At 40.7% G+C, this 114,420-nt stretch overlaps 5 protein-coding genes across 39 annotated transcripts in view; 1 reads left to right on the top strand and 4 right to left on the bottom strand.

Moving 5' to 3' along the window:
* camk2d2 (calcium/calmodulin-dependent protein kinase (CaM kinase) II delta 2) overlaps positions 1-1,142 on the top strand; it is a 38,384-nt gene extending 37,242 nt beyond the window's left edge. For all 13 annotated transcript variants that reach the window (XM_051946168.1, XM_022214813.2, XM_051946166.1 and 10 more), the window contains one exon: positions 1-1,142. This exon is cut by the window's left edge and continues 452 nt beyond it. The gene's annotated coding sequence lies outside the window, so the exon portion shown is untranslated.
* A 4,823-nt stretch (positions 1,143-5,965) lies between these two features.
* On the bottom strand, positions 5,966-83,594 carry ank2a (ankyrin 2a, neuronal). The gene is made up of 46 exons (XM_051945962.1): positions 83,168-83,594; positions 61,816-61,917; positions 54,599-54,697; positions 53,026-53,124; positions 52,833-52,931; positions 52,151-52,336; positions 51,729-51,752; positions 50,505-50,603; positions 49,960-50,058; positions 49,569-49,667; positions 49,050-49,247; positions 48,657-48,755; positions 48,460-48,558; positions 48,212-48,310; positions 47,814-48,011; positions 47,585-47,683; positions 47,272-47,370; positions 46,800-46,997; positions 46,439-46,537; positions 45,888-45,986; positions 45,653-45,751; positions 45,410-45,508; positions 45,205-45,277; positions 43,247-43,373; positions 42,962-43,040; positions 42,763-42,866; positions 40,949-41,173; positions 40,702-40,800; positions 40,057-40,211; positions 39,598-39,809; positions 39,290-39,497; positions 38,755-38,851; positions 38,408-38,636; positions 38,011-38,136; positions 37,756-37,892; positions 30,499-30,506; positions 25,436-25,513; positions 25,086-25,217; positions 24,681-24,821; positions 24,384-24,594; positions 23,941-24,019; positions 11,192-12,925; positions 10,135-10,218; positions 9,770-9,934; positions 9,457-9,630; positions 5,966-8,018 (listed from the first exon to the last, which is right to left on the bottom strand). Exons 1-46 carry the CDS (start codon positions 83,297-83,299, stop codon positions 8,004-8,006), a joined length of 7,215 nt encoding a protein of 2,404 aa, XP_051801922.1. The 5' UTR covers positions 83,300-83,594; the 3' UTR covers positions 5,966-8,003.
* Positions 12,925-23,924, bottom strand: LOC110965686 (uncharacterized). Of its 23 annotated transcripts, none has more exons than XM_051945068.1 (3): positions 21,048-23,924; positions 19,491-20,270; positions 12,925-16,370 (listed from the first exon to the last, which is right to left on the bottom strand). In XM_051945068.1, the coding sequence occupies exons 1-3, from the start codon at positions 23,512-23,514 to the stop codon at positions 15,097-15,099; spliced, it is 4,521 nt and encodes a 1,506-aa protein (XP_051801028.1). In that variant the 5' UTR covers positions 23,515-23,924; the 3' UTR covers positions 12,925-15,096. The 23 variants fall into 23 exon arrangements, with proteins under 23 accessions (XP_051801028.1, XP_051801029.1, XP_051801027.1 ...); XM_051945069.1 differs by having other exon boundaries at positions 12,925-15,590; positions 18,711-20,270; positions 21,048-23,920; XM_051945067.1 differs by having other exon boundaries at positions 12,925-16,190; positions 18,531-20,270; positions 21,048-23,919.
* Positions 83,595-85,915: 2,321 nt separating the features above from the next.
* LOC110959559 (histone PARylation factor 1) lies at positions 85,916-92,241 on the bottom strand. The gene is made up of 8 exons (XM_022206452.2): positions 92,108-92,241; positions 89,688-89,871; positions 88,919-89,105; positions 88,622-88,720; positions 87,986-88,139; positions 86,936-87,023; positions 86,613-86,785; positions 85,916-86,242 (listed from the first exon to the last, which is right to left on the bottom strand). Exons 1-8 carry the CDS (start codon positions 92,225-92,227, stop codon positions 86,108-86,110), a joined length of 1,140 nt encoding a protein of 379 aa, XP_022062144.2. The 5' UTR covers positions 92,228-92,241; the 3' UTR covers positions 85,916-86,107.
* A 3,967-nt stretch (positions 92,242-96,208) lies between these two features.
* On the bottom strand, positions 96,209-113,328 carry pde5aa (phosphodiesterase 5A, cGMP-specific, a). The gene is made up of 20 exons (XM_051945960.1): positions 113,048-113,328; positions 109,478-109,790; positions 108,676-108,759; positions 108,357-108,437; positions 108,089-108,178; positions 106,226-106,378; positions 106,057-106,124; positions 105,812-105,960; positions 104,785-104,960; positions 104,621-104,671; positions 104,039-104,185; positions 101,877-102,005; positions 101,132-101,226; positions 100,367-100,454; positions 98,325-98,425; positions 98,155-98,232; positions 98,010-98,073; positions 97,832-97,906; positions 97,138-97,221; positions 96,209-96,953 (listed from the first exon to the last, which is right to left on the bottom strand). The coding sequence occupies exons 1-20, from the start codon at positions 113,326-113,328 to the stop codon at positions 96,780-96,782; spliced, it is 2,481 nt and encodes an 826-aa protein (XP_051801920.1). The 3' UTR covers positions 96,209-96,779.
* Positions 113,329-114,420: the final 1,092 nt, after the last annotated feature.

The following is a 114,420-nucleotide window of genomic DNA, read 5'->3' as shown; positions in this document are numbered from 1 at the left end:
CATTGTGATTGTTGATTAAAAAAAAGCAAACATTGAAATTGCTATTCTTGCTATCAGAGGACTTAAGAGTTTACGTAAAAATCCAGTTTATGAGCTACAATTTATGTTTGCTATGAGCTAAGTCATACTGTTTAAATTGTCAGATTTCAACCTATAGTACTAATTTAAATGTAAAGAAAAAGCAGAGCAGCTTACACTTTGCATTGAGATATGTTTGCCTTTATATCAGTGAAATAAGAAATAAGAGAATGTAGCATATATGTAATATAAGAAAATCCAAGACTATTGTGTAGTGCATGGTGGGGGGAGGGGGGTGTTATTGTGAGTAAGATCATATGAAGCTATAATATCTTATGTTTAATTTGTCGATCACTGACTTGTTTGTTTGCATTTGTTAATGTTGTGCATCAGTCCTGTCCCAAATGTTTCTGCTGTCCTCCAGTATCATGGAACTGTTGTAAAAACACTGTTACAGTTGACATCCAGCGCAATTATTGAAATCTCATATCTAAGAGGAGGAAAAATAAACTCCTAGTTTGCCGAAGCCCCCGTTACATTTTGTATAAAAATGAGAAGAAAACGAGCTCATTTTTCATAATGTTTGTACTCGTATTGTATGACTGTATGTAGGGTTTCTGTTGTCATTTTATTCTTGTCATACCGGTGTGTTACTTTGCCAGCTGTATGGAGAAGGTGCAGATGATGAAGATGAAGCAAAGGCACTAGAGTGTCTACATTCAGTCAGAACAAGTGTTAACCTGATGGTTGGACTAAGAAGTCTGGAAGCGTCGCAAAAGCAGGGGATCGAAAAAAATGTTGCTGTCAGAGATAGAGTCAGATGAGAGTTGGACTCAAAGAAACGTTGGGATGTCTTCCTCGACGATCAGTGCTTCTGCCGGCCAGTGGTCTCACCGCTGCGGGACAATGACAGTGTCTTCATCATCAACACCGTTCGCTCTTTTCAATTGGTCTGTCTCTTCTTTTTTAAGGGGGAAAATATGATAAACATTTCTTTTGACGAAACGTATGATGTCAATGCAATGCACCACTCCTTATATGGTGTCTACCTGTTGCCAGCATGGCAATGGATGGCTTAACATGTTTAAGAAATAAATAAATCAGCTAAAAGGTGTGATATTGAATGGCTTTTAAGTTGTTTTGTGTCGCTGGTTGTTTTTTTTTTTTTTACCCCCCTCCATGAAGAGATGTTGTGTACGTAAGACTTAAAATACTGGAAACAATTGTGTCATCTTTTTTCTAGTTCATTAGATTCATTCGATACACAGGCAGGATATTCTGGTCCAAAAGGAAGTGCTGTCTTGTAAATGAAACCGACTTCTTGGAAACACCAGTTGGACTCGTGAGTAAACTAGTTGGGTTGTAGTTCAGTAATTTATTGTTCTCTGTTGGACAGATACTTCCTTTATTTAGTTTCTGGTGTATACAAATATATTTAAAGAGTTAAGCACAAGGACTGGTTAGTCATTGATCTCAGTCGATGCTTATATTCCTGTTTAATTTTCTTAAAAAGTGGGGACATCTGGTGGATATCAGTAGAACTTACAGAGTGTCCAATATACTCACCCGTTAGGACAGTTAGAGTAACAACAGATTACATGACAACATCTTTAATATACCACGTAAGTGTCTAAGTAGAATAAATAAAGTTAGATTCTAGTTCTGGTGGTATGAAGGACAAGATTCAATAACCCTTCATGAAGACTTGTTGATCTGTTCCCACCTGACTGGCCAGTGGTCCATATTCTTAAATCAAATACAATAAAATACAATAAGCAACACTCTATACATTGAACAATAAACCTGAGAACAATAATAAACAGTAGCAATATTCCATATTCTTAAGTCATTTAATAGTGCACAGCTCAGCAAACATCATACTGTTCTTCATAGAAATCACAAAAAGCTGCTCTCAATAATCTTTTGTTGTTGTTTCTCTCTCTGGTGTCCATGATGTGCAGGTGAAGGAGAAAATGTCCGTGACACTGACTTTCTTTAAAAGTATTTTATTAAAAGAAAGAGCAGCATCAGTACAGACAGAACCTGCCTGGAAGGAGCCGGCCAATTGAATCCTCCTTGCTGGACAATGACCAGCAATCAGGTTTTATAGGTTTTCAACATATAGGAGGGGTTAAAACAAATGGGTCTTTATTGCCTACCATATGGGGAAAGCAGAGAGCATCCCCAAACAACTCCCCCTTGTCTACAACAGCTGAAGAATCCCTAAATCAGTGTTTTAGACAGAAGAACCCTCATAAAAACACCTCCAGCAGGGCTCTGTAAACAGGAGAACACTTTCCCATGGCATGGGTTGAATACAATGCAGGTTCCATCTGTGGTCAGAGACACCAGAGCAAACACTACATATAACAAGCAACTCATATCAAATACTAGAACAAACAAAACAGATTCTATACTACTAACTTATTAGGTAATACATGTAACAGATCAGATACCACACTTTCACAGTGAGCAGATGTTCTTGTGTTGTAGGTCCATGGCCCAGATGTGGCCATCGAACAGGCCGGGGGTAGTGATGTTACAAGATGTGCCGACTGCTTGACTGGTTCAAGGGGCAGCGAAACGCAATGGATTCCCAGTTCACATTTGTTGGATTTTTGTCTGCTGTATCTTTGCCTGCAATCGGTTTGAGATTCTTTTTCTCCATAGAAGAAGACCAAAAAGAGAAGATTCTCCCCTTTCTGGGAATACTTTGACCTGACTTCTCCTAATAAAGTGGCACATAACAAGTGAAGTTTAATGTGAGTATCTGTGACAACAGTGCACATCGCTTGTTCTAATTTCTTTTTTTTTTCTGGTGTTTCAAAAGTTGAAGTGTCTGTTTGTGTTCCAAGGAGCTGGAGAAATATTGTCCCCCAAAAAAAAACAAAACACCTAAATCCCAGCATTGTGGAAAAAAATTTATTTATTTTTTAATAAAAACAAATAAAATGCTGTCCCTACTTTTGTTTTTCACTGGTACCACAAGCACAGTCACATAACAAAAAGTAGCACAAGCACATTTTATTTCTGTCGCCCTTATTACAATTAAAAGTATTTAAACACTTTACAGAAAACCAGAACCTGACTCCAATCAAACAGTCAAGCTACAAATCTCAAATCTCTCCCCATTTTTTTCCACTTCCCCCCTCTATCTCTGCTATCAGGAAAGACAGACACTATATTAAGTATATTACTTGTTTATTAGCATTATCATTTAAAGGGGACATATTATGCAAACCTCACTTTGTGAAAGTGTTCTTACAGTAGTGTGTGTTGCAGTAGCTCATTATGAGGTTCGAATTTGAAAACTGTCAGTTTCCTCCCTGCCTTGCTACACCACATTTTGTGAAAATGCCTGCTCAAACGTCCGATTTTGATTTGGGTCCGCTTATGACGAAATAAGCGGATTTAACTCCTCCCCCTGACTGCGCCCCGCCCTCCACACTGTCCTACCAGCGTGCGTTGTCCTGGGTGAGGGAGGGGGTTCTGGAGTGGCGGTTCCCTCACAGCGCCACTCTTCTCTCGTTTCCCGGAGCTCGGCTTCTCGGCGCGGGCGCCGGGCAGTCTCATGCGAAGTGACCAGGCTCATGGCACCGGTAGCAGCTGTCTGGAGAGCGGCGGCGACGAGGCGACGTAGGCAGCTCGGTCTCTCGCCCCTCTTCTTCTCTGGGCCCGCTCTCAGCCATCCTGACGTGTGGCTTGAACGCGGAAGTCGTGGGGGGCCGGGACGTGAGCCTCTCTCGGCTTCTCGTAGTGCCTCGGCTGCCGGAGCATCTCCCCAGCTGCCAGAGCATCGCCCCAGCCGCCGGCAGCCAGCCGTCGGGCACCACCAGCCAAGAGTGGGGAGCCGCCCGGCGCCGCTGCTGTGCGGAAAGCAAACACTCAGCGAGGCACTACGAGAAGCCGAGAGAGCGGAACGTGCGCTCTTTTGGGTGTGAACGACTTCCGCGTTCAAGCCGCACGTCAGGATGGCTGAGTGCGGGCCCGGGGAAGAAGAGGAGCGAGAGACTGAGCCGCCTACGTCGCCGCCGCTCTCCAGACGGCTGCTACCGGTGCCATGAGCCTAGTCACTTCGCACGAGACTGCCCGGCGCCCGCACTGAGAAGCCGAGCTCCGGGAAACGAGAGAAGAATGGCGCTGTGAGGGAACCACCACTCCAGAACCCCCTGGCTGGCTGCTGGAGGCTGGGGAGATGCTCTGGCAGCCGGCAGAGCATCTCTCCTGCTAGACTCCTGCCTGTGGCGGCCCACCATTTCGCCGCGGTGGGTTCTTGGTGTGGTGGAGCTGTCGGGGATTACGGGAGCGAACTCTCCGCTGGCCGGCTCTTTTCCTCTTGGGTTTGCTCCCAAGAGGCGGCTCAGTCCCTCGGTGACAGCTTGTTGGAGCTCCCTCAGTTCTTCCTCCATCTGCAGTCGGGCGAGCGCCATCCCACTTCTGACACCAATGTAGCACTGAGCGCGTTCTCTCCCAGAGAGGGGAGGGGGGGTGGACAGATGCGTTCATTTGCATACCTGGAAGCAGGCCCAGAAACAGCTTGTTCTGAGGAGAGCTGGTGAGAATGAATTTTTCGACCGCTGAAACTCCGAACAAAGGATGATTTTGGGGCGAACAAACTTAAATACTATGTTTTTGGGCTTCTGAGACCTATATGATGTGACTGAAAAATAGCATAATATGGGACCTTTAAACACAATTCAAAGCTTCACATAGCAAAGCCAGTGTGTCATTATAGGCACTCTGCCTGTTTTATTGTATTTGTCCACTTGATGGCGCAGTAGAGCAAATGAAGCACCATGAAGCTTCGACCCATGAGTGAACCAATTGGATGGAAAGCCTCAATGCTTCATGAAGCTTCATCTCGCCATCACTACCGAGCGGCGTCTACTCGAGAGGTCTGCTCTTTATTATGTCTATGGTCTCCATGATGACGTTTCAGGAGTTCGTGAGAACGCAGGTACGGACAGTTACTGAGAAACGGTCACAGTCTTCTTACAGCAAAGGTACAAAGCTGCTCGTCTTCTCCTTCTGTGTCAGAAAACGTCGTCAAAGCTTCTTCAAATACAAACGAAATACAATCAAAAGATCAAACTAACGTCATTGATGCATTCATGTTCAGTCGAACAACGAAGTTGCGTTCAGTAGCGTCGGAAATCGGACTATCAGTAATGTAAATTTCAGACGAAAGTTTTTTTTGGGGGGGCACTGCCCCCACGTGCCCCCACTGGACAGGGTGTGAATGTTACAGTATACATGTACATGTTGTTGGTTTTGAAGTTTTATCTCTTGAGTTCTATTCTGCCCACTGAATTATGAGATTCTGCATTTTTTTTGTTTACAGTAAACTTTTTAATTTTTGTAAGATCCCAAAGTACCTATGCAAAGGCACACAGAAAATACGTAAGTAAATTCCTGCATTCCTGATTCATTCTTGTTGCAATATATTACAATGATGTAGAAAAATTAAAGTGCAAAGATCTGGTTTTATAATAAAATACTGATTTATCTAAAAAGAAACCATTCACACTTGAAAGATTAAAATTTATTTCATGTAATGCTCTCTGTTGTTGGTATTTTGTAGTTCAGTGTGCTAAGCGTGACAGCGTTTGTTTCCAAAGTGAGACTATTTGCTAGTGTTGTGGTTGAATGAGCTTATTTTGAGACATGTATGAAGTGTTTTGTTGGTGAGAAACAGTTTTGGGGATGAGATTAACTAACAGGAATCTGCTGCTGAAATGCCTACTGGTGTACCCCTGATGCCCAGCAGGGGGCAGCACAAGGTCTGTTCAGTACAGGAAGGAAAGGCCTCCTTTTCCTCTCTCAAAGGTGAGTTGATTAAAGACTAATGCAAGTGTTTTAAGATACAGTACAGCAGTGATGGTGTTGTAAAACAGCATGCATAATGACAAATCTGCAATTTCAAAACATTCAACCAGATACAACACTGTACATTTGAAGACTTTTATTCTCTATCAGCCATAGATACACTGCAGCCATTTTGTTTTTGTCTTTTTGAATTTTGATACAGTAATACATGCCCTTATAGATATTTATATATGCACTGTATATGTATGTAACTGTCATCATCACAGAAAAGGGATGCTGATTCTTCAAATTAAAAGCATACCTGTCACAGTGAACTTTCACTAAATTTGCATTTTACATTTTTTTTCTAAACCACAAAGTAAACAGTGATAGTGAAATAAATACATTACGTGTTGTAGATACATACAGTAGCGATGCTCAGAGCTGTGGATAATCATATGTTTAAGCTCTCAACCTCCCTCATGTGTCCATGTGCCATTATCTTGTATCTATCACCGATTCCTCCACAACAAGACAACCCCTGTGACTAAGATCTACTGTACCTCTGTACCTGTGCACAAGAAGCATGGAGGCGTCCCCTTCTGACATTCAGGAGTGCAAATGTGAGTTGTGTAAAATAAACATTTCTTTTCTTTGCTGACAGAAACTGGCACACGAACAGTCATTCATTCACCAACAACTCATACTTCTAACACCTGGTTCAAAAGATAAACTGATCAAATTCCACATTGAAGAAAACAGTTAGGAACCACAAATGGAGCTTCAGAAATATGTCTCTAGAACAGCTGTGATGATTTTGTGTCCTGTTGGCAAATTCTGAGGGATTTCTCATTAAAATCAAAGCTTGAGTAAGTTCTATATACTAACATGTAAACTAAACCAAAAATCAAAAATAAACTCTAAAATCAGACATCTTCAAACAACAGAATTTAAAATCACTCAATACTCCCTTCAAACCAACAGTGAATACAGTATCAACACAGGCTCAAACATACAGTACCTACAATCTAACCTCACTCACACAGTCACCATCCGCACAATACGAGTCAAGATCAACGATTTACGAGAAAACGCCCCCCAAAAAAAGAGTTCAACATAATAAGAAAGACTGAAAGAAAGACATAGAGAAAAGGGGAAAGAAAGGCAGAAGGACAATCCATTGAAGAACAAAGCAGTCAAAGCTAGGATCAAACTGACAGATGTTGATTAGTCATGCCTGTTCTACTTCACATGAGTGATTATTAATTCCTAGGCTACAGATGTCAGTAATGTTTAGATTATAGATAATATATCATTTCCAAAGACAGATTACACATAGTCTACACGAAACACAACAGCAGCAGCTAAATTCAGTGTCGATACAGTCTGATTTTTCTGTGTGACATCTTGACCACCTGAATCCAAAAAGCAGAGAGGCTAGTACAGTGAGTGAGAGTGTTTTGTTTTTTTTCCAGAAATGAATATCTGAGAAGCTCTAGTTGTGAGAGGCAGTGCAATGTGAAATATTGTCTTTCAGTCCAAGCACCTACTCAGATAGCAGTACCAGTATTTTGTAAAGTGTTCTTTACTTTTAGGAGGTTTGTGAGTTAGTTGATATGAACAGAGTTCCACTGTTTTCTTTGTTTCTTTGTTGTTGTTGTTGTCGCTCTACCATATGATCAAGACAAAGGTATCAGACATGGAAAGTAAAGTGAATCAGGAAAACAACAGAAGGCTTTCTTTGGTCACAAAAAAATGGCAAAACAACACCAGAACATGAAAAGAAAATCATGAATACATAATAACCAGCCATGGAAGAAAACTCTAAATTGTGAACAAAAAGTCATCTTCCAGGACCTAAATGGGAAGACTGTGGTAGCTTTGAGGTGCCGTGGTGCACACTGGGATTGCATGTGGCTAATGCATAGGATTAGCAGGGACTTTAGCATGTGCAGAGCCAGGGAGTGGGGGGAGAGTGTCACTCATTCTTCTACTCTTCCTCCTCTTCGTCCTCATCACTGTCCCCCTTTTCTTCTTGGTAGTAGCGGTGAAAGAGCTGGTGGAGATGCTGCTGGAGATCACGAGGTTTGGACCATTTACCAGGGTTGTCCACTTGCCCCGGAAGGACCCGTTCGTGCTGCCCAGCTCCCTTTACCACCGTTCGTCTGAGGGTGCGGCCTTTACGCATGTGGGCCCTAAAAGGTGGGATTGAAACAGAGGAAAGCAGTTCAATATCTTAAAAAAAGATCCACCTGTAGCTCTGTGGAAACTAAAAAAAGGATAAAAGGAAGAAACAAATCACACAAGTTCTATCATGCTCCATAAATCTTACGTTCAATTGCGCACCAACTTCATAGCTGACTTTTTAGTTGTAGAAACCAAGAGATGATGTCATAAAACTGGTGCTGCAAAGGCCACAGCATATGATGACCAATATTCACATGCCCTTTACTAAATAGCAAAATGACAGCAATAATTCCAGAAAAATGCATAGCACAACTAGCCAGTTTTTTTTCTTCTCACATTAAAAACTGTAAAGAAGACATTGGATTTGGATAATGTTGTTGCCTAAATAAGTAAATTAAACACTCAAAACTCATTGGTTAATTGTATGTTATACCTTAATGTCTGAATAAGAATACAAACATGTTACAGTACACTAGCAAGAGCAATATTAGTCAACAATAATCAGCATTAGTGAGTTCAATAAACCCAAGGATTATTGTAAAAACAAAAGTACACACAAACACTGGTAGTATTTCTCTCACACACACAACCAAACAGCAGCACTTCAGCACACACAAACCTCCTGACCACAGTTCCATCCTCTCTGACAGTCTCTCTTTCTACCACATGAGGGAGCTCTGTTCTGCTCAAACCACTGAAATAACCGAGTGCCTGGAGGCATGAAGAGGTGAAAATAGCATTCAATTCATTTGGAATGACATAGTTATGTAAACAGAAATCATACATGCGGTAGCTCTCCACATGCATGTGCAATGATTTTCTTCACTAGGATTCCTGCTGCACTATTGTATATTGAGGAATAGTAATGCATTCATATTCTGATGATCTAATATATATATATACACACACACCAACCAGCCACAACATTATACCACTGACAGGTGAAGTGAATAACATCGATCATCTTGTCATAATGCAATGTTCTGCTGGGAATCCTAGAGTCCTGACATTACTGGGGATTTTTGACATGTACCACCCACCTAAACATTGTAGGTCAAGCAACCCCTCCTAATCCCCCATGGCAACCACACTCCTTGATGCCAGTTGCCACCCTCGGCAGGCCAATGCACCCTGACATACTGCAATAACTGCTCAGGTTCCACACTCCCCAGATCCAAATCTTACTGAGCATCTGTGGGATGTGCCAGGATAAGTCTGATCTAGGTAGGCCCCACCCTGCAACCCACAGGACCCCCAGAATTCACTGACACCATTGCATCGCCACAGGACATCCCCAGAGGTCCTGTGTCCATGTCCCACTGGGTCAGAGGAGTTTTAGCAGCAGAAAGATGTGTGCAGTATTAGGCAGGTGGCCATAATGCCATGCCTGATCAGTATATATAAATCTGATGTGAAAAATAATAGTACCAAAGCTTATTAACAAACCTGTTTGAAGTCATCTCTGGCTGAGGGGAGGTCAGAGGCCAGAGTCGGATCACCTCGGTGTGTCATTGTTCTTTCGCCCTCCATCACTGTTGTCCTTTCTACGTGACTGACCTTACAATCATCAGCTGTCTCCTGCCTTGATGATGAGAGACCCTCATTTTCAGCAAATGTTACCTACATCAGAATGAAAAGTTATCAGTTCATTAGACTGTGCTTTAATATCAATATAAATGCCACTGTGTTTGACACTTTGAATTAAAAAGAGAATTTGATGACTATGATAACGAACACACGTAGTATGCAGTGCACTCACCTCTGTGTGGTCACCCTCACTCTTCAGTACAGTCCGCTTCACCACCTTAGAGTAACCGTCTCCTTCTGGCAGAGTGACGGACCCCTGAGAAGCTCCTTCTAATGACATCTCTTCATGCTCCACACCATCCACGGACACACACTTACGAATAACTTTACGGGTGACCTGAGCAATGTAATGAGTTCAAAGACATTTAGATAATTATCTACACATTTCACTGCAAACACTGCAAACTGTTCTGTGGTTGTCGATAACATGAAGAAATGGTAAGAAATTTTGTATTGCTGTGTAATGGCAAATTTGCTTTAAGATTTACTGGCTGCTGTGTAATATGTGCATTGGGCTTGTAAAGAATCTTGCTTCACCTTTTTGACAACCATGTGTCCATTTTCGTCCCTGTACTTTTCTTCTGTCACTGACTGAGTGGGGAGGTCAGGCATTTCATCACCCTGTAAGTGAAATAAGATAAGCAACAATCAGGAATGCAAACTTGAGTCAGGCTGAAGCTCACGAGTTTCATTCTCCACTTAATGGCAAAGCATATTAAAGATAAAACAGACAGTTTAGTTCACAAGAGGAGGGGATCTTTGGGACACACGACACAAACTTGCATTTTCAGGGTTATGTTTGTCAAAAAAAACAAAAAAACAAAGAAGAGCCCACAGCAGCAGAAAATACCTTCAAGAGGTTCAGCCATCTACGCAAATCAAGTGGCAGGTTGATTAATCTTCAAACACACATGTCCGCCCATTCGGATAACACTAACCATTGTTAGACAGTTTTTTTTTTTTAACCTGGTTAAGACCTTTTCTCCATGCTAATTTAAAACCACACTGATCATGCTAAATCAGATACCTGGATGACAACTCTCCTTCGTACTATTCTGGTGGTCACATATTCATCATCTGAACTTTCTGACATTGATCCGAGCTCTGCGGTGATCTCCTGATCGAGCAACACAAATCCACTAAGATTTAATGAATGACAATATGTACAACAACTGCAGCAAAGCAAGCAATAGGCAGAGTGATATGGTGCACTATCCAATATGCTGGATGTTGCATTTTCAGATGTCACATTGGAAAGTACAACATGGCAGTCTGGAACTTCAAAAAACATTTGAAAAAGATACCATGCTTTTAGTTAACTAAATTATAAATGTGCTTATTGGTGATAAAAAACAAAAAAACATTTAGCCTATTTTATTGCTGTGAGTGACACTGCTAGTTACAGGCAGCAAAGTGACATGCTAAGTTAGGATTTGTTAAATCTGAAATCAAAACGAAATGAGGAAGATAAGGGGTTTAAATCCCATTCATGTGGCCACAGGGTTAGCAGTCATTCCTTTCTGAAGCAAATATAAAATTTGGTTAGGCTCAGCTCTGGGGAAACTTGCGAGTTTTTAACCAAATCTCATCTTACCCTTGCCAGAGATTTATCAGTATCATCATATGCTCCAGTTTCACAGACAGGAGGCGGTCGTGAAGATTCACACAAGGTGAATTCTTCATCTGATGCTTCTGAAAAGTGTAGTAATTCTTCACTCTCTTCTTGTACATCATGAAGAGGCTCATGAACGAAAGGAGCATCTTCGTAATCTTCACTTCCAGAAGACAACAGCACTTTTCGATTCACCTTTTCTGGCTGATCATGAGGCTGGCTTTCACTTGACCCAGCCTTTGACTCAGGTTCCTCAAGCTCAGGCTCCGAGAAATCAGACGAAGCTTGTCTGCAGTCAAAGTAAGGCTCTGGGTCAGAATATTCACAGGTGGGGCTGTCTGCACTGCTATGCACTACTTCTGTGTACCCAGGTGGGATACTGTACTCCTCATCAGAGGCTGATGAAGTCATCTCAGTTTTGGGTTTGTCTAAAGTGGACTCTGAGTCAAAACATTCATAGTCTATTGGAGTAAGAGAGTCTTCTGAATACTGTCCACTGGCCCTTGGTCTGTCCTCATCTGAAGACGTCTCCAAGTTGCCTGAGGAGGAGTACGGCATCAGTTCGTCAAAACTGAAATGTCTTGCACATGTAACGGTCTCAGGAGTCAAATCAGAAAGCGACTGAGAAGAAATATCTTCACTTTGAGTGGTTTCAACAGACGCAGCTTTCCATAAATGTGGGAGTTGATCTGGGACATTCTGTGATGATGTTTCTTCTGTCAAACTCTTTAAATCATTAGATGGTGTAGTTGATTCGTGTCCTTCTTGACTTTGAGGAAGGTCCATTGTAGAGTCTTCCTGACCAAGATTAGTTAGATTTTTCTCTGGTACATCAGGCTGACTCATTGCAGCTCCTGAAGGAAGGGGCTCAATAGCATTTCCATCAGTTTTGCTTGACTGGAACATATCGTCATAAATAGTTGGGTCCACTGATGGCTCCATTTCTTCACATAGGTTTTGGGGAGATTCTGGGATTGAAAAGGACTCAGTAGGTGATACAGCACTGTCTTTATGAATATCAATGCTTGATCCTACACTTGTCTCAGAAGTTATATCAGAACTGGCTGTGACCACTTCAAGTTCAACTTGATGGACATGTGCTGGCTGTGTGGCTGCTGCATTTGTTTGGGTATCTTCTGCAAGCTGCACAAATGATGACATGCCGGCTCTTAAAGATTCCCGATTTTCTGTAGGGCATCGATCTTCAAAGGCAGCATCTTCAGATTCAGCACTTTCACCAGTGAATTCTGAGCGCGCTGGATCCAGTGTCTCTGGTCTAAACTTAAGTTTCATATCCTCCAGATCTGACAGAAGCTGGTCAAGCTGAGGGGACCCAGACTCTGATGACATTGGCGTGGACTTTGAGGACATGATGGTGGAAACAGCTGGATTGTCTTGAGCAGTTTGACAGAGTGAGTCTTGGGTCAATGAGCTTGGTGTAGGTAAGATAGAATCTTCACTTTGTTTAGGGAATGAGAGCTGTTTATCTTTTTGTGTTTTACCTATGTCAGAGGAATCTGAAATCGGTAAGTCTAGTTTTTCAGTAGAAAGTGTGTTTAAATCATGTGCCAAAGATGGTGTTTCGGGCAGAAGGACCTGACTCTGTACTAAATCAACATTGTTTTGTTCAGGAGATTGTGAAATATTTGTCTTGGAAGATGCAGTTGATACCTGAAAGAAATGATACAATGGAGTGGGGAAACAAATTACAAATGAATGTCATTTGTGGTTTCTTTGTTGATGAAAGGATGACTCAAATGAAACATGCAACTGACAAAAACAGGTTGTTGTTCAAATTAAAGGAGGAGCATCTCTAATGAAGAAATTCACTTGTAGCCCACATGCATGTAGGACATAATTATTAACATATTAATATCTATGTTAATAACATTAGTTTAGGAGACAACATAATTTACAATTCACAATATGCACTATAGTGGGTCACAAATTCACTTGAGTGATAATCAGGATGTTGTGCAACATGAAGGTTTAAACTCATTTTAAGTAAATGTTGCGGCCTGTCTAAATGTAAAACAAGAAAACATTTCAATTTTCATCAAGAGGCAAGATTCAGCAATTTATAGTATTTGTCTCAGTCAAATAATACTGTTTCCTGTATTTTTGCTCCCTCCCCCACAGGTAGATAATACTGCTATGAGAACAAAAACAATTGTTTGATGTGCAACTTCGCTAACATAATTTAAGGCAGAATATCGGAGGAGGGCAACAGTGGGAAGCAGTATTTTGCTATATTCATGAATTTATACCATCACATTTAATTTACCAGCTGAAGTCAGTTCTAAATTGACCTGATCTCTGTCACTGGGACACAGTCATTGAACATTACAGATGCCAATGGTAGTATGTCTATGTGATCTGTTTTTTTTATGTTTGGTATGTAAGCAGTGGGAGCATGAGCCTTACAAACAGGAGAACAAACATAGCAAACCGTACATGCCTCCAGCTGTGGCAAGTTTAGACTATTACAGTTGTTTAGTGAAGATGTAAATAGTGATATGCAACTTATAGTATATTATAACAATAAAAAAGTATAAAAGCTTCATGTTATTAGGTTTGGATCATAGTACTTCACAGTAGTTCTCTTCACTTGAAGATCAGTTCGTCTACTTGAACGTAAACATGCCACAGCAAGACAGTAAAGCCCCTGTTTGTTATTAGTGGAAGCTTGAGGAATAATTCTACTGAATTCACACCTTTGTACTGCCATATTCATTACTTTTGAAGCCAACACTGCATTCACTGATATGCAATAGCTTTTGCCGTCTTACCGACACCAAGGAACTTTTTCTCTTGTCCTTGCTCATGGATGTTCTTTTCATGTTCTTGGGAAAATGAATCTTTGGTGTGTGAAGTCTTTAATTGGGATTCAGGATTTGTCCATTAATGTTCATACACATGTGGTCTTCATTTCATCGATTCTTTGTTTGGGTTTGTTCATAGAAAGCCTCCTCCAGCGAGACAGCATGATGAAATCCATTTTTTCACACATGGCTTGTGACTCAACTGTACAAAATTGGCAAATGATATATGACTTGACCTGATCTAGTCGAGATTCTTTAGTGTCCAAAAAAAAAAAAAAGCCTTTGTAGCGTTAGTGAATGCTACACCTTCTAATTTATTGTCATTGTCATCTCAGATTTAGCAACTATATATTAAAAAATCCTCATAGATGGAATCTTTTTTGTGTGGCACTCCCAGAGAGTGGTTTACGCAGAGTTAAGTGTCCTATTTGGTTTAAAAACAATCAAATTCTCAAACTGATTGAAGAAGTTGAGAGATAAATGATCTAAACTCACCCAACCAATGGTCGAAGAATGACTGAATACTTATGATCTAAGGGAAATTTATGAAGGACTAATAAAATCAAACACAATTGGAAATCTAGTCTGCTCTCACCAAACAACATAAATATCTAGAATAAGGTAATCAAGGCAAACAGATATGCTTTGTGATTTCTCAATGTTTTTGGGGACAGTGAAAAGTGGCTTCTGAACAGTTGGCTTCTTGTAAGTTGAAATAAAGAAGATTAATCCATCAACTAGATGTAATACTTTAGGTTGAGTTAGGATAGACTCTGACAGTGAAGTATGCTTATGAAATTAAAATCACGAAAGAATTGTCAACCAAGTGTCAGGCATTTGAAATAGTGATATGACACGCAATTACAGGTGAAAAACAACACAGACTGCACATTTGAAAACAGAAACTTGTCTTTGTAGAAAACAAAACAAAACATGAAGAGCTGTGAAAACTATGAGAAGAATTTGAAATGTTGCTTGGACTCTGATCTGTGAAGTAATACGTCAAACTTGTTGATGGTATAATGGACTGATGATGCTGAACCAAATTTCTTGGGTCAACCGAATTTACTGAACAAACTGTATTTCACAACATGAACATTTTCCCCGATAAACAGGATCATACGAATGTGACATTAGTCTGTTAAGAAAGGGTTTAAGTCTGCCCCTGGATGCCACTGGTATAACTGTGTCATGCGAGTTTGCAGAAAATGAATCAGAAGAAAAAAGACTGGGCTGTGTAGAACTGGTCTGAGATACAGGGATTGACACATTTTTGTTGAAAAATGATGTGGCCAGTCTCTCAGGTATACTGGCATGGCTTTCTTCTGCATGTTTAAGAGGTTGGGTAGAGCAGACAAATGAGGATGTTATGTCAAACAATTGTGTGTGATTGGGGGGAATAGGTGAAAAAGACTCTGGAGAATCTCCTCTGTTTTCCTCAAACATTTCTTCAAGACAAAATTCAAAGTCCACAACATCTGACATTGTTGACAGAGGAGATATTGCTCTGTTCTCTGAATAGTTTAAATAGTAATTGCAATGTTGACCTTTCAAATGACCTACTTTCATCAGAGAAGGAGAAGAACGATGATCAACTGAGGCCACAGATTCTGGGGAGGATGCTCTGAAGTCCAACAGCCAGTCATGCAAGAGCGAAAAGTCATAATCAGAAAGTTCCGATTCTGGGGACAACGCTCTGCTACTAAATAACTTATCAAGCTGAAAGTCTGATAAAACTGACTGAGGGGAGTCTGGCCTGGTCTCATCAAACAGAAATTCCAGACACAAATCAGTGCCTTCCCAGTCTGATAAAGTGGACTCCGGTGTAAAAGACCTGGTTCCTGTCACTTCAACATGGCAATCGATAGAGGCAGATCTGAACTGAGGAACAGGAGAGTCAGGAGACAGGGGTCTAAGTTCACTTTGAGACTCGACTGACTCGGGAGACTGAGGTCTTAATTCGCCCACCCATTCGTCTATTGGGGAAAGTCTGCATTCCTCCTCTGATGACATGGCTGAAGGCCACACAGTGCTCCACCGATACACTTTGGTTCCTACGTCCGCATCTGCTTGATGGTTGTACGTCATTCCCCTCACAACATCTGCATATGTAAGAGGTCTGAATGCAGACAACAGTGGAAATGAAGTCCCAGTTCCACCTGCATGTCTGGATTCAACACATGGTGGAAGTGAATCTGGAGAATCTGCTCTGTTTTCATCAAACATTTCTTCAAGACAAAATTCAAAGTCCTCAACATCTGACATTGTTGACAGAGGAGATATTGCTCTGTTCTCTGAATAGTCTAAATAGTAATTACAATGTTGGCCTGACATTTGACCTACTGTCATGAGAGGAGGAAAAGAACATCCCTCATCTGAGGCCACAGAATCTGGGGAGGATGCTCTGAAGTCCAAAAGCCAGTCATGCAAGAGCGAAAAGTCATAATCAGAAAGTTCCGATTCTGGGGACAACGCTCTGCTACTAAATAACTTATCAAGCTCAAAGTCTGATAAAACTGACTGAGGGGAGTCTGGCCTGGCATCATCAAACAGAAATTCCAGACACAATTCAGTGCCTTCCCAGTCTGATAAAGTGGACTCCGGTGTAGAAGACCTGGTTCCTGTCACTTCAACATGGCAATCAATATAGGTAGATCTGAACTGAGGAACAGGAGAGTCAGGAGACAGGGGTCTAAGTTCACTTTGAGACTCGACTGACTCGGGAGACTGAGGTCGTAACTCATCTACCCATTCGTCTATTGGGGAAAGTCTGCATTCCTCCTCAGATGACATGGCTGAAGGCCACACAGTGCTCCACTGATACACTTTGGTTCCAACGTCAGCATCTGCTTGATGGTTGTATGTCACTCCCCTCACAACATCTGCATATGTAAGAGGTCTGAATGCAGACAACAGTGGAAATGAAGTCCCAGTTCCACCTGCATGTCTGAATTCAACACATGGCGGAAGTGAATCTGGAGAATCTGCTCTGTTTTCCTCAAACATTTCTTCAAGACAAAATTCAAAGTCCTCAACATCTGACATTGTTGACAGAGGAGATATTGCTCTGTTCTCTGAATAGTCTATAAAGTAATTACAATGTTGGCCTGACATTTGACCTACTGTCATCAGAGAAGGAGAAGAACGATGATCAACTGAGGCCACAGATTCTGGGGAGGATGCTCTGAAGTCCAAAAGCCAGTCATGCAAGAGCGAAAAGTCATAATCAGAAAGTTCCGATTCTGGGGACAATGCTCTGCTACTAAATAACTTATCCAGCTGAAAGTCTGATAAAACTGACTGGGGGGAGTCTGGCCTGGCATCATCAAACAGAAATTCCAGACACAAATCATTGCCTTCCCAGTCTGATAAAGTGGACACCGGTGTAAAAGACCTGGTTCCTGTCACTTCAACATGGCAATCAATATAGGTAGATCTGAACTGAGGAACAGGAGAGTCAGGAGACAGGGGTCTAAGTTCACTTTGAGACTCGACTGACTCGGGAGACTGAGGTCGTAACTCGTCTACCCATTCGTCTATTGGGGAAAGTCTGCATTCCTCCTCAGATGACATGGCTGAAGGCCACACAGTGCTCCACTGATACACTTTGGTTCCAACGTCAGCATCTGCTTGATGGTTGTATGTCACTCCCCTCACAACATCTGCATATGTAAGAGGTCTGAATGCAGACAACAGTGGAAATGAAGTCCCAGTTCCACCTGCATGTCTGAATTCAACACATGGCGGAAGTGAATCTGGAGAATCTGCTCTGTTTTCCTCAAACATTTCTTCAAGACAAAATTCAAAGTCCTCAACATCTGACATTGTTGACAGAGGAGATATTGCTCTGTTCTCTGAATAGTCTAAATAGTAATTACAATGTTGGCCTGACATTTGACCTACTGTCATCAGAGAAGGAGAAGAACGATGATCAACTGAGGCCACAGATTCTGGGGAGGATGCTCTGAAGTCCAAAAGCCAGTCATGCAAGAGCGAAAAGTCATAATCAGAAAGTTCCGATTCTGGGGACAACGCTCTGCTACTAAATAACTTATCCACCTGAAAGTCTGATAAAACTGACTGAGGGGAGTCTGGCCTGGCATCATCAAACAGAAATTCCAGACACAAATCATTGCCTTCCCAGTCTGATAAAGTGGACTCCGGTGTAGAAGACCTGGGTCCTGTCACTTTAACATGGCAATCAATATAGGTAGATCTGAACTGAGGAACAGGAGAGTCAGGAGACAGGGGTCTAAGTTCACTTTGAGACTCGACTGACTCGGGAGACTGAGGTCGTAACTCGTCCACCCATTCGTCTATTGGGGAAAGTCTGCATTCCTCCTCAGATGACATGGCTGAAGTCCACACAGTGCTCCACTGATACACTTTGGTTCCAACGTCAGCATCTGCTTGATGGTTGTATGTCACTCCCCTCACAACATCTGCATATGTAAGAGGTCTGAATGCAGACAACAGTGGAAATGAAGTCCCAGTTCCACCTGCATGTCTGAATTCAACACATGGCGGAAGTGAATCTGGAGAATCTGCTCTGTTTTCCTCAAACATTTCTTCAAGACAAAATTCAAAGTCCTCAACATCTGACATTGTTGACAGAGGAGATATTGCTCTGTTCTCTGAATAGTCTAAATAGTAATTACAATGTTGGCCTGACATTTGACCTACTGTCATCAGAGAAGGAGAAGAACGATGATCAACTGAGGCCACAGATTCTGGGGAGGATGCTCTGAAGTCCAAAAGCCAGTCATGCAAGAGCGAAAAGTCATAATCAGAAAGTTCCGATTCTGGGGACAATGCTCTGCTACTAAATAACTTATCCAGCTGAAAGTCTGATAAAACTGACTGGGGGGAGTCTGGCCTGGCATCATCAAACAGAAATTCCAGACACAAATCATTGCCTTCCCAGTCTGATAAAGTGGACACCGGTGTAAAAGACCTGGGTCCTGTCACTTCAACATGGCAATCAATATAGGCAGATCTGAACTGAGGAACAGGAGAGTCAGGAGACAGGGGTCTAAGTTCACTTTGAGACTCGACTGACTCGGGAGACTGAGGTCGTAACTCGTCTACCCATTCGTCTATTGGGGAAAGTCTGCATTCCTCCCCAGATGACATGGCTGAAGGCCACACAGTGCTCCACTGATACACTTTGGTTCCAACGTCAGCATCTGCTTGATGGTTGTATGTCACTCCCCTCACAACATCTGCATATGTAAGAGGTCTGAATGCAGACAACAGTGGAAATGAAGTCCCAGTTCCACCTGCATGTCTGAATTCAACACATGGCAGAAGTGAATCTGGAGAATCTGCTCTGCTTTCCTCAAACATTTCTTCAAGACAAAATTCAAAGTCCTCAACATCTGACATTGTTGACAAAGGAGATATTGCTCTGTTCTCTGAATAGTCTAAATAGTAATTACAATGTTGGCCTGACATTTGACCTACTGTCATAAGAGGAGGAAAAGAACATCCCTCATCTGAGGCCACAGAATCTGGGGAGGATGCTCTGAAGTCCAAAAGCCAGTCATGCAAGAGCGAAAAGTCATAATCAGAAAGTTCCGATTCTGGGGACAATGCTCTGCTACTAAATAACTTATCCAGCTGAAAGTCTGATAAAACTGACTGGGGGGAGTCTGGCCTGGCATCATCAAACAGAAATTCCAGACACAAATCATTGCCTTCCCAGTCTGATAAAGTGGACTCCGGTGTAAAAGACCTGGGTCCTGTCACTTCAACATGGCAATCAATATAGGCAGATCTGAACTGAGGAACAGGAGAGTCAGGAGACAGGGGTCTAAGTTCACTTTGAGACTCGACTGACTCGGGAGACTGAGGTCTTAATTCGTCCACCCATTCGTCTATTGGGGAAAAACTGCATTCCTCCTCCGAAGACATGGCTGAAGGCCACACAGCGCTACACTGATATACTGTGTTTCCAACGTCAACATCTGCTTGATGGTTGTACGTCATTCCCCTCACAACATCTGCATATGTAAGAGGTCTGAATGCAGACAACAGTGGAAATGAAGTCCCAGTTCCACCTGCATGTCTGAATTCAACACATGGCGGAAGTGAATCTGGAGAATCTGCTCTGTTTTCCTCAAACATTTCTTCAAGACAAAATTCAAAGTCCTCAACATCTGACATTGTTGACAGAGGAGATATTGCTCTGTTCTCTGAATAGTCTAAATAGTAATTACAATGTTGGCCTGACATTTGACCTACTGTCATCAGAGAAGGAGAAGAACGATGATCAACTGAGGCCACAGATTCTGGGGAGGATGCTCTGAAGTCCAACAGCCAGTCATGCAAGAGCGAAAAGTCATAATCAGAAAGTTCCGATTCTGGGGACAATGCTCTGCTACTAAATAACTTATCCAGCTGAAAGTCTGATAAAACTGACTGGGGGGAGTCTGGCCTGGCATCATCAAACAGAAATTCCAGACACAAATCATTGCCTTCCCAGTCTGATAAAGTGGACACCGGTGTAAAAGACCTGGGTCCTGTCACTTCAACATGGCAACCAATATAGGCAGATCTGAACTGAGGAACAGGAGAGTCAGGAGACAGGGGTCTAAGTTCACTTTGAGACTCGACTGACTCGGGAGACTGAGGTCTTAATTCGTCCACCCATTCGTCTATTGGGGAAAAACTGCATTCCTCCTCCAAAGACATGGCTGAAGGCCACACAGCCCTACACTGATATACTGTGTTTCCAACGTCAACATCTGCTTGATGGTTGTACGTCATTCCCCTCACAACATCTGCATATGTAAGAGGTCTGAATGCAAACAGTGGAAATGAAGTCCCAGTTCCACCTGCATGTCTGAATTCAACACATGGCGGAAGTGAATCTGGAGAATCTGCTCTGTTTTCCTCAAACATTTCTTCAAGACAAAATTCAAAGTCCACAACATCTGACGTTGTTGATAAAGGAGATATTGCTCTGTTCTCTGAATAGTTTAAATAGTAATTGCAATGTTGGCCTGACATTTGACCTACTGTCATGAGAGGAGGAAAAGAACATCCCTCATCTGAGGCCACAGAATCTGGGGAGGATGCTCTGAAGTCCAAAAGCCAGTCATGCAAGAGCGAAAAGTCATAATCAGAAAGTTCCGATTCTGGGGACAACGCTCTGCTACTAAATAACTTATCAAGCTCAAAGTCTGATAAAACTGACTGAGGGGAGTCTGGCCTGGCATCATCAAACAGAAATTCCAGACACAATTCAGTGCCTTCCCAGTCTGATAAAGTGGACTCCGGTGTAAAAGACCAGGTTCCTGTCACTTCAACATGGCAATCAATATAGGCAGATCTGAACTGAGGAACAGGAGAGTCAGGAGACAGGGGTCTAAGTTCACTTTGAGACTCGACTGACTCGGGAGACTGAGGTCTTAATTCGCCCACCCATTCGTCTATTGGGGAAAGGCTGCATTCCTCCTCTGATGACACAGATTTAGTCCACACAACTGCCAAATTAGTTGTTTTGTCAGCTAGCAAAATATTTTCCTGTTTTTTGTTTGCAATGCCCTTAACAACATCAGCATATGTCAGAGGCTTTGCAGCTGACAGCACAGCAGGATTACGTTCTCTGTTTACAGTTTCAAGAAAGGCTGTTGTTGTGTTTGACACGTGATGTAATACATTTGGAAACTCTAAATTGTACTTCTGTCTTTCCACAAAGTTAAATATCATAGGTTTTGGTGTGTGTAATTCTCTGAAGGCCTGAGAAATTTCATGAAGTTTCTTATTTTCTTTGTGATCTGAGTAAGAATTACTCTTCAACGTTTCCCTTCGCCTATGTAAATGCACTGACTTTTCTTTTGAAATGTTTGGTATTTCATTTGTTAACTCATCTTCTTTCTGACCTACCGATGCTGTGTCCTGACAAGATTGTGGTTCCAACTTAGAAAGCCAGTAACCAAGGTAAGATTGGTTTCTTTGTTCTTCTAGTTTTTTAGCTTTAACAGATTTTTCTGTTTGACTTGAACAGCTTGAGACTTCACTGGAGATACTTTTAATGTCTGCAACAGGTTGCAGATAAGAATTTGATCTGACACATTTCTGAGGGAGAGGAGGAATATTATCTGAAGTTCTTGTTTCTTGTGTAATGGGACTATCTGGACCCACTTCCTTACCACAGACTTCAGTGTAAGGAGCTGACCTCAGCAACGGTGAGGGTGAAATTTCTCCTGAATACAACAAGTAATAATCACAATACTGACTCCTGAGTTGTGTGCGGGTTGGTTCAGAGAGTAAGAGTTCAAGAAATGAGAAACTGCACTGAGAAGTTTGAGATTCTGGAGAGAATGGTCGGCAGTCTCTATCTGAAGATTCAAAATCATGAATAGATACTGACTGAGGCGAACACATTCCTCTATCAGAAGAAACATTTTCAAGTAATAACTCAATGTCTGATGTCACAGGTGAGAATGCTCTACACACTTTCTTTTTATGTATACGTTCAGGTAATGGTTGGCTACATTTAGGTACTCTGGAGTCAGGAGACAGTGGCCGATACTTATCCCAAAACTCACAGGACTTAATCACAGGAAAGGCGGAATGTTTAGAATCAACGGGTGGTTCACAGTCACATGTATGAGTTTGATAAGGGCTTAATTTATTTTCAGTGAAGTTAATCATAACTTCTGGTGAACTACATGTATCAGACAATGGAGAGAATGCCTGACTGTCATCTAATACACTGAAAAAGTCTGCAGGTAATACTCTTCTTTCTCTCTGTGGAGAGTCAGGTGACATTGCCCTATAATCACCAAGTGACATTACAGAGTCTGGGGATGATAGTCTTGGTATAGAATCATATAATATACATGCGTCTGCAGTGAAAAGACCACTTTCATTAATAGGTGAAAAAGAGCCACATTGGTCATCGGACACCAAAGAATCAGGGGTCAAAGGACTGTATGGTATAAAAGTGGAAGGTAATGTCAGATCTTGTTCAGGGGCTTGTGGTGTGAGATGGGTAATAGGCAGGAAAAAGCTGGAAGAGGCAGTCTTTGGCTCAGAAATGTAAGATGATTTTGTCTGTATTGTGCCATGGTCACTGTCTGGATTAAGAAAACACAAATTGTCGTGTCTCTCAGTTGAGTCACAAGCTATGTGAGTAGGCCCATATGTTGTCATACTGTGTGGCAAAATGTTCTTTGCTACCTTCGTTGGTTTCACCATGCTGCACTTAGCAGCAGCAACAATGGGCTCTATTGACTGAATATCATCATTATCATCAATGAAGGCCATGCTTTCTGGACACCCATGACCGTAGACTTTGGGTTTAGTGTTTTCTTCTTTGCTTGACTTGAAGGGTTTGAATCTCGTATCCACACCTGAAATGCGTGGAATTTTTTCATGATCATACAGTACTTTGTAGATTTGGGCTGGTATCTCATCAGTAGACTTCTGAGAGAGCCTGCTTTTTTGAGCTACACCTGTGTCATCTTCAGTCATAGCCAGAGTGTGATGGTCGTGCTCTGGTGCCAAGGCTGAGAGGCTGGGATCATAGATTCTTCTGGCAATGGTTTTACCTGCATCTGTATCGCCATGCTGTGGTATACGGCTTAGCTCATCACAAAGCTCACTGAAGTCAGTCTCAGCTTTGTCTGACTCTGACAGACTCAGACTAAAGTCTCTGATATATATAGATGAATGTAACTTTAGAATTTCAGGTGATTCGCCATGGTCATCTTCACAACCAAAATGTTTCAATGATAAGACTCGGCTAGAGTCAGCTTTGACTTGAGTGCCACCTTGGAAAGATCTGATGAAAAGAGCTTCAACACTGCAGCATACTTGCTGGTCTTTCACTTCGGGGTCATAAACCTGTGTTGCTTGCCTTCCCAATGCTGCTTCTTTTGAAGTGCGTAGCGTACTTACTTGCTCATCTAAGTTGTCGTAAATTGCAGGTTCTTGTGTAATTACATCCTCAGAGGTCCATAGGTTAGGGTTTAATTCACTGAAAAACAAAAAGAATAGGTCACATAATGCAATTTTGAAGATGAATGTGATATGTCAGAGCCTGAATAGAACAACAAAAAAGAGCAACATTCACAAACAGTGGACATGGGACAAATATACCCACTGTACGCCACAGTGCACTAGTACTGTCAGGATTTGGCACAATTCTATTTGATAGCCTCAACATGTTGATTGATAACAGACTCCAGACAAACAACTGTTTTTTTAATACCTTTTGATAGCTTTACCTCTATTTGCCTGGTATGTGCTATGAGTGCTAATCAAAGTGCAACAACGTGTCACCATGTTCCATTGTCAATGTGTGTTGCAGAGACAGGAATTATTTGAAGTAAATGATTTACTGTGGGATCTCAAGCTCCTCCAGTAGGTCACCATGCATGCTCTCTGAGGGAGTGTGTCCAATAGGTTCGGCCCATGAAGGAATATCCAGTAGGGAAGCAACAGAGAGGTCTTCTTCAGAAACAGCTGGGGGTGGTCTGCGGTCTGACTCCACTCTCCTCACGATTCTGGGGCTGTCTACATCCTCTTGCACTGAGGATAGGGCTACTGACACTGAAAAAACACACACATGTGATAATTAAGAGTACAAGCAAAACTGTAAATAGAGCGTGGTGTAAAGTGTTTGAAGCTGTTACTACCTTCACTGTGATCCAGTGTCTTCTCTATTTCTGCATAAGTTCTGGATGTTTGCTCTTGAACTGACTTGTTCATCTGGGTTTCAATAAGATGAACAATGTCCATGCGGTTGATCTTAGTTAGTCTCTTAATCAGACAGTCCTCTGTGGATGGATTTAGTAATCATTATTATGAAGTAGAAAAACATTAATTTACCAAAAACAACAAACAAACAAAATAAACATATTGACAAAATTGGAGACAAAACAACATATTCATTCCAGAGACTGTGAGCACTAAAGTAAAAGGTATATTGTTAATCCATCATCCTCAAACAAATTAAGAATGGCTAACAGATTTTTAAGTACTGTACTGACAAATATTACGAAAATGTGAAGTGAAACCGGTGAAACCACAACACCATGTACCTGTGGCATGTTTGCCTTCCCGCTCAACCCAGCGCTGCAGCAAGGCATGGCTCTGCTCTTGAAGAGAATTGGGATTCTCTGTTCTCACTAGCTGAATATCATCCTCACTGAATTCAAGTTCTCTTGCCAGTTCTGGGGTGATGGATAACAAAGCAAGAAATAAAAAACTTAAAAAGTAAACTTGAATGATATATTCAGTGTTTTCCTGCTTTCAGCTATTCCTTAAATCTTGTTAAAAATGCATAAGTTCAAGTTTTAAAAAACTATACACATTGCATCTTGCGAGAATGCACAGAATTTTTGAAATTGTAATTTAAAACAATAAATAACTGCATTATTTGACAACTTACCAGTCCAGCTGAAGCCAAGAAGATCTGCAATGATAGCTAATGTTTCCTCTTTCCTGTCAGCATCATCCTGCCAATCAACTAAAAAATTCCACCATATCCAAACATGAATTTTAGAATCATGACCTCAATCACACATTTAACAATATATCTTGTAAAAGAAAAAAGTACTGTGGGTAGTTGCCATGTGAAGATGCTTAAGTGGAGATGTAAAATGGACTTCAAACTAAATGTGGATCTGTAATGTTGACATGGATGATAACATAAAGGTTGGATTCCAGAGGAGTCGACTTGTTTACAGACACTTACTATTTGGTCATAATTAGCACACCATACTTTTTAATCATTAATGTAAGCCATGTCATTGATGTGCTGATTAAGCAATGTGGAGGTTAATATTAGTATTAGTCAATATTAGTATAGATAACAGAAACAAATTAGTCGAACTCTGCATCAAAATAGTTAAAGCTAATTCTTTAACCAACATGGCCATTCAATCTTGAGATTGCAAATACACAAACACAGATGAAGAAGTAACTGACCAACATGCAAAACACCACAACTTACACACACACAACACACACAAACATGAACAGACAAACATGTGGACAAGACAACAGTGCAAGATAGGACAAGACAATGTATGAAAACATCACAAAATAAGTAATGGTGACATTTTTCTTAACAAGAGGAAAAGGGTCTTGCTGCTGAGGAGCAGAGATTTAAAAAGATCAAAAGCCCATTGTAGGTCTGGCCATACCTGCCGTACACTCTGGAGTTTGGTCATCGATGATTCTCTGCATCTGAGTTGCCACTGTGTCATCCCAAGCAGGCCTGGATTCAAATACATCCTCTGTTGCACAAGACGGATGCACAACTGGCGACAGATTACTATCAAAATCTGAACTATGTGAGACTGGAGTTTCATATGTGAAGATAACAGAATCTGGACTCTTGTGACTAGAGCTGCTTGGTTCATCAGTATCCAAAGAGGACGTAACAGATGTTTCTACAGTCCTGGACAGTTGGATGTCTTCCTTTGTGGAAGAGCTTGGAGAGAACATATGAGCTGGAGGTTTTTGTTGCATCATGTCACCAAGTTTGGACGGAGAAAGGTTGGATTTAATAGTGGGATCACAGCTGTCAGAATAACTCCTGTCTTTAATAGAGGCTTTACTTGTGGTACTAGCCTCAGATTTAGTCCTACGAACCAAAGTTGTGCTTTTATCTGCCTGATCAAGCTCAGATATCTGTGACTGTTTCACATATTTTTCCAATTTGAAATGGCTAGTCTCTTTTATCGTGGTGGCTGATTTGATTGCCAAAGGTATGAGGGATTCCTGATGACTTGCTGGTATGTCAAGCTGTGCAGCTGAAATTGTCATCTCAATGACTGAACACTCGTCTTCTTCATCTTCTTCCACATCATCGTCATCATCATCAGGAGAGGAGTCTGAGAAATCATGGCTCTGCTTCGTGTACGCAGAATGGACAAATGTGGATGTGTCCGACTGAAGGTCAGCTATGGTAGAGTCTAGATAGTCTAGTCCAAGGCTTTTAAGGCTTTCAGCTTCAGCATTAACATTTGTTAGACTCTCCAAAGCACTGGTAGCACCAGGCTGAATCTCTGTGGAGCTGCCAAGATTAGCAAGTATCTTCTCAGGCTCTGCCTTGTCACTTGACCGTTTGATGAGAGTTCTGGGTTTGGGACGAGGGATTTCGTCACTGGCATCCTCTTTTGAATGTGATTTTGGGATCTCTTGAAGAGATACATCTGAATCTGAATCCCTTCTCTGTAAAGCTATAGATCTTGTGTGGGCTTCTTCAGCCTCTTCTGGAATAACTTCATCAACTGGGTGTTCCCCAATATGAAAAAAGGCATATCCATCCACTTCTTCATCAAAGCTCCTCCTTGTCATATCAATAGCTCCACCTCTGGTCATTTCAAAAAGCTTCCCCTCTTGAAACTGAAATGGATCAGGAGATCTCTCATCACCTGGTGTTTGAACAAATGTTTTGTCAGGTGTCTTTCTGTTCTCTGCAGGACTATAATTCAGTAGTTCCTCAACTTTGACCTGTGTGTTGTCACCCTCACATCCTAAAACATACTCTAGTTTGATAGTAGATCCTATAGCCTCAGGTTTACTGACAGAACCTGAACTATCTGACAGTGGTGATTCCACTTCTTTGTCTTCATCTGAATTTTCCTTTTCTTTTGCAGAGCAGGAAAAGTGTGTGTCAGTGACTGGTGAAGGCTCGCCTTTTATGGTGTCTCTATTCTTGTGTATTTCTGCTTCTCTTTCCGTAAACAGTGACATGGACTCCATACCTTCTCGATTAGGCTCCTCTTTCTGAGTTGCAGTTAAACACAATGAATCATCTACAAAACAAGTAGACTGAAGTTGTGATGGATTCTCTGCTGTCTCCTCAACACACAAACTGGCATCTGCTGCCTCATCAAGTCCTTTTGCACTGTCTGTCACATGTTTATCATCATCTTTCTGCAGTGTATCTTGTGAGGAAGACATACCTGGTCCAAATCTCAGATCTGTTTCACCATCATCAAGATCACCAGTCTCTGATAGTGCAGTTGCATCTCTCTTCATTTTGGATTCCTGTTCCATTTCCTCGAATGTTTTGATTTTTGCAGCCATTTTAAACATCTCCTCCTCTGGAGTGAACTGAGTATTGGTGGGTTCATCATCATTATCATCTCTGTCAAGAGAGTCCTCCATTTGGATTATCTCGATATTGCGTTCTTGCTCATCCTGCTCACATTCATCTGTGTAAATTTTTTTGTCATAAGAAAAACATGACTGGAGCTGGGAGGCATAATCCTCATACACAGCTGTCTGGACTGACATCTGAAGTTCTGTGTTTTTTAATTGAGTAGGATTTCCCTCAAGAGAGTCAAATGTTTTGATCTTTGCAGCCATTTTAAACATCTCCTCTTCTGGGGTGAACTGTGTATTAGTGGGTTCATCATCATTATCTCTATCAAGAGACTCTTGCATTTGGATTATCTCAATATTGTGTTCTTGCTCACCTTGCTCACATTCATCTGTGTAAATATTTTTGTCATAAGAAAAACATGACCGAAGCTGGGAAGCATAATCCTCATATGCAACTGTCTTGGCTGACATCTGAAGTTCTGTATTCTTTAATTGAGTAGGACTTCCTTCAAGAGAGTCTGGACAAGGAGATTCTTTGGTAGGGCTTGGATCAATTGAATCAGGAGATTTATTTGAAGATCTATCCTCCAAGAGAGGACTTGCCTCTAGTGAATCTCGATGACACGACTCTTTCACTGGGTCTTCAAACTCACCAGTGTTTAGGTCCTCCAAATCAGATGGCCATTGTGGTGGGCTGTAACTACTTGGGAGTTGCAAATTATCACGTTTTTTGAGGACTGAATGAGAGTAAGCCACATCAACATCTTCATCATCGATTTTACAGTCATCCATTGTTGCACTGACTTTCTCTTCAGCAGAGTCAATATAATGTCTTTCTGCATTTGGTGAGGTATTAGCCTGCAGGTCATTTGGTTCTTGCTCCAACTTGTCCTGTAAATGATCACCTGTCAGTTTTATTTCTTTGCAGCTCTCATGGACCAAATCCTCCTCTGAGGGGCGTTGTATCGACACTGGTCTTTCCTTCAGATGTTGATCCAAGTCACTGCTGAGAAGTGACAACATGCCTGACATGTTCTTCTCAGTTGTAGACTCTTTTTGCTCTTCCTTTCTCTCGACGTGAACTTCTTGGAATGGAATCTCTAACACCTTGCTTGATGTTAGTTCCTTGACTCCAGCTACATCAGTCTGCAGGTCATCATTTGCTTCACCCTCCATCTTGTCCTCTAAATGATCACATGTCAGTTTCTTTTCTTTGCAGCTCTCATGGACAAGATCCTCTTGTGAGAGGCATTGTATTGTCAATGGTCTTTCCTCAAGATGTTGATCCAAGTCACTGCTGAGAAGTGACAGCATCCCTGACATATTCTTCTCAGTTTTAGATTGTTGCTGTTGTATGTTTCTCTCAGTGTGAAACTCTTGTAATGGAGTCTCCAATACTGTGCTTTGTGTTTGGTGTTTTACTTCAAGTTCATCAGTCTGCAAGGGATCATTTCTTTTTTCCTCTACCTTGTCCTCTAATTGATCACTTGTCTGTTTCATTTCTTTGCAGCTCTCATGGACTAGATCCTCCTCTGAGGGGCGTTGTATTGCCACTGGTCTTTCCTTCAGATGTTGATCCAAGTCACTGCTGAGAAGTGACAACATGCCTGACATGTTCTTCTCAGTTGTAGACTCTTTTTGCTCTTCCTTTCTCTCGACACGAACTTCTTGGAATGGAATCTCCAACACCTTGCTTGATGTTAGTTCCTTGACTCCAGCTACATCAGTCTGCAGGTTATCTTTTGCTTCTCCCTCCATTTTGTCCTCTAAATGATCACCTGTCAGTTTCACTTCTTTGCAGCTCTCATGGACTTGATCCTCTTCTGAGGGGCACTGTATTGTCACTGGTCTTTCCTTGAGATACTGATTGAAGTCACTGCTGAGAAGTGACAACATGCCTGACATGTTCTTCTCAGTTGTAGACTCTTTTTGCTCTTCCTTTCTTTCGACATGAACTTCTTGGCATGGAATCTCCAACACCTTGCTTGATGTTAGTTCCTTGACTCCAGCTACATCAGTCTGCAGGTCATCATTTGCTTCTCCCTTCATCTTGTCCTCAAAGTGATCATCTGTCAGTTTCATTTCTTTGCAGCTCTCATGGACTAGATCCTCCTCAGAGGGGCATTGTATTGTCACTGGTCTTTCCTTCAGATGTTGATCCAAGTCACTGCTGAGAAGTGACAACATGCCTGATATGTTCTTCTCAGTTGTAGACGCTTTTTGCGCTTCCTTTCTTTCGACGTGAACTTCTTGGAATGGAATCTCCAACACCTTGCTTGATGTTAGTTCCTTGACTCCAGCTACATCAGTCTGCAGGTTATCTTTTGCTTCTCCCTCCATTTTGTCCTCTAAATGATCACCTGTCAGTTTCACTTCTTTGCAGCTCTCATGGACTTGATCCTCTTCTGAGGGGCACTGTATTGTCACTGGTCTTTCCTTGAGATACTGATTGAAGTCACTGCTGAGAAGTGACAACATGCCTGACATGTTCTTCTCAGTTGTAGATGCTTTTTGCTCTTCCTTTCTTTCGACATGAACTTCTTGGAATGGAATCTCCAACACCTTGCTTGATGTTAGTTCCTTGACTCCAGCTACATCAGTCTGCAGGTCATCATTTGCTTCTCCCTTCATCTTGTCCTCTAAGTGATCATCTGTCAGTTTCTTTTCTTTGCAGCTCTCATGGACTAGATCCTCCTCAGAGGGGCATTGTATTGTCACTGGTCTTTCCTTCAGATGTTGATCCAAGTCACTGCTGAGAAGTGACAACATGCCTGATATGTTCTTCTCAGTTGTAGACTCTTTTTGCTCTTCCTTTCTTTCGACATGAACTTCTTGGAATGGAATCTCCAACACCTTGCTTGGTGTTAGTTCCTTGACTCCAGCTACATCAGTCTGCAGGTCATCATTTGCTTCTCCCTTCATCTTGTCCTCAAAGTGATCATCTGTCAGTTTCTTTTCGTTGCAGCTCTCATGGACTAGATCCTCCTCTGAGGGGCATTGTATTGTCACTGGTCTTTCCTTCAGATGTTGATCCAAGTCACTGCTGAGAAGTGACAACATGCCTGATATGTTCTTCTCAGTTGTAGACGCTTTTTGCGCTTCCTTTCTTTCGACGTGAACTTCTTGGAATGGAATCTCCAACACCTTGCTTGATGTTAGTTCCTTGACTCCAGCTACATCAGTCTCCAGGTTATCTTTTGCTTCTCCCTCCATTTTGTCCTCCAAATGACCATCTGTCAGTTTCATTTCTTTGAAGCTCTCATGGACTAGATCCTCCTCAGAGGGGCATTGTATTGTCACTGGTCTTTCCTTCAGATGTTGATCCAAGTCACTGCTGAGAAGTGACAACATGCCTGACATGTTCTTCTCAGTTGTAGATGCTTTTTGCTCTTCCTTTCTTTCGACGTGAACTTCTTGGAATGGAATCTCCAACACCTTGCTTGATGTTAGTTCCTTGACTCCAGCTACATCAGTCTGCAGGTTATCTTTTGCTTCTCCCTCCATTTTGTCCTCCATATGACCACCTGTCAGTTTCATTTCTTTGTAGCTTTCATCAACTAGATCCTCCTCAGAGGGGCGTTGTATTGTCACTGGTCTTTCCTTCAGATGTTGATCCAAGTCACTGCTGAGAAGTGACAACATGCCTGACATATTCTTCTCTGTTGTCGACTGTCGGTGGTGTTCTTTTCTCTCGATGTGAACTTCTTGGAATGGAGACTCCAACACCAAACTTGGTGTTAGTTCTGTGACTCCAGCTACATCAGTCTGCAGCTCGTCATTTGCTTCTCCCTCCATCTTGTCCTCTAGATGATAACGTGTCTGTTTCATTTCTGTGCAGCTCTCGTGGACATGATCATCTTCTGAGTGGCGTACAATTGTTACTGGTCTTTCCTTGAGATGTTGATCTAAGTCACTGCTGAGAAGTGACAACATCCCTGACATATTCTTCTCGGTTGTAGACTGTTGTTCTTTTCTCTCAATGTGAACTTCTTGGAATGGAGTCTCCAACACCAAACTTGGTGTTAGTTCTGTGACTCCAACTACATCAGTTTGCAGATCTATATTTGCCTTGTCTTTAGTCTGGCTGTCTAATTTATCACTTGTCAGTTGAAACTGTTTGCAGCTCTCATGGGCTAGACCCTCCTCTGGTTGGTATTGTAGTTTCACTGGCTTTTCCTTGAAATATTGATCCAAGTCATCACTGAGGAGTGATAACATGCCTGAAATATTATTTTCAGTTGTAGGCTGTTGTAGATAGGCCTTTTTCTGTATGCAAACATTTTGAAATGGAGTCTCCAACATAGGATTTGGCGCTTGTTCCTTGACTTTAACCACATTAGTCACTGTCTGTCCATGTGTCTCTACATTAATCTCATCCTCTATATTGGCACTTGAGGATTTGCGGATTTTGGTGTGAAGAACTTGCTCGAAGTTTTCCTGGACAGTGTCCTCCTCTGGATGCCCACTTTTCACTGGCCTGTCCTTAAGGTATTTATCCAAGTCACTGCTCAGCAGTGACTGCATACCTGACATCTCCTTTGCTTTGGTAGATGGTTCATATGAAGTCTTCTTCCCTATCCACTCTTCCTTCATTACTTGTTCTTCAGTCACAATTTGTTGGGTTCCTGTAAAGGTACTCACCATTTCTTGACCTACCTTTATGACTTCATTATTTTTTTGTGTTGTTCCATCCATTATTGATTCTTCATTTTCATCCATGACAAATGTGTACATTTCTTCATTGACGTCCTTTGTTAGAATAACTTGTTCAAAGCTTTCCTGAACAATATCTTCTCCTGATCTTTGCCTTTCCACAGGTCTGGCTTGCAGATATTGATCCAAGTCCCTGTTCATCAAAAGCAACATTCCTGACATGTCTTTTTCTGATGTGGATGCCTGACTAGAGGCTTTCTTTGATATATGGAATTCTTGAAGTGGTGATTCCTTGATTTTGCTCTGTGTCACTTCCGTGTCAGTTTGTGAAAGGTGTCGGTTGCTTCCATGATCAATTGTTGTATTTTCCTTACTTGCTTCATGAACATTCTCTTCCAGGGAAAGTACGATATGCTTCCTCTTTCTTTTAGTAGGGGAAGTGAAAATTTCATTGGTCATTTGGTGGGTCACTGTTAATCCTTCAGAAATTCCTCCCTCGTCTGAAATAGAATGAGACACCCCAATATCAACATCAGTGTCTGAGGATTCAGCCATGCCCTCATGCTTTGGACTCTCAGGACTTTCATCTTCTCCGAAATATGTTTTCAAACATGGACTGTGGATGGATGCTCCATTTGCAGCTACTGATGACTGCTTGAACAGCTGATACTCAGGACTTTCCTCCAGCTCTGCCTTTATGTCTGCACTAAAGTCCTCTGAAGGTCTCCGATCAGGGCTGATCTGAGTTTCTTCAGATAAATTCCTACCAATGCTTCTGAGTGGTTCTTCTAACCTCATCCTGCTTAGACCCCTCACAGACAACTGTCCTTCATCTCTCTGAGGGCTAAACATTCCACCATCAACCTGAGTTCTTCTGTTTGGACTTTCTCCAGGAATACCTGATATCTGTTGTGATTCCTCAGAATCCTCTTCCGTTAACCTTTCTGTTTGAGCCTCTAAATCCAGTTTTCCACCCTGTGATTGGAAAATGGTGATATTCTTCATTTCAGTTTTCAACTTTGTCTTCTGCATGGGGTTTTCAGTCCCCTGAGTCTCTTCAGGCCCAACTGATTCAAACAGTTCAACTTTACTTTTTAAACAGTCCTGCCGAATATGGGTCTGAGTTTCGATTTGTAAGCTTGGCTCTTGTATAGCACTTTGTGTAGTGATCTCGATCTCTTTAGAATCTCCTGAAAAAGATATTAATCTTGAAATCGACGAAGGCACAGCTTTGTGTTCAAAAAGTTCCACTCTAGACTTTGGGGGCTCCTGTACAGTCTGGAATGTTTTCATCAGCTCCTTAACAGACACTGCCTGCTTCCTTGACAACTCTGGCATTTCTTTCTGTGGGCTGATATGTCCAGCATCACACTGAACTGTCTCAGCAAATGTTACTGTCTTTGCCACAAGGGTACCATCTGAGTTATTTCTGATTAAGCTTACTGATTGATCTTCTATGTTGTCATGTATGTTGGAATCATTCTGTGAGGAGAAAATCAGGACGCTCTGAGGTTGGCTTTGCAACTTTGGGCCCTGTGTAGGACTTTGTTTAGCTGTCGGTATTTCTTCAGAATCTTTGGGTATTGATGTTGAAATACAAGAAGCTACGGCTTTGTGATCAAAAGGCCCGGCTGTATTTTTTGGGTCGTCCCGTCCAGTTTGGAATGTTTTCATCAGCTCCTTCACAGACATAGTCTCCTTCTCTGTCAACTTTGTCTCCTCTCTGTGTGAGCTAACACTACCATCGTAGCACTGAACTGTATCAGCAAATGTTACTGTCTTTGCAATATAAGCACTGTCTGAAATCAATTGTGATTCTTTAAAGTTATCTCTAATTAAGCTTACTGGTTCATTGTTTTTCTCCGTTTGGTCCAATTTCTTGACATCACTCTCTTGCTGGAAAATTGGGATGCTCTGAGTTTGGATTTGTGATTTTGGCTCCTCCACAGAACTTTCTTCCAATTTCTGTGTCTTTTCAGAATCTATTGATGTCAGTGTTGAAACACAAGGAGAAATCATTGCTTTGTGTTCAAAAAGCCCAGATTTATTTTTTGATGGATCCTGCCCAGTTTGGAATGCTTTCATCAGGTCCTTCACGGACATAGTCTCCTCCAATCTTTCTGTCTGAGATCTGGGAGATTTAGGGGACTTGGGAAGCCTGGGGAGTTCTGGCATGACTTCCTCCGTCTTCTTCATAGTGACAGAAGACTTTGCGTCAGATGTTAGGACTTGAGTATTTTTTTGGATCTCCTCTTCCTGAACTTTGTTCTGTAAAGCTTTAACTCTGTCCTTTATAGTTCCTATAGGTGTCTCAACGACTAAAGGAGAAGCTGGAGGATCCATAACTGGAGTGGGCACAAGGCTACTCTCATTAAGAATAGCATCACCATCTAAAGACTCTACAGAACTCATCCTTTCCAGCTCTCCCTCTGAGCTGCTACATGCAGAACGCTCTCTGTCTCTGAGTTTCTTCCTAATAGGTTTCTTGATATCAGGTGGGCGACGTTTTCCATCACGCTTTAAAATGCCTTGTTCAGATCTATCTTGGACAAGATCTTCTTGAGAAGCAAATGTCACAATAGGTCTCGGTTCCAGGAATTCTTCTATGTCCATGCTTAGCTGTGAGACCAGCCTTGTTGTGCCTCTGACCTCTGTGTATGAGCTACTTAAATTCTTTGTCTCACTGCAAGTCTCCTGTAGGACTTGTTCTTCAGAAGCCTTTGCTTCATAGAGGGAACTTTTTTTTACATCATCTTGCTGGGCATTCTGTCTAGTGTTGTTCACCCCATCTTTTTGAATGTCTCCAACCCTTCCTATCCTGTCTTTGATCTTTTCCACAATGGCTAAAGATTCTTTTTCCTCCAGTCCTCTAGATCCAACTCTTTCATCATACATATCTGTAGTAAAAACTGCAGATATTTTGATGTCTGACATGTCTGACAGGATGTCTGGGCTTGCAAGAGTTGCAGGGTCAAGAGGTTGGTTAGTTCTCAGGGAGAATGTCTCAGTTGATTCAGACTCATCATCTTCAATGAAAAAAGTTTCAGAACCAAAAAGGGTACATAACATAAGGGACAAATGAATTGGGAAAGAGAGACATCAGAAAACTGTCATCAAGACATTGCCATCAAAAATCCATCTTCAGTTCACAGAGTAAGAAGAAGGCTGACTGGACAGAGAATAAGGAAGTCTTGAAAACAAGACCAAAAAGAAGATGACAAAGTAGTCCAAAGAAGTTTGAAAGGTAGTAGAGCAGCATCAGCATAAGCAAAGCCAGGAGGAGTAACAAAACGGGTAGAATGTGGATAAGAACATTATCAATCTAATTTGAACAATGTATTTAGGAATTCACCACATAATATACAAAAGTATCAAATGGAACACAGAAACTTACATATGGAACAAAAGGACAAGAATGAAGGATAACAGACAAACAAAATTTCTCAAGATTGTTGCAGTTAGAAACAGCTACGTTTACCTAAAAACAAAATTTTAGAACACAATAAACTTTGAATAAAAAAATCATAATATGAGCTTTTTAGTAAGAGGAGGTATGAGGTGAGCAATCACTGTTAATAACAGGATAGATGCTACTGATTGTTTAGTTATTATCTTCTTTTAAATTTAACCAGTGTACAGTACAGTCATACTTGAAAATTTACATTATATATTCCAATATTAGACTAGATAATGACTATGAAAATTAGCATTAATGTTGTATTTGAAATGTGTTCATGGCTATCAAATATCATTACAGGTTAAAATTTGTAAATGTTGCTGTTTTGTGACCTTATAGCATAATTAGCTCACATACAAAAATGAAGTAATGACAATCAAAAGAAATGTAAAACTGGTTTATACTGCAAATGAATGAGGGAAAGAATGAATGAAATCAACTATGGAAATGTTGTAAATGAAAATGAAATGTGTACTTGAAGTAAATACTTCAAAAGAAATAGTAGACATCAAAATGATACATAATGAACTATAATAATAATAATACTAAGAAGAAAACATCGGCAGTACATGTAAACCCTTGAAGAAAGAACAAACAACATGATGTTGTTTGTCAATTTTATCTGTTCAGAAAAAATTATGATTTTCAACATGCCACTGGTAAAACTATTAGCGGCGTTTACTTGGGAAAATAATACGTGGTCAAAATGAATACTTCTTATATTGCATTGTCACAAAACATAATTATTTTTAAGTAAACATGAACTTCCAAGCACAAATACCATGGAAATATAAATAATATTCTGTGGGTATCAACAAAAAAAGTATTATTTTGACCTTAATTTAGGACAAGGTAAAAAAGCAGAATGTCATAGCAAATACTGAAAAATTAAAATGCTAAGGAGAAGAGGAAGTCAGTGGAGTCTGGAGTGGGAGCAACAGAGAGTACATCAGCCATAGCATAGCTGCCAGTAACAAATACATCACTACACACAGTGTTAGTAGAGCAAAATAAAATAGCAGGGTTAATCGAAATGGAAGGTAACATGTATCAATCAGTGCATTTCTTAGCGAATACAGTTTGTAGTACTTCTACGCAAATACTTCACAACCTTTATGACCAATCTTGATCAAGTGTTGTGTCTTCAGTTTATACTTTGTTGTATTGTGTACTGCATGAATGTATATCATGCCTTCAATTCATATAGTCTACTTGTTCATATGCTTAAACAATTTAGACTAAGTTCACTTTTTACATTCAGCAATGAGACAGAAATATTGTCAAATAACTTACATTTCTTGTCACTCTTTTCACTCTACAAAAAAAAAAAAGATCAATGAGGCATAGTTAGTTACAACCTGATTATGATGTCATTCTTTCTATGTTGTAGTACACTATGAAGTAAACTTTATTTACCTCATCATCTGCATCTTGGTCTGAATCAGACTCCTAAAGAGAAGAAATAAAAACACAGAGAAAGCAGCAATGCAGTCACCACACACAAAACGATACACTATGATTGCATAAATACAAGCTGAGACAGATTCAGACTGACCTTTGAGTATGTTGGGAGGGTGATGTTAAGGTTGCAGATAGCGTTGTGGTTAAGACTGCGGTATGTGCGAGGTTCCTTTGTGAAGGACAAGCGACCACATGGCTCCTGTGCTGTGTCTCTAATCTGTTCAATATGGAAACAAATCTGTTAACGAACTGCATATATTTGGATTTCTAAATCTTTAAGAGATCTTTGAAGAAGGCGAAAATTTTAGAAAGGTTTATCGATTGTAGATTCATACTTTAATAAACAGGGCCAGTCTGTTCTCTTTGAAGGCAAAGAAACTGAACACATGGTGCTGTCCACTCTTCGTAAGAGGCACCAGGTTTCCAAAGCAGTCTGCAAATATGGGCTTTCCCTCCAGCACCTGTGTGGATATGGCAGTTGTTTTCATGACTCAAACAAACTAGTATGGCCTACTTCCAGTCTCTGAAAACATTATTTTCTGATTTTCCAAGGATATGAATAAGAACTAGTATGCTGTAACCCCGACTCTACCAATTTGACACCCATGTACAACACTTTCTTTCTCTACACTGTAATTACAGACCATTATAGCAATATATCTCATCCCCATTGCATGAACCCTTTCTCACACGTTTCTCTCTTCATATTTATTTCCCATCATCATACTGCACCTCCACATCTCGGCTGCGGGCGACTTCAGTGAAGTTCTCCTGCTGCTCTAATGTTTTGTCCATTTTGTCATCTGTCATGCAGAAACAGCGCAGACGTGCCTCGATGGGGTCCAGTGTCTTAGCAAAAATGACAAACTTAGCCATGTACGGGACACAGATGATTTCTCTGTACAGCTGAGAGCCAAAACTAACAGACTCCTGGATCTGTCTGCAGTCTATCAGCCAAAACCTAAAAATATGAAAGAGATTTTTAGTTAGAAACTGATAGATAACACCAGGAAGAATATGAAACATAAAAGAGGACCATAGTGTTAACCTACACATTTTAAAAGAAATGAAGGATTTACCTTGCTGACACATTTGTGGTGAAAGAAACACATTGGTTAACAAAGGTGAGCGGTGTGGAGCCGGTGATGTCCTCCCATTGGGCTGGAGTGGTTCCACCTGAAACACATACCCACAACTTATTACCCAACCTGTTAAAAAAGTACATTTATTTGTAATAGTATAGTTTTAGAAATAAAAAAAACATGATAGAAATAAGCCAAGAAACACATCTACTAAAAAGAGTGGCATTTCACATTACAGTAGTGAAGTCATTTTATGCATAGAGCAAATTTTAAAAAAAAATCTTGAACAAAGTAAGCATAAATAAGAGGATATAATTGAATTAATAAAGCATATCTCTTTGATTAAAATCATAACAAATGAAAATTTGCACAGGCAGCAAATAAAGTACTTCCGACAATCGTAAATGGCAGCACATTTTTAGCTATTTATTTGGACTACCTGATACTACTTCACATTTGTGGTAGCTGGTCTGAGATGATTACACTTTATTATTATCTGCTGATATGACGATTGATTATTCCCCCCACTTACCTGTAATACTGCAAAGCAAACGTAAAGTGGGGGTCTCTCCACTGAACACTGCACTCGGCCCGTCACTGTTGGAGCTCGTGGGAATGGGGATTGTCATTGTGATTGGTTTGTGGAACTTCCTCCTTCTTGGCTCCAATGTGACGATCGGGCTGAACGTGGCTTTGTTTCCAAGAATCTTTCTCACCATCTCAACATCAATGGGCTGAGCCTGGGACAACACACATCACCATTTTCATAGCCATGATTTGGAATATTGTATTTGCCCACTTTTGCTATTGTTTGCTGGTCAAGGAATATGCTGTATGTACCTGTAGCCCAACTCTAATCTTCTTAGTCAGGGCTCCTTCGGGGAAGACAGCCTGGACCTGGGGCACTAGAGTACTACTGAGGACTCCACCCTCTGGACCAATCAGGTGACTGTCCTGCTTTATCCTGGACACCACAGCAAAATACTGTGGGAAGTCTCTGGTGATGATGCGGCATATTCTTTTCTTCTCAAGCTCCTCAGGTGAGTCAAGTTCTGTGAAGAATAGAGATATAAAGTATATATGCACTGCTTTGCAATATGCCTAAATTTTTTACTTCCAATAACTTGTGCTTCACACTTTCATCAGAGCATTTTAAAATCTAGGAGACGACTCTTTCCTGCTTAACTACCGTACAGTAGCGTGTGCATTTTTGTGTGTTGTCTGTACCAAAATGCAGTGCGAGAAGATGTCAGTTCAAGAGTCATTGTTTGGCATCAGAGTCCAGTTAGGATCCCTTACTTTCATCCATGCCATTTAGTATCTGGTTTAGTTCTTCTTCAGTGAAGTCACAATGGTGTTCCTTCCAGCTCTCTCCTGTTTCGCTCCTCAGGATCACCAGCTCTCTCTCTGTGCCCCTCAGAGCGGCAAAATGTGGGATTTCAACAATCACAGGCCTAAAAGGGGTGAAAAAGTAAAGTCAAACACAAAGTCAGCTTGTGGTTACTGTTTGTCAGAGCTGACTTATAAATGATAACAGATCATAAGACGGATGCATGACCTTAAAAAAAACAATACATAAAAAAATATGATTTGAATTTGAGCATTTCATGCCAAGTCAAACAAGCAGTCATGAAAAGAAATTTGAAAAATATATAAACGAGAAGATCCACATGAGCAGAATCCAACTAGAAACATGACAGGGAGTAAAGTGCTGGAGACTGAAGAAACATGGAGGTAACTTAACATACAGCAACAGAACAGGTGGCTTCAGATTAAGAGTTTTGGCACTTCTATAGCACCAAGGAAGTATCAAAATAACAAGTCACTTAAAAACCATGAACAAGTCAAAAGGTATGCAGTCTAAGGTGGACACAGTGGAAAATATGGGTGGGCCTGTAACCCAGACTCCAGGGTGGCAGGGTGTCCCCCCACTAATAGTCCTACCCGAGGAACTTGGTTCCTGGAGGACCCAGCTGCAGGATGCGACTGACCAGGCTCTCACCCTCATTCAGAGGGGGTGGAGCTGTAGGAAGGTGAAGCTTACTGATCCATACGCAGCACAGAGGGGGAGCGAAGAAGAAAGTATGAACACACCACACAACTGTGTAAACACACTCACACAAGCAAAGACATACACACAAATTCAGACACACAGTTAGGCAGTTACACACACATCCGCACATATACTTACCCCAGGAACTGAGCTCCGGTGGGTCCCACTTCTATGATGCGACCAGCCAGCCCTTCACCCTCCACCATGGGAGGCATGGAAGCCAGACGATGTCTCTTCACCAACCTGCATGTCACCCGGGTGGGAGCAGAACACTTTCTTGGTGGCACAATGATTCGCAGGCCATTGTGACGGCATCCACGCATAGCTCCGCCTCTGGCATCTACCATGAAGCTGACCAGGAAGCTAAAGAAAAGGCCCCAGCAAGGGATTAATTGGTTACTTTATCACATGATGAATGCAATATATCTGACACAGATTTTTAGTTTGTGAATAAACCTTCATGCAGACAAAGCAACTGAAGCAACGAAGGCCAAACAGCAAAGGGCAACTTTTATGACATGAGTAGAGATATCAAAAATTAGTGGGTCTCATTCAACAATAAGTTAATTCTGGTTCATTGTTTTCATTCCTGTTCATATTTATTCCACTTCCACTATTTAAGTTGCAGGACAGGCAAGCAGACAGGAGGACTGTGAGCAAGATTCTCTCTTGATACGACATGTCTTTGGGAAAGTAGGTGCTGAAAGTAATACCCAGATTTTTAAGGACAAGAAACTTGGTTAGAGCGTCTTTAAACAAAACCTAAACCCGAGGTTATGTAAAGTCGTGCATTATGAGACCATGCAGATAATTAAGATGGGAAGGAAAAGTTCATTTAGAGAAAAAGGTAGAGACAAGAATAGAGAAGAGAGAGTAGCCGAAATAAAAAGTATCACCTGCTGTTGTCATGGTCTAGGCATGGAGAGGAACGGCTAGAAGCAGAATACAACACAAACACACACACAGACAACCACAAACACAGCAAAGACAAGAGAGTGCACACAGAAGCCAACAAGAGAATAAACACAAAGAGAAAGAGAGAATAAAGAATGAGAAAAAAGTGAGAAAAATGTGATCGGACAGAAGAACACACAGCAGCAAAGATAAGACAAGGAAGGAGAGTAGAAAACAGACGGAAAGTATTGAAAAGTAATGTAAGAAACAAATGACCTGAATTATAAACAAAAGTACGTGAAAGATGGAATTTTTATTTCAAGACAAAGTAAACATCCTAAGAGCCCTGTTTTGTGGCAGTGCAGTGCGTGAGCAATGTGTCGACTGGAAACTTCCTAACCCTGAAATTTGCTTTGTGCCAAGTGCAGGACACACAGTACACAGGTGTGAAGACAAGTGAAAACGGGTGGAAGGTTCACACACAAGCCAGTGGAAAGCACACTGTTGTTTTTTTGGTGTCTTCAGTTTAGCGTCAATCGGCTGCCACTTTGCTGACTTGATCAACAAACAAACTAAAAAGTCATACTAGATATTCAGCGATGACCAAATAATGTGTTTATATTCAACTCTAGCCGCTTTTTTTGGCATTTTCTGTTGCTGCACGTGTATGAAGAAGAAAAGCCGATGCGCTTGGTGATAGCAACATGATCAATATGCACAAGATGTACAGCTTTGCACACTAAAAAAGGGCCCTGAGAGCCTGAATCCAAATGTCCATCCTCCAAATTGGCACAAAATCCTCATAGACTTCCATACGCACAGTGACATGTTCACTGCCACCATGTCAAGTCTACAGTGCTGGTGCACCATGAGGAGATCAAATGGAAGTCAACTTGCTGATTTAATGAACTGCAGATTTGGACAACCCTTAGAACTGAATGGAAATGTGCCTCTTCAGTCTGCAAAAACCTGTATGAAATCTGTGAAATGTGGACATTTGGATTCACTTTTGCACAAAGAAACAGTGAAAGTTTGTATGTGAGTGTGTGTTTGTATACCCAGAGTGTAGCAGACTGGAGGACAGCATGACATTATCAAGGTGTTCGGCTCCCCAGCTGAGACGGTACGAGTCCTTCTCGTGCTCTCTAGACAGCGCTGACACCTACAGACCACCACACATCAGCAGGTTGGCCACAGAAGTCTAAGGATACCTTCAGTAAAGTTACACTGTACATGCTTTGCCTGCTTTGTCCTCACCTGGTGGCTTGTGAACATGTCTTCAATGAGAACACCGTCTCTCTGATGGAAACTTTGGTGAATGGGAGTGTGCTGGGGTCTGTTGGAAAACCAAGGAGGATTTTCTGAGTTCCTTAGTATATATCTGTCTAATTGTATGTTTGCAACTGCATGATGCCAAGCTGGTCAACACCAGTTGATGGCAGTATATCAGATGTGACATCACCCATACTTGCAGTAACTTCTGAAGTGAAATCTGTAATTAGTTTGTTTGTTAAGTGTAAGTATGTGTGTGTTGTTTGTGACCTGTCCAGGTTGTGGCTCATATAGCTGAAGCTGTCCAGATAGTGTCCTGGCAGAGAGTCATCTCCCAGCTCTCGGAGGTCTTCTGCTCTCAGATACTCTCCTCCATCACCCGTCATAGTGTCCTCACCTGGGAAAGAGTCACAACATTTAAAGGGGAACTTCGGTTTTTTTCAACCTGGGGTCTGTTTTCATATGTCATTTCATACATGTGAGTGATGGAGAAATGAATTTTCGACATGGCTCCAGTATTTAGCCAGGCAGGCAGCTTCGCAGCTCAGCTAGCAGCTCAGCTAGCAGCTCAGCTAGCGAAAAGTATGGGGCAACTGGCCCCCCCGCGTCAAAGTCCACCCTAACGTGCTTTTTTCCCCACACTGACCGTGATAGCTCGCGCCAAAACACCGGTGAGGGAAACAGCTGTTTGCCTCAGGTGAAGAGAGACGAGTGGAACGATTTTGTGTCGGATTACCGAAGTTTTTACATCGAAGTGCATCAACTGGAGTTTCAGGGTCCATTTGTAAAATGTTTAGCCACAACTTTAGCGTTTCCTTCTCCGAATACGGTAGTCTGTGAAAGCTGCGCGAAGTGTAGCGCACCATTCTGTTGTCACAACTCGGAAAAGCACACTGACGATCCATTAGTTTTATCAGGTTTAGAAAAAACTAACTGTTCTGTAATCCGACACAAAATCGCTCCACTCGTCTCTCTTCACCTGAGGCAAACAGCTGTCTCCCCCACCGGTGTTTTGGCGCGAGCTATCGCGCGATTTCGGAACGAGATTTGTTTTCTAGCGTCCCGAGATTTGGATACAGACCACAACAAAGAGCGATCACCAGGTAATGTGGAGGTTTTCGTTCACTTCTCATCTCTTGTATGTTGTGGGACACTCGTTGAGACTATCCGAGCCGGTCAGTGTGGGAAAAAAAGCACGTTAGGGCGGACTTTGACGCGGGGTGGCCAGTTGCCCCATACTTTTCGCTAGCTGAGCTGCGAAGAAAATTCATTTCTCCGTCACTCACATGTATGAAATGACATATGAAAACAGACCCCAGGTTGAAAAAAACCGAAGTTCCCCTTTAAGATAAAAAATGTCAACACTTCTATGAGCAATCCAAACCTCTAGTTGTCAGCTATCGGTACAAATACAGCATCTTTTTTTGCCTGTATTTATTCTAAAAAGTGTCATTATTTTTATGTCAGCTTATCAAACCTACTTCGATTCTCTAGTCTGGTTGAAAAGATTCAGTGGCACTGTGTTTTCTATGTCCACATCATTAAATTAGTGCATCCTTCCATTTGAAATGACAACTTCGTTATCATTACTGTCATGATCTCATCCACAGTCCCACATGCTCCAAAATATTCATGCAGTTTGTTTCTGCCAATTAGTGTCATTAACACACATTCCACTGAATTCTGATTATGACCTAAAAACCATACAGTGCTGAATCAAAGAAGATGCTCACACAACATAAACTACAAGTATATACCACACACCAACAAATAGAACACAGCCATATTAAATCTTTTGAATCCGTATGCAGTTAATATGGGGTTTATGAAGTTGACACTGAATGTGAAAGGCAAAATTCTCATAATTCTGTCTTTTAGTTTTGAAAAAACTCCATGTAATGCTGCACGCCAAGCTGGAGGAGCAGAGCCGACATTTTGCAGTACCTTCCAACTCCACAGTCATCTCAGATAATGGCTCATCTTCCAACCTCAGAGCTATAAAACATAAAGTTTTAAGACCTACTGCTAAAAATTGCATCCCATCCAGTGCAGTTTTTATGACTACAGCACAAAGGAATAGACAGCAAACACTTTTAATCCAAGGCCAATTTAAATTTTTAGGGTCTGACGATTAAAGTAGCCTGATCGTTTACCTTTTTTATCCTGTAAAACAACCAAAATAAGCTGATATATCATTATGTTTGCTTTCTCTGTTTAAAGTAACTCACCTTCTTCATCAGACACATCAAGGATCTCAGTCATAGTCTCTGGAACGTTGAGCTTGTGTTTCTCTGTCACCGTCTGAAGCGACATCCATTCACAGTCATGGGAATAGACAGCCGAAAGAGGGAAAAGTTAAACAGGATTTTCTGTGAAATTTATGACAAAACATCCTGGCTCCAGATCCGGAGTCTAAAAATATCAGCAGCTTACCGTTGTGGTAGTGATGACCTCCTCAGTGACGACTTTCAGTGTGTCCACCACTGAGATGTAACCCAGACGTCTGGCGATGGACAGAGCAGTGTTTCCATTCTAGCAGAGAGAGGGACATCATATTTGTGTGATAGACCAAAAAAAATAAAAAATAAGAAAAATCCAATTTCGTGCTTATGTGTATTCGTAAATTATTTTACATAATGACACTAGAGTAAATGCATGTGCTGTTTTCTTTCTTACCACTGTAGTAGCGTTGGGTTTGGCCCCATGTTGCAGCAAAACATTGATTATGTGTGTATTGCCTTGTTGAGCTGCCTGGTGAAGGGGTGTGTAACCATTCTGTAAAACAAGAAAATGGACAAAATTTGGCTTAGCCATGGTAAAAACTAAAATCGGTGTGACTCTGATTACTTCGATTGTATTGTTTTTTCTATATTTGCGTTTCTTTGTTGCAAATCTAAGATTTGACTGCTACCTTGGTTTTGGCGTTGACGCTGGCACCTTGCTGTAACAAGAAGTTAACCATCTTGACATTTCCATAATGACAGGCCACAATCAGAGGGGTGTATCCGAGCTTAAGAGTAGAGAGGATGAAAAGATAATAAAAAATATTATTTTCACAAGTGTCTGTGTTTGACTTGTTTGCAGTCAAGTTATAAGGAAGTTTAGATTTAAAAAAGTCTTGAAAGAAAGATGATTCATAGAAGTGAGCTCTACCTTGATTTATGACCACAAATGTAACTGATAAACATGTTAAAAACAAAGCTCTTAAATGCATAATGAATGTCTGATGTAGACATTGTTATGCTTCCAAAAAGCCAGCAGGTGGCAGATATACTGAATTTAGAAGTCACTTTTATAATAAGCAGACAAAACTCCAACAGGAAACACAGAGTTAGATACATAATTTACACTTGCAAATTCTTGTTCATTAACTCTTGTGTGCCATGCTGTAAGGATCTCACTACTGGTAACTATTTTTGCCCATTTGTTGATGTGTTTGTCTGTGCATGTATGTGTTCATACTTTAGTCTGCTGGTCCAAGTTGGCATCATGTTTGGCCAGTACTTCTGCTGCACTGACTCTGTCCTCTTGGGCTGTGAGATGTAGAGGAGTCAGCCCGGTCTGTAACACATAAAACACAGTCATCTCACAGTACGCACACAGTTACACACAATAGGTACAGTAAGTGTATTTCATGTGTGGAGAGTTACGTTAGTGTGTATGTATCTACAGTATGTAAGTGACACTGTTTATGCAACTAAATGATTGTTGTAAATGCCTGATTTGCAAGCAATTCACTTACAAAGCAGTACACTGTGTCTGTGCAACTGGTCTAAAGTGTGAACATAAATAACAGATTTAAAATTGTGTGTTTCTGTGTGACCTTGGTGGCAGTGTTGACGTGTGCTCCTTTGCTCAGCAGCAGGCTGGCCATCTCAGCGTGTCCTTCCTGGGCTGCCAGGTGTAGAGGGCTGACCCCCTGCTTGGTCAGAACATTGGTCTCTGCTTCATACTGCAGCAGCGCTAAAGCAATGTTCGTCTGGTTCTTTTTGGCTGCAATGTGCAGTGGAGTGTAGCCATTCTGGACAGAGAAGAAGGTTAGCAGTAAAAGACTCTGTTATTGATCTAAAATCAATGGAAAAGGGCTTCTTCACATCACTCTCGCCTTTTGCTTTGCTATCATTATTGCAACCTAACACCATCAACAAGACAGCATATAGGGCGAATAAGTAGAAGGAAACTGTTTGTCAAGTAATCATAGCAAGCTAAATAAATCATCTCAGAGAGGATTATATAATAACAACAGTGTGAGCGTGTCTTAAGTGTTTTTTTTCCTTTAAAATCCTTTGTCTAACCTTTGCAGTGGCGTGAGGTGATGCTCCTTTGTCCAGCAGCAACAGAGCCACCTCTTGGTTGTCATAATGAGCTGCCACATGTAGAGGAGTTAAGCCATTCTGAAAGGAGAAGGATTTCATTAAGCTGAATTACTGGGGAAAACAAAACATACCTTTAATATTGTGTCTGTTTCGTGCTGTATTTATCTATTCTATCTGAAATTTAAATTAATTATCAGAGACTAAAAGATTCAGTTGACTGCAAATCTCGATGAAATTGCAGTGAAACCTCAAAACGTTTTTTTAAATCTGCATCTATAGATCTTCAGCTCACCTTGCCGGCATCATCAGGAAGAGCTTTGCGTTGAAGGAGAAGTTTTGCTACATCGAGGCTCCCATATTTTGCTGCTACATGTAAGGGAGTGAATCCTTTCTGGAGACGTAAAAGCAGGAAAAAATATATTTTTTGTAACTTTTTTGCATGTTTAGCTGGATTAAAAAAACAACAACTTTGCATCTATCTGCGATACAAACTTCACCATCACTTTCTACCCTCTGCTCACCTTGGTGGCCATCGAATGTGAGGCTCCGGCCTCCAGAAGCACAGCAGCAGTCTCCACTTGGCCCTCTCTGGCTGAAATGTGTAGAGGAGTGTAGCCATTGGTGGTGGCAGCATCCGGATGGGCCATGTGCTGTAGCAGGAGTTGGACAATATCTGTTTTCCCTAAACGGGATGAAATGTGGAGGGGAGTCTGGTCCTCCTGTAGACCAAAGAAAAAAATAATTGTGTAGAAACAGTGGAATTAGAAAAAAGCAAACCTACTGCTGCCACAGCTGAGGTAGGTGACATGAGCCATTAATCTATGTTTGTATGCAATACAGTGAATTTAATATACTTATTTATTGTAAACAGGAGGAAAACAGTGATTAGCGCCGATGACGATGCTGGCAGCTGACTCACCCTGGCCATGGCATCCACCAACGCTCCGTTTCTCAGCAAACAGCGAACCACTTCCATCTGACCTGCCCGTGCTGCCATGTGGAGAGCTGTCTCACCACGCTGACATGCAAAGACAGAATCTTTATTACGACACTGCGCTGAATGAAAACTGCACGCAAGAAGAGCAGCAAGCGTTTGCACAGCGAAACCTGATCGTGAAATATGCATTTCTGGCTATTGATCACCGAGCAGATAAAATTACTACTCACGATGTTGCGGACATCTGGAGAGGCTCCATTCTGCAGCAGAAGTAGAACAATGTTGAGGTGACCCATGAAGGCAGATACATGGATGGGAGTCAGACCAGACTAGAAGAAGGAAGACAGAGAGATTCCGGATGATGAGCAGCAGTGTGTGAACAGTGTGAAAAGGAACCGTGTATTGTATTTACACATGCCGTCCTCACCTCAGTAATTGCCTGGATTGAGGCGCCGTATTTGACAAGGAGTTCCATCACCTTCACTCTGTTCTTCTTACAAGCGATGTGGAGGGGAGTAAAACCATTCTAGTAGACAGAATCAGAAAAATAACAGGTAAGTACTACATTTCTGTATGATCTACACAGCAAGGCAAGATATTTCCTTTTATTTTACAGCTGGCAGTTTATTTTATAGATGGCTTGGGTTCTCTTAAAAGCATTTATATGGAAGCTGAATTACATTTATAAATTGTTTACTGGTAAATCATTAGTTACACGACCACTAGTGTCACTACTCCAGTCTGTAAATGTGTTTTATATTTATGAGTGTGTGGTAATGCCTGTTTTGATGCTTTTTGTAGCCGTTATCTGAATCCCTACCAGTGCTCTCGCATTAGGATTGGCCTTCTTGTCCAGGAGCAGCTTGGTGACTCTGTAGTGGCCACAGTGAGCGGCGACGTGCAGCGCTGTGAGGTAGTCGAGTGTGACATCATCAACAGGCGCCTTGTGTTGCAGCAGCAGTTTCACGCACTCTATGTGGTCTCCCTGGGCTGACATGTGCAGTGGGGACAGTCCGTTCTGTATGGGATGGATAATGGTCAGAAAAAGCAGGGCATTGAAGGAAGCGGTGACACAAATGAGAAATATTGTGGGCTTGCCAAGTGGAATCCTAAGATTTTCTGACTGTTCCCTAGAGTATTTAAATAAAGTCTTCATGTAGTGGTACAGAAAAATTGTAAAATGTGCTTAGAATTGAAAAAGCCTATTGGATGACAGTGGAAAAATGCTCTAGAACCAAAAGGAGAAGTCTGGTTGCCTTCGACTGATGCTCTTAAATGAATGGCTGAGAATCTACAGTGACATCTGAAGTATGCTGACCAAGTATTAAAGTTACACTACCTTGGTTCGGGCTAAGATGGGAGCTCCTCTCTCCAGCAGAATTTCCACTGCTGGGTCATGTCCACTCCTGGCTGCACAATGTAGCGGCGTCAGACCATCCTGAGGGGCAATCACACATGAACAGGAAAAAGAAACATAAACACACACACACACACACACACACACACACACACACACACACACACACACACACACACACACACACACACACACACACACACACACACACACACACACACACACACACACACACACACACACACACACACACATACACATACACACATACACACATATTTTCACAAAATAACAATTGGTTACAACAATCACTACAGATTGGTTGCAAATACTTAATATAATCTGATTTCCATACTTTAAACAACAGTCTCACCCTTGTTTTAGCATCTATCTGACCCCCTCGGTCCAACAACAGGGCCACCATGTTGGTGTTTCCTCTCTTGGAAGCCACGTGAAGAGGTGTTATTCCATTCTGTCAACACAGATAAATTTAGAATTAGAGCTAACTTTCCCACATACACTGTATGAACCACACTGGCAAAAATATGTAAAAGTTGACATGATAGAAGATGCTATAAATGATCTGTATGATTTTCGATCTTCTCTTTTTGTTGAAAGAAAATCGTATGAAGTTGCATCACTAACCAAAAAAAAAGCATTTAAAGAAACTAAAACTAAGGTCATGTACTAGTCTCGGGAAGACAATTTAGCTTAAAATATGCAGGATGAAATGCAACTTTTGAAAGGTTAGCGATAAATGTAGTTAATAAAACAGCTTGTAAGAGAAAGCCATAATGGTAAAAAATAAACATGCTTTTCTACAAGCATCAAATTAAAAACAGCCACACACATCAAGTTTTAACAGAGTCTAAAAAAGACAGTCTCTTGATGTGTTAAGAGGTAGAAATGAGGCTGTACCCTGGCTGTGAAGTCGACAGCAGCTCCTCTGTTCAGCAACAGGGTGGAGACATTCACATTACCATAGTGAGCTGCGATGTGCAGAGGGGTGAACCCACTCTGTTTAAGAAGACAAGGAGAGAGGATGGAAGAACAGTGAGAGGGAAAGGAAACAATGCCACATGTGAGGAAAGAAAGAGAGAAAGAAAGAAAGAGAGAGAAAGAAAGAAAGAAAGGAAGAAAGAAAGAAAGAAAGAAAGAAAGAAAGAAAGAAAGAAAGAAAGCAAGAAAGAAAGCGAGAAAGCAAGAAAGAAAGAGAGAGAAAGCAAGAAAGAGAGAGAAAGAAAGAAAGAAAGAAAAAGAAAAGCTTTCTGTGGTAGATGCAGGACAGAAACCTGACTGTACTGAAGCAGTATTACGATGAGCCAGCATGCTGAAAACAGACACGGTGGTGTAAGAAGAAGCATTAAAAAATGAGCATACTCCAAAATAGCGCATGCAATGCATAATACATGAAAAATCTCTGTAACTCTGCCATGCTTGCTCGGGGAAAAAAGTGAAAAAAATCTTAATAGTATTGTGTTAATTATAAAAGAAAAATGTCAAAATAAAAGACATTAAACACCAGAACTCAAAAACATAGAGCGACTACATGTAGGCTCACAAATACGTGTATCTACTTGGATGGACAAATGGACATTTATATACAGTATAGGTATTATATATAAATATCTAGAGTATATATTTTTAGGTCGGTTTACTCCTTACCTTCCCATTCTGATAGTCATGGTGCAATTTAATTAAGAAACAGAGATAACTTAAAGATTGTGTTTCAGAGAAGAAAAACAATGCTATCAACATGCTCAAAAGTACACATGCTGTATTTTATGCAGAGAAAAGAATGACAAATAAAGATAATCTAAAAATGCTTTCAGTGTTTTACTCAAGTAGATACTACTAATACGTAAAGAATTATTCATCACTTTAAAAACAAATAAAGAAATGTGAACCAATCATCTGTAATCAAATAAACTAACATTCTCCGGGATCTATCGATGTGTTTTACTGTCAGCCATGCAGTGTGTGGTACAGCATAGTCAGTTCCATGCATTCACATTAACGGTATGTCATTGTGACGTGCAGGATTTCAGTATATCCCCATTAACTTAGGGGAAGGTCGGGACAAAAGAGCTGAAAGAGATGGTCAGAAGTGAGTAAAAACAAGGAGGTGATGAGTCTGTATACCTCTGTGGTTCTATTGACCATCATCTGGTTAGGAGGCATAGAGAGAGAAAAGGGGAACAGGGTGGAGGGTTGTTAGGGAAAGGACTAAACACAACATCCATACAAACACACAGGGTAAGTTTATAAGGTCACACTGTTAGAAAACAAAACTCAGTGACAAGGAAGAGCACAACAAAGCACCAGAGGAGACAACTGAGCTGTCATTTTATTTATATTCCTCGGTGGACATGCAAATAATTGTTAAAACGAATAAAACTGTCAGCATGGAAAGTTATCAGCTCATTCAGATACATTCTGCCACCCCTCCTGCTAAGTCTTCATGCTTCCCTCAGTTTCTCCTTCACACTTACATAATTACACCCTCCTCTCTGTTTCTCTTCTCCTCTCCACAATTCTCCCCTTTCCATCAATTCCTGCCTCACCTTGGACTGGACATCAGCGTTGTGGTCGTTCTGGAGCAGGAGAGCAGCACTCTTGGTGTCGTCTTTGCGGGCTGCAATGTGCAGCGCCGGTAAGCGGACTTTACCCTTGGTGTCGTGCTCCAACAGCAGGGAGACAACCGAGTTGTGGCCCTGCTGGAGCGCGATAGCAAGTGGAGTGAAGCCATCCTGGAGGAACAGAGAAAAAAACGGAATCAGCCAAAATCAAAGGAAAGTGAGGAAATTAGTACATAGCATACAGAATATAAGTTGTACAACTGAGCTCATACATACACTGCCGTTCAAAAGTTTGGGGTCATCGAGATAATTTCACGTTTTCCATGAAAATTCATACTTTTATTCATGTGCTAACATAATTGCACAATGAGTTTCTAATCATCAATTAGCCTTTCAACAGCATTAGCTAACACAATGTAGCATTAGAACACAGGAGTGATGGTTGCTGGAAATGTTCCTCTGTACCCCTATGGAGATATTCCATTAAAAATCAGCTGTTTCCAGCTAGAATAGTCATTTAGCACATTAACAAAGACTACACTGCATTTCTGATTAATTAAATGTTATCTTTACTGAAAAAAATGCTTTTCTTTGAAAAAAATAAAGACAGTTGTAAGTGACCCCTAACTTTTGAACAGTACCGTAGATATTAAACACATAAACATACTTCTGTTGCAATGCTTTGGTTCCCTTCATTTTCCAGCAGGTATCGCACCACCTCCAAGTGATTCTCCTGCGCTGCCATGTAGAGCGGAGTGAAGCCATTCTATAGAGACAAAAGCATAAAGTTCACACACACAGAATATAATATATATTCTGTTCTTTTACTTTATTATCCAACACTGTCTGAACATTCTCACCTGTGACTGAGAATTGACATCTGCTCCTCTGTTCACCAACAGTCTGACTACCTCTTTCTGTCCAGCCAGTGAGGCGATATGGAGGGCAGTGTTTCCTTTCTGCAGAGGCAAACCCCCCCAAAAAAAACAGGGTTAAGACCACCAGCTTAGTATGTATCCTGTGTGGGTGTTAACGCCTTAGAAATCACAGCTGGTTGAAAGAGATGCAAGTATAAAAATTGTAATGTTGGACACAGAAACCTTCTTGAAAACCAAATTATGCAAATTAATGTTGTACAAGTGTTTCCATCACAGTTTTCAGGATGTGGAGGTTGTGATTAATACCAAGGAACATATTCATGCCAGTCCAAGGACACGAGCAGCAGGGTGACAGATTCCATGTCGGCTTGTTCGGGGTGACGCATGAGACATTCACAGAGTCGTACAGCGAGCAGCTTCCCAGGCAGCACACTGCACACTCATTCCTTTCTTTCCACTCCACTGAAGGTGGCAGGAATCCCATTTTGATGCAATTATTAACCCACAGGGATCTTTTTAAAAGTCAAAGACTTAAATAAGCAGTTTGTTTTTCTGTAAATCACATAATACATTAAGAAGAAAGCATCCAAGAAATCACATATTATGAAGTGTTTAACCTGAACCAAAAAACCCACCAATAAGACAATGCTTAGCTTCAGAGCCAGAAACTGTAAAAACAGAAAGTGTTTTTTTTTTTTTTTTTTTACTGCTCCAATGATCTGAACTAACCATGGGCAAAAATCTGACCTTACAAATTATGATATTTCATCAAAAATCATTTTATTCTACATGTCTTATTTTAAATTTTACCAAAAATAAATCATTTGTTTCAATCAGATTATGTGAAAACATTCTGCACTCCTCAGGACAACTGTGGAGACATGACTGACTCCGCTGTGACTAACAGTCACATGACAGGAATCCGGGGATTCTTTGGCTTATTTACACAGAGCAGATAGGAGGCAAATATGGAACCAAATAAAAAATATACATTGTAAAATATCTACAGCATGTTGAGGCATCATTTTATCCCAGTAACATCTGTGGGCACTTGTGTAAATAAATTTCAACTTTGATTTTATTTGTTTTCTCCTTATTTATTGAAAAAGAGCATATCTTTTACTTTATTCTAGTAGCCATAATTGTGCTCGACTACCCTAAAGGTGCAGGACTGTATATCCCAGGGAAAAATAAACCCACAGAGAAAAAATGTGATAAGCAAAAAAAAGAAAAAAGAAACAGCTCTAAACTGCACAGACTTCAGAGGGTGAAGATACAAAATTAAACTCCTTTCTTAAGACATTCTCCATCTTACATCACGCTCATGTCCGTCATCACTATTCGGGATCACGTTTCATAGTTGAAGTGATTTACATGAATCTGTACAACTGACACCACTGTACATGTGCACAGCACTCCGTCCCGTCGCCTAACTGCCACTCCACTCTCTACCTCCCCCGTCTCTTCTCCTCCCTCTTCAAACTGTGCTTTATTCATATATGGAAAGTTGATAAAGCATAATCTGAACTATCACAATGCTTGTTTAAATGTGTACCTTTGTGGAAGAGTCAACAGGAGCTCCTCTCTGCAGCAGTTCCTCCACTAAATCCTTGTGTCCCTCCTTAGCTGCCAGGTGTAATGCATTGAGACCATTCTGCAGAGAAAAACATTAACATAAGATTTTAAGATTTCACGAAAGCAACTGCAGGCTGCTCAGAGAGTGACATTTACAAACATTAAGCCTGATCACAGACCTTGGGCAATAAGCATACTAGTGTTACATAATAGACTGTCTATACAGAGAATGGACGCAATGACAGCTGCACAATCCAGTGCTTTGAAACATAATATTCCTGCAATAAATGCATGCTAGCTGTGTGAGTTGTTGAGACCATTACAGAGAATTTACATTGTTGATAGTCCAATTAGCTACTTTCATCCATCCTTTTAACATTTAAGTAATCAATCAATGTTATACATCAAAATGTTGTATCAGTGAGAACACTTTTCAAACTAATATTAGAATTTAAAAACCTGTTTTGGGAGAACAATAGTCAGAAAATCCAACACAAGAACTATCAGTCTGAAATAGAAAAAAAGATTTTCTCTTCAGGCAAGTTTGGTGTGAGCATCACATCAAGGGCCCATCAACCAGAGCAACAGGTCTGTGTAGACTGTAAATGTTTGACAGCACAACTCATCTATTCATGTAACACACACATGCACCTTCTCTGAGACAGCTATATATACAAACACAGAAAAGAATGATTCACCTCATCCTCGCTTTCCTCCATTCTGGGTCGTGACCCTTCGGGAACTTAGAGTATTTGAAATCTTGTCCTTGTTTTAATCCTTTAGATTCTCTGCTTCTTCTTAAAATCTCTCTTTCTATCTATCTCATTACATGCTCTGTCCTCGCTCTGTGTTGTCCTCCTTTAAGTCTTTTCCTCTTTTCTTTCTTTGGCCTTCGTGAACGGTCGAGTTTACAGGTGATGGAGCTCCATCCACACCTCTGCCTCCTGCCTCTAACCAACTTTCCAGGTCTGTCTACTGTCTTCTTCCCTCCTGCTGGCTCAGTCAGGTGGATTACAGTTGAGGAACTGTGCTTTCCAGCTCTGGAGGCTCTCCTGGCACTGATATGCAAGAGAAGCTGCTACGTTGCTTACACCTCGATCACTGGCCCCTTCCTTCCCCAGCGCACGTACAACATGTACATACACACACATATAAAAAGCAGACCTTCTCCCTCCCTCTCTCTTGCCAAATGCCAAACAGCCAAAGGGGTGTCATGTTTCTGCACAGTCACAGAGGGTATGTAGGACACAAACACATATTTAGAAGCTACTGAAAATGTCAACCTTTCCAAAAGAGAAAAAAAAAAGAGGGCATCCCTTAAAGGCCAAAGAGAGTAAGTGAGGGTCTGGTCGAGTGATATATGATATGATTTTAAAAGGTAAAAACGATGCAGCAGTAGAGATACAGCACCTAAAAAAATAGTAAAAAGGCATAGATGTCTTTATGCAAGATATCCCTAACGAGCTCTTAGTGGACGATTAAAGAAAATATAACTTCCCTTTTTGTTGAAAGCGATAATGGCCCTCCAATTAGAAAGCTACTTTACTGTAGCACAAATGGCTCTCAAACAGAGTCTCACTTATGTTTCTTAATCAAATCTGAGCCAGCCAGAAGTAATTTGAAGAGCCATTGCAACGCATTTTATCTTTGCCCCTGTGCACCAGCCCTCTGATCTGCAGTGTGAAAACACAAGAAAAGTAAAATTATAATTACATCTCTTATTCCAGTCATTGTTACATTGCAAACACCCCACATTATAGCTTCAGTTACTTCCATTGTCAAAAGATATCCAGTACTCCAAAACCTCTAATTATTTCAATAATAATTTAAGCCAGCAACAATGTGGATCATAGGGTTTAATACCTGATCAAATTTATTCAAAAAAAGCATATCATTAATGAAGTATGAATTTCAGCACCTTCACATAGCATAATAAAAACATCTAGTCCTACTCCTTTACTGTGGACAAACAGTATATTTTTTCACTGCTTTTAAAGCAAAGTAAAAGTTCAGTAAATCATCAACATTTCTACTTTTATTACCTGACCTTTTTAACTGGGTGTGGCTCCACTGAGCTTGGAGAAATGTTCATCACGTCTGTCAGGTCACATTGCCAAAGCTTCCAATGTCACCACTTCAGTAAATTATAAATCATTACGTAGTCAGTCATGCGGTGACATTTCTACTGCTTTGCCCACAGATAAGAAGAAACAGCATCCAAATGTGGGGCTTAGACGCACTTTGCTGACATTTGTACGAGCACAAAGTTGAGTTGCGGCGTTATGCATCAGCTCTGAAACGGCTCACTGACGCGGCAAAAAATTACGCAATCTTATTAGAGTGTTTCAATCACATTTCAACCATTACGTATTCCAGGAGGGACAAGCGAAACCACCAACAGGCACACATATGCACACACTCTCTCACACAAACTGATCTAAAGCTCCTTTTCCTCTGAGCTGAGCTGTAAGTGAAAGCTTCATTTAGCTAATGGACATTCGGCCCAACACAGTGATCCCCAGCAGTCTGCAGCTCCCTTTGGCAGGAGGGAAACTGCTGAGCTCTGTCCACTGCAGATTAATACTCCTCTGACCACTGACCTTTGTTATTATGATCACACATGGTATTAAATGATCACATTTATTCAGTGTAGTTTCATGGACCCAGGTGTCACAGGGGATGAAAATTGGGAGGAAAGAAAGAGGATATAATGTAAATGCAAGCAGATTAAAGAGTAATATCACTTACGTGGGATTAACATTTGGGGGAGATTAGAGGGTAAGTCTGGCCCTTAATTGTGTGGACATGAAACAAAACAGCTCACGCACACGACACACACACAACTCACTCACACACATATTAAAAACAAGATGGAATGCCGGTATCCCTCCTTCCCTTTGCAACTCTAAAATTCACAAAGATATGCTGCTTAAAAGCTGGGAGATAAACTCAACCTTTAAGAAAATTAATTATTCACTAATTTGCCTCATTCACAAAATCTGTGCAATAGAGGAGCACACTTTGACTGTGGCTTTAGCAGGCTGCAAATATATTCCTTCCTCGCTCTCTTTAACTGACTTGGACAGACTCCTGCCTTTGGCGCCTGACTCTGGCCCTTGCCACGCTGTTGCTGCTTTCTAGGATTCGACTGTTCAGTTATTAATGAGCACACTGCCGACGGCAACGCTCAAAACTCCTGTGTGACGTTGCAGCTTCTCCTGGTGACTCGCACATGCACAGACTGAGTAAAGAAATCACGAATGATGTTAAACCCATTTTGTAACATATATGTCCTCTGGTGTATTTCATTGCATTATGAAAAAGAATTAGAGCACACTGGATATAAGTTAAAAGTTAATCAACTGTTACATCCAGTTAACCAGCCTGCACTTTATACATTCATATGATTTCATGTCGATGCTCCTGTCAGCAGACCACTGACTCTACCGGCTGCGATGCTGACAGTATTATTACAGATAATGGCTCTGGAACTGTGTGGAGTGATTTTCCACTGGCTCTTTTCTTTGACAAAAATTTTGCTGCTAATCATAGTGGCACTATCAGATTTTCATAACGTGATTCATAGCGGCCAAAACAATTCAATATTACAACATTTAGAGAAGAATTGGAAAAAAAAATAATGCAATCAGTCAGTTTCATCATTGACTTTGTTTACGGTGTATGTTACATTATTGTTTATTTTTTGGCAAATGAATTACTGTCAAAATATGAGTGTATAGAGGTCGGGTAGAGATGTTAATAGTTAATCCTTAATCTTGAGTCGGCAAGCAGACAGTATTGCGGGAGTTTAGCTTGTTAAAGTACAATCATGAGAAAGTATCCAGCGATGCTAAATGTCTACTGACCCGAGTTTTCATATTCTGGGGAATAGAGAATCTTTAATTCAACATAACTTTGAACTACTTGTTGATTAACTGTACTAGAGAACCAGATAATAACATGTGATACCAGTAAGTATACTGACTATAACTTGGTTTGTTTTACAGTGTTGGTTAATGGTCTATAGATTAATAAGGCTGCAATCAGTGAAGGAATTTATTAAAACTATGCATCCCTAAGGTGGACCAAGAGTTTGTAACATTAACTGTACTGTATGTTGTTTCTATGTAGTTGCATCAAGCAGACAGGTACTGAAGTTGGATTCTTTAAGATATTATCATGTGTATGTATATTAGTATAATTAACATGATATCACAAATAACCCTCTGAACCTCAAGCAGTTTGTGGGCATTATTTTCTAAAATAATAACAAAGTTCTGATGCCACAAATCATAAATAAATCATTGTACGAACTATGGATATTTCACTACTTATATTTATACTTTGCTTCCATGCTTTTCTATGTGCTCTGTGAAAACACAGCCTAAAGTTCAGCCCGATCCAGCCACAATGCGGAGCATAGAAAGCTCTGTTTTGTTCGGAATCTGGATATAAAATGAGATATGCAAAATAAAATGACTTAATGAAATATCTCAATATTTTCCAATGGAATGGCACATCACATGAGTAATTCAAAAGCTGAAAATTTTGTGAAGATGACATTGCTGGGTTTGGGGTGTAAAGAGTTAAATATCAAGTGCATTGTCACTACTGCTACATTGTGACACCACTGAATCACAGGTACTAACATGGTGTTGATCGAAACGGCTTCTTATTGAACAATCAGGATGAAAATGGCATAAGTCTGGGTTGATGTCAAATATCACTTTCAAGGTGGTCATAACACTGTGTTGTGTCTGCCATATTTACAAAAAATACTTCAGATGAACCTGTGGCAGATTTTTTGGAGCATAACTAGATTCAGTCCATGCTAATACCAGTGTAAGTATGCTAATTCCATGTCACTAAATATGATCACACACCTTCAGGAAAAGACACAGGTCGTGATTAAGAGTATTAGATGACTGGTAATCACGCTGACTTTTACCATCTGTCACAGTCAAACAAACTGTCAAACTAGATGCCTGGAGCTAGAGTAAAAGTGCTGGACTTACAAGAATGTGTGCATGTATGTGTGCAATCTTGAGCCTGCTTTTGAGCATGTGCAGTCAGAGACAGACGTATATGAACACCAGGAGACATGCACACGTTAATATACATTTGTGCAAATATGAATTGACAAAACCACTACAATCAAAAATATTGTGTTTGCAAAATTAGAACCTTCATTTAAATATATTCTGTATGTTTCTTCCAAATAGAAATGAGTTAGAGTTAACTGCTTATGGTCATGTGAGCTGGAAAGTGTTTATTTATTGTTAGCCATTAACAAAATTACACACACACACACACACACACACACACACACACACACACACACACACACACACACACACACACACACACACACACACACACACACACACACACACACACACACACACACACACACACACACACACACACACACACACACTTTTTAAGTGAGGGCATCACTGGAATATATATACAAAAAAAGTCACTCACATTTTTGGTCAGCTGACAAGGTGCTAAGTTTGATCATCTGACTGACGAGAAATACTATGAAGGGCAGGATTCTCCTGTTGCAAGGCAGGAGGTGTGTGTTTGTGCGTGTGTATGTGTATAATCACAGCCTCGTGCACTCAGGCTTCCCTCTTGTTGCGCAAAACAAAACTCACAGTGCCCATGACAACAAACAGTAGAGCCACCGGTGGGCAGATGCCACTTCCTGGCCGCCAACCAATTATAGTCCAGCACATAAATAGCTGCTGTTAATATCCTGGACAATAATAAAAGGCCAACAGTGATGAGACAGTAGAAAATATGATATGCACGTCCCAACACAACACACACATTCATGTACGTCGCCTCGCTCGCCATCCTCCTTTAAGCTACCTTGTGACTGCTGTAAATCACGTTGACATACACGGGGCAGAGGGGTGGACAGAGCTGTGGGGGGAGGATTTCAGCCTCTCCACTCCCTCCTACTCAGTGGAATGTGGGATATGGGGGGTAAGGAACAGCTGTCAATGGGACGTGGACACTTCAAATGCAGCTGGGATTGGAGGGAGGAATGGGTGTGGTGGAAAGCAGGGGAGGGGAGTAACTGTATCTGTGAGGCTGGTTATAATGTTGCGATGGAGGGCTGGCGTGTTCAGGTATGTGCTGATCTGGCTCTGGTGACTGATGCCACCATGACACAGCAGAGCAAAGGTTGGTTTAAGCTGGTTTGTTAGGCTGAACCAGTTAAAAGTTTTGACCTACTGCACGTCATATATGTTGAAAAGAAAATGTGCACGATGAAACATTTAACAGCATATTTCAGAAAACATTTCTAGTGCGCCAATTGCCGTAGTGGTGATGGTTGTGATTAATACTCAGAACTCAAAACAGAAGACAAAAACTACATTTAGCTGACTACAAAACAGAATGATTTTCTGGACTAAATATCTATTCTTTTAGCTTTTAGAAGATCGCAACTAACTGATGACAGAGCAATGAATGAAAGATGAGCATAATATTAACAAAAGGCCCTTACATAACAAGGCTTCACACTAATTCCTTCGATGACTTGTTGACCCCATATTATCCTTAAATATATTTTGGCGCTTATACTGAAAATTTGTGCAAGACTCTGATGAGCTATGATGTTTAAATTACTCACAATGGGCCAACTTTTGAAAGTGAAAATGGGAAATAATTGGTCTGCTTTTTACATGCAGGATACGACTCTTTACTGCATGTTTTCCTGTCACAAACTTGGAGAAAATTTTTAACAATTTAAAGTAATTCCATGAAGTTTTCACTTTTTATTATGTCTGTTCATTACTTCACTGCTAGAACCAGTGATCCTTTGCAATTGGACATGCATTTGGTCACAGTTAAGTGAACATCTGCAGATTTACGTCCTAAATTTGTGGAACATGCTTTGTTATAGCTGGAGATACAACTCCTGATTTTCCCTGTTTCAGTATGAGTGGAAAATTAAATCTCACATTAGTTTTGATGTGTAGCACTTGGTTTTGTCATGATTTCACATCACGATGCTCTAATGTAGCATACATTTGCTGATAGAAAGAAGAAAAAGTATTCTACTTGGCCTATCAATACACAAAGAAACAACTATTAATACAATGCACAACACAACTGCAGCAACAAAACTGCTTTTTGAAACCAGATGTAGTTTGTGTGGAGGCTGGTAAATCATTTCCTTACCTGGTTACAGGTGCTGATGTCTACTCCATTTTTCAGGAATTCCAGGACTTTGTCGATGTTCCCCGCTCTGGCAGCCCGAAGGAAACTGGTGTTGCTGTCGGACTGGAGAGACGAAGACATAAATAAGGACAAGATTAGAAACAAAAACAGAGGCATGCTTTCAATTTTCAGTTTCATTAAGTGTCACATCGATCTTTGAAAATTCTGGTAAGCGTGGGAAATTAATGAAGATAAAAGTATGAGTAAAGGATGATTAATTAAAGTCACGACTGCGTTTATCATAGAATAAGAGTTTTTCTGATTTCTACTTTAATTTTGGTAGTTTTTACTAACTGACCATTAAGTACTCTCCTTTTTGTTAGTCTTTATTTTTAGTATTTACATCTGTTTTTCCCTCAGTTCTATTTATACATACATCTGCATTAAAAATATATCTTAATGAATGTTGACTTTTCTGAATTTAATCATCATACATCAAGGCTGCACAAAGCAGCTGCAACGCACACATAGACATTGACATTGCATTAATCTCCTGGGGACTGACCCTCCCCATTCTTCCAAAATTAAGTCTTTAAACTAGTATTTTATGATCTTTATTATGGGGACTTGCTTTTCGTCCCCAAAAGGGAGACGAGTCCTTACAATTTATGTCCACTGAATTTAGAATTCCACGTCGAATTCCCTCAAAAATGTTGACCTACTTCTGGTTCTCTTTAAGGGATGTAACAGAAGAACAACACTACCCACATGGCCTTTTCCTCCGAGCTGGATTCAATATCAGCTGTAAATATTCCTCAAGACAACCGGACCCCTCTCAGCATTTCACTGTAACATAATTCATCGTAGCCATAAATACCTCTGCAAAGCATTGCGAGTGTAGAGTCAAAATATTACGGAAAATTTGATGAAAAAAATCTATTGAGTAACATAAAATATAGATAATAGATATTCCTTTATGCACTTTAAAAATGTTTCAGCAACAAACCTCCACATTCATTTTTTGAGCGAAACAATGACATTGTGTTTTGCAACTGAAAATAAACTTTACAAACAAATGGTGACAGCAACAACGGAACAAAATTACACAGAAAAGATTGAGGATGATTTAATTTAGTTGGAAAAGTAAATAAAACCAAAATGGCTACAAATATATATTAAAGTTGACTTGAGAAACAAATTGAAAGTATCTAAAAATGTGCAATACAAAACTGTACATTGTAGTTTTCTATTTGTATGTTGTCAAACATGTATACCAAAATGTAACCAATTTCAGACAATAATGTAATTCTGTTGATCTATTAAATGCTGTCCATAATAATGACTTTATTTACACGATTTCCTATTTTTTCAGTACTTAATTATTGGTTTGGTCTGTTACATATCAAAAATGGTGAAAAAAGAACTCAAAAACCTCAAGACATTAGGGTTGCAATGCAATTTTTTTGCTAGAATTATAAATTAAATGGTTAATTCATACTCAAAAAAGTTGTCAAAAAACCTTTTGACGACGGCATTTTGAGAGTAATAGGACGGTCCTTCTTACAGGCATCTGCTATTTGTCCAGGGGTTGGGCAATAATGAAAATGTATACAGATACAACTTGCTTACTTAATTCCATTGTGCTGAGCACCTAAATATCACAGTAGGTGCAAACTACCGGCCGCATTGACTTGAGAGAGCATTGACAAGGTTTTAACCCTTTGTTGAGGATCAGGGCTTTACCATGCCACTGAGCATTAACATGTGAGTTCAGCACAATCAGACCCCTCACAGCGTGTCAGGGACGAGGCCACGTCCCTGTGTGGGGTCAAAGGTCAAACCCTTCACATGAGAGGTCACCACACACACACACACAAACACACCACCAGCAGAGATTAACATGCCTCCCTGAAAACAGACACTTTCATCAGTGCAACAGAAATCAGAAAACAGCAATTAAAACAGCAGAACCACATCTCTCCCTCCAAGTCTTACCAGTAAACCATCCACTGCAGATCCAGAGTCAGCAGCCTGGTAGTAGTCAGTCTGTTGGTTTATATCATTGACACTCCCAGTGGTCTTTAAGGCTTCATCTGATCCACAAGTCTGACATGTCGCTGCATTTCCCATGGTTACAATCCAAGTCAGATTTTAAATTTGAGTAGCTATACTTTAACGTCCTGATCTTTCTTCACATACTTTTAGGACTGATGGAGGATATATAGTCCACCAGATCCTTTCTACCTTCTCACTTTGTGTCCTTTCCTTTTGTCTACTTCCCCGTTATCTGGCTGCATCAGTCAGTCTCACAATGCATTAAATCTGTGCATATCTGTGGTCCAAACTTACGTAACATCATGTCAAACCTCAGTTCCTTCTCTATTACCACTACTATATCACCTCTCTGTTCCCTCTGATCCTTTGCCCAGCCAGAACTCCTCCACCTCGAACCCTGCTGGCTCAGTCTTGGTGTGTTTGCGCTGCATGCAGCCAAGGCCTAGTCCTGCCTACTCTTCTTCAACTGCTCTTCTCTCCATGTAGGATAACAACTGCAGCCATAAACATGTAACCCCCGCCGTCTCTCCCGTCTCAGCTATTTTTACCCATCAGGACCCTCAGCTCTACCAAGTCACCAGCCCCTTGCTGTGGGTGCCCAGGGTGTGGGTGGCTGACAGCTGGGCTTTGGTCAGACTGTAGACCACAAGGCCTGTGATGCTCTCCAGGAACACCAAAGGAGACACGAGTCCAGCCTGAACACAGTAGTCACATCAAATGTAACTAATTACCAACCTCAGATAGAGTTCATCACTCAAACACGGTCATCTTGATTGGAAAATAAAAAAATTTACACCATTATGCCTGCATCCCACTCACATATTCTACATTTCACATCAAAAACGGTAAAGGCGGGCGCCCCTGTAGCTCAACAGATTATATACTATAGTGTCTGACGCTGCGGCCGTGGGTTCGATTCCAGCCCATGGTCGTTTGCTGCAGGTTGTTTCCTTTCTCTTCTCCCCACTTTTGCTACTATCCTATAAACAAAGGCCAAAAAAATAATTTTGAAAAAAATCGTGAAGGCACTTACTGCTGTGTCACTGTCATAAGTACTAATGCAAAAATAGTAAATCATTCGTACTACACAAGCGTGTTGGTGTGTGTGTGTATGATGAGATCACCACTCTACATGGGGGTCTAAAGTTACCTTACTCAGGAGAAATAAGTCACAGATCATCATGTCTACAATCACATGGTGTCACACGGTACACTCAGAAAGGCACTACTGATGCATTCAGGCGTGTCCATCTATGTTTTACAGCCTCTTTAGAGTGTGTTGTCACTTGTCAGCCATGTCTGCACGTTCTGTCCATCTATTTGATGAGCAAACTGCACACAGACAAACTGTATTGATTGGCAACCAGCTGTGATTTCTGTATCTGTACAGGATTTGTGTAGACTGATTGATACTAGATTATACTCTGTTCCAGAAAAAAATCAAAACTCTTCTTAGTGTTCTAAATGTCTCATAAGCATCTGAATTTATGTGTACCAAATGTGTCAACTCTCTTACAGATGGCACTGATGTAAAAATGCAAATAATTGATTGAGTGGTTGTGGTATAAGATCGATAATACACTAGGTTCCATTGAACGTTTTTTTTTTTTAAAACAATCGTCCATTATCTGTTATCTAACATACTTGGAGCATCATGCATGGTCAAACCACTTCCACATCCGTGCAACCCCCACAGCCGGCTCTCACACAATGTCCTAAGTCCAAGGCTTACAATAAATTCTCACAGTAAGCCCACAAGAGACTTAAACCTTTTCAAAAAATAAAGTACAACATGTGACATATGTGTTTTACCTGACGCTTTCGCTCAGCCCTTTCCCGCTGTCGTCTCCTCCTCTCCCTGGCTTTCTGCAGAGCTCTGTAGTCTGGGTGCTGCTCAAGCTCGCGAGCTTTCTTCAGGTGGGCAGCAGCGTGGGCCATGACTGCACCCCTCTACCTCTTGCTGTCTCAAAAAATAGTCGGACTAGTTCTGAAGGCTCACTTTGTTAACCATCTTGTACATAAGTACTTAAACTCTTAAACCTGTGTTATACTGAATTTTAGGAAGTACTTACGCCTCGTGCTGCCTTACCAGTGTGCTACGACAAATAAAAAACAAAAATCAGGCAACTTTTTAGATTATCTCCAAGTGATTGAAACAAAACAAACTCCTCAGTTTAAAAACTGCTGACTATTCCTCTCTTCTTCTTCAGTTTCCTTTTCCTCTGTCTTGTAAAAGTTCCAAAAAAAGCAAGAAAAGCAGCTGGATTTTCACATTCTTACGCGACAACACGAGTCCACACATCCATGTACGATGCCAAGCGAAAATGAATAATTCACATTCATGTGCACGAACATACGATGTGGGGATGTTGACTGAAAAGGGCTGGTGAATGATGAGACCAATGCACTCACTCATCACAGATCCTAACACACACTCAAACACACACAGACACACACACACACGGAAAGACCCCGTCCAGATGCACATAAAAACCTGACTCCATGTGAACAGATGTGGCTACAAAATGCGTATTGTGTGCGTGTGTAGATACGTGCACGTGAGTGTTAATGTGTATGTGAGCTACAGCAACAGGAAAGTGTTTATTGTGTAAGGGGTTTAGGAGGGCTGCATGCCAACAGCCAGCTGACTGCTGCAGCCACAGCTACTTTCCCTATTGCTGTGGAAATGCTTCTCATTCTGAGGGACACGAGGGGAAGACAAATGGGTGAGGTGGTGGTGGTGGTGGTGGTGGGGGGGGTGGGGGTGTGTGTGCAGTGGATTAGAAGAGGAGAGATGCAGAAAATGAGGGAAATGCAGTGGAAATTAAAGCTATTTCTGTGTAAAATTTGCTAATGTTGTACCTCCCTTATATCATTATGAACATATGGACACTAACATAAACAGTGTAAAAGGATTTTCTTGACATATCAAAGACAATCTGAAACACTGACTTTAAAAGGACAAAAAGGCAGATGTTTTATTTAACTTTTCTGTATTAGTGGTAAATGTTGCACCATCATCACACAGCTGGCAACAATGTCGCACAATCAGTTGAGTTTTCAAGAATGAGTTTCTTTTATTTTACATTAACTTCCATCTTCATTCTGACCACTTCTCAGACAAAGTAGCCAAAGGTTAAACTAATTGGAGGTTGCATTGGGATCCTGATTGTCCTCTTGTATGTAATAGTTAACCCCTGATTTGCAGCTTGTAAATTCCTAAATCGGAGTGAGAAGACTTCAGGCAGTGTTGCAGTTTGACTTCATTTCTACTTTACTGCAACCTTAAGAAATAACAGGAAAAGCAGACAATGAAAAGGAAAAGGTTAATTTAATGGAGTAAGACGAAACAAAACGCTGCAAGGATGATGAAAAAAGAGCAAAAATATGGGGGAAAAAAAGGGTGAACTTGGGTACAGACTGTCCTTCGGTGAGCCAGCAGAGAAGACGGGACACACCACTCAGTCGAGAGGGGGACCGGCGAGCTCAGAACAGCAGCTCCCAATCACCTGCAAGTTACAGGCTTCCCCCCTGCATTGGGGAAAGTGGGTCGGTCTGAATCGCGACTGCACTGCACCCTCAGTACTGGTGGCTGATGGAACATAATTTGACAGCTCGTGAGTGTGTGTGAGTGTGTGCAACCACCACCCGTGTGTCAAGGTCTCTCTCTGTCAATGCCGCTAATGTTAGGAGTTTGAAATTTCAGCACCAGGGACAGGGACACTATCTCACACCTCTATTTCTGTTCACACATTCTGCCTGATGTGTTTTCGCAGGCTCAGTCAACAACGACGGCATCAGCAACATTTCTTTCTGCTAGTAATCATGAATGGGACAGATCTGCTGAATCACTCCACGCTGCGATAACCGCCTAAAATGTTTTACCCTGGTGCACCGGCGCTGAGTGCTTCATTTAGTTCCATGACAATCCTGCTGTTGGGGGATTTCTGTTGGGTATTCTGCTTCTCTAGCACTCTCTGCTGGTGATGAAGAGAAAAAGGCAATTTTTCATAATGGATCTCAGATTGAACCCAGAAAATAGAAGAAATAACATGGTGTGAACACTGTGATGATGACCGAAAATGAAGAAAATGGATTGCAAGAAATAGAACAGATTTTTGCATTATCTTTCAATGAAAATGATTATCTACACGTAATGTGGATTTTATAAAGTAATTCTATTTTGGCCTGCACAGTGAATCAGTGGATAGCACTGTCACCTTGCAGCTTAAAGATCCCCGGTTCGCATCCCAGCCTGGGATCTTTCTGCATGGAGTTTGCATGTTCTCCCTGTGCATGTGTGGGTTTTCTCTGGGTTCTCCGGCTTCCTCCCACAGTCCCAAAACATAATGAGGTTAATTGGTGATTCTAAATTGTCTGTAGCTGTGAATGTGAGTGTGATTGTTTGTCTCATTATGTAGCTCTGATAGACTGTTGACCTGTCCAGGGTGTCCCCTGCCTTCACCCTACATCAGCTGAGAAAAGCTCCAGCCTCCCCTGACCTTTATGAGGATTAAGTGGTGCATCGATGATGGATGGATCCTATTTTTGCACATGGAATCAAACCATCGCTCTTTTCGGGATCAAAAAATAAATTTGAGACTGACAGTACAGTGCTGGAAAATGACGGAAAGAGACTCTTCAGTCTCAGCTTTGCAATGATGTAGATCAACTGCTATTTTTATGTGTCCATAGTATCTCTTTCTGTTCCATTCTTTTAGTACTTTACTCACTTTAGTTACTTAACTGAAGAGTGATGAGACAGTGCTAGAAAATGACAGAATCTTGATTCCAGCATTGTAATGACATATACCAATTTTTGCTATTTCTGTGAGTCCATATTATGTTTTTATGTTCCAGAATTTTCATACTCGGCCAAATTTTTGCATTTTATATCTGGCATCCTAAAAAAGGGGGCTATTATTACACACTGCAAACAAATTTAAACCTCTAAAAGTGACAACCACTGTATTTGCTTGATGTCTTGAGTTTCAGATTTACCAGACCAAATCTATAATTATTGATCAGTTGATCCAGAAATAGGGCTCTAACAGTAATAACGCTACAGTTACTTGTGTGCATGAGGTATATCTCAGTGTCCATACATCAGCAAAGGCTGATCAGTGACCTCTATTGATCCCTCATGCAGGATAATGGTGATTAGTAGAATACATTATAAACTAACAGAGAGACTCTGTGTGTGTGTGTGTGTGTGTGTGTGTGTGTGTGTGTGTGTGTGCGTGCGTGCGTGCGTGCGTGCGTGTGTTTCATCCATTTAAGAGTCAGATTACATTGACAGAGGACTCCAAAGGAAGCTGATGTGAGCTCTGGTTTCTATTGGTTTAGTGGATCTTGCACATGGGGAGAGGTTAATGGTCTGCTTTCCATTTTATAGATCCAAAGGCTTTTATTTGGCCCATTAGGATTCCATGATAGACAGATAGGGGAGACACAGAGACCAGCACACGCGTCCGTGCACGTGTTCGTCCAAGTGCTTCAAATTGTGAATGTTTGTGGATGCAAGTACATTTACACATGTACACACGTGGACAAAATTGTTGGTACCCCTCAGTTAAAGAAGGAAAAACCCACAATTCTCACTGAAATCACTTGAAACTCACAAAAGTAACAATAAATAAAAATTTATTGAAAATTAAATAATCAAAATCAGCCATCACTTTTGAATTGTTGATTAACATAATTATTTAAAAAAACAAACTAATGAAATAGGGCTGGACAAAAATGATGGTACCCATAACTTAATATTTTGTTGCACAACCTTTTGAGGCAATCACTGCAATTAAACGATTTCTGTATTTGTCAATGAGCGTTCTGCAGCTGTCAACAGGTATTTTGGCCCACTCCTCATGAGCAAACAGCTCCAGTTGTCTCAGGTTTGATGGGTGTCTTCTCCAAATGGCATGTTTCAGCTCCTTCCACATATGTTCAATGGGATTCAGACCTGGGCTCATAGAAGGCCACTTTAGAATAGTCCAACGCTTTTCTCTCAGCCATTCTTGGGTGTTTTTGGCTGTGTGTTTTGGATCGTTGTCCTGTTGGAAGACCCATGACCTGCGACTGAGACCAAGCTTTCTGACACTAGGCAGCACATTTCTCTCCAGAATGCCTTGATAGTCTTCAGATTTCATCGTACCTTGCACACTTTCAAGACACCCTGTGCCAGATGCAGCAAAGCAGCCCCAAAACATTACTGAGCCTCCTCCATGTTTCACCGTAGGGACAGTGTTCTTTTCTTCGTATGCTTGGTTTTTGAGTCTATGAACATAGAGTTGATGTGCCTTACCAAAAAGCTCCAGTTTGGTCTCATCTGTCCAAAGGACATTCTCCCAGAAGCTTTGTGGCTTGTCAACATGCATTTTTGCAAATTCCAGTCTCGCTTTTTTTATGAGTTTTTTTCAGCAGTGGTGTCCTCCTTGGTCGTCTCCCATGAAGTCCACTTTGGCTCAAACAAAGACGAATGGTGCGATCTGACACTGATGTACCTTGGCCTTGGAGTTCACCTTTAATTTCTTTGGAGGTTGCTCTGGGCTCTTTGGATACAATTCCAACGATCCGTCTCTTCAATTTGTCATCAATTTTCCTCTTGCGGCCACGTCCAGGGAGGTTGGCTACTGTCCCGTGGGTCTTGAACTTCTGAATAATATGAGCCACTGTTGTCACAGGAACTTCAAGCTGTTTAGAGATGGTCTTATAGCCTTTACCTTTAAGATGTTTGTCTATAATTTTTTTTCGGATGTCCTGGGACAATTCTCTCCTTCGCTTTCTGTTGTCCATGTTCAGTGTGGTACACACCTTTTCACCAAACAGCAGGGTGACTACTTGTCTCCCTTTAAATAGGCAGACTGACTGATTATGAATTTGGAAACACCTGTGATGTCAATTAAATGACACACCTGAGTTAATCATGTCACTCTGGTCAAATAGTTTTCAATCTTTTATAGAGGTACCATCATTTTTGTCCAGCCCTATTTCATCAGTTTGTTTTTTAAATAATTATGTTAATCAACAATTCAAAAGTAATGGCTGTTTTTGATTATTTAATTTTCAATACATTTTTATTTATTGTTACTTTTGTGAGTTTCAAGTGATTTCAGTGAGAATTGTGGGTTTTTCCTTCTTTAACTGAGGGGTACCAACAATTTTGTCCACGTGTGTATGTTTGGATATGAAAAAAGGACTGGAGACGACTACATTCATATTACAGATTTTATATGTTCAGGTTTCATTTACTGCTCTTTGTCCTTTGGGGTTGGTTTTCCAACAACATACGGGGTGTAAGTGATATTCTACTGGAAAACAAAAATCTCCAAAGCAATTTAATGCACCAAAATTCAGGGAGTTTTAAAATAGTGCTGCTCCATTATCATTACCCAGCAAAAAACTAACAAAAACATACAATTTTGAGGAGATAAATGTTGCATTTAATGAGCTGTCTTCATGCAAATTACTTGTCTTTGTAAATGTGTTTCTTACATCATATTCACAAGAAACAAAACCCCAAAATAGAGTTCTCTGTTATTTAAAGTACAGATTTTGCAATAAATGATAAAATATATACCTAATTGATTTGCATGTGAGTTCTCTGTTTTTGCAGTTACTTGTTTGTTTGCTTTCAATCTCGCTGTTGGCACCATTGTTTCTGATTGTTTATCTCTTCTAATGGAGCCACAGTGCTGAGTAGTGAACGTCTGCTAGTGTGCCAACTTATAATGCATCGGAAATTTAATGGAGGAAGGATCTTTCTGTTTCAAACAACTCATTCAGACTTCTTGAAGTGTATACATTTTTCATGACAGCAATTTTCAACCTCCTCCTAACTGCTCTTTACTGAGAAATGCTAGTTTTCGTTTGTGCTTACATTTGCTTGGTTTAAGTGGGGCATTACACCGTTATCCATAAACTGTTCTTGTTATCCTGGTAAGTGAGTGACTTTAACAACCTACTGACAGTAATACAGCACATGACGTAATTCTTCTAAACTCTACCAACAACCACTGGGCTCGAGGCAGGCATGGTTATTTTAACGAGGTGACTGGAAGGTCAAAACCTAAGAGACCAAGTTGTTTGCCACACTTTAATAAATTTTCCATGACTATCATCTCAAGTGCATCACTGAATGAGTTCTTCTAAAGAGACAAATACTTTCACACAGAAGATGAAAGAAGCTTCTCTGCTGAAATACAAATTCAATACATTCTTTGCAAAATAAACTTCAGATCTCAATGCTGCAGCTAACCTTTCATGTTGAGAGATGTTGTACTATTACACACATATTGAGGATAGAAAGAGCATAATACCATGAAAGAAATACATACCTCTCTCTAAAACTACAGCTTGTCGTTTATAAATTTATGAATAGGTCAAACATAAATTTCCCCGCTGTGGGATTAATAAAGGTTTAATCTATCTATCTAACAAATGATCCATTGCGGTTGTGAGGATAAGAGATGCTTTATATGTAAATATTCTGGCTCAAGATCAGAACTTAATGCAGAAACATCAGAGTAATCTTGAAACTCAAGTCTTACTTCAGCAAGAAAGATGAGAATGTATTTCCTAAAATCACCAGTACTACATTTTTGATATATTTTTAAACTGTTAGTCAGCCGAGATAAATACCACTTGCAACCCAGACTTCAATTTACTTTATCGAAACAACCATCCATTATCTATCTATATATTGCTTAATCCTCATCAGAGTCACGGGGAGTTGGAGCCTATCCCAGCCAACTTAGGGCAAAGACAGGGGACACCCTGGACAGGTCACCAGTCTGTCACAGGGCTACATATACTGACACAAAATCCCACTCACATTCAACCTACGGACAATTTAGAATTATCAATTACCCTCAGAATATTTCTGGGACTGTGGGAGGAAGCCGGAGTACCCAGAAAGAACCCACGCGTGCTCAACAAAAACATGCAAATTTCATGCAGAAAGAGTCGGGAAGGCTGGGATGCGAATCAGGGCTCTTCTTGCTGCAAAGTGAAAGCGCTAACCTTAAGTGAAACAATGGACTTATAATAAAGGCTACACTGTCAGAAATCTGATTAAATATTTTTGTACAGTCTCGTGCTGCATTTTTTTTTTTTGCTTAGTACAAAAAGAAAACTCAACCAATTCTCATATTCAATGTCTCATCTACAACCGGTTGGTTTGATGGAACATAATTTACTCTGATTTAAGTCTTCTTGGACACGCTTGGGGTGATTTTGTAAAATTGTACTCATAGAAAATGGAGTTTGTTGACATCAATGTGCACAACAAAATGAGCAAGTAAAAGAAGAAGAAACACTGAAAAGGAAGAACCATTCATTCATTATCTTTATCCCTTAGGGTGACTTAGGGTGAAGACAGGGGACACTCTGGACAGGTCACCAGTCTATCACAGGGCTACATATACAGACTAACAATCATACTTGAATTCAGATCTACAGACAATTTAGTCACCAGTCAACTTCAGCATGTTCTTGGATTGTGGGAAGAAGCCGGAATACCCGCAGAAAACCCATGCATGCACAAAGAGAACACGCAAGCCCCAAGCAGAAAGATCCTGGGAAGGTGGGGACACGAACCGGGGATCTTCTAGCTGCAAGGCAAAAGTGCTAACCACCAATCCAATGTGCAGCCCTAAAAAGAAAGATGTGGCTGCAAAAAGAAACGTACTGTCAGTTGTATGAGAGTATATTTAATACAGGACGGAGGATGTTGAGGAAAACAGACACTCACTCTGTAGTGTCTTGCTTTGTTTTTATCTCTGATGCAGATGCACTGCACTACAAAATCACTGCATTTCTTAAATAATAAACAGTATTTGAGTAATGCAGTGAAAATTCCTGTATTTTTTCCACATGGCATTATATATATATATATATATATATATATATATCACAGAAAAGCAAAATATCACAAGTCAGGTCTCCACAATATCATGCAAACCCAGTACAATCTATGCTCAAGACAACACCAACCCCTCACTGAAGCTCGTGTGTACACGTACACACACACTGCTCATTCTGTCCCTTTGCGGTATTGATTCTAAACTGCAGCTGAACCCTGCACCACATGACGGTAACACGAGAAAATCAGCACTGCAGTTTTACTACCTGCCTGATTCATGGTATGTTCCCTGTTGAAAGCTAAAAGAATGGAGATAAACAATAACTTTACAGGGTTTTCACAGGCTATATGACAAGAATGAGGCACGGTATGTGACATTATTGTGAGCTTCATATATCTATCAACAAAGTATCAAAAATAAAATCTTAAAAAACAAATGACTGAGCACTGAAAAAGTTGATATTGCTATGGGTGCTGGTTAATTTACTAGTCTATAAACTAAGTCCGTCCTGTTTGTATCCATATAAGAGACTGAACAAAACACAGAGCAGTGTCAGCAATGCATTGGCTCACAGATATTATTTAAATGTCAAGTCATTTTCAGGCTTCTTTTACTGCTTAAGAAAGGTCAGAGTCATAAAGTACACAACACACACACACACACTCTCCATCCGTCTCTGTTTCTCACATAGCCAAATTACACAGAGTCAAATTTAATAGCAAGTGGACGCAGCGGGCGGTTCAGACTCCAGACCAGACCACACCCAAACACAGTGAGTAATGACACTGAGAGTTTGGGTGGGAGGGGCTGAAACAGAGATGAGAGGGAATAGAAAGATGCACTGTGGATGGGATATATAACCTTGATAGAGTCACTTGATATGCCCCGAGAGGAAGAAAACAGGAGGAGGAGGGAGTCGAGAAGACCACACCGTGTCCCATCTGAAGCACTACCATGTCTACACACCAACATACGGACGCACAGCAATGGAAGCATCTGATCTGTGACTCAGCTGATTTACCAGTAGCATGACGTGCTCCATTTGTCCTTCAGTGTAGCACCCATATTTGCAACCCTTCCCTCATCCAAAGAAAGACAAGCAGCAGCCCTACAAGCAGACAGCAGCACCGCATTCACTGATTGCGAGCAGCTCAGGCTTTTTTTTTGCTCCATTAGGCCACAACCTTCAGCATCTTCTTTCAGGGGAAAGTAGGAGCTCTGGAGAAGAATGTCCAGAAGTGCAGAGTAAGCAGCTGCTCAGGTCCATAAATTCATTATTCACTTTCCCGTAACTGACACCAGTTCATGGGGTGTTATATCTAAAAGCTATCAGTAAAATGCAATCCCTGCAAACAACAACTGACGTCCAGAGCTTCTTTGTGAGATCAGTAAGATACCTACTACCTTAGAAGTGGCTGTCATGCTAATTTACGGTTTTCCCTTTTTCACTCTTTGAATTGCTCCTCAAGTCCCTTAAACACATGATGTCATCTTGCTGTTCCCGTTAATTAGATGAGTGAGGGGCCTTGAGCCCGATGGAAAATAAATACTACACTCAAGTGCAAGTGTCGCCCCACTGCACATGTTACCAATGTTAGGTAATGTCAGTATTCCAGATAAATAATCTGAAGAAGCGTTAGTAGAATACTGAAGCACATTTTGAAGCCTCACAATCTGCTTGATGAGCACACAAGCTGTGATTACAGATCTTTACAAAAGCAAGCACTAAGTTACCCATTGGGACACTAACTGCCTAAATCAGTTGGAATTTAAGTAAGTAAAAGGATATAGGAGTTACAGATTTTTTTCCCCCAAACCGACTTCTGAGAGCATTTTGTCAAAACTGGCTCGACAACAAAATCAGACAGTGTGGAAAAATTATCTAAATGGCAACTTGTGTGTCTTTAAATCCGATTATTCACTCCAGACAGTCAACAGTCCACACACAGAGTCGCTGCCGTAAAAAAAAAAAAAAAAGAGTACACAGATCAACACAGTTTTAGTTTTACCACTCCAGCATTGCTAAAACGCTGGCAGAGTGTGTCTCCGTCGGACGGCCGATCTCATCCAGCGTCAGATGACAAAGGGCATTGAGGCAGAAAGTGATTTTACCTCCAAGTTGAACGTATTATGAATAATGAAGCGTGTGACCTAAAACTCGCTGCGGCACACAGTCATACCAGGAATGCTGAGTGATGCTGTCAGACTGGGACGGTGCAAAAAAAAAAGCAGGCCAACTATTAGTCATACACATATAAGACTGTGTGACAAAAGGGACAAAATAAAAGATAGTCATAGTAGTAGTAGTAGTAATAGTAGGTTAAATAGAAGGCACTTTAGGACAGACATTATGGTGACTTGCAGGATAAATTACGCTCCGATTCACCAAGTGTATGGCTTAGAAGTTGCGTCACAGCATCTTCCTGCACGCAAAAAAAAGCAGCCTGGTGTTTTTTTGTTTTTTTTTTGCTTCCATGCATATGCGCGTGGGGTTGTTTGTCTCCATTCAGTGCCGTGAGCTATGCTCTTCTCAGCAACACAGCAAAAAGGCTTTGATGTGGGCTCCTGTGAGAAAAGCTTCACTTACTCAATTTAAACACGATGAGAGAGTCAGCAGAGAGATGATGGGAGGAGGAATATTAGGACGGAGCTGACAGGAGATAGAGAAAGCGCATTTACATGTAGGTGTTTCAGCGCTGCTTCTGAGAAGTCCATTGATCACTAACCACGCCCTGCTCTCTCTCCCCCTTTCTGTCTCCCTCTAACGGGAAACAGCATTATAAGGCCATAATGAATAATTGAGATCTAAATGCCTCCTACTGCCCCAGTCCAAAAACACCTGCCCTCCATGGAGCAAAGAGTGCATCTTAAGTAATATAATATTTCTGGAGTCTACCTAATATTTCTCAGATTCTGCAGATGTGGGCAGTAAATGCAGTTTCTCATATGAACAACCTTTTTCCTAAATGAGAAAAGCACATTAAAGATGAACTATGATTCATCAAGCCATGCTATCTCTGCCCTTGAAACATCCATCAGGGGAAGATGTGCCAAAGAGACATGGTGTCAGAAAGAACTAGGACATCCCAGCTGGTTATGAGGTACCGTGACGACCAAGAAGGACAGCTCAGGAAATGGAGTGTCAGGATGCTGTTTGTACCCAAATATAGACATTCTGATGCTCCATATGGATTTTGGATCCGGAACAGGAATACCAGTGCTTGTCTCACCACCATATCACCATTACAAAGTACGGAAACTCATACCAAACCCAGCTAACATTATACGAGTGTTGCTTGTACATTGCATCAGCTCGTCAACAACATGGCTCCTCGGTATTTGGAGGGTTGACTGTCAAGCCTAATATGGACACTCTTTGAGGTAAAGTTACCCAAGTGGAAGATGAATCTTTCAATGTCAATCCTTCAGGTTCATCCTTTAATGCTAGTTCAGAACAAGAGTAAGATTATAATACTAATTATAAAATAATTTGTCAGTTATTTAATTAGTCATTGACAAAAAAACATTCCCATAATCGTTCTTTAGAGCCCAGGGAGATGTTCCCAACTTGACTGTTTTTCTTGTCAAAAAGCACAAAACACTCCAAAGAAAAGCCTTCACATTTGAAAACAAGTAAATGAAAGCCATTTTTGAATAATAAAAAAACTGAATGAAACAATTAATTAATTAGTTAGTGGGTGAATGAATTTGTTCTCTGTGTGCCTGCGTGGGTTTTCTACAGCTGCTCCAGCTTCCTCTCAAAGTCTAAAGACATGCATGGTAGGTAAATTAGTAAATCCAAATTAGAGCCCATGGTTGTCTTGTCTCTTTGGTTTAGTCTTATAACAGTTGGTGCTCTGTTCAGGATGTACCCTGCCTCCCGACTAATGCCAGCTGGGATTGGCTCCAGACAACACAATTTTACATCTTACAGATTTGAACAAGAATAACAAAAATAATTGGGAGACTTGTAAATAATAAAGACAATAATTGTAAGAGCTTCAGTAGAAATCAACTGGACTTCTCTTGTAGGTTCTTGAACCTTCTTATCCAAGAGGCTTCTTCAATTCTGAACTGAACTGAACAAGCCTCCTGGATAAGAGGTGAAATGTTTTAAAGAAACGACAAGAGAAGCCCAGTTGATTTCTACTAAAGCACCTACAATTACCATGACCTGGATGACTGAGAATCTACACAAAGACAATAATTAATTGTTCGCAGGGGTAACTGCCTATATTTACATTGATGCGCGTAGTATCATCCTGCAAACCTGTGTTGCAAAACTTATGGTTTTATACAGCTAAAATGCATTCTTATTCGTGTATTACATCATTTTCTCCATGCACTGTAACAGTATGCTAAAGTACAAAAAGTTTCTAGTTTAAGGGTAAAGGAACCTCTGCATCCTGGGCTTTCACCCAGGATACAGAGGTTCATGTCCCCTCTAGGCCCATTAATATTATCAAAATTTTTACTCATTTAGAACAATATTGTGGTTTGGGCGAAAATTGACCATTTAGTTACTTGTCACAGGCTTGGTGACTCTTTGGCAGGAGTGCTACTTGGTTAAGAAAATAACATGGTTTTCATTCAAATCCAACTCTTTCACAGTATGTTTGAAGATTCTTTTCAATTTTCTGGGCAACCAGGATGATGAGTCTAAGTTGGCTGAAAAGGAGTGACAATAAAGTAAGAAATGTCAGAGATACAGTATGTTGATTAGATCACAAAGAAGAAGAAAAATACGATGCACTTAAAATGTGATGGAGAATTGAGGAAAGTTTAGCCATAGGAACATTGTTTTTAGTAGAAAGGGCTGCATCATGCTGATGGTTTCACATGCAGAGAGTGGGGCAGAGTAATGGACAGACATATCTTGCTGAATCATGTCTACACAGAAATGATTCTGAAACCATGCAGCAATTCACAGGAAACAATTATAAATTCTTAATGGTGTTTGGTAACCATCAGCAGATGTATAGAGTGGCTGACTTGTGGTCATTTACAGGTTTCTCTGTAGGCATTTATAACCGGGCACAGGCTCTAATAGCTTTAGTAAATACAGATATCAAACACTATGTGAGTGTGAATGGACCCCAAATGCACCCTCAGAGAGCCCACCTGGTCCGATATTTCTACTGGACTACAAGCATCAGAAGATGGTTGCAGTCATATATGGGTGTGTGTTCATGTAGCCGTTCTGAAGTAATGTAATGAAGGCCACGGCTTCATTATGACTCCCTTCCTGCAGAGTCCCATCTTACCACTCCCAGTGGAGAATGTGCGACAGACAGATCGGCAGGCAGATACAGAAAGGCATAAGGGATGCAGACACGGGGGCGGAAAAGAGAGAGAGAGATGAAAATGTCAAAGGCTGCAGTGTAATCTGACCTCTTGGCACGTCAGGACCTTCGTTTAGGGACCAGTGGGGAAGAGTGTGGGGCAGATGGGGAGAGAAGGAGGGAGGTATTTTTGCTGGGAAATGAGAGATGGGTAGGAATGGGAGCCAAAAAGACAAGGAGAAAACTAGGCTAAAGAGTCGAACCCCCCATGTTATAACACCGAGAGGAAGTGAGGTTCTGGAGGTGGAAAGATGGATGACAAGCTGAAAAGAGAGTATGGTGGTGGAAGTGGGGGGAGAGTGTGTCGCAAGTAGAGCTGCAAAATACAGAGAAGCTGGGATCATAAAGCAAGTTCACTTAAAAAGGAATCTTGCTGCCAAGTACTGAGTAAGAAGCAGGTGAAATTATTTAATATAAGCTGTCTCTGGATGTGTGATGAGAAGTTTCCAAAAGTAGATATCCGTCTTTCGAGGTGAAGAAATTTATTACGTATTCATATACTCTGTGTGCGAAACTTCAAGATGCAAATACTTCCATGATCATGCAACAGAAACTAAATCTAGCACTGAACCGATCTCCGCAAACCCAGCTCTAAGTATCTGCTATTCAATCACAGGACAGACGGCTGGCACAGACGGAGAGTTGACATATTATGACGCAGCCTATGTATTGTTCTGATAGAGGAGAGAGCCGACTGCAGAGAGCAATCATTCAGCAGCAGCCCACAGCAGCGTGCTAATGCCCAGTGACACAGGTTCAGTGCAGTGAGCAGATACATGGAAACATAGCCTCCTGGCCAGGAAGAGGCTATTTTTCTCCAAGACAATCACACGAGAGACAGGCAGTATTTTTAGACCTGCAACTAAGCTCTTAACACACAGTGTCCCTTTGTCGTTTTCTCTTTTTGTCTCACGTACGTAGATCCGTCATTGCAGCGGTGAACTCTGGCTCAGCATTGAGACTTACAGAATATTGTATGCTGCATTGGATTCTTACCCATTAATCTGTGTTTGTATCTGTTTCATCTATCAGAAAGCCTCCACCAGCTTAAAGAGTCAGCCCCAACAAATCACAAAAAACATGTTTTCTCGCTTGACTCACAGCATCTGATGGCGAGGCGTCTCCTCAAACTCAATGCAGTGGAGATGAAGGAACGTTTAAGAATTTAAATTTTTTTAAATGCCATGAAAAAAAAAATCAACAAATATGCTCTGCTAGTTCAGGATGATTCTGTAAGACACTGTAAGCAAAGGTAGGGAAGGTGAAAATCATCCTCTGCAAGGTCTGTGGAATTGCTGAGTAACAAGGTCGCATTTTCTGAAATAACTTTTTTTGTTGAGTTGAAAAAAATAAAATCAAGACTATCTACAGGGCTAGAAAGTGTTACACACTCACAAGAAGACACATTAGAATGGCACTTTTTGTCATAAAGCCTTACAGTTAGTGTCAAATTCTTTCTAGCTAGTCAAAATAATCCACCACAAGTGACTGAAATATGCTGTTCTATATACTCTGGATAAATAATATGAACATGTAATTCAGCCTGGATTGTTTTAAGTAAAGCATTCACTCTAGTCTGGAGCTCTTCCCAGCATCTTAGTTCATTGCTGCGGTTTTAATGCATTTTCCTTTTCACTGCTGCTCGCCAAATCCAATTTCAGCAGCAGCAGAAAAGCAAGAAAACCTTCAATAGAAACCTGCTACCAGCAACTGTCTCCATGTGAACACACTACACTATCTAGCGAGTGGAAAACTCAGAAGATGGAGGAGATCAAAACAGAGGTAAAAGTGAATTGTGATTAAAGGGGTATTTGTCAGTGGGCCAGAAATATAACTTCAGGTGCACATCGTCCATGTCTACCAGATTTGAAACATTACAACTTTATACATGGCTAGTATGTGATGGATTGATGGTCAAAAATACACAATACAAGCAGACAAGTAATTCAGCTTTAAAGCATTAATACCAAATGTCTACTCACACAGGCAGGTGTTGACATTTATTTTGCCTAATGAGACCTGCATCGTAATATAAAGCAAATATTCTCAAAGAGAAACAAATAATCTTTAATTCTCCTGGGTGAACTGTACAATAAAACATATGTTTGAAACTTACATCATTACCAGCACACATCTTCTCAGCTTCAACTGAGTTGGCCTTTAAACGATGGTACAAACGTAAATGTTTAGAATCAGAAAGCTACTTATGGTCATTTTTGCTGTTTTTGTACTTTAGTCCTCCACTCTCTAATTCTACCTGCAGTTTAGTCATCACTAATAATAAGTTCTGATACTGGCCTGGAGGGGAGAGCACAAAAAAGGAAAAAGCTCAGTCAGACCAACCAGTAGGAGTCACTAATGCTGTGACAAGGACATCAGTATTCATGAACCACTGCCAGCTTCAAGACACTGCTGCTGGGGGCTAAAAATGGATCTCTGCAGGGGTAAATAAGTATTCCCCCCGCATCACCCAGGTGCCTCAGAGACATAGTGCGACTTTAGCAAATCTGTACCTTAAACTGTCTTTGTTTAAAAAGGTACAAACTTTGTCCCTTTACGATGGATCAAAAAGAACACATTTACTCTCTGGGACCTTTCATGTGTGAGATTTGCACTTTTGAAAACAAAAGCGAACCTCTTGAGTCAAGTGGTGTACAGGGAAACAGTGTGACCTCTGAAGAGTCAGCAGAGCTTATCTGGATTTAGCTGCCAAAAGAATTTCTCATGGAAAAATATTATAATTCAATATTCAAACAGGATAATTTCAAATAGAAGTATAAGTGTGCTTCCATGTCAAAAACTACTGAAGATTAGCTCAGGGGATCACAACCGAAGAGACACGTTAATCCAAGTTACTTAGGCGAAGTTGTAAGCCTTCACAGTTGACAGAAATTAAGAAATCTCCTCATTATTACTCAGCTCGTCAAGATGAACACAAACAAATGTTGCATTAAAGGTACAGTTCAGACACCAATGACTAATCTTGTTATCATTTGTCTGTCCAAACTACATCACAACATCACCTCTTGTGCACGATCCTGCAAAGACCTGGATGAACAATTTGGATTTTACCACGTTAAAAGAAAGAAAAACTCCTAATTGCATTCGAACATCCAATCACAAATGCCCCACCCTAAAAGTAAAGCCTAAAGTGTGTGTCTTTGTGTCTCTGTATGCATGTGTGTGTGTGAGTGTGTGTGTGTGTATACAGTCCATTACTGAAATCACATTAGCCTCAGAGAGTGCACTGAGACAGGAAACAACCCTCCACCATCTCCTGACTCACTTTCATTGAATACACAAACATTACACATGATCAAATCTGGATGGTAACACTTAGGAGCCATTTTCCTGTTTATACAACGCATTTATGGAAAAAGCAACAACTTGTGGATGTAAATGAGGAGTCAGTTTTTTTATTATTAAGCTCATGTATGAATTTATATGAGCTGGTGTTGCTGTGTGCAGGTGGAAATAAGGTAGACGGACAGACTTAATGGCAAAACAGCCCAACCCACAAGTGCACTTAGAGGCAAACACACACTTTACAGCATTAATGCATCATGCTGGATTAGAATCACAAGCAAGCAGACTTTAAATATGTACACGTGTGTCACTATCTGAGCTAGTTTGACCACCTAAAATTCACAGGAATCCAGGGCTAGATACACTAACTCAAAAATGTCATGTTTTCTATCTTGAAATGCAAATGAAATACACCCATAATATAAGGTAAAAGCTTCAATGGTTCATGTGAAGTTGTAAACATTCCCCACTGAAGCCTGTTCCAGTAATAAGAGGAGTCAGTGCAGACCAGCTGATGTTTATTTTGACGGTCACAACAACTGGCACACTTGGCCTTTTCGGGTACAAACACACTCCACACTCTGTTATCAAAACAGACCCTGCAGAAAAGCATCCCTCTCATTAGCAGCTAATTTGGACGCAGTTTTACGCAAAAAATTTGAAAAAAAATTCTGTCAAATCTGCATTCGCCACTGTGGTGAAGCAACGGCAACGCCTTTGACTAAACAAGCGCACAGCATCAGCAGCGGTGCGGGCTGCTCGCTATACGGCTCACTGGGCCACTTAGCGCGCGGAGCGGACACCCACCTGCCGTATACGGTTCTGGTGCAGCGGCGGCGGAGGTCCACCCTCCGGGGACGTGTTGCTGGAGGAGGCCGTTTTCAAGTCACGGTCGGAGCCGCCGCCCCTGGAGTGATTTTCTTCGGGGCTACTTGACATTCCGTCGCCTGCTGGCCGCTGCCGCTGCTGCTGGAAGAGACGCGGTCAGTGCGGGTCCTTCTCGCCGGTGCAAGGTGGATTTCTGTGCGGGCCTCACAGTCCACGGGGCTCGGCGGGGCCCCGGATCATTGTGCGGCGTCAGAAGCAGCCGGTGACCAAATCTGACAAGAGCAGAAAAAAAAATAACAACGAGCGATTCTTCCAGAGTGTGAAACCAAAACGAGCGCTCCTTCCGCGCAGGGATGCTCCTGGTGTGCTGCTGTGGCCTGCGCGTGTATGTGTATGGACACGTGAACGCGCTTCGGATGCGCTTCCCCGAAACTCTGCAGGATCTGTGCTGCCTTCAAGGACAATTAGAAACCTTTGCCGCGCACCATGATTGTGATGCAAAACTGGACATGGTGGGGGCTCGGAGCAATGGTAAAAATGACGCTATTATCTTAGTTGTATTTCAGAATAATCCAAACAGCGAGCGCATTTTCTACCACTCAGCAGAAAAGTGATTTATGTGGCTATAATAAAACATTTGTATGCACTTAAATGCACCATCAAGCAGTAGTGGGCTCCTGTTTTGCTTACTTTTGTGACCCCACCTCTGTGCTTCTGCAGCTCTCGGAGCTTAGGACATGAAAATCAGTATTAAATAAAAGCTTTAATTTAGCTCACAGACACATATGAAATCACAGCAAACCAGACACACTGGATTTGGCTTGCATATTGTATGTTGTCTGCCTCTTCTTACGCCCCCACCTTGGCCTGGATTTCATCAACAAGGTCCAAATTTAATGGAGGCTGACAGGAAAAAAATCAATAACAATGTCTTGGAGACGTTTGGAAAACAAGCAGGAGAAGAGACCAAATGGAGGAGATGTTAGCAATCATGCTAGACCATGAAAATGTCACTGCTGGGCTGAATCCCATTTGTTCTAAGACAAATATGATCCCACTTATTGTCATGCACATTTTCTTTAAATGGCAGAGAAACATGTTTTTTTTAAAAGAGACAATTAAGCATTTAACTGTAAACAACTTATTTTGCCTTTATGTGTTTATTTAACAAGTGTGTGCATTAAAACATAATAATAATAATAATAATAATAATAATGAAGATAAAGAAGAAGAACTCTATATATATATACCACTATTCTAAACTGGAGTAGAAAGGTGCTTTATAGCACATTAAAGGAAACATTTAAAGAAAGACTACATATTACACAATTGTCTGTCTGTACAGGTGCTTGTTCTGGAAAAGTGAGAATAAAACAGTAAAAATATATTCCCCCCTAATTTCGGGTAGATGTTCCTCTTTTTTAATTGGTTATTTTTTGTTTGTTAAATTTAGATTAGGTACTGCTCATTTCAAAATACATTTTTAAAGGTTTACTGCAGTCAGAAGACCTTTACTATAATCTAAACAACAAAAGTGTAATTTATTAATACATTAAGACGATACAGCTACAGAAATAGATGGATGAAGCCATTTCATAGCCTCACAAACAATAGCAGGTTCAGTTCATCTCGTAACCCAATGTAATGGTTTGACTTTGAAGATATATGGTGTAAGTTTAACCAGTCTGTGAAATGCAGCATGAAAAAGCAGCAACATGAAGCAATCATCTCAGTCTTCCACCACTGGTCCACTAACACAGACATTCAGTCAACATAGACATTAATTTTTATGGTCAGCACAGGAATAGTGGCTGCAAAGACACTTTCATACCATAGGACTTTGCTGGTCATTCACAGAACAAATGTTCTGATCAAGAATTAAGTATCAACCAGGCAAAGCGTGTTAAAGATTGACTTCTTGCTTTTATATAATGTGAATCCTTGCATTACCTACTATGTCCTGCTGTATTACATAATGCAGGGTCCATTATTAAAGAGGGCTGCTTTTCACATGGTGCATTCTCCTAATCAATGTGTTTCAGTGAAGGACAGGTTGATTTATTGATTTTTGTACAAAATATAATCAAACTGCCATCTGTGGCATTTTGTGCTCTGTACTTAATTAGAATCAGGGCAAAGGGAGGCTTAAAGGAAAAGCTCCCCAGATACATCTAGTTTTGGTTTTTTAAGGGTACAATTATGCTTCCAGTATGCTGAAATTCATAAACTGATACTGTAGTTTCCCTTGTTTTTACAAAAAGATCCCAGAAACAAGTTCTAACTCAGGTTCCAAGTCTTAAATAACTGAGTAAAAATATAATAATGAACATCTCCAGAAGTTAACGCTGCAAAGCTAACACGGTTTTTGTAAGCTTTAACCCAATTACTGTAAATGACTAGTGAGATTAATGCACCTATGAGACATGATGACTCAGCTGGTATGACGGGATGTCTGTCCCAGGCCCTCATCATGACACTCATTTTCATATACACAACACTGCCCTCTGTATCCACTGCATGGTATCACACTGAAAACTCTTCACTACTCTAAAAGCCAAAGTTTCAGAGGATTACTCATCAGCCAGCAGCCAAATCGATACCAAAATGCTGCCTTGATGATCTGAATCTAAAAATGAAACCACATCATACACAATGTTGTGCTGCACAATCTAGTAGACGTAAACTGAGGGAATAACTGGGATCAGGTAGGACACAAAAATCAAACAGTTAAAAATATAAAAATGCTTTATTAGACATCTACCTTTTACAAACAAGACATCACTGAACTGGTTCCAATCAGTGACAGCAGCACCAAAACCACCAAAAAACATCAACAGTAACAAACAACAGAAGACAAGGACAAATGGTGGGAAAGCTTATAAGAGTTAGAACTGAAATGTACTTAGAGTCTTTTTTTTTTTAATGTGCAGAGAGCTGGTCCATCTTGTCATGGCTGCGGTTGGACAGGTGGGCCTCCACAATTTCGCCAAACAAATTCCTCTTCAGCAAGTTGTAGGCCATGGGCAGAAGCTGCTTGATAATCTTGTGGAAATACTGTAGGAGACAAAAAACAAAGATATAATCATGTATCTCTTTGAAGTACAACTCTAAAGGTTTTGCAACATTCAGCCCATTGTGTGGCCTAAAGAACTCGTCCCCAGATTTTTTTTTTTGTCATATTGCTACATGAAATAAAGCAGTGGAACATCTTGTTTTGGATTAAAAAAGGGAGTTGTGAGCATTTTCACTGAAGCGCAACTTTACCCTCTAAGCTATTTCTGTTCTTTAAAAAAAACTGGCAAAGTGGCAAAAGTAGTAATTTATGTAACAGAATATTTTTTAAAAAATTTTATCATCTCAAAAATATCAAATTTCAGATAAATAAATGCTGAAGCCCTGTTGTGCACCACTTTAAGAGACTCACATGGGATCCATAACAGAAGAGGTCTATTCCTAGCTCGTAGCCCATGCCATAGTCGCACTCATCATTAGCAAACTGAACAAAAGTGATCATTTCCTGGATTGGTCCAAAGGCTTTTACACGTTCTTCATCATTCCGTGCTTCAACAATGGCTTTACAGATCTTCTTGAGACCAGCTAGACAAGGGGAAAAGAAAAATAATATGCTGTGACACAAGAAAAATGCTTATTTAGGCTCTGCAATTTATATAATTTCACATAATATGAAAAAGTGAGTTCATATCATCAATGAAAAAGAGAAGTGAAAAAACACAGAGTTACACTCACCATCCGTTTCTGGCAGTTCTCTGTATCCTACATCATTCTTGTCTACAGGCACAACAATACCAGCACCGTGGAACGTCTTGGTGACCACCTATGGTGTGAAAAGAGGTTTCTTATTATCAGCCGTTTCTTTATTCAAGTCCTGTGTCTGTACATGCTGTGCTTTGTAAATACAACGGTTTCAAAGGAATTGTGTCGAAGTTGTCAAATGCTGTACTTTAGCATGCCATATTGTATTTAGTTATAAGATTAGTATTTATAAAAAGGGTGGTAAAGGTTGGGTTGACACTGTAGTCACCAGTGCATCACAGAAAGCAACACATTTGTAAAACTAATCCATCCATTTATTTCCTTCCACATAGCAAAGGTTGAGTTGAAGGGGCTGCAGGCTACCAAGCATTTCAGATGTCTCTCTCCACAGCAACATTTTCCAGCTCCTCCACAAGGTGTCCCCAAGTCAGATGAGATATGTTTTCCCCCCAGTGAGTTCTAGGTCTACCCTGGGGCTCCTTCCAATTAGATGGGCTTGAAAAAACTAAACAGGAGGAAACCCAGGAGGCTTCCAATGACTATATTACTGCTGACAATATAATAATCCGTCGGTTTCGTCTCATGCTCCATTTTTCTGTTGCCCATGAACAAGATCCAGAGATATTTAATCTTCTAGCCTCTTCATACTTGGTTGCAAACCGCCCCAGTTTACCCTGAAAATCAGTTTGATGAACAAAACCACATGCTCTGCTAAAATCATAGACGAGATCCCAAAGTTTCCAAACTAGACACCCTCCTCATTCTGGTTGTACTTTGAGATCTTGTCCATGAATACCTCATACCGGATTGGAGACTGCTTAACAAGGAAGACTATAGAAACTTAAATATACAACAAGCACAAGTATAATTTCTGCACTTGTACACAGTAAGACAATAACAGGATTCCTGAGCACAATCATACAAGGTGTAATTTTGCACAGCTCCAAATAGGTGATAATAGTAGTGTTCAATAACCATCTAGATAGTTACACTGTTTACCCTGAATAATACAGACACTATTACCTTCTTGTCTCGTTGCTTCATGCCTTTGGTCTTCTGCTCTAGAGACAAACCCAGAGTCTCTGCTTTGTCTCTCAGCTTTGCCTCCAAGCCTTCCAAAGCCTCTTCTCCTGCTTGCTTACTGCCCCTCTCTTTCCTCTTCCTCAGCAGATAAAGGCTGATGGAGGAGAGATCACACGGATCAAAAGCGGGTAAGAACACTCATAAAAATAAAATTTAAAAAAATACAGAAAAAGTGAGCAAGAAACCAGTCTGAAGACAAAGAAGCACATACACTAGGGCAGATTATCATACAAGGTACGACATTCAGTCACCTTTTATAATCACAGATCTGAGCAAAAAATAAAAAATAAAAAATCAGCTTAGAGGAGTCAACATGCAAATATTTTTTTCTCTTATTAATAGTGATGAAACATCAGTATGCACCTGATTTCTGCAAAGTCTGTTCACTTTTTCCTATGGGGTGACAAATGAAAAATACAATACAGGTATCAGGTCTGCATTTGGCCCCAGTCTACTCAGCTATGTGTAATGTGATCACATGCAACCATCAACAGTTTTTCTTGTTCTGAAGCATTTGTTTTTTCTTTATCACAAGCATACAAAGTGCTATATGGTGAATACGTAGTTAACACTCACTGGACAGCAGCAAACACATTGTCTCCCATCTGTGTTATAGTGTAGCCCTTCTTAGCTTCACTTTCCCCAACAAATGATGGCAGCAAATCTGGAGTATCTCTGGTGGATTTCAGAAAAAAAAAATCCAATTCAATAACATACAAGAGATCCACTCATGCTCATTGCATAGTTAATACTGTTTCCATGCTATCTATCTCCCACTAGCTAGAATGTATTTCCTCACTCTAGTTGGTACAGTAACCGTTAGAAACAGTCACTAGTGGAAGCTACAGGATTGTAACAAAAGCAGTTTTATACCTGTAGTAGCCCATGTGATGCTGGCTGTCCTCGCTCCCCTGAAGTATGGTCTGAAACTCTGGTGGGTCATAAAAATACCTCCAGTGAAGGTGGAAGTTAGGCTGAGGATTCTTGGAGTTTCTGTGAGCTCCTGCCAGAATGTCAAAGGGACCAACCAGCTGCAAACCCAGTATGTCTTTCAGAGCACCTACACAGATTCAGAGAAGTAGCATATTATGGAAAGTAACATGGAAGCATCGGTCAAAATCCCGATTTTGTGATGCATTTTAAAGGTATACATATTGTTTTATTCTACATATGTGTGGAAATACTTCACACAAAGCAGAATATAATATGTACAACCTAAAAATGGTCCTATAGCTTCTCTTTGCGTTGGATTGACTTAAATATCTTCAAGATTATTGTTTGATAAATGAGGTACACAGAATTGTCTGACTTTTAACAGACTAAATGTTAACTGACTGTTATTAGCTGTATTCAGTAGTGGTACTAAAACTGCCATGGACTTAATTATAATCAAACAAAGACACTTGTGTTAAAGTATGGTTTTGAGTGGGTCTCTTCAAATGCAAGGGTTTATTTTTACAAGAAGCCTAGTAAAGGATTTCTGCACCCATTCAGACTTTTAAGTGGCTAACAAGCACTAAACTCAGTGGCTCCAGCCTGTTTCTCTCGGTCTGCAGACAGAAAAATTGATTAAATGTCAGCTGAATCTTCAGTCCTGTCACTGTTATTGTAACAAGATACACTGTTAGTATCAAGAGCATACCACGGGGATTGTCAGGACAAAGCTCCTTGCAGAAATCCCAGAAGTGATACAGATCCTCTGGCATCTGAAAATTGTACAGTTGCAGCATTTCATCACGTTGCTCTGAATCCACTCCTGATGACGGCGCAGCTTTGGATTCATCAGTTCGGGCTTTCTTCAACTCTTCATTGCCTGTGCCCGACTCCTAAAGAGATGAAAAGCAGGAGAGACAACTAAGAGACACACTAAAAGTCCCATAGAGTGAATTCCTTCTGTAGTGTGTTTTGTGGCAGTTATAAACTTAGAGGTAGAGTAAATGCTGTTAACATATGACGACATTAACTTTGGCCAATCCTTAACCTCTCCACAACTAGATAGCCTCCCAGCTTTGCAAGCCTGTACAAGTTAGCTGTTAGCTCATCAAATGAAGACCGAATTATGTTCTGTTGGCTGCAAGAGTGAACACAAAAATCTTCATGCACTCCAAACTGTAAGTGGAGGGACATTAAAAGATGGTGGAAACTGTAAGACTGATTTGAATCTGATAAACAAAGACCAACAAGGTTACTGTGTTTTCCATTTTGCCTATTATACTTCAGTACATCCTGCTCTCTGTGCAGGTCTCTAAACTGTACACATTTTTTTTGTTTCACTTGTCAGACAATGTAATGAGTATGAAATAGTAACAGCCCATTAAGATGACATATTAACCAACTGTCTCTTCATGGTCTGGATCACTGCATTAATAAACCACTGTTCTTTGAACTCCAGCATCGTCTGACAAATTCACCATACATAGTTAAAAACAACGGTCGTGCTGTGAATCCTGTAATATATCCATGTAAAATGATAACTCAGAGAGAAAGTCAGAGGCTAAAGAAAGTCATGGTCTCACACACTCATCCATGCACTTGTGACCTGTGGATTGATTATTTTTTGCTCCATGCTGTTACAGATGCAGAGAGAGTTTTCTTCATGAAAGGAGGTTTGGACACCAAAAGCTCAGATGGATTTAAAGTTAGAGACACTGAAACGGTCTTCTAGCACAGGGTTAAATCAGGGTGTTAAGTCAATGTGCAATTAACTATCTTTGTAGTGCTTTGAGCTGAAAATTTGAAAAACATTTTGGAGACACATTAAATTTTCATTAATTTGCAGTAAAGGAAATTTGAGTGGCCAATGTAATTTGTAGAACAAGCAACAAATACTGCATTTCAATACAACAGCCAAACAATACATGGAATTGTATAGAATTATAATGATCGATAGTTTATCATCCACCAACCTCTCATGTTATTCTAGTATTTACAAGCTAATAACTGTATTTTTGCATAACAAGTCCAGCCATGTTCAGCTCTGTACTGGTCTTGTGCCAAAAAGTGATCATCTGCCAAGAAGTGATGGCAATCTATTGGACCAGATATCATTTTGTCACTGCATTTTTTATATACTTGGGGCATTAATTATTATCGATTTAGTGGTTTTATCCTTCAGAAATAGCTAAATAGGATCTATTTAGCTTATATAATGCAGCATTACACTGATCAACTTGTGAGTTCAGTCCCAAGTTGTGTATGAAATGACCGATTTCATTCCTAAAGTTACATTTCGGAGATAATAGCTTGTAGGATAACTGCAAAAGAAATCCTTTCTTCATTTTAGATCTAAAAAGCATCCAGAAATCATGTTAACTACAGTCTAAAAATTAAAATACTTAGCATAACCTAAACATTGTAAAAATGACTATAGCATTGCTTGTAATGCATCGTAAATGGAAGGCCTAATTACACTATAAAATGTGAAAACAAGTCTCACAGAAGACCCACTTCTGCTATAACCACAGAAATAAAATTATGCGTATTTCATCATTACGACTGCTTGATTCAGACAAAAGCAGCTGTCTATTTACATAAAACAGCTTCATGAAGCACAATCAGTTTTTGGCAGGTGAACACATATTCGCACAGGAGTGTACAGGACCGAGCTCTTAAAGGTATTAGCTAGTATTAGCTGTTAAAAGAACCTGTCGTTTTTTGCCTTTATGGGTAAAAAGCACGAATTCAATAAGGACACCTACTCGTGTCCCTGCAGCAGACTACAGAAAGATAACGCGAGCTCATAAACAGTACCGAGCTACAATACATACTCCGTTATTGTTCACGAATCGGTGTTTCTAACGTTACCAGTGCTAGCAGCGTTAAACATTGGTGTGTACTGTGAGCCTGACTGAACGCAGCGGCACTAATGAGCAGCAGCGGTGCTGCCATGTTGTCGTCTCAGCACCGCTGCTCAGTCACCAACACTCATGTCCATCGCCTTTAACACACGTTGCTCTATCTCCACGATAACCACACACAACACAGCTCATTGCCTGCTGAAACCGTATTTTAAACGGACATTTTCACGACAAGACACAAGTGGACAAAAGTGAGTGGAATTACCTCAACGGATTTGGGTTTTCTTTTTGCGCGCCCTGTCATTTTATTCCTCTTTTCTCTCAGTCGGCGTCTTCTTCTACAGCTCGGCTCATGCAGCAGCAGCATCGCCGCTTTAAATTGCATCAGTGCCCCCAGAGGCCGAGGATGGTAAGTACTGAATTCCAAAAACCAATGTAACAAATGTCTCACTGAGAGCATAATATATATCCAATATCCCTAACCCATACATCCATACAAACTATACGTTTTAATTCAAATATTTCCAGTTCAGTTAAATTTATTTATATTGTGCCAATGCATAACACAATAAAATTCTTCACATGGTAAGGCGATGACATTACAAAAAAAAAAAAACAACAACTAAACCTTAAAAACTTGTTGGTCACAGTGGAAAGAAAAAAACCCTCCCCTTTACAAATAACAAACCTCTAGCAGAGCCTCACCCAGTGAAGGCAGTCATCTGATTTGACCAACTGGAGTGAGGGCAAAGGGGAGCCAGATAATTGAGAGAAATCAAACAGCTGGCCAGGCTGACCAGTAACTGCAGTAACTCAGAAACGTGTAGCCAGAGATACTTGTAGAGAGGACAAAACGCCCACTTCAATCAGGAGAAGACTCAAAGTTAGTGGGAGAGCTAAAAAGTGGACAGGTGTCCATTGTATCATTGGAAATAACTGACAACTGAAAAACCTGCCTCCCATTCTGCTGCAACAAATTGTTGGAAATGCTACTAAGCATAAATAATCCTGTACTTTGACAATAGTTTTTTTTTCATACAATGGTCCAATTAGGTTGTGGGAGCTAATTAGTGCTCAGTTCAGCAAACAGGAACCAGTATTTGTATGGACAAGTGTTTCACCCAGAAAGTAAATAGTTTTTTGACGGCGGGTTGCTGCAGTAGTTGCCGTTTCTGAGTACTTGTTTGTAATTTATTATGAAAAATGTTGGAGCGTAATTGGATGAATGAGGAAAAAAATAAAATGAAGTGCTCAACGGCACGTTTTATGTCGGACTTTGAACGCATCATAAATATCAGGCAGGTGGAGAATTAAAGTGGCGCTACAGCATAAGTAAAAAAAAAAAGAAAAAATGTCAGGATTCGTTAGGATCTCGGCCATAAGAGAGGTTTCAAGGAGAAGTTTAGTAGAGGCACATTAGCCCTGAAGGCTACCCAGCTTACATGCATCCAGAGGAGTGAATGTGCCTGGAGGGCGAGAAAGGATGGAGACCCAATCACATTAGTGATGTCATCATGGATTGTGATGATCCAGAGGTTAGAAAGAACACCTTTCTGCTAATGAGTATCTTCCTACCACTAATCATTTCATGACTCACGACTCACTACTCTGACTGGATAAGGCTCCAAGTGTAAATTGCCTGCTTGCTAAGCTGGCAGCAGTCATGTTGGAGTGCAGTCATAGGAGAAAGCTTGAAGACTTCTGGTGATGTACAATCAGATCAAAGGGAAGGAATACTGTCTAGACTCCACAAGAGCTGTTGGAAGCTGCGTTGCCTGTTATTTGCTTTTGTCAGTTTAACAGTAGGCAAAGTTCCGTTTACATAGTGGATCTGATTTAGGAAGACAACTTCCAAGAGCTGAAAGAAGATTAAGCAAAGGACCAATGCCTTTGGAGGTAATCAATCCATCCATTCTCTATACACCGCTTTATCCTCACTAGGGTCGCGGGGGTACTTGAGCCTATACCAGCTGACTCGGGCGAAGGCAGGGGACACCCTGGACAGGTCACCAGTCTGTCACAGCTTTGGAGGTAAAACATGCAATGATCATTTCCAAAGATTCCACACTTATTCCTAATTTTATTCACCAAACAGTAAGTTTGTTAGGAATATCTGAATGTAGTTTTTGCAGATGATACAATGGAATAGCTAAGTATAAAAAATGACAGATTTTCCAAAGTACAGAATTTCCTTTGTTCACTAATGTTGGAATAAATTATTTTGGATCTGTGGAAATAAAAAGTAGAACAAATTGCAAACATCATTTGAAGGTGACAAACTGTCTTCTGACATGCATGGATGATTTGCATTAGTTCATTAGTTGATGAGATCAGGTTTTCCGCCATAAGTTAGACAATGGAACCAACTTTGTTGTAACAGAATTAGAACTGAGAGAAGCTCAAATTGATTTAATAATGTGCAGATTAAAGTAGCTCTTCTTCCAGCTAGATATGAATAGGACTTCAGTCCACAAGCAGGACCTCATCACAGCAGTGTTTGGGATGAAGGCAAGTTTAATAAATTTCCAATCTGTTTTGGAAGGAATGGGTTTCCAAAACAGATTGAAGTGCCAAAAGAAGGAGAAGGAGGTAGAACCAAAACAAAAGAATTAAGTTGCTGGAGTTGCTGGAGATGTTGTAGATGCGATGGAATCTTCAGCTTCATGTGGTTCCTGACCTTTGGGCAAAATATTGGAAGTTCTTAATGAAAACAAAGGCCTGATGCCTTCTTTCAAGTGGTAGATCAAAGATAACATTAGTGAGCAACCTGTACTGTTGATATCAGGACCTCCTCCTCTGCCATCACCTGATTCAGCTCTCTCTCTCTCTCCCCTCTCACTCTCCATGCTCACAAAACCACCTTCTCCAGCTGCAGCCAATCAGCAATCTCCCTCCCACTGAATCCGGAGCAGCTGAGAAGCATTACCACTAATTACTCCTCCTCCGTAAAAGACCAGTCATTCCACACACCCTCTGCCAGAACGTAGACTCTGCTCTGCTAGTTTGTTGACTTTTTGCCTCTGAAAATCTGTTTTGAGTCTGATTCTAATCTGTGTTTCCCTTTGCCTAGTTCGACGCCTCCACCACCCAGCTCTCTTCGGCTCTGCTTCTTCTATGGACAATCTGGAACTCTCTCCCTGAAGGATCTCCTTGTTGTGCTCACTGGTGTCTTGGATTGACTGGTAAACCCTAACACTGAAGAACCCAAATCCCCCTGTCCGCTCTCCACCGCCCCCATTGCTCCACGCCACCATTTGTTCCACCGCTGGTCTCCAGTCTCCGCCATTTCCCCCAGTTCCTCCCTGTTCACTCTCAGAAACCTCTAGATTCCCAGCCGTGTTTCTCTGCCACCAAATTACTCCGGTTTGCACATTAAACCTTTAATTTCACATCTAGTTCTGCTTCACTGTGTGTTCACTGCTCGGGTTCTCCAGCTGTGCTTCACAGTTGAGTTGTAGTTTGAATTGTTAATTTGTATTTTCAGGTATAGTGACGAAGGTTTCACATTTGGCTCCTTTGATTGGTTGTGTTGAATTGCTACATCTGTCTGCCAGCAACAATTTGGCATCGGTGTGTAAGACCTGATTAGTGATCGGTTTATTAAATAGGGACCAGTCTTTGTCTGGTCAGGTGTTGAACTCAGAAGGTAAACAGTTTTGTGACCACTAAGGTGGCAGGTTCCTGCACTAGCTGTTGATTCTGCAAGAACTTGTTTGTAATTTATTATGGATCATGTTCAATTTGATAAATGATGAAAGAAAATAAACTGACCAACTGTTCAACATCAAGTTTTGTTCCAGACTTGGATTCAGAAAGCGACAATCAGTGTGTCAATATCAGGCAGGTGGACTATTGAAGTGACATCAAGCATCGGCTTGGCCTCTACAAAGCTTTTTAAGATATCATAGATTTTAAATTTTATTCTTGATTAGACAGAACGCCAATGAACACAATTTACTGTTCAGCTCAGAGCCATGATGTAGCATTTCAAAATAATGTGACATATCCTCGACAAACTCGATGAAACAGTCATAATCATGAAAATATGTTCCAAACATCACTTTAAAAGGGAATGATGGATACATGCAAGGCTTTTCTGCCCATTTATTCATCATATTTTTTTTAAAGTTATTGATTTATGACAAATCTTGATGTCTCTTAGCTCTAAAGCTGTACAGATAAGGTTGCAACAATACTGCAACACATTACATGACATTGTACTATGTGTGGCAAATGGCATATTTTTCTCTATTTATTATCCTAAACTGAAAATTACATAAAATGTATTTTTCTGAATTTCTAGCTAACCAAGTAATTCTGACACTGAACAAAATCCTTCAAAAGGTTGTAGTCACTAGGCTCATAGACCAGCAATGACTTGTGGCCAGGCTTTATAAGTATTTAGGCTGTAATTGCTGATTACATAGTAGAAGATATCAATAGTAATCATAATTTTAAAAATGTATATATATATATAAAAACAACACATTTGTCAAATCTAATCTCAGAGTGCATCAAAAGGTGAATAAAACATCTCAAAATAACTACTAATTTAATAACGTAAGGATTCAGGGAAAATTTTTCTATGTTTTAAAATCTACAAACATTTCAAAAGCTTGGTGTTCATTCGCAAATCTGGAAATGAACTTGCAAAACAAAGTGTTTCATAGATAAAAGTACAGATATGGTATAAAAATTATTTAATTAATTTAGCAGACGTTCATAGTTTCAGTGACCATTATCTAAGTTGTTTGAGACATAACTGCATTGTTATTAGTCAAGATTACTGTATAACCCATTAACGATTTTCTTCATCCAAGTTCTGCTGTGTAGGCATCAGATCATAGTTTAGTTAAGATGTGTCCAGGAGAGGATGAGGTGCAGCATGAGATTTCTTTTTGCTCCCAAAGTCATTGTCTTCATCTTCTGTCCAGTCTTTATTCCTCAGTCTGGGTCTCTTCATCAATGCTTTTATGTGTCTCCAAGGTTACAGTACTGCTGTTTTCGTTGTTTTCTTCTTCTGCCTCCTCAGCGAGCTGCAGCCAGTTTTCTCTGTTCTTCTTACAACCACTCAGCAACGGAGAGCAGCTGTTGAAGAGTCCCGAGACAGTCTGAGGAGGGAAAAGACAGAGATCAAGTAGTTGATGGAAAAGTGGAAATCAGAACAGACTGTAAAAGAACTGGACAACAATAAGATTAATACTTGGATGTCATTTTTCTTACAAACATGCAAACACACATGCATTCATACCATATGCATGCATCCACACACATGCAACACAGACAGTAGCACACCTTGTAGAGCGGATAGCAGATCTCATCAATGTATTCAACTTGCATGTTTGGCAGTCGAGTGCTGTTTTCTCTGTTCATCACGTCCTGTTGAGGTAACAGAGTACACTGGCTGTCAGAATAGCACAGATTTACAGCAGCACAGATACATTTTTTGACATGGGCAAAAATATCACTCAATATAAATATTCTTAAGAGTTAAATTTAGTCCAAAACATAGCAAGATCAAGACTTTTCTGTAACCCTGGGGAAAGCAGTTATATCAGTCAGAATTTATATTTCCAAATATGTGACAATATTAAATAAAATAATGATCTATAATAATGATCAGGCTCGCTATACATTATACAAACTATACAAAAATATTGCCACTTATGGCTCAGTTTGGTCTGACAGCCGATAACAGCTCGTATAATTCTTTGTGCAGTTTGAACATTAAGCCACAGTGACGCAAATATCAAGACATTCCCCAAAAGACTCTTACACATACAAGAATGTTGCGTCAGGGAGGTAAAATACCAATTTCAAGAACCAGATTCATGTTTTACCATGAAAAAATCAGTTGTGATGAACAATATTGATTTTGTAAATACATTTTTATTTATGTGTACATTTCCCAATCAGAATTTTACTCAACAGTAACAAGTTTTTAAAAATCATCTGTAAGGTATTAATTGTAGCTGCAACCACAACTTACTATGGGCTCAGTTTTGAATTGCTCCCTCTCTTTATCCCCTTGTGCAAATAACTCTTTGGCAACCAGGCTGGCAATCTGTTAGGAGGAAGAACGAAGTTAAGGTCATGATGAACTTAATGTGATTGAGAGATAAACTGTGAACTGCGTGTCCGCAGGAACACTACTTTGTGAGACCTACCCGTCTTTGTTCAGGCCAGGGCTTTGTAATAGCAGACAGGTCACTTGCTGTCATCAACATCGATCTGTGGAGTAAATTAATAACTTCAAAGACAGCCCTCACACATCATCATGATATGTCCCAGACTGTTTTATTTGATTCTCACCTCAGCAGATCTCGCTGTTTCTCGCTCTTCCAGCTCACTCTCTTTTTCTTGGCAAGACTGAAGAATTCTTTTCTTCTCCTAAAAAACAGTCACAAGAAACGAGTGCATCAGGGTGACGCCAAGACTTGCATAACTCTTGACTTACTTTGACACTTAATGTTTCAACGTACTCCATGTAGACGGTCAGGTCAGTGGCGAGGATTGCCCTTTTGATCAAGTGTAGTACAGTTTTGTGGTCTTCTGGAGACAGACCGCTGAGAATCTGACTCCCCTGGCAGAGGATGAGATGGAGAACAAGTAAAATTAAAGGAAAGCAACAACGTGACCAATAAATGCATGCAGAGACAGCTGGGTGCAGAAATGATTTCAAATGCAATTAATCGAATTCCATGTAGGTGTATTTACAGTGGGTACGGAAAGTATTCAGACCCCTTGAAATTTTTCACTCTCGGTGTCATTGCAGCCATTTGCCAAAATCAAAAAAGTTCATTTTATTTCTCATTAATGTGCACTCAGCACCCCATCGTGACAGAAAAAAACAGAAATGTAGAAATTTTTGCAAATTTATTAAAAAAGAAAAACTGAAATATCACATGGTCAGAAGTATTCAGACCCTTTGCAGTGACATTCATATTTAACTCACAAGCTGTCCATTTCTTCTGATCCTCCTCAAGATGGTTCTGCTTCTTTATTGGAGTCCAGCTGTGTTTAATTAAACTGATTGGACTTGATTAGGAAAGGCACACACCTGTCTATATAAAACCTTACAGCTCACAGTGCATGTCAGAGCAAATGAGAATCATGAGGTGGAAGGAACTGCCCAAGGAGCTCAGAGACAGAACTGTGTCAAGGCACAGATCTGGCCAAGGTTACAAAAGAATTTCTGCAGCTCTCAAGGTTCCTCAGAACACAGTGGCCTCCAAAATCCTCAAATGGAAGAAGTTTGGGACGACCACAACTCTTCCTGGACCTGGTCGTCCAGCCAAACTGAGCAATGGTGGGAGAAGAGCCTTGGTGAGAGAGGTAAAGAAGAACCCAAAGATCACTGTGGCTGAGCTCCAGAGATGCAGTCGGGAGATAGGAGAAAGTTCCACAAAGTCAACTATCACTGCAGCCCTCCACCAGTCGGGGCTTTATGGCAGAGTGGCCCGACGGAAGCCTCTCCTCAGTGCAAGACACATGAAAGCGCGCATAGAGCTTGCCAAAAGACACATGAAGGACTCTCAGACTATGAGAAATAAGATTCTCTGGTCTGATGAGACCAAGATTGAACTTTTTGGTGTTAATTCTAAGCGGTATGTGTGGAGAAAACCAGGCACTGCTCATCACCTGCCCAATACAATCCCTACAGTGAAACATGGTGGTGGGAGCATCATGTTGTGGGGGTGTTTTTCAGCTGCAGGGACAGGACGACTGGTTGCAATTGAAGGAAGGATGAATGCGGCCAAGTACAGAGATATCCGGGAGGAAAACCTCTTCCAGAGTGCTCAGGACCTCAGACTGGACCGAAGGTTCACCTTTCAACAGGACAATGACCCTAAGCACACAGTTAAAATAACAAAGGAGTGGCTTCAGAACAACTCTGTGACCGTTCTTGACTGGCCCAGCCAGAGCCCTGACCTAAACCCAATTGAGCATCTCTGGAGAGACCTCAAAATGGCTGTTCACCAACGTTCACCATCCAACCTGACAGAACTGGAGAGGATCTGCAAGGAAGAATGGCAGAGGATCCCCAAATCCAGGTGTGAAAAACTTCTTGGGTCATTCCCAAGAAGACTCATGGCTGTAGTAGCTGAAAAGGGTGCTTCCACTCAATACTGAGCACAGGGTCTGAATATTTGACCATGTGATATTTCAGTTTTTCCGTTTTAATAAATTTGCAAAAAATTCTACATTTCTGTTTTCTCTGTCAAGATGGGGTGCTGAGTGCACATTAATGAGAAATAAAATGAACTTTTTTGATTTTTGACAAATGGCTGCAATGACAGAGAGTGAAAAATTTCAAGGGGTCTGAATACTTTCTGTACCCACTGTATATTATTCAACAATCTATGTATTTGTCTTTTCAAGTCTGGAGTCATTTGATTTAAAATTGGTAAGATGTGATGAAAGAGGTAGTTGGACCACAAATAGACATACTATTGATGTGAATTTCAGTTTAGGTTGAAAAATTTGTAAGAATGAATGAAAAGATGGGTGAATGGGGCCTTACGGTGTTGTTTAGGATGAAGAGACACAAATTGTAGTGGTGGTTCTCTAGAGACGAGTGTCCATACAGCTGAGCTAAAGGCTGCTGAGTCCTAAGAGAATGAAAGGAAATTATATGATAAGGCAGTGCCTGGCAATTTATATAAAAAACAACGTAACGTAGGACAAATATAACTTATGAGGAATACACATAGCCATGGATGCATAGGCGTCAGTTAAGGGGGGATGGTGGGGATGTGTCCCCCCCACTTTTTGTCAGGGGTCATTTTGTCTCCAACACATTCAAATTCTTCACATGTAAGCCGTTGTAAACCCAGTTATTTTCAGCAGTATAGAAAATTCCGACACTCCTGAACGAACCATCGGCACTCGGCCGAGAGTTGCACAGACATGCAGCACACCTTCGTGAGGTTAAAAAAACGTGCAGATGCTAAATTTGCGCCCGTGCCAAGTGGAAGCTCCGACCAGAGGCGTGCAGGGACAAAATTTCGGCCCGGGAGAATTAGTACTATAGCGGCCCACAGACTCCTCTATCCATATGTACCGATAGCTCAGCAGGTTGAGCCTCTGCCTTTAGTGTGGTGGTTGTAAGTTCAAGTCCAGCTTGTGGCATTTTGCCGCCGTTCTTTGACATTTTATCAAAGTGCTGTGGTCTCCATCCCCCCCACTTTTAAAAACAAACTGACGCCCTTGCATGGATGAGATCATATTTTTGTACTTGGTACAAACAGAAGAGATTATGCAAGAGAGAAGGAGAAGTAATGTTTACCTTTCTATGTAGGAATTATTAACACCCCTGTGGTCGAGATCGTGATTTAGAGTGGCTATCATCAATGCTAGGATCTCCAGACGGGAAAATATAGTCTGATGTATAAACACGAAGAGATGGACAGAGAAAAAAAGAGAGAGAGAGAGATCATTAAAATGTTGTAAAGGTCAACTATTTTAATAAAAAGGTAAAAACACTGATTTCTGCTCCACACAATTAGACCATGTCTTATCTGACTGACACAAATACTCAACTTATCTGACCAAACTCATGAAAAATGGGTCCACAACCTTTGACCATAATGCAAAGTCACAAATAGTCATGGAAATAGAGAGAGTGGCTGAAATAAGTGACGTGAAGAGGTCACTTCAGTTGAGATTTAGACTGTTGTGTGATCCCCACAGAAAGCAGTTAAGTTGTTTTGGGCAGTCAAAATAAATCCTCTTTGAAACAATTAAGAGTGTTCTGTACTGAAGAACCCTGGCAGTCCTCGAATGACTTCTAAACAAACTTTAGAACAGCTCAGCCTCAGAACTTAAAAACAGGTGAGACTCAGTAGCCGATGTACAAATATCAAGACGCAGAATGACGCCCGAACAGACTTTGGAAAAGATTGTCACCAACATGAATAAAATTTTCCAAGGCCCATTTTTTTGTCTTTCAAATTTAGAGATACACACATTTTCCTGATAGTGTTTAGGTTGTCTGTCACCAGAAAATACACAGACACACATTATGTACTAACCTGTAGTTGGCCTGTGGCCATGAGCATCGCAAACATGCTTTGAGCCGTGCTCAGTCCATGGTTCCAGTTGTGATAAGGCACGCTGTTCCTGTAACCACGTTTCACAGTCAGGACCCACTGGCAGAGGCTCTTGGGGAAGAAAGATGTGTAAAATGTGGTAAATAGTCATGGAATTCAGTCTGAATTGTGTGACTATATCATGCTTTTAGTTTTCTTGCTAAATGTTTCAGTAGTGAAAACTCCAAAGAGGTGAACCATACAGTCATGTAAAAAAAATGATTAAATCACCCTTGTTTTCTTCAACTTCTTGTTCATTTTAATGCCTGGTACCACTAAAGGTATATTGCCTGAAGAATACAATGAACACGACAAAATATGCAGCTGATTATGTCATACTTATGTCCTATTTGACATACTTAAAGTTAATTGTATCCCCAGGGTATATAAGAGGGCATTTCATGTCATAAGCAGTTCTGGACATGTGAAGGTCTAGAGTGGTTTCTTGCTTACATTCAAGTCGTAGCACAACTCAGAAGTTGTCAGCTCTAAAACAAAAGAATCATGTGAAGCCATAAAGTCAGCCATCTTGGCACTGCTGAAAATTGGCATAAGTGAGAGACAGGTAAGAACTTAAATGAACAAGAAACTGAAGAAAACTAGGGTGGTCTAATTATTTTTTCCATGACCGTATGATCAAGTTTAACGTTTAATAGCAGATGACTGATTGATGGGTTTCACACTCTGTGTGTGTATAACAAGAGATATAATCTGACTGAAATTTACCTGCATTGCAATGAAATCATTGTGTTCTTATAGTTTAACTTAAATAAATTGCAGTAAACTAATTTAAATATGTATACACTACCATCCAAAAGTTTAGGGTTACTTAGAAATGTCCTTATTTCTGAAAGAAAAGCATTTTTTTTCAATGAAGATAACATTAAATTAAACAGAAATACAGTCTAGACATTGTTAAAGGGCACCGAGGAAGATTTTTATGCTCGTAACAAAGTCTCATATTATTGTGGATGAATCTTCGTTATTTACACTTATTAATGCCCCCATTTTCGATTCATGAATCATTTTGGTTTTTAAATATTTGTATTTTATTAATTTTTTGTCGACTCGTCTAGAATTTCCTGTGAGAGACGGAGCGATTTACGGTGCGCGTGCGATGACGGAGCGTAGCAGAGCGGAGCTAGTTGTTTTTAGCAGTAGCAGAGCAGAGAGTTGGTTGAGAAGACGGCACACATGGAGCGCAAAAGGAAGCGAACGGAGCAAAGTCTGCAAGCAAAAAGGTTGTCAGATCGACAACGAAGCAAAAGAAAAGTTCATCTTGGACAGGCATTTCAGAGGTGGAGAGAATTCCGGGAGCAAAAAGGAATCAAAACAGTTGCCAAGCTGGCTGTGCTTCTCCTAGACAGGTATGTAACTTTAGCTCTTTGTAAGTTTGATACAATTCTTTTGTCTTTTGTGTGTGTTGCTTGCGATGTGTGGTTAGTAGACTGTGGGATTAGTTTGACTGTGACTGGTTTAGTTGACTAACTTTGTGGCAAAAACACTGTGTGGGTATTGGCTAATGTAACGTTAGCTCGGAGCTAACGTTCGGTTAACTCTGTAGCTCGGAGCAGCTTTGACAACATTAGACCGCGGAGTCATGTACACACGTTATTGTTCAACAATGATTTCAACTCTGCCGGCTTTCCTGAGGCTCGCTCGCTCGCTCCTTTACGATGGTTTGCGACAGTGCGCGCCGAGGCTCATGGGAAATGTAGGCAACGCTACATTTCCGCTAAAATCTTCCTCGGTGCCCCTTTAATGTGGCAAACGACTATTCTAGCTGGAAACAGCTGATTTTTAATGGAACATCTACATAGGGGTACAGAGGAACATTTCTAGCAACCATCACTCCTGTGTTCTAATGCTACATTGTGTTAGCTAATGGTGATGAAAGGCTAACTGATGATTAGAAAACCCTTGTGCAATTATGTTAGCAAATGAATGAAAGTGTGAATTTTCATGGAAAACATGAAAGTGCCTGGGTGACCCCAAACTTTTGAGTGGTAGTGTATGTATATTTTCCATTTAGGTGATATCACAGTTAAACAGTAGTGCCGCTATACTCAGCTGTTGCAGTGAAATATAATTATCTAATTAGCTACCTTGTAATCGATGTTAAAATCCTGCACCAAATTGAGGTCTAGGAACATGCGAATGGTGGCCTGAGTGGTCAGGTCGTCTGGGAGGCCAAAACCAGAGAAATGGAAGTCCAGAATATTCAGTGATTCACCAGAGGGAATCGTGGCTTCCTGTAACAGAAACCCCACAAATAAGTCCGCTGAAATATACATTTACGGGCAGAGCAGAACAGAACATTCAGCCACACAGACACAAGATGCGACTTCTTTTTCTCCCTTCCGTCCACAAAATGTACGTGCAGGAGGTCATCTAGGTTTAACATGCCTGTGCAGGTCACCATGACCTTCTGCGATGCACAGGCAGTGATAGCAGCTCTTCAAGAGCTTTAACCTGTTAGAGCATTAGCTGGATATTAGTATTAAAGCCTGTTAATCCAATGAACAAGATGAAAACAGTAAAGACGGAGGGTAACTGAAATAGGATAGAGGAAGTATGTGGTCTTTTTTGTACAGATAACTATTAATATATGATGTCATACTGATGAGTCAGAGAGATGCTAAGAGCTGTAACAACATCACTGGAGTGAAAGAAAGTGTTCAGTTCACCTGCAATGCCTGGATTTCCTCCTCTGCTGCCGTGATATGGTATGCAAGAACCTGCGAAGTTAAATCAAACACACATACAGAAACATTTTAGGGTCTTTTTTTTTATACATCTGATAAATTTCAGCTACAGATATGAGCTTTATGGGGTAAGGCAGTTTGTCTACCTCCTGTGTGACCTCTATACTGGCCCTCCGCTCCTCTGTGATCTGGACAGCCTGAGCGTATTGTAAAGCCAGGCCACAGTACACCGCCAGGTCTTCCAGGAGGCGCTCATCATATCGGTTAAAGGCTTCCATCTCATCTGAGTCTTTGCTCTGTTTGTTCATCAGCTGGCACACAGCTAAATAACAAGAAATGGACAGGTTTGCAGTATGAGCATGAAGTTTACAGAGGAGTCCCATCTTTAGAGTATAAGATAGAAGAAAGAGGACTTGTTGAGTAGGGACATATTGAAAATATTTGCTTGTCTTTTGTATTCAGGACATTGTTAGTAGTTTTCAGGGGGTTAATTTGATTCCCTGCTTAACAGTCTTAATTACAGCAGTTAGAAGTAGCCAAGCTCGCTTTCCAAGTGAGCATCATTTTCTATGTCAGTATGAATGTATGTGCTGCTGTATTTTAGATGCATATCGACACATTGTGTATCGGCTGATAAAGATTTTAAAATTAAATATCGACATTGGCCAGAAAATAAGCACTTAGAAACAACTAAGGCGATGCTGACTAATGCTTAGCACTGTATTCCCAGTTCCAGGGTGCATGCAAGGTTAGAGATTACATTTATTTACTTGTTTTGCATATTGTGAAAGACAGTAGATCAAATTTATCCTGGTTGTGGATGTCAGGATTGCACCAGGTCATCTAAGCCTATTAAAGTAGGATGAAGCCTACAGTTTTGCTTTGGAAGTGTTACATAAAAGTAATAGGATTAGAATAAGTAGAGTAACATGTTCGTTCCACTTAAAGGAAAAACTAGTGTTCTTTCCAATTACATGGAAGAAATACAGCTGTATATCAATTTCGGGCAAAATATGTTGGGAAATTTTGGCATATCACATAACAATAACAACCCAATATCGTGCATCAGTATTTTAGGGAGTTCATACAGTTGTGACATGAAACAAGAAGAACTACAACAGATGAGCAATAATTTATTAATATTAAAAGAAAAGTTTCAAGACAGGGACTTACCAATAATATTTTCAGATCTTTCATTTCGAACAGGGCAGCAGATGAGGCTCATTACTGATTCCTCAGAAGTCTTTGACATGTTCAGTGTTTCCATGGCCATCAGTGTTTGAAAGGCATACGATGGATCTATGTCGCTGATGTCACGCTCCCTGACAAATAATGCATTATCTCAGTGTTGGATGAAAATATCCTAAATTGTGTGAAATAAATGAACAGTAAAGACTTTTGCAGTTTGTGGGTTATACCTTCTGTAGATCTGGCAAGTTGATCCGAGCTCCTCACACTCCAAGTGTATTACTCGTGAGAATGAAATCTACAAAAAAGGACAGAATACACTGTGGATTAGAGGGAATATTAGGTTCCATGTCAAATTTTACAAGCAAACAAGAAAAGCAATCAAATGGGATGAAGTACCTTGTCTTCTGTGACTGACGTTTGCTCACTGGGGATGAAGATGGTGCAGTACTGAGCATGTGTGAAGGGCATGATGGTGGCAGCCATCTTACTCAATAGAACCTCAAAGGACTGGTGTTCTTTTGATAATACATGTGCCATTTCTACCAAGGCCTAGCAAATGCAAACACATAAATGACATTGATATATATATATATACACACACACACACACACACACACACACACACACAGTGGGTACGGAAAGTATTCAGACCCCTTGAAATTTTTCACTCTCTGTGTCATTGCAGCCATTTGCCAAAATCAAAAAAGTTCATTTTATTTCTCATTAATGTATACTCAGCACCTCATCGTGACAGAAAAAAAAACAGAAATGTAGAAATTTTTGCAAATTTATTAAAAAAGAAAAACTGAAATATCACATGGTCAGAAGTATTCAGACCCTTTGCAGCAACATTCATATTTAACCCACATGCTGTCCATTTCTTCTGATCCTCCTCGAGATGGTTCTGCTTCTTTATTGGAGTCCAGCTGTGTTTAATTAAACTGATTGGACTTGATTAGGAAAGGCACACACCTGTCTCTATAAGACCTTACAGCTCACAGTGCATGTCAGAGCAAATGAGAATCATGAGGTGGAAGGAACTGCCCAAGGAGCTCAGAGACAGAATTGTGGCAAGGCACAGATCTGGCCAAGGTTACAAAAGAATTTCTGCAGCACTCAAGGTTCCTCAGAGCACAGTGGCCTCCAAAATCCTCAAATGGAAGAAGTTTGGGACGACCACAACTCTTCCTAGACCTGGTCGTCCAGCCAAACTGAGCAATGGTGGGAGAAGAGCCTTGGTGAGAGAGGTAAAGAAGAACCCAAAGATCACTGTGGCTGAGCTCCAGAGATGCAGTCGGGAGATAGGAGAAAGTTCCACAAAGTCAACTATCACTGCAGCCCTCCACCAGTCGGGGCTTTATGGCAGAGTGGCCCGACGGAAGCCTCTCCTCAGTGCAAGACACATGAAAGCCTGCATAGAGTTTGCCAAAAAACACATGAAGGACTCCCAGACTATGAGAAATAAGATTCTCTGGTCTGATGAGACCAAGACTGAACTTTTTGGTGTTCATTCTAAGCGGTATGTGTGGAGAAAACCAGGCACTACTCATCACCTGCCCAATACAATCCCTACAGTGAAACATGGTGGTGGGAGCATCATGTTGTGGGGGTGTTTTTCAGCTGCAGGGACAGAACGACTGGTTGCAATTGAAGGAAGGATGAATGCGGCCAAGTACAGAGATATGCTGGAGGAAAACTTCTTCCAGAGTGCTCAGGACCTCAGACTGGACCGAAGGTTCACCTTTCAACAGGACAATGACCCTAAGCACACAGTTAAAATAACAAAGGAGTGGCTTCAGAACAACTCTGTGACCGTTCTTGACTAGCCCAGCCAGAGCTCTGACCTAAACCCAATTGAGCATCTCTGGAGAGACCTCAAAATGGCTGTTCACCAACGTTCACCATCCAACCTGACAGAACTGGAGAGCATCTGCAAGGAAGAATGGCAGAGGATCCCCAAATCCAGGTGTGGACAAACTTGTCATTCCCAAGAAGACTCATGGCTGTACTAGCTGAAAAGGGTACTTCTACTCAATACTGAGCACAGGGTCTGAATACTTATGACCATGTGATATTTCACTTTTTCTTTTTTAAAAAATGCAAAAATTTCTACATTTCTGTTTTTTCTGTCACGAAATTTCAAGGGGTCTGAATACTTTCCGTACCCACTGTGTGTATATATCTAATATATATATATCGTATCTTCATATAGTTTTCATAGAAATAAATAGATTTCATTTTGTTCTGTGGTAGTGCTACCTGGCTGCGTTTAGCCTCTTGTCTGGAGCTCTCATACAGCTGGACATTATCCAGTACCATCCCCAACACATCCATGTGATTGGACAGCACCTGGACAATAAAATTCAAGAGAGTTTTAACCCAGATTTATTGACACCCATTAGTCAGTTCTTACCAAAATTTGTAAATTCATATATGGTAAGCATAACATGAATACACAGCAATCAAAACCTCTTCATCTGGCACCCTGTGGCGATCCTTAAAATATGACAAATCTCTAATGACTCACCTTTTCATCCATGTTCGTAAAAACAGAAGATGATCCATCGTAGCCACTTCTTTTGTTGATCATCACCACTACACCTACCACCTGCCCACAAAAAGTTTTATTCTGCAATCTGCATTATAATCTCTGTCACAATATATGGATTCTATACCACTAAAAGTTCCTTTATACTGTGTATATTAAGCTACACACACACACACACACACACACACACACACACACACACACACACACACACACACACACACACACACACACACACACATATATATATATCAGGTATAATTAACATAAAATAATTTTGAGTTGTCATGAATGTTACCTCTCTCCAGTGGTTTTTGATGGGAACACCCAAAACACTCCTGATCTTTGATGATTGATCCATATCTAAGTTGAATCTTGGGTCCTGTGGAGGTGAATGAAGAGCACATACGTATGCTTACTTAACTGCAAAACACTTGTGTGAGTATGATGTGTATAGCACAGTTTTGCGTATTAAGATCTTTAATATAATACAGAAGTAACAAATTTCCACGACAATGCAAATTTTACTCTGTTCATACTCCTCAATCCTTAAGCTGTCTTACTCAGTATTACTCATCTGCCTTAGACACATTCGGACAGGAATACCCACATTTCTCAGGAACCTCCAATGACTGACAGGTTATTAAGAGCAACCCATCCACACCCACGCAAACTTGGGATTACCTGGTGTCCAAATCTGCCAGGTGCTGGCACCCATTCCTAATCACATTGATGTTGAGGTCAAAGAAAACTGCTGTGGGCACCACCTGTAAGCTGCTTAGTGAGCTGTGCCGTCTTCCCTCACTTATGGGTGTGTGTGCAAGGGAACGTATGGCAGGAAACATCAACCTCTTAGTAATCAGGTTTACCAGTGGAGGAAATCTTTAAAGGATTAAAAGCAAGTGCATGATCTGGGATTCCCTGACACACACGCACACTTCAAGAAATAACCATGCCATCTTTTAAAAGCAGGTTCTCAAGACTTATTTAGTGCGCAGTCCTCATTCCTGACTTTAAATCCACCACGTGTGCTCTAGAACCTGGAAACCTATGTGCCTGATTACAAAATGCAGAGCCATGGCACATGCAAAAACATTTACCTCGGGCGTATCTCTCAGGTTCACTGGTGAACCTGTCTCCAACACACATCCCATGATACCCTTCACCAGCTCCAGATGTGGATTGCTGTACGGGTTGTCTTCGCTCAAGTGGCCTGGTGCTGTCAGGGCTACCACCTCCTCCAAGGTGCTTCTTCTACCACAGTCTTTCCTCACAAGGGAGAGGCAGCTGCCCTCAGGGGCCAGCAGTTCCCCAATGTGCACAACAGCCTCCTGGCAGAGCTCCGCTACAGAACCCATCCATCGTAGGCCTCCTCCCAGGAGCTCTGTCATCCATGGGCAGCCTTCGCCACTACTGCAAGCGGTAATCTTTGTAGCAGTGGGCGTCAGAAGTTGTGGAGACTGTGGCACATCTGGGGAGCAGGGGCAAACGGGAGAAAATGGATGGCAGGGGGAAAAAGAGAAGTGGGATGGAGAGCAAGGGCGATGACTTCCTAGTGCATCTTGACAGAATCGATCCACCCATTCGCGGCTGCTGAGGTTGGAAGTGAGGGATTTTTTCCTGTCGGTTAAAGATGAACTGTTCAGGTGTGAGGTGGTCGTCGGAGAGGAAGATCTGCTGTGAGGAGCCTTCATGACGAAGCCAGAGTGGTCAGAGCTGCTCCTGGAAACCCTGGGCGGCAGTGGGGACATCTCAGGCTGTGGACTCATCCTGAAATGACAGAATTCATAATCTTGTTGGGACAGCAAAAATTAAAACACATTGACTTTCTTGTGGAAGTGACAGTTTGTGTATTGGAGCAGTCACTAACATAATCCATCTTTCATAAATTTTATTGTTCAAAAGTTGGAGACAGTAATCCCCTCTCTGGAAAAACTGTATAGTTGCCAGTGCCTTAATAGGGTCCAGAGCATTTTAAAAGACCTATCCCACCCTGGACACTCTGAACTGCAACAAAAATGCACTAACAGATGGAAAAACATCCATCAATCCAATATCTATACACCGCTTAATCTCAGCTGACTTAGAGCATTGGCAAGGGACGCCCTGGACAGGTGGCCAGTCTATCGCAGGGCTACATATATAGACAAACAGTCACACTCCCATCCACAAATACAGACAATTTTAAAACTACCAATTAACCTCAGCATACTGTATTTTTGGACTGTGGGAGGAAGCCAGAGTGTCCAGAGAAAACCCACACATGCACATGGAGAACATGTAAATTCCAGTCACAAAGATCCTGGGATGTCCAGGAGACAAACCGCAAATCTTCAAGCTGCAAGGCAAAAGTGCTAACCACCAAGCCACTGTGGAGCCCCAGTTTGTGTATTGGAGCAGTCATTAACTTTATAATCCATCTTTAATAAGTTGTATTGTTCAAAAGTTAGAGACAGTAATCCCCTCCCTGTAAAAATTATACATTTGCTGGTACCTTAATGGGGCTCAGAGAATTTTAAAAGACCTATCCCAGGATATGCCCTCAACATACAGAAAACCCAGATAATGACATTGAACGATACACCAACACAGGAGGTTTCTATAAAATGCAAATTCAGCTGGAATTTATCTCACATTAAATACCTTGGAATCAACCTATCAAAGGACCTCTCATAATTATTTATAATTAATTATACCTATAACAATAAAAGAATATTTTATGATCTCAGTGGGTAGGGTCTGTCAAACTGACCACACTGCTGCTGCCGGAGAGGGAGGGGGACATGGCCTTACCATCGCTGAAGGATTATTATATATCAGCACAATTAAGACCCCTAGTGTGCTGGTGTAACCCCTCTTATGGAGCCAAATGGAAGACTTGTAGAATTGTCAGTAACAGGTGTACCAATACAATCACCACTGGGTCATGGGTAACTAACAAGAAACAACAGACAACAAGTGAATTTATAAACCTTTCTTTGAATCTATGGGGGGAAGTGATCAAACACTTGCAGCTCTTAAATGAGGTGAAAATACTTAGATGGTCAGCATACAACCCTGAGTTTAACCAGGAACTCTGGATCAGAGGTTTAAGCAGTGGGCTCACTGTTGAATTACATCTATGTGTAAGATCGTTAAAAAAGGAACATTTCCTTGCTTCAATAACTTATGTGCGATATATGGCTTGGGCAAACAGCATCTGTTTATTTACCTGCAGCTATGGGATTACTGTTGTAAAACAATAAAAAGATGCAGCCCATCGGCAGTCACTCAAATATTCATAGATGCTTATTACTCTGGCCACAATAAAGGACTTGTAAGCAAGCTATACCAGGGCTTCACCTCTGAAGATGGACACCACGGACTATGTGAAACAAAGATGGGAGAGAGAGCTGGACATAGAAATAACACAGGACATGTGGCTGAGTGCCTGGAAAACACTGCTATCCTCCACCAACTCAAAGACTTGGAGGGACTTTTGTTGGAAGAACCTAATCTGATTCTTTACACCCCTAAACAAAAATCAAAACAAATGGACATCCAATACAACTGCTGGAGGGAAAGCAGAGAGGTCATGGCTGATCACACTCATATATTTTGGTCTTGCCCTATTATCCACGTCTATTGGAGTAAGGTGTCGGGACTTATATTAAAGGTCCTAGGTTTTAATATTACCGTGACATTTAGAACTCTTTATTTTGGGATCATCCCTGATGGTATGAATGCAAATGATGCTTACCTCCTTAAGATTTTGCTGGCAGCGAGTAAAAAAATCATCACAAAACATTGGCTCCAGAAAACTTTCTGTACCACAGCCCTCTTTATTAAACAGCTGCACACTGTAGAGCACATGACCTACTCCAAAACGACCAGGTAGAAAAAGATGGAGAAAATCGTGTGTGTACTTAGCCACTGAAATAGATAAACATTAACTACAATTGTCATTGTGATGCCCTGTTATTGTGATGCACAGATTTGCAATTCATTCCGAGACCCTCACCCCTGTCTTTATTTTTCTAATTTACTTTATTATTATTCATTTTTAAATTCATATATCTATTTTTAAAGTGTATGTGTGTGTTTGTATGCGTATTATTATTTATTTATTTTAATATTCTTTTTTCATTATTATTCTTGTTGATGTTGGGAATATGTTTCTCCTGTTCCTTGTTCTGTAAATGTTACCTTAAAAAATGTAATAACTAAAAAGTTTTAAAAAAGAACCTATCCCACCCTGGACACTCTGAACTGCTGTTCCTTCAGGTCAACAAAAACTCACTGACAGATGGAAAAACAGTTTTTACCGAAAACCCATGACTGATCTTAACTCTACCAAAAACCTGTGTGGTATCAGATATCTTGTGTGGGTGGGATGTTTTTTTTGTTTGTTTTTTTTTTTTTAGAAATTTTCCTTCTCTTTTTAAATACTCTTTCATTAGTACCTGAGAAATAATTATTTTATTCATTTATTTATAAACCTATATACCTCTGACTGATGTACTTAACTGTTTGCACTTGGATAGGTTAAGAAAAAGAAGATAGAAGATAAATAGTTTGAAATATGCTTTCAATTTAAAAGCCTCAAATTAAAAGCCTTACAAAAAACAAGAAAAGCCCAACTTACTCTCAGCTGTGAGAAACAGTCGTAGTGGGAAAAGAGTGAATCTTACGCTGAAGCTCTGCGAAGAAAGTACGCCCTGGTGAAGTCTGAGTGGTCATCTAACCAGGCCTCCACCTGGTCGCTCCTCATGCTTTCTCCAAACTTCCTGCTGCGCGACTTGGAGCGCGGAGTCCACAGCGGGGAGAAGAACCAGCCCATCCCCTGGACCGCCGGCCTCTCCCTCACCGTCTCCCTGCCGAGCGACTTCCGTGAGCCCGCATCCAGGGAGGCCCCGGGAGTCCCGCTGTCAGACTCCGTGGGTTCCAGAGCTTCAGAGAGCAGGCAAGGCATCCCCTCGCTCAGGTAATGCGAGAAAAGATCGGGTAAACTCAGCTTTTCACTCTCAGTGACTTGTGCAGGAGAATCGACTGACCTGTTAGCAGGCAGACAGAAGAAGTGGCAGACAGGAGAGCGATGGAGGAGCCCGAGGCAACGATTGCGTTAAGGTAATCCTCTGACCTTTATTTAGCCGATCTGGTGCCACAGGTTTTATTCATTAAACGGAACCGATTAAAGCTTCGTTACAGAGTTGATGGATCGGGTCCAAGCTCAGGCTTTGCTCCATAATAAATGGGCGCGTATGGCCTTTTCATTTTGCCAAGTGCACTGGGCTGTCTGAAGAAGGTTCGAGTGTCCAGTAAGTTCAGAGTCTGTGAACTGGTCATTAAATTTGAGTAATTTATTGTAAGAATGCACATTTTATGTATATATTGTACAGACAAATCACCCCAGCATTTAAAGCCTAAAATTATTTCAATTATGGGTCAAATCCTGCATTAAACACATATAAAACAGCACTCAACTCAGTTTATCAGAATATTCCTACCATAAATACATATGTCCCTATAAGTAACACAAGGTGAATTGTTTTACAGAGATAAATAAAAACAAGATGATCAAATAAATACAAAAATATTCCAGTTTGACATTTTAGACATGTTGAATTGTTGCTTTTTGTTTTATTGGTATTTCTCATTATTTCAGCAGTATGAACCATCTTAAACTCAAGAAAAAGTCACCATTTTTAGTCCATATAAACACTTGTGCATTATTGATAAACAGCTTTAATTTGACTTGCACAGCCTGACCTACACTATGTTCAGTAAAGCAAAAATGAAACCTCCATTCACTTTTTTTTTAAAGGGGCAGTCAAACATGTCCCTTTTCAACAAATATTTGTTCTTAATGAAAACACAGTCTGGGTTAGAATCAGCAGTAGTCAGGCATAACTTCACACGTTGTCTTAAATGACTGGAGTTATGGAAAGGCTTGATGTCAGGCTTTGAAAATAAGGTTTTGTTTAATTTTCTGTTGTAGAAAATCCCTTCTGTGCAACACAATCAGGAAACTGCTCACCCTGTAAGACAGACTGACGTCAAAGGC

Source organism: Acanthochromis polyacanthus, chromosome 3 (assembly GCF_021347895.1).
Source record: "Acanthochromis polyacanthus isolate Apoly-LR-REF ecotype Palm Island chromosome 3, KAUST_Apoly_ChrSc, whole genome shotgun sequence".
In the NCBI taxonomy this organism is placed as follows: domain Eukaryota; kingdom Metazoa; phylum Chordata; class Actinopteri; family Pomacentridae; genus Acanthochromis; species Acanthochromis polyacanthus.
The sequence above is the reverse complement of the archived record's forward strand: the minus strand, read 5'-3'. Positions and strand labels throughout refer to the sequence as shown.

Excerpts from the sequence above, each read along its gene's own strand:
- LOC110965686 (XM_051945049.1), bottom strand. The coding sequence starts at position 23,514 with ATGACTGAAGATGACACAGGTGTAGCTCAAAAAAGCAGGCTCTCTCAG. Across the intron at positions 20,271-21,047 it reads TCCTCCTCTCATGACAGTAG|GTCAAATGTCAGGCCAACAT; the intron begins GTCAAATGTCAG and ends TGATGACAGTAG.
- ank2a (XM_051945962.1), bottom strand. The coding sequence starts at position 83,299 with ATGTCAAGTAGCCCCGAAGAAAATCACTCCAGGGGCGGCGGCTCCGAC. Across the intron at positions 53,125-54,598 it reads CTGTTGACTCTTCCACAAAG|AAAGGAAACACTGCCCTCCA; the intron begins GTACACATTTAA and ends TTGCCTCTGCAG. Across the intron at positions 46,998-47,271 it reads CACCTCACGCCACTGCAAAG|AATGGCTACACTCCACTGCA; the intron begins GTTAGACAAAGG and ends TTCTCTGTCCAG.
- LOC110959559 (XM_022206452.2), bottom strand. The coding sequence starts at position 92,227 with ATGCAATTTAAAGCGGCGATGCTGCTGCTGCATGAGCCGAGCTGTAGA. Across the intron at positions 89,872-92,107 it reads GAAAACCCAAATCCGTTGAG|GAGTCGGGCACAGGCAATGA; the intron begins GTAATTCCACTC and ends TCATCTCTTTAG. Across the intron at positions 88,140-88,621 it reads AATGTGTTTGCTGCTGTCCA|CCTTTATCTGCTGAGGAAGA; the intron begins GTGAGTGTTAAC and ends CTCCTCCATCAG.
- pde5aa (XM_051945960.1), bottom strand. The coding sequence starts at position 113,328 with ATGCCTTGCCTGCTCTCTGAAGCTCTGGAACCCACGGAGTCTGACAGC. Across the intron at positions 98,426-100,366 it reads TCTTCATCCTAAACAACACC|GGGAGTCAGATTCTCAGCGG; the intron begins GTAAGGCCCCAT and ends ATCCTCTGCCAG. Across the intron at positions 96,954-97,137 it reads TCTGCTATCCGCTCTACAAG|ACTGTCTCGGGACTCTTCAA; the intron begins GTGTGCTACTGT and ends TTCCCTCCTCAG.